The 144,179-nt window shown below is 41.1% G+C and overlaps 1 pseudogene; it reads left to right on the top strand.

Moving 5' to 3' along the window:
* The first annotated feature begins 9,272 nt into the window (after positions 1 to 9,272).
* Positions 9,273 to 104,292, top strand: LOC149184544 (pentatricopeptide repeat-containing protein CRR2, chloroplastic pseudogene; annotated as a pseudogene).
* Positions 104,293 to 144,179: the final 39,887 nt, after the last annotated feature.

The following is a 144,179-nucleotide window of genomic DNA, read 5'->3' on the forward strand; positions in this document are numbered from 1 at the left end:
ATGATGACCGAGCTAACAACCCAGCTAGGCTTACGGCATGATAGTTCGACTCCATACTATCCTCAGGCCAATGGCCAAGTTGAAGTTGTCAACAAGGTTCTGGTTACGATGCTTCAACGTACCATTGGCATGCATAAGTCTAACTAGCACTTGATGTTGTTCCCCACCTTGTGGGCCTACCGAACCTCTGTGAAGGATGCCACCGGTTTCACTCCATTTCAATTAGTTTACGGATTGGAGGCTACCCTTCCCATCGAGTGTGAGATCCCTTCGTTGAAGTTGGCCGTCGAATTACTTCCCAACACTACTCCGGTAGAAGAACGCCTTCTTTACCTAGAACGGCTGGACGAGACCCGTCGGCTAGCCTCTCTAGCTATCGAAGCATAGAAGAAGAGAGTGAAAACTCACTTCGATCATACTATCCATCCTCGTTCTTTTGTTGAGGGAGATTTAGTCCTACTATATGATCAAGCGAATGATAAGCTGGGGGCAGGCAAACTTGAGCCCATGTGGCTGGGGCCTTATATTGTAAAGAGAGTTTTGCAGAAAGGGGCCTACGAGCTAATTGACTACAAAGAGAATCCTCTCGATAAGCCCTGAAACGGGCTGTACTTGAAAAATTACTATGCATGAATTCCATGCACTTCGGTTTGTACATACGTGTGTTTTAGCAGGTGTGTTGTGTGTGTGTGTTTTCATGTTTTTGGCTTAGTGTGAAGGCGCGATTTCCGCTTATTGTGTCTTTTGCTTATTGTGCAGATGTCTGGTGCACCTTACGTTGGTTTCGCTGATGGTGCCTGCCGCATCACTCACAACTTGTCTTCTGCAGCGTGGGTGATCTACAATCCTCACAGTGAGTTGATAGATCTTCAAGGTGTGTGTTTAGGTTGTACCAAAAACAATGTCGCTGAATATAGCGTTGTGATTGAATTACTGGCCGAGGAAATTAATCTCGGTATTCGTACATTGGTTGTGAACCTGGACTCTCAACTTGTCATCCACCAGCTCAATGGGTGATATTCCGTCAGATACCAACGCATTTTAAGGTTGTATTTACGTGTTAAATTGCTAGAGAGGAATTTTGATTTCATTACATATCAACATATTCCACGAAGATTGAACATGTTAACTGATGCATTGGCTAATCATGTATTAGACAGACATTTGCGTAACATGTAATCAAAACATCATACAAGAAAGCATATAAAGCACAATAATAGACCATAGGAATATGGATATATATATATATATATATATATATATATATATATATATATATATATATATATAGATATATATATCGTGTGGCACACCGAGGCGCTCAAAAAATAAGTGTACATGTCTAAATAGAGTCTGCGTTCTATGTACATCTGAGACATATGTCTCTCAAAAATCACCGGTAGGAAATAAAAACTTAGGTGTCTACTGTGGTGGGTTGTGCTCCCTATAGTGCACAGTCGCTCGTGCCACCCGCCTCAACAGGCGGTGCATCCTGGGTTCCACTCCTACTGTGTGGATCTGGGATGCTCTGGGGACCTCCTCGATCCCCATGTAATTTGGAATCCCTGCTAGTAGGCCCTCAAGGTTCTGGATCACTGTCTCCATCGTGTCATCTTCTGGAGGAGCCATGGCTAGTGCTCCAACGCCCTGCGCGTCCCTCCTCGCCTCTAGAGCTAGTCCAAAGGGTCTCACTGGTCCTACATCTGCATACCATAGCGTTCGTCATTAGGACATGTACATGAAAAAATCAAAAACATCATAAAAATCAAAAATCAAAAATGTGATCAAGTGTCTTACTACCGTCATCCCACTGCTCTCCAGCAGGTAGCTGCATGTCAGGATCTCCACGAACATCCATGCCGGCATACGTCCAATCCTCCATGAAGATCGTTTGTCACTCTAGCCACTCTCAGAAAAATGTCCCCCACACCACTGGTCGTCCGCCACCTCCTCGTGGCATGACGTGAGCCCATCGCGTGGCCCTCGTCTCACGTGGCCTGGGTGCGTCCAAAGCCATGTCTTGCAACTGCAGTGCCAGCACCCGCTCCAGCATGAGCGGGGCTAAGGTCGATCCATAACCAAACTGTTTCGTCTCTCCTCGACGACAGTTGGTCAGTTACCTCTTCATGCTTGTCGTTACTACCTCTTCCCAGTTAAACATGGTGGGATTTAGACATTCGAGGGCCAATCGGAGATGGGTCTTCAAAGCCTCATGTTGGGCTTGGGAGCCCGCTGCCCGTGTCACCATGAAAAGCATAGCACGAAGGATTATGTCCTCCACTGTTGGGATTTCCACCTTCCCACTCCTTGACTTGTGTGCCTGTGGGCACACTTGAGCCATCAGCATATCTAAGGTATCACCCCCGGGTCGCTGCCCCTCCAGAATGGGCCTCTCACCTCGACGAGACAGCCTGGTCAAAAAATAGATGTCTGTAGAATCGAACTCGATATCTCGGCCTCAGATGAAAAATTTCCCATCTGTGGGATTCCAAGCCCTGATCAGTAGCTCCAACATGTCAGGTTGTGCCCGTAGGCGTGGAGTTAGGAAAAATTTAAGCAATCCACATCCCCGTAATGCGTTTCGGCACCCTGCATCGGCAAAAGCCTCTATATCATTGTTATCATGCGTGCATTCTTGCCAGACGAATTCCATTATGACCCTGCATGACGAAAAATTCCATTAGTGCCTTGTTTGCAAAGTTTTAAATGTGAATTTTATTAAAAAATTGTCACGTGGCATCATCGCGTCTATTTCTAAAACAGACGCGATGATAATGGGCACCAGTGTTATTTTTCCCAGGTCATCGCAGAATTACATCACTTTTCCGTGATGATTCGGGCGTGGTCTGTGTAAATTTTTATCGGTAATCGCGGACCCAATAGCTAAACCCGCGATGACCGAGAGCGGAACGTGAATTAAAAATCCACCCAAATTCACACATCCCACCGTCAAATGCAGGTAAAAAGACATTAAATCAAAGTGTAGGGAAACGTGTGTCTACCTGGAACTGGTTTCGAGATGAATGATGCACATACGGGGCCAAATTTCGCTCGCCAACCTCAATGCTCCAAGTTGCTCCATAGTGACTGAATGGTAACAATGGTAAAAAATTATGGTTTAACCTCCCTATTTATGGTAATTTTGTGAAATTAAATATTACATTTCATAAATTTGGGTTTTTCTCATGGGTTTTGCTATATGCATGGTCAAAATATGGTTTATACGCATCGTTCATATTATCTTGAACGGGTTTACGTGTGTAGTGTTCTTTGTGCAGGATCTCAGATAGTGGAATTACGACAGTTTTATATGCACTTGATCCTAAAAAGTCGTCTTTAAGCTCTTTTCCGACTTGAAACATGAAAAGATGGCTGATTTTCCCTCTTGACTCGTTAAAAGAAACGAGAGGTGGCGCCTTTAAGCTCTTTTTTCGACCGTTTAAACATAAAAAGATCGTCGGGTTTTTGTTGTTTCAGGCTCGTTATTGGTTACGAAACGACATGCTTCTAACCGCTTTTTTACTTTTTTGGGTTGAAGTTACTACTTACGAAAAGTACTCCTCGATCATAATGGTCGGGTGGTTCTTTTGAGTATTGTTTTATACTTTTTCGAGCTCGAGAGACACAACTCTACGAAAAAGGGACCCCCCTGGAGTTTTCTTTTCCGTGTCTTTTTCAAACTCTCTAAACATGAAAAAGACTCCGAGTTTCACCTATGTCGGACTCGTTAAACCCTGACAACATTGGACTCGTCACCATGACGAGACTCGAGCTTCTCCTTCCTAGGGCTCGTTAAACTATTACTAGGTTGGACTTGACGACATGTTTATCATTGATTGTCTATGGCAGCTAGTCACCCTTGAACATCGACACTTTTGCTTCTTGTCGGGTTGGGACATCTATGCATCGTCATTTGGCCTTCCACGGGTTTGGGTTATCATTCTAGCCTCATTTCATGTGATTCATGTCGTCTCCTTCGTGCCTCTGATCCATCGATGCCTGAATGCTGCCACACCCCCTTCCAGAGTCGTGTCGCCGATATGTTCAAGAGTATAATCCTTCTGCAGTTTACACCCTCGCCATCTACCACTTGTTCCTTATCTTGTGTCGTTGATGGGGGAAACATTATGGCCCTCTTGCGGCGGGCCGTCTCCTGTTGACTTCAGCTCATTATCCAGGAGATTGATCTAGAGATCCCCTTTGGTACCTTGGAGCTTGCATGCCTCAATGGCAAGTTCTTCGCACTTGACGGTCGACTTTCATCATTGGTCGTCGGTTGGGTGATTCCACAAGTGTTCGACTTCAGCTCCTTTTTCACACTTCGTGGATTGTGCTGCACAATACCTTGAGAGCCATTGGCATCATTGGTGGTTCTTCTCGCGCTTGTTAATGGTTTTCATCATTGACCGGTAATCAAGCGATTTTCTATCATGCTCGACTTCAACACATCTATTCACATGTTAGGATTTGTACTATGATCGGATGGGTTCAAGACCCTGAACTCAGATTACATGTGTTCGGGCTGCATGGATTGGTTTTATGATTATATGACTCATTGATGGATGGCTGCGACCATACCTTTATTATTATCATGGTCTCATTAGTTGGGTGGCTGCGTCCATACCACAGACCCATTTCATATGTCTTTTGGATGGCTATGCCCATCCCTAGACTACATGTAATTCATTATCAGAGATATCAATTGTACTTGCATGCAAGTTCTTCCATATGGTGTTCCAATTCATTCAGTTTCATAAAGCATTTCACCCCTCCCCCTCTCTCGGGCTTCATACTTTAGGGGGCATCTGTTACACAGTAATTTGTCACTGCCTTCATCCCAGTCTTCCTACTGTGTCATGAGTCCAAAATCATTCATGCTCATGCTCTCTGATGTTGCCAAATGACCCACTTTGCCAAAGTTTTGACATCATCATGTCTGTTGTCCAAATAAACGCGCTGATGAGTGCTCCAAAACAGTCCATACACATTGCCATCGCAGAAGTACACGTGATTCCCGCGATGGTCGATTTTCATATGACAGCGCAACTATTGCTTGTATTTTCCTGTGATGACATGACCTTCTCCGTTATGCAGTAGTGATGACAGCGCGACAGACCAGTTATGTACCTGCGATGATCCATTTTGGGCGAGTTTGTTCTAACAGTCGACCTTCCAGATGACTCCAGACTTGGTTGTTGGCCTTTTTTATGTTGCCCTCCCTTCTATGGCATGGCTGTTCTGTCATTTGTGCTACCTTCCTTGGATATAAGCTCATCTTCCGACCATTCATGGAGACTCCTTCTCCTATTTAAGCTTTCACCATTGCTATGAGCTGCTAGTTTTGGAATTCTTAGTCTTTGAAGTGTTGCTGACAGTATTGTGAGCTTGATAGATAGCTGGTGTGACAAGTGTGGGATTTTTTGAGAGCTTGAGGAAGGTTTTGAAGTGCTTTTATCTTATGTGAAGCTTGTGAGTGAGAGAGACTTGTATTGGGAGATCCATCTTCAAGGGTGAATGCCTGAGGAACATGATGGCTGGACCCTCTTGAGAAGGCTTGTGACGTCAAGATATGGGTTGTAAGCTTACTCTATTTTATATTTAATACAATCAATGTTGTTTTCCTATGTCTTGTATGCAATGTACTAGATAGCTCATGATTTCTTGATTTTACGGGTAAATAGTTCTTTGTTGTATCCGGTTATGTGCTTTGTTGTATTTCCTTGCTTTGTTTCAGGTTGATTACTCATTAGGAGAAATAAGCGGAAGCTGGAGCAGCGCAACAGAAATCCATCAACCACCGATTGAGGTAGACCTCCAACTCGAACTATTTAAGGAGAATTGTTGTTGATTCATCCTTGTTTTTTACTAGACCCACTCTAGGGCTAGAGGGGTTGCCTCTGTCCGCAGAGGGAACACTTTCCTGCTTCACATTGGTAAATCACTAGTTAGGTAGAAAATGAGATTGATCCAACTATTTAATCTGGATCAGTAGAATAAATAAGCGATAGGTTAGGTAGTTTTTCATTCTGTATAAAAGAAAATAAAGTGGGTTTTCTAGTCTAACTGCACCCTAGAGAAAAGAATAAAAAATTCTAGTTTAGTCATGGGTAGGTAGATTATATCATTTTTGCAAATATATGCATATGTAATTTTTATCCTAAGTTTTAAGGATATGGTGAAAAGGCCAAATATACACCAAAGGATAAAGTGCTCCTTTAAATGTTTCATATTCCTTTTATCCTAAGTCGGGAAGCAAAAGTTAAAAAGAACAAGCAGACAAAGCTTTTGTCGCTTATGGTTAAAGTGCATTTCACTTAGCAGCCTTAGGATTTGTTCCCACTCACAATCAACGCACCTCATCCGCCTTCATCCTGCCCTCTCCATCCTGCCTTTACTGCTGGGGGGGGGGGGGGGGGGGGGGGGTCTGAAAAGTTGTTTCTCCCGCTAGGCCCCATCCCCTATGTGTCACCCTCTTATGATTTTGCACCCCCTCACCAAAACCATAGACCACTCGCTACCTCCTCCGAAAACTGCTTTTCCCTCGCTTGCTCTACCGCGCCACACCAGGACTCCTCCACCAATCTCTGCCCGCCACATTGCATAACCATTGGCCTATTAAATGCTTTCCTGACCAAAATGACCATTCGACATAAATTTTTAATTTTCGGGTAACGTTTAGGCCTAGTGGTCCCGTGCCATTTTCAATGGAATGATTTGTTGTAGTGTTTAAAATATTATGAACCTGTCACGATCATTTCTTCTACTCAACCTATCGCTCTCATCCCTTTTCTTTCATGTTTTTTTGTTATTGACAGTTTTCCACAACAATTACTCTCATAGATTTTCCGCAACTAGATCATGACAGAAAATTGACAATCTTTCGTTTCCACCTGAAAGTTCATTATTCAATTGTGCTCGGTAAGCTCCTCTATAAATTCATCCTGTTCTCATATTTTTATAGTCATGCCTCCAAAGACTAAGACTCAAGATAAGCTTATTAATCCTTTGATTCCCCCTTCTGTGGATTTAGATCACATACCTTTAGCTGATAGGGATTACATGATCAACTAAGCCCAATGTGATTGTGATTTTATTGAGTTATATTGCTGGTTAGAAGATGAACACAATGGGAGTCTAACCTCCCCCATTATATTTTCCCCTTGACATTCCAAGCCCCAGAGTTTACCAAAAGATGTCAAGCATGCTATATCCCTACCCAAAGAGCTATTGTTGCCCCTACAGGTGACATTCTCTTCACAATTACTGCCTAATCCATTGACCAAATGATGTTGGCTCCCAATATGGAAAATACTGCTCCTTTCTCCTTAGAAGCCCTCCCCCAGCTTTACCAAAAGCTGGATTTTTCCACCACAGCCAGAATATTTGAGATTTTCTTGCCAGAGAATGCCCAATTTTCTAAAACAAATCCTCCATATCCTTCGTCCATCTTCCCTGATCAGGCCAAACAAATTATATATGTGATTTCCTATATTTTAGGTTATTTTCTGATCAATGGGTAGATGATCCCATTTTAGGATTCCTCTCCATATTTTCCACAGATAGTAAGCCTTCCAGTGTGTTCAATTTTAGTCAATTCTTGGCTGATAGTATTCATGAACAATTCATAAAGTTCCCTATAGAATAGGTGTTTAATTACACCTCCATTTTGATTTACATGTTACTGTACTATCAAGTGGACAAATTCAGTTTTGCATTGCAGAAGCTTGATGATGCAGGAAATCTCCATCCAGTCATCTTTTGGACCTAATTGGTCATGAGAGAACAATGAGAATTCAATTATAAGCATTTCATTGAAGATTTTTTTCATCCAGCCACGAAAATTTTGAACAGTACAGTACAAGCTAGGACCAGTGAGGAAATCAAGAGAATTTTGCACTTCATAGACCAGGCAAAGACTGGGGATTGGTATTTATACTAATATTATACATAAATTAGGGTGTATGGTTGTGAATTGGCACCCTACAAACTCCCCAAATACCTCCCAGTGAGGATTTTTTCCTTGGAGTATATTAGACATATGCTGAATTCAAATGACATCCACTTTGTAGTGGCCAAGAAGAAGTCACAATTCATAATAAAGACATAGGTGGGCCCATTTGTGTGCAACATAAGGACAATAGGTGAAGAAGCAGATATAATTCTCAAAGAAATGAAGTTCAGTTTGAACTTTACATGGTCTTATGACTCCTGTGGCATCATTTCAAAGCTCAGAGTAGAGAAAAAAATCACTCCTTACATTCATACTTCAAAGCCAAAAATAGAGCAGTATGCCAATCAGCTGGAGTGGATAGAAAATACCTTACAAGAAGCTAAAGAACAACTTGTTTCTACTTCTGGTTTGCAGACTCCCATTCCTCAAGAAAAATCAAGCAAAATATAGAGGTTGGAAGGATCATCATCAACACCTAGGAGTGAATCCAAAGAATTCAGGATCAGCTACAGGAAGAGAACAAAGTTAACTCCTAGAGTAGAATAGGAAAAAGAAACTGAAGAGCGAGCTACCATCATCATCACATATTCAACACTTGCAACTAGAAAATTCACAACATTTCCTACTGGACCTTCATCTTCACAAGGTCACAAGGAAACTGAGCTAGAATCACAAAATGTCCAAATAGAAAAAGAGAATACTTTGATAGGTACAGAGAGATTAAGCTCAGAAATAAGATTTTTAAAAATGGCACCTATAACCAATTCTAGAAGTAAACCTCCAGCTCATAGAGTAGGTTGCTGTTAGTCTTTGACACAGAGCATGGAAAAATGTAGATGGCCTTTCTTGAGGCCCAGATTCCACAGCCAAAATCAGCAGTAGACTACAAGAGAACTACTTTTGAATTCAACGCAAAGGAGATACATCCCATTGATCAAATGGAGATGCACAAGAAAACTGTTGAAATGATATCCTCCACCTTGACTAACACTGATATGTCATTATCTAAATTGCAGTTTTTTTTGCAAATTTCCAGTGACAGTTGAAGATGGAGAAAGTGTCCTCCTTAGCAAAGGATAACATGATTAGGTATTTGGAAGACTTGGTACTAAAAATAGGACATGATCCCAAATATGTTAATGTTGTTGAGGAGATTATTAAAAATAAGAACCTGGACATTGCAACCTTGAGAAAGCAGCTCAAGCTGCGAGCCATAGAGGATCCATTGACCAAGGACATTGAAGAAGGTGAAGCACATAAAGCAGACATGATGAAACTGATCATAGAACAAAATATACAGATTAGGTAGATGGAGGTAGAGATGGAGAAAATGATAAAGGAGAAAGAAGAGAGTCAGATGATGGCCATTGTCCCCTTGGATGCCATACCTATTTCTCAGCTTCCAACAACAGGGACAACTATTGCAGCCACTTCTTCCACTCATACTGTGAGTGTTGAAGAAGTACCAAAGACACTAGAGAACATGTCACTCTAGTCCAAAGAAATTGAGACTTTGCAGGGCCAACTCAAAGCTTTAGAAGTGCAAAAGGCCAAAGCTGAAGCTGATTGGATTACTGAAATGTAGAAATCCCAGAGACTGTTGGAGAAGCTATAGAAGGTAGAGAGAGATACTTCAATTGGTTAGGCCAAACCATTTGGATGAATATACTGGACTCTATGAATGAAATTTGGCCTTCTATTCAAATCATATTTGAGCAGAAAGAGCTGATAGAAAAGGCTACAAAAACTATTGCTCAGGGAAGAGAAAAGTTGGGAGAGATGCCCACAGAAGCATCTAACATAATCAAGTTCTTGAACTCAAAGTCCAAGTATGAGCTTGAAGAAGTAGGGATCAATGATAGAACTGCCACCATTTTGGAAGTCAAGGAAGTCTTAACAAAAGAGAAATCTCATAGATCAGTTGGAAGAAAGATGTGAAACCTTGGAGCTACAAGTAAATAGGTGTTATAGGACAAATTGACCTCCTAATCAAATCAGAAGTGAAAGATAATATGACTGAAGCAATGACCATAATTGCAGGCCCAGAATCCACAATAACGGTCTTTATACACTGACAACCTACTTTATAAAGCTTGTTACCAAGCATAAAGGAGCATTAGTCACCCTATTAAATCTTGTTGTTAGACCAAGGGGAGTGTTAGTGAACTTAAGTGATGTTCAGAAGGTCATGCCAACAAATCTGATCATAAATATCTAGATATTAAATCCCTAAATTTTTGCAAGAAAAGAAAGGAAACTCCAAAAATAAGATATTTGGAGAAATTTTATTCTGAGAATGAAGGCAAATGGAAAAAATATTGTAAATAGGGCAGGTTCATGGTTTTTGCCCTAATTAACTCTAGATGGAGCTTGGCAGTCCTAATTCGGTTGCTACATAAGCAATGGGAGGGCCATTGCAAAAGGTTCAGAGCATTTGGAAGGATAGCCCATAGAGCTACTGTGAACTGTCATATTATTGAATGAGCTAGCTAAAAGAAGGAGAGAGAGAGAGAGGAAGAAGGGGTAAGGAAGGCTGATACAACAGATTGTTGTAATCACTCTTCCATTCTGAATATAGAACTGTATTTTTGTTCCCTACTCCAAAGTGTTGGTGATATTGTGCATTTATTTGTTCATTCTAATGCTTGTTGAGTTGAGTAGTTAAATTATACATTTATACATGTTTGTTACGGATTCTTACATTAGTTTTTAGAAGCGTATGCTGTGATTGGTTTGCCTTGTCCTTTGTGCAGGAATTTCCTTGGAGTCGACTTAGAAGGAGTTCTTCTTGTTGCACGGAGATCCATAAGCGAATCTAGAAGGAACCAAAGGTGATCCTCTTTCCATACCCTATCAATTTATGTTTGATAGATGAACATGTGTGTAACTGGTATCTTTTGCAGATAATCTTACAGTCTATCGAAGGTCCCAGGAAGGCCTTTGAGGGTAGTTTTCATCCCATGCATTTTACCCCATAGCAGAATTGGCGACTCCGCTGGGGACTATACATCTAGTTCCCGGTTACCTGGACTCCTCCCATATCTTCTCTTTCTTCTATGAGCTTCCTGCTTCTTCAAATCCTTTTCTGATCCACCATCTATCTTGTTGGATCTTGTAAAGTTTCATTCTCCTCAGAAACTCATCCTAAAAGCCCTCTTTTTGATCTATTTTCCTCACTAACGTAGGTTGCTAGCCTACATAGAGCTTTATAAAGCTCTTTAACTGTTTTTAGGGAGCGTTAGTAGCCAAGCTAACTCTCTGTTTACAAAGAAACAAAGCGTTAGTCTCCCATTTCCATGTTTTTCAGAAGATTTTGTGGACCAAAAGGGGGGGGAACGTGTCTCAGGGGCTAAATTAATATCTCCAACATTATCATGTTAACAAATTTGGTGTCTTGAAAATTTATTTTTAAGAAAATGTTTTAGTTTTTCTCTCTTAGAAGAATTTTTTTTTTTGAAAGAAAAGCCGATAAATTGTATATCTCCTTCTGTTGAAATAGTTGTAGGCTGCTTCATTTTGGTTTTTAGTAGTTGTTAGGGAATATTGAGAAAAGAAACTTTTGGTTATGCAAGTGCTGAATGGCTTTAGATGCACTGACAAATCCATGAATATGTGAAATGATACATGTGTAGAATAAGACTTGTTTGCATAAGATTATTATTTTTTTTTTCAAAGCATTGTTCTGCATGGTTTATTGAGTCGAGAGTCTCACCATATTCATACGTCAACGCCCCTACTGAAGACAAATAATCAAGTACACTAAAATTTACATTAAAATCAATCAGTTACTCTTTTTTTAGCAAACCAACATTAGCTACATTAGGACCTTGGGATAAGCATGTGAGTGAGCTGCCCAAGGTTGAAAATCAAAACTAGTGTCGCTAACAAGTGAAAAATCCTTATGCACTCATATTACCAAGACCACTCCACTAACAACGGAGCAAAATACGAGACAACATCGGACTATAATTGAAGGTAGCCTGCCTTCTCTTACAACTCCTTTGGGCATTCTGTGTATTGGGGGTCCCTTCGGGGATTTCGGAATTGAGTCGGGGATGTTAGAGTCGGCCTTGAACCCTCCATCAGCGATCAAAACTCTTTGCATTTGCATAAGTAGGTGTCTCATCAGTGTCGATTTTTGCATCCCATTAGGCATGCCATAACCCTGATGCAGGGGCTGGTGTGTTTATACCCCTCTTGGCATTGCTGGATCAGGTCATTTCAGTCATTAAGCTCTTTCAAGCTTGTCTTGTCTTGTCTTGAGGTCAAATTCCTAGGTCTAGGGTTTTGGTCAAGTATGTCTACAAGGTCATGTTTCTAAAGGTCAATAAGTGTTCAGCAAGCCAGAGGGATGTTTGTAAAGATGTTTCTTCGAAGTTTTTTATCTTGTACAGTTAATTTTCACCTTGGATTTAAAAACTCTGTTTTTAAAGCCAAGGTCATTTTTCAAATTTTTGTAAAAAGTGATGAAATTTCAAAAGACTTCAGTGGACAGTATGCAACCCTGGTCCCCTTCCCAAGATCCCTCGGATGATCTCCCTGCAAAAAGAATCAATCCAAAGCACTAAATGAGTCAAATTTCAGGATAAAGGAAACCAAAAAGTCAGTTTTATAAAGTGTCAAAGAGAAACATTAGAAAGTGGGTTTGAGCATGAAATTTATTCAAATGAAACCTATAAAGACCCAATCTCCCTCCTTTTACTCTCATTGTGCATCCAAGACACTTGCAAGAGAGTTGGGCGAGTGATTGAGTGAAAGGAGTGAAAGTTGAGCGAATTCGGGCGATTGACAGGCGCGCGACGCATCAGGCCAGGCGCGCGACCCGTCAGAAGGGTTCCCGCAGTGTATTTTTATAACGGGCGCGACCCGTCAGGCCCGCGTGACCCGTTGGGTGAGGCGCGCGACCCGTCAGCGACCTCTCTTCCAAACCCTTTGTAAATTTGTTCAAGCACCCGCCAAATCATCAAATTGCTTGAGGTAGGTTCTCCAAACTTGGAAATGATTGCTAGTTATGTTTGAAGGTCATCATGATTGTGTTTTTAATGATCAAATTGTGCAAGAGAACGCTCCATATGGCTGTATGTAAATTTGTAAAAATTTGCTAGGGTTTGTTGTTGTTTCAATGGTTTTTTCCCTTGTAATCATTTTTCCTCATTCCCATTTCATTTTCCCTGTATGTCCATATAAATTTCCCTTTTAAATTTGTAAAGAAAATAAACCCTACCCCTTTTCCCTAAAAAATAAAAAATCAAGCCCTAAACCCTACCCCTCATAATACCCATGTAAACACATGAATTTGATGATGCATGTGCAGTGATGTTTGCAGTGTTTTTTCCCTAAAATCCTTGTTATATACATGTTTTCCCATTTTCCTTGTAAAAATTTCCCTCCCCTAACATTTCCCTCATGTTCCTTGTCCCCTTGAAACAGCATATAAATCAGCTTTTTACAGGCAGAAATAGTAGCACAGTTTTTCCACTTTGCTCCTTAAACAATGTCAGAAACCGAAACCTATGAGCAAAGTGATGACCAGTCATCGGCTTCAGAGGTTGAGGTACAGAGGAGGCCTCATAAGGGTGGTAAGGGTGGACATCATAAGCGAGAGGAGCCCACCTCTTTAACAGAATTACAGGTCTGTCCTATGGCAGTCACATGTTTCCAGTATATGTCTTGCTATGAGTTTTGTGAGAGGATCTCTCGGATTCAGCACCACAGAGAGTTGGCTCGCTTATTTGTTTTACACTTGCATGATGGACATGTCAACCTTGCAGGGGTGAACTTTACATTGACACCCGAGGTGATCTCACATGCCACAGGGATACCTAATGTTGGGGAGGTGTGGAATAAGCGCAAGGTGCTGGATAATGTTCACTTTGAGCCTTTTGTCCGGCCACCATTCATGAGACATTTGGCAGGTGTGTTTCCGTTCAGGTTTCTCAGGAGCGAGTATGCTCCCATGATGAGGCTCATCATGCACTATTTTACCTGTGAGGGCAGATTTTCACAGGTATATTCATACCATATTCGCCTCTTGATGCACTTCACCCGAGTGAGGATGATGAACATCCCTGTTTTCTTCTATCAGAACATTCAGAGGATGGTACCCATGTTGCAGAGGAAGAGCTCGGCACAGCAGTATAGGAGCCTGTACCATTATGGTTTGATTCAGCTTGTAGTATTGCATCAGTTGGCTCAGCAGGGCATCTCATGGGAGGAGTTCATCTCTCGTGAGTTTTTCACAGCACCACCCTCGCCACATCCTGAGGTTGTTCATGAGGAGGGAGGACCATCCCAGCAGCATGACATCCCTGTCACTAGACATGTCAGTTCCTCACCTCTGGTTACCTATCAGAAAGGCCCGAGGGCCTTATTTGCAACAGCTCGGCGAGTACTATCTCCACAACAGGTGGAAGGGGTCTCGCCTTCATCATCAGCTTAGCGAGTGTTATCTCCACATCAGGTGGAAACGGCCTCGCTCTCTTCAGCAGCACAGAGGGGCAAGCAGCCCAAGATTGATGAGGGGCCATCAGGAGTTCCAGATATCGAGCTTGTTGATCTTGAGGCCATTTCTCCGAGCCAAGAGGAAAAGGAGGTCATTCAGCACCTTAGATCTGAAAATGAGGTATTGCAAAAGAGACTAGAAGGTGCACAATGGACAATCTCATACCTGGAGTAGCGCAACAAACAGTTGGAGGATGAGAAAGCACTTGATGAGCTGTGGAGGATTCGTAGTGACCGAATCTTGAACCGAAGAAGACCCGGTGACCCATTACCCACTGACCGAGAGTCCATGCTCATCCAGGCAAATGCACACTTGGAGAGGCTGTTGGCTAAGGCCAACCAAGAAAATAAATTGCTGAGGAACATGAAAAACCATTACTGGGCAAGGATGCATGTGTGCAAGGCAAAGATGAAGATGTTTCAAAGGCGGTTGACCGAGGCACTAAAACGGAGAAAGAGGCCCAATCCCCTCCGTATCTTGGCTGAGGCTTCACTTAAGGATCAAGGAACTAAATAGCCTAGTCACAACACAAATCCCAAAAAATTTTGAGAATTTTGGGTGAATTTTGGCATTTTCAGGCAATTTGCAGGTTTTTCCCATTAACGGGTCTCACCCCCCGCGCGACCCTTCATCATGGCAACTCCTTTTGACCAAAACTTAGCATTTCCAGATTTTTCATGCAAAGTTACACATGCTCATGGATGGACTTGAGATTTGGTGAAGTTTTGGGCCTCCAGAAAGTTAAAAAACTAGCAAAAAATGACTTTCTGCCACTTTTTTGAATTGCAGAAAGAAGTCTTGGGAGATTTGATTTTTGATAGGGCAAATGAACTCTAAATTCAAAAATTACAGTTGGGTTGGAAAGTAGACTCACAGACCTTTCCAACAAGCCTACTTTTTCTCAATTTGGCCACCTGAAAGTGCCCCAAAGATGGCTCCAAAGGCGCGTGACCCGTCAGGCAGGGGTGCGCGACCCGTCAGGCAGATTTTTCCAAAAATGCGCTGTACAGCTCGGAAAAGCACAGTTTGACCCAATTTAACTTTTTGGGATGAATTGTGATCCTCTTTGATGTAATTATTGTAATTTTTAGACACTTTTACTCTTATGTAACATTTCTAGAAGATTCATTCATGAAAAGGGTAAATATTAAATGAATGAATTGGTTTCCTAGCTTATAGAGGGAAGTTGTTTTGACTGCCTAGTTTGTAGTGCTTAGTTTAGAAGTGGTTGAAACAGCTCCTAGGATAGTGAGCTCGACCCATGGAGGAAGGGAAAGAGGTTAGATCATCTATATTATGTACTTTCTTTCTCATTTTCATGGTTGGACTCTTGAGGGAGAAGCTATCATTGTATTATTCACCGTATCTCTGCAATTTTTGGCTAAGTAAGACCAGGGTTTTGCAGTCCTCTTTGGGATTCTTGTGGACTCATGTGTTGATGGTGTGTTTCTCAATGTACTTGTAATCTTGTTATGTGACTCATTTCCTTTCTTTTACTTCTGCACATTAAACAAATGAAGTGTTAAAGTAAGAATTCATGCTTGCCATGCTCTGCTTTTAAGTTTGTTTAATTTCAATGTTTTCTACTGTCTAAAGAGAATTCAAAGTTATTGTTTGCTCTCTTTAGCTCATAACCTTTCATTCCTGACCATCCACCTCAATCAAAGGCATCAACACTTTCTCCTACCTCACCCCAAGGAACCCCCTGCAGAAACTGTGTCCAATCCCCACACCCAAAATTGCCCTCTCCTCAATTTGCCACCAAAAACCCAAAAAACCCCAAATCAAACTCTTTGATCAGTTTACTAGCCTAATATCAGTGTTACCTTATTGGTCATCTCATATATTGAAGATTTTACGAGATAGACCGGAGAGACTAGCTACGAGGCTAAATGGTTTGATGTTGCCTTGAGGTTTACCTTTCTCAGCCTGAGGTGAAATTTCAAGAGCTAACATATTGGCGACCATACTGGGGAGAACATTCGACTTGTTGATTGTCTTGTCCCAGTACATGCAATCAAGGTGCAGATCTGATGCTGATGGTGGACAGCAGTCAGACACTTATGCAGGCTGAACCATTCACCTGGCAACTCCAATTCGATCCAGACATTCCAACGCTTGCTGATCCATTCATGCAATGGTAGAGTATGTGGCAAACCCTACCAGATACTGAACTTGATGAAGATGTTTTCAGTGCCTGGCTTCATTTGTTGAAATCTTCTAAGGTCTTCAAAACTAAATTGTGTGAGTTAATTGTTGAAAGAATCGAAAAGGAGATTCAAGAACTAGATGAGCAGATCCAGTCATATGATTTCCAAGACCCTAAAAAGTTCTTGGAAATCCTTCCTCCTTCGCAACAAGAAATAACATACTTTCCTATAGATGTATACATTAACAATGTGCAGCTGGAAATATGTGTTGCAGAGTTGGGGCAGCCAACAGAGTCCTGCTTCCGTGATCCTATTGCGGCATACATGGACACATTTTTCAGTTTGATTGATAGATCGGGTTGTCTTGTACGTGACCAGGCTCATTACGTGCATGAAGGGCTGCCAGCAATTACATCTGTGGCCTGGTGGAAGCATTCTCAAGCGGCATCATTCTCAGGTTTACTTGAATGGTTAATCTGGCATTTTAGTATTACCTGATCTATTGTTTGTACAGCAAAGTAGGGTAGCTTTGTAAATAAATAAGCAGCCATAAGGGCAGCATCTTGTTTTAGTTTGCTTGAAGATTGTTTTCAGTTTCAGTTTGAAAATTAAGTCAAGAGTTGTGTCGATGATGACTCCATTGCCCAATGTTAATAAAGCACTGGTTTGCTCTCCCACAGGTCTAAGGTTCTTGGTACCTCCAAGGAGCTACCATCCCCATTGGAGCCAATGTTAGAGTCGGTCTTGAGCCCTCCATCAGCGATCAAAACTCTTTGCATTTGCATAAGTAGGTGTCTCATCAGTGTCAATTTTTGCATCCCATTAGGCATGCCATAACCCTGATGGAGGAGTTGGTGTGTTTATACCCCTCTTGGCATTTCTGGATCAGGTCATTTCAGTCATTAAGCTCTTTCAAGCTTGTCTTGTCTTGTCTTGAGGTCAAATTCCTAGGTCTAGGGTTTTGGTCAAGTATGTCTACAAGGTCATGTTTCTAAAGGTCAATAAGTGTTCAGCAAGCCAAAGGGATGTTTGTAAAGATGTTTCTTCGAAGTTTTTTATCTTGTACAGTTAATTTTCACCTTGGATTTAAAAACTCTGTTTTTAAAGCCAAGGTCATTTTTCAAATTTTTGTAAAAAGTGATGAAATTTCAAAAGACTTCAGTGGACAGTATGCAACCCTGGTCCCCTTGCCAAGATCCCTCAGATGATCTCCCTGCAAAAAGAATCAAGCCAAAGCACTAAATGAGTCAAATTTCAGGATAAAGGAAACCAAAAAGTCAGTTTTATAAAGTGTCAAAGAGAAACATTAGAAAGTGGGTTTGAGCATGAAATTTATTCAAATGAAACCTATAAAGACCCAATCTCCCTCCTTTTACTCTCATTGTGCATCCAAGACACTTGCAAGAGAGTTGGGCGAGTGATTGAGTGAAAGGAGTGAAAGTTGAGCGAATTCGGGCGATTGACAGGCGCGCGACGCATCAGGCCAGGCGCGCGACCCGTCAGAGGCGCGCGACCCGTCAGAAGGGTTCCCGCAGTGTATTTTTATAACGGGCGTGACCCGTCAGGCCCGCGCAACCCGTTGGGTGAGGCGCGCGACCCGTCAGCGACCTCTCTTCCAAACCCTTTGTAAATTTGTTCAAGCACCCGCCAAATCATCAAATTGCTTGAGGTAGGTTCTCCAAACTTGGAAATGATTGCTAGTTATGTTTGAAGGTCATCATGATTGTGTTTTTAATGATCAAATTGTGCAAGAGAACGCTCCATATGGCTGTATGTAAATTTGTAAAAATTTTCTAGGGTTTGTTGCTGTTTCAATGGTTTTTTCCCTTGTAATCATTTTTCCTCATTCCCATTTCATTTTCCCTGTATGTCCATATAAATTTCCCTTTTAAATTTGTAAAGAAAATAAACCCTACCCCTTTTCCCTAAAAAATAAAAAATCAAGCCCTAAACCCTACCCCTCATAATACCCATGTAAACACATGAATTTGATGATGCATGTGCAGTGATGTTTGCAGTGTTTTTTCCCTAAAATCCCTGTTATATACATGTTTTCCCATTTTCCTTGTAAAAATGTCCCTCCCCTAACATTTCCCTCATGTTCCTTGTCCCCTTGAAACAGAATATAAATCAGCTTTTTACAGGCAGAAATAGTAGCACAGTTTGTCCACTTTGCTCCTTAAACAATGTCAGAAACCGAAACCTATGAGCAAAGTGATGACCAGTCATCAGCTTCAGAGATGGAGGTACAGAGGAGGCCTCATAAGGGTGGTAAGGGTGGACATCATAAGCGAGAGGAGCCCACCTCTTTAGCAGAATTACAGGCCTGTCCTATGGTAGTCACATGTTTCCAGTATATGTCTTGCTATAATTTTTGTGAGAGGATCTCTTGGATTCAGCACCATAGAGAGTTGGCTCGCTTATTTGTTTTACACTTGCATGATGGACATGTCAACCTTGCAGGTGTGAACTTTACATTTACACCCGAGGTGATCTCACATGCCATAGGGATACCTAATGTTGGGGAGGTGTGGAATAAGTGCAAGGTGCTGGATAATGTTCACTTTGAGCCTTTTGTCCGGCCACCATTCATGAGACATTTGGCAGGTGTGTTTCCATTCAGGTTTCTCAGGAGCGAGTATGCTCCCATGATGAGGCTCATCATGCACTATTTTACCTGTGAGGGCAGATTTTCACAGGTATATTCATACCATATTCGCCTCTTGATGCACTTCACCCGAGTGAGGATGATGAACATCCTTGTTTTCTTCTATCAGAACATTCAGAGGATGGTACCCATGTTGCAGAGGAAGAGCTCGGCACAGCAGTATAGGAGCCTGTACCATTATGGTTTGATTCAGCTTGTAGTATTGCATCAGTTGGCTCAGCAGGGCATCTCATGGGAGGAGTTAATCTCTCGTGAGTTTTTCACATCACCACCCTCGCCACATCCTGAGGTTGTTCATGAGGAGGGAGGACCATCCCAGCAGCATGACATCCCTGTCACTAGACATGTCAGCTCCTCACCTCTGGTTACCTATCAGAAAGGCCCGAGGGCCTTATTTGCAGCAGCTCGGTGAGTACTATCTCCACAACAGGTGGAAGGGGTCTCGCCTTCATCATCAGCTCAGTGAGTGTTATCTCCACATCAGGTGGAAAGGGCCTCACTCTCTTCAGCAGCACAGGCAGCACAGAGGGGCAAGCAGCCCAAGATTGATGAGGGGCCATCAGGAGTTCCAGATATCGAGCTTGTTGATCTTGAGGCCATTTCTCCGAGCCAAGAGGCAAAGGAGGTCATTCAGCACCTTAGAGTTGAAAATGAGGTATTGCAAAAGAGACTAGAAGGTGCACAATGGACAATCTCATACCTGGAGCAGCGCAACAAACAGTTGGAGGATGAGAAAGCACTTGATGAGCTGTGGAGGATTCGTAGTGACCGAATCTTGAACCGAAGAAGACCCGGTGACCCATTACCCACTGACCGAGAGTCCATGCTCATCCAGGTAAATGCACACTTGGAGAGGCTGTTGGCTAAGGCCAACCAAGAAAAGAAATTGCTGAGGAACATGAAAAGCCATTACTGGGCAAGGATGCATGTGTGCAAGGCAAAGATGAAGATGTTTCAAAGGCGGTTGACCGAGGCACTAAAACGGAGAAAGAGGCCCAATCCCCTCTGTATCTTGGTTGAGGATTCACTTAAGGATGAAGGCACTAAATAGCCTAGTCACAGCACAAATCCCAAAAAAATTTGAGAATTTTGGGTGAATTTTGGCATTTTCAGGCAATTTGCAGGTTTTTCCCATTAACGGGTCTCACCCCCCGCGCGACCCTTCACCATGGCAACTCCTTTTGACCAAAACTTAGCATTTCCAGATCTTTCATGCAAAGTTACACATGCTCATGGATGGACTTGAGATTTGGTGAAGTTTTGGGCCTCCAGAAAGTCAAAAAACTAGCTAAAAATGACTTTCTGCCACTTTTTTGAATTGCAGAAAGCAGTCTTGGGAGATTTGATTTGTGATAGAACAAATGAACTCCAAATTCAAATATTCCAATTGGGTTGGAAAGTAGACTCATAGACCTTTCCAACAAGCCTACGTTTGCTCAATTTGGCCACCTGAAAGTTCCCCAAAGATGGCTCCAAAGGCGCGTGACCCGTCAGGCAGGGGTGCACGACCCGTCAGGCAGATTTTTCCAAAAATGCGCTGTACAGCTCGGAAAAGCACAGTTTGACCCAGTTTGACTTTTTGGGATGAATTGTGATCCTCTTTGATGTAATTATTGTACTTTTTAGACACTTTTACTCTTATGTAACATTTCTAGAAGATTCATTCATGAAAAGGGTAAATATTAAATGAATGAATTGGTTTCCTAGCTTATAGAGGCAAGTTGTTTTGACTGCCTAGTTTGTAGTGCTTAGTTTAGAAGTGGTTGAAACAGCTCCTAGGATAGTGAGCTCGACCCATGGAGGGAGGGAAAGAGGTTAGATCATCTATATTATGTACTTTCTTGCTCATTTTCATGGTTGGACTCTTGAGGGAGAAGCTATCATTGTATTATTCACTGTATCTCTGCAATTTTTGGCTAAGGAAGACCAGGGTTTTGCAGTCCTATTTGGGATTCTTGTGGACTCATGTGTTGATGGTGTGTTTCTCAATGTACTTGTAAGCTTGTTATGTGACTCATTTCCTTTCTTTTACTTCTGCACATTAAACAAATGAAGTGTTAAAGTAAGAATTCATGCTTGCCATGCTCTGCTTTTAAGTTTGTTTAATTTCAATGTTTTCTACTGTCTAAAGAGAATTCAAAGTTATTGTTTGCTCTCTTTAGCTCATAACCTTTCATTCCTGACCATCCACCTCAATCAAAGGCATCAACACTGTCTCCTACCTCGCCCCAAGGAACCCCCTGCAGAAACTGTGTCCAATCCCCACACCCAAAATTGCCCTCTCCTCAATTTGCCACCAAAAACCCAAAAAACCCCAAATCAAACTCTTTGATTAGTTTACTAGCCTAATATCAGTGTTACCTTATTGGTCATCTCATCTATTGAAGATTTTACGAGATAGACCGGAGAGACTAGCTACGAGGCTAAATGGTTTGATGTTGCCTTGAGGTTTACCTTTCTCAGCCTGAGGTGAAATTTCAAGAGCTAACAGGGGACTCAGGTATCCTACCCACACTACGTGTTGTCTATGACTCTATACCCCCTGGTAATTTCTGTGATTTGAGGTATCTCTAGGGGCCAAAACTTCTAGGTACTTACCTAAGTGACTAGGACGGGCTGTCCTGGTACCTAAAATGGACGGATCTACTTTGTCTTCAGTTTTTGGGAGAGTGCTCGTCTTCACGAGAGTACTTGGCCCCTCAATCTGAGGTTTAGGCAAAGCTCAAAAGTAACCGTAACCGTACATTTTTCCATCCTTCTCTGTTATTCATTGAGAGACTAGGTTTCATCTCCAGTAATGGGTGCTTATCAAACGAGGTATTTTCCCTTTGTTTGTTGATTGACATATTTAGTGTATTTTTTCTTTTTATGTACCTGAGTGCTATTGTTTTTGAGACTTTAAAGAATATCACATTAAAATCTATTTGATAAAACTTAACAGTCATTGTGGCTACATCTGGCCCTCATCGTCAATCCAAACAATTGTTAGGACTTCCTCCACTCATTGTGGAGGATCCGTCGAGTTCCATTGACTCAGATTCCTCATCTTTGTGGAATCAGTCTCTTAAATCACACACGGGATCTATGTGGATGACCGACGATTCTAGTTTTCTGGAGGATTTCTTCATGGAAGGATTTCTTCCTCATTTTAACACGCCACTTATAGATCTGTCAGAACCTATCGTTACTCCTGCGGTACCTATACTTCCTTCTTCAGTAGGTGGAACTTTCCCATCTATCCAGTCGATGCCTCAAGGGTTGTGGAATTATAGAGACACTGTTGGTCCTCTACCACTTCCCCATTCGACGATCATTACAACACCAATAATGTGGAATCGCGCTATCCTGTTCATCCCAGGTACTAAAACTCACATAACACCCTCTATAAGTGGAACCCAACAGATGCCAGGTTCCACTCCTATGGTGCCACAAAACATACCTTTGACTAGTGCTCCATATAACACTAAATGCGGCACTATGGGCACGGTTCTAGTTTACCAACAACACGGTCGGCCACCAATGTACAATTCCAACCCCTAGATTCAAATATCTGGGGCAGTTCCCAATATGCACATGCTGGTGGGGAATGTCACAGTTCCCCCACCATTTTCAGGCATGCATGGACAGTCGTTGATTGACATGAGTGTTCCCTCTATCAACCAAAGCCATATGGTTAGTTCTGTGTCAGTTGGGAATCCACAAGGGATTCCCACCTAATCCATGGGGGCACCCTACTCACAAGCTCAGATGAGTCAAGGGGGCACCACTTATACTGGGGGAAACTTCATACCCCAGTGTCAAAATCCTCATCAACATTGTACCACAAAGCAATTGCTACACCACGTAGCCCATGTACACCATGGGGAACCAAACGATGGGAGGAGCACAGAGCTCCTCAGGTCATCCGTCATCACCATACTTTGAGTCAGTGGCACCCAACAATTTGCCTTTTTTGGAAACATTGGATATTCCCAACTTATACAAGTTGAAAAATGACCCCATCTACCACAACTTACAATGGCCACCGATCCCACATAAAATACCGACGGACATTCCTAAGTTCGACGGAAAACAAGGGGAGGATCCAGGCACTCATGTCACCACCTACCATCTCTAGTGTGTTTCTAACTCTATGGTGGATGACAGTGTCCAGTTACGTCTTTTTCCCCGCACCCTCATTGGCAATGTAGCAAAGTGGTATATTGAGTTACCACACATGTCAGTGAATCCTTTTGACGCTTTAGCGATGGAGTTCCTAAAGCAATTTCAGTTACCTATCCGTTATGAGATAGGGACAGAGCTCCTTACTTCATTTTGTCATGATACCGCCACCCACATCTCTGATCATATCCATGAATGGAGACATAGGTGGAGGTTAGTCAAAGCTCCCATCCCTGATTTTCTCTTAATAGACTGGTTCTGTAAGTTGTTACTCCCACAAATCGCTAGAGATGTCGCTCTAGGTGGTGCGGTCATAGAGGACCAATCCATATGTCGTGCCCAGAACTTAGATTTGATTTATTCATAGTCTAGCACTCTCTACGACATTATCCCCTATGCTCTTGGTAACCACAATCCTCCCACCACTCAGCACCCTAGAATGTACACCGATGGGATTGTTGGCACAACCTCCGGGGTCGCTGTAGTGGTTCCATTGCCAAGATGGTAGTGGATCCCTCTACCAAAGTGACTGCGCTTCCTACCACTGTGGTTAATTCTGTGTAGTCTACATAGAAATCCAGTAGTAAGAACAAGAAGAATAAGAACAAGACTGCTCCTTCTGAGGAGCAGTCATCTAAGCAACCCAACTTAAAATAGAAGGACGCTGCACCTACCGATGCAGAAAAGGATAAAGGCACCAATTATTTGTGCAAACTCTATCTTGAAGAACACATAACTTGGTGTTGTCCGTGTCTTCAAGAATGTACGGATTACCTTGCCAAGAAAGATTCTGGTAAGGCACTTGCTTTCCTTAGAAATCCTTTTCCCACTCAACAGCAGCAAAATCTCATTGCCAACCAACCGCAACCCATGTGAGGGGGCAGCGACGATTCACAACATCCTTTAGTTGGTGAAGGAAGTTCTACCGTTTACACATTTGAAACGGTAGAACTAGCCACAAGAGCCAAATCTTATGGTGCTCTTGTTGCTCCGGTAACAGAACCATCCATAGGTCAAAACCCATCGCTGCCCAACAATTTTCATATTGAAAGGTTGGTTGAGGACTTTGTAAATTGATCCCCCAAGGGGGAACTTCGATGCACAACGCACAACACATCTGCACGTGCCACCCAACACTACAACATCGTAGAGGATTTGGCGCAATTTCTGTCAGCTATGTTAGTGTTCTAAGTCTTACAAACATGCCTTAGCCAAAGGAAAGCTTTTCTTTCAGCTATTGGGGGTATTGATCCTACGGATTCCATACTTGCTATTTTCGACATGGACAAGTGTAAACCTCCCCTTTCCCACTAGCTTGCATTTCAGGTGCATATCACTTTGAAAGGTAAAGGTATACACCAAACTGTCATCGACAACGGTGCTTCAACCTATGTCATGTTGGCTTCATGTTGGCTTCATGTTGGCTTGCCCTGGGTTCCCCAACCCTCTCCCCACTGTTGAACTCCCTTAAATCTTTCGACGACGACACCTTTGTCACAAAAGGATACTTATCCAGTTTTCCCATCACTTTGGCTAGGAAAATAGTAACGGTGGATGTAGAAGTCATGGACAATAGACTCAACTATAATCTATTGCTAGGTCACAGTTGGACATATGCCATGATGGCCTTCGTATCCACTGTCTTTCATATCATCCTATTTCCATTGGATGGAAAGGTCATTACAGGGGATCAGTTGTCTTTCTGCACCCCTGATTATTCACCATTACCAAATGGCTCCGCACCCCTAGTAGGAGGTGTAACTGACAGTTTTGCCAGTATAGGTACCGGTTTGTTGAAGGCTTCCTCCCTGATGGGTTGTTTTCCTCTTCTATTATAGTAGGTTCCACAATCAGTCAACATTCTTTCATCAATTCCTCATGAACTGACCAATCCTTGGATCCTAACTACGCCTTCAGACCTTGACACATTCGGAGACCAGATGCCACTGTCACCAGCTGAATCGGCCTACCAAGGCATTCAATCAGCATCCACATCTCTAGTCATGTTGTCTATCACCGACAGTACCACCCCCTTTCCCATATTTTCTCCTTCTTTAGATCCATGCGATCAACTCCCATCAACGGACGAAGCCGTTTGAGAAATCATGAGTTTTGGAGAACAACATTGGGAGGATTGGCATATTTGGGGCCTGACATCTGACTCGGACATGATGCCTCTTCAAGTCCTATCCTCTGACACAAATGAAATCATTTCCCCACCCTATACATGCATTCAAACTCTTGGGTTGGATGAAAATATGGACGACACTTCCAGGTCATTGCCCATAGATATTTCAGTCACGACAAGCACCATGGAAGACACCCAGATGAGAGCAGATTGCAGTCCTGAGGAAATTACAAACTCCACTTGCCTACATGAGGAATTCCATGAAGAATTTGTTTAGTCTCATGAGGAAATGCCTGACTTTAATCTGTCATTTTTCGTGCATGAGATCCAACTTTACGATGAGGCAAAACGAAATGGGTGGCCAATTCCTTCCCTCAAAATAGTTGTTGAACCCATGCCTAGCCCCACTGCTGAAGAAGAATGCCTACAATACCTCAAATAGCTGGATAAAACCCATTGAGATGCTGATTTGGCACTCACAGCTCACGAGTGGGTAAAAACCCAATTTTCAAAAGAGGTTAGGTTTTGTTCTTTCCAAGAGGGCGATTTCGTATCGCTATATCATCCAAAAGATAATCTCTTGGAGGCATGCACGCTTCGACCCATTTGGCCAGGTCCCTATGTCATAACGAAAGTCCTCCCCTTGGGGGCATACAAATTATAGGACTGGGAAGGAATCCTGCTCAAGGAGCCCAAGAATGGTCTCTACCTAAAGAAGTATTATGCCTAGTATTGCACTAGGCATATACTGTGTAATTTTAGGCAATATAACACTATTAGGGATATTTTATTACTCTTTAAAAAAAATAAACATCCCTAAGTTTTCATTGTTAAGCTCATTAAAATGTATCTAACAATGGTAGATCACTTTTGGAGACATTTTATTGCTCTTTAAAAAATATAAACATCTCCGAGTTTTTGTAGTAGGGCTCATTAAACATCCATACCACAATCAGTAAAGCAATTTTAGGGATATTTTATCGCTCTTTAAACAATATAAACATCCCCGAGTTTTTCATCATTTGCAGTCGTTAAATATATGCAAATGATGCTCTAAGCCCCTCTTTTTTGATCTTGTTCGAGCTCATAAACTGAAAAAGACCAAGGGAACATCCTTTTTAGGCGCTTTTTTCTCGCTCTTTAAACTGAAAAAATCCCGAGCTGTGTCTTGCTGCTCTTTAAACATGCTAAAGATGACTTGATCATTCTTTCAGGTACTTTTTCTTGCTCGTTAAAAAATGAAAAAATCTGAGTTTCTATTACTGAGCTCATTAAAGTGTCACGACAAAACACGAGTTTAGTCTGTTGCCTCGTACTCGTAACAAAATGAGGTCGACATCTATTGGAAAAAGCTTTCTCTTTATCCGGGTTCAATAGATTAAAATATGGAAAAGTAACCGATCCGGGTGTACTATTAACCTTTTTTCGCCCCCGTTAACAACTATGACAAAGGGACCACCATGGAGTCTCTCTTTACGATCTTTTCAGACTCTCTAAATATGAAAAGACCGCTGAGTTTTCTAGTTTGGACTCTTTAAATACACATACAAGATATAGAGTCGTTCTTTTTATGATACTTTTCAGACTCTTAAAAGATGAAAAAATTGATGAGTTTGCTTGTCTGGACTCATTAAACTAATCATATAGAGCAAAGAGTCGTTCTTTTTGTGATCATTTTTAGACTCTTTAAACATGAAAAGATTGATGAGTTTACCCATCTGGACTTGTTAAAAAATTTGACGGGGAAAGTGGACAATACAATTGTATCATGTATTCGAAAGTGTGGTTTGGCAGCATTCATTCCCTTGAACATGGAACTCCCTCAGATAAACCTTCATTTTGATAGCCTCTCAGTATGAACCCTACCAACCTATGAGTTTTTAGCCTATATTCCCTGATGTAATTGCATCTCTGTATCTTAAACACTCTGTAGTGTTCATGAGTCTAGTGTTGTTTGGTTAAAACCGTTGTCATGCCTTCTATTGTTCAAGGGTTCCCATTTGTTTCCTTGATCAATCGATCCTACATATCCTTTCATCATGCCCTCCATTGTTTAGACCCAAAAGCTCAAAATATTCTTCAAAATACAAAATCATCTTTGTCCGGTTTCGTGTCAATTGATGTAGGACACGTCATTGCCTATATTTCGACAAGTTTCTTCCTATCGACTTCAACACTCTATCTAGGAAGATAACCCAGAAACACATTCAGTGCCTTGGTCACGGACCTTGTGAATCTTTGTTTCTTTGCATAGCTCCAACATCGTGTAGCTCCTGGGCATAATAGTTTATAGTCTTGCGCTTCCTTTCAACTGCGTAGAGTGCTAAGACTATACTTCCTTCAACTAGTAAGGTGGTCACACCACTCTTGTAAAGTTTCATCCTGTCATCCATCATGTTGCCTAGAAAATACCCAGCTTTTCTTGTTACGATCGGCATTGCACACTTTACCATATGCAACATGCTAACCTGGTCAATTCGCTTAGTAATGTGCGGTCCAAGCCAAGGCATCAGACTGATCAATTCGTGGCGATAGGTCTTAAACATGTCATCGTGATCATACGCATCCTGCCTTATTACCTTGGTCTTTTTTCCAAGAAAATCTTACCTTATCTCCTCCTCGAGCTTCTTTACTTCTGCATCCACTAGAGTGCTTTTCTTCCTTAATTGTACCCTTTCTTCTTCAAGTTCTTGGAGCCTAAAATTTCCCTATTGGACTTTTTCTCCCTATTGGATTTTTGCTTCCAAGGTTCTGCAAACCGTCGTATCTATCGGTGCTATCATGTGCGGTCTATGATCTCCAAGTATTATAGGGCTTATAATGGTTGCTTCATACTCCATCCTTGGTGAGGCCTGAACGGTCAGGTTCTTGCACGTGGTCCTACAAGCCCATACAACTGTTGGTACACACAGATCCCAATCAGTTTGCTTCACATTGTGGACCTTGTTCAGGGCTTCATGTATTTTGTTAAAAGCTTTTGCGTGGATATTCTTCTATGCACTTGGCCTTTCCATACTTCATGGTCCCAACTAGAGAGGTTGTTCGTGTCATTGCCTTACCTGCACCTACTTACTGATTGTGTCTCCTACTACAAGGACGGTGTGAATTCGTGATGGTTTCATATCATATGCATGTATCCGCCTGGATAGGTGGGTGCACGGGCTAGTTCACCCGACAATTTTATATGTTAATTGCATCGGAGGCTTCCCAAACTACATGTGCATCATCCTTCTACATTCCTGCCAGTCCTCAAAACTTCGTTGGTGTGTACCCCACCATCTCGTGGGCGTAGCTCGTAGTACCCATTTCAGAGCATCGAAATGCTGCTATTCTAGTACTTCTTTTTCAAATCTATTCAAGAAGTCATCCACCTTGCTCAACTCATCATACATAGGTAGATCTATTACCTCTATTGCTATGTAGTGCAATGATCTTATCATCATGTTACACTTGAGCATGGTTACCTCATGTAACTGGTTCTGCCATCGTTCTATCTCCTTGTCAGAATCTGATGTGCAGGAGCTTTCATGCTCCCAAGAGATTCAACCATATGCAGTTGGATTTACCCAATCTTTCTCCCACGCGGTTATCTTGTAGATGCAGTCCAGATCATTGTCAATTTCATAGTCGTGCACTAGCTTTGTGTAGAGTGATCCTTCTACAAGGTCTAAAGGTACCACTATGCAGAGTGAATTTTTCTCAAAGATCATCTTGCTCTTCTTTATATTTATTACTCCATTCATGTTAGTGGCCCAATCTATTCCCAATAGTGCAGGGTAGGGATTGTTGTCATCAACAATCTCTATCACTTTTAAATCTACTAGCATGCTTGCTCCTTCGATATCTACTGTGATTTCCTGAAATCTCCCCATATTTGGGATCTTTTTCTGGTTCGCCATCCATAGTTGGATAGGAGACCATTGCAGCGCAAGTCTTCCCATGCGCTCCCATGTCTACTTCAGGAGGGCGTTCCTGTCCGACCTAGGTCCAAAATCACTTGATCCATATCATATTCCCCGATTTGTGTAGTCAATCTCATCTCCTTTCCTGTTCACATCATGTGCTTCCCGAGATTCCGGACTAGGCGTGGTTCTCCTGGTGCAGTCATAGCGCATCTAGTTATGAGTTCTTGTAGCCCCTTTATAGCCTTATTGTCACGCAGCAACTTCATGCATGTCTCCAAGAACGTAATGAGCATCGATGGGTCCATTTCTGACTCCAATCTATCTTTAATTCCTGAAGTGGAGGCATCAATGAAGCTCCTCTTAGCTTCCATGAAGGTCTCCTTAGTGTGCTCCAAATCAAATTCTGGTTCCTTTGTTGGGGCCTTGCGAACCCAAGTACTTTCTTCAGGCTACTTGCCTTTGTCATCCCCTATCGTAATACCACTCCAGAGCATGATATTTAAATTAGGGTCTTCCTCGCGTGGCTCAAACTTCATCATTTGCAGGTTTTGAGTCGGGGGAGGTTGGAGTGCTCATTTATCACGCAACCTCGCTATCAGTGTTAGATAATCCTTTGTCTCATTACCAAACAACATACAATACAAGCATGATGGTCATGTTGGATTCATACAATCACGGGCATAATGTCCTAGCCCACTGCAATTGTAAGATATCAGCTGTTTGCGACCTCTTCCTAGTTCCATTCCACCCCATTCTGGTCCATGCCCATGAAATCTTGTGCGTGCCATTCCTGTGTTTTGATCGAGGGCCCATGTTTCAGCCTGAACTCTGTAGGTAGGAGTTCAATCCATCATCAGTTCATAACTTCTACAGGTGCGCTCATCATGTCCTACTGATCTATAGAAATTACAGAACAATTGTTGTGAATTTTGCGTATACTTTTGTAATAGATGGCAGTTATCTGAAGCATGCTTTCCTCCTATCTGAAAAATCGCCCACCATAACACAGGAACCACACTTGGTCCTACTTATGCCTTTGGTCTTAGTGGCATTAGCCCTCCTCCCATAATGTAATTCGTGAACACTAGGTAGTGGTCCTTGTCATGCCCCTGGCCCTTGCATTTTATGTACCATACCTCGTCGCGCACTTTTGGGCGAGTCGTCCTGTCTTGTTTCAAACTCTGCATCTCAAGGCATAAGTTTTTCTACTACGTGTGAATCCGCTGAACTCCCAGGTTAGGATCTTGTATTAGAGTCTCGTGCAATCTCATTGCAACCTCCAAAGCCTCAGCTTGAGTGGTTAGCCTTTGTTGCATCAACGCATTCTGTAGGTGCGGTGTTAACGATGCTATAAACCATTTGTGATGTTTCCCATCTGTTAATGTCATGTTTGCTTCATGAATTGTGCACTTCAGTCTTTGATCCAACTCCCACAGGGTTTCACCTGCTAGCATTGTGATATCCTTGAATCCAATGATCGATTGTGCCTCTAATTTTGTGGGCCTACTAAATTATTTGTTTAGGGCAGCTTGGATATCTGTTATCCCTGCATTCAGATTTTCATTGGAATGCTTAATGTACTAAGTTAGCATGCGATCCTGCAGAGCACTGACCAACATTGCCTTCTTTATATTGTCATCTGTGACACCCTGTGCTTCCCATACAGCTCTTATCATGAACCAAAACTAGTCTGGATCTTCATTCCCTACTCCCTTGAACACTGGCAGCTTTATCGCGGTGGTGGCAAAGGTGGTATGGGCGAAGTTGGGGGTGAAGATGGTGAAAATGGTGGTGGTGTGGGTGGGGGTGGTATGCGTGGAATTATTTGCCTTATCAGATTGATTGCACTTCTTGGCGAAACCTTTGCAAGCTCTTCTTCACCCCCTCGCAGAGGTGAAATCAAGGGGCTAGTTTGTAGTTTTGTGCTACCTTTGTTTCTATAGATTCTCCCACTCCGCATAGCCCCAAACATCTATTTCTTCGCATAACATGTTTGTCACACAGTAGCATTTTAATCCAAGTGTTCAAGGATTTAACGTACTTACCTCGCAGTCCCTTGAGGAAATGTCGTTCAGCCTCACTATAGCTAACTGAAGTGTCTACCATGAATTCGGTGATGAATCCTCTTATGATTCAATCGAGCCAGTGATCGACAGTGTGTGCAATCTTGTATTCCGATGCTTCCAGTCTTCGCACCACTTCTGGAGTCCACACAATAGGTTTTTCGAGTTTACACCTTCCTTGGCTATCTACTAGCTTCGCGATACACTCGTACAACTTAGTAGGGAAGGATATAAAGAAAACTTCATGGATCTTGGTATACAAGTATAAATCTAACCACTCTTCCTTTGACAATCACAGATTCCTGTTTTCTTGCACCATGAAATCGTGAATATTTATGTCCAACCACTCTTCAATTCCTTTCTTTGTTGGATTCTAGTGAATCAACATCAGAAATCTCTATGAAGATCCTTGTCCCCGCAACGTAACCATTTGTTGGCTTGTTGGGGCCTGACCCAGGTTCAGAGTTAATTAGCCAAACAAATCCCTGTACTACTGGCCCTTTTGGAAACATTCTGCGGGGCGCAGACTAAGGTCTCACCCAAATTAGTATGGGAGGGTGCTAGAACCAGGTTTCTACACCCTTGAGATGTCTAAGAGGTTTGACTAGTCCTTTGTTTGTTCCTAGACGCTGGTGGCTTCACGCATCTTTCGTTCCTTGTAGCCTAATACCTTGCCTTTTCATAGCCCTAACTAGGGGTTGTGCCATGCTTTGCGTTATTACCAAATATCTTGTTTATCTTCTAGTACTAATTAAGCACCTTTTCCTACTTAAATGTCTTAATTTATACTTAGCAATATAAAAAATTCATACAGATTTGCACAATAAATAAGCATTACATTTGCAAATTATATCCAATCATGCATTAAACCAAGAAAAGATACACAAAATTATAGAAAAACCTCTATTTATTGATTCTTCCAATGGTTACAGACTCGACCTGCCCTGTGCACTCAGCTGTAGGGGTTCGTGCACTCAGCTGTGGACTACTAGGCCTCTGCACACTCAGTTGTAGAGCCTCCTCCTACTCTACGACCCACAAACACACTTTACAATTCGACTCAATCACTTAGACTTCTCATGCTTCTATTCTCTTCTTTTTCTTCTCTTCTCTTTTACACTTAGAGCCTCGCTCTATTTATACAATCCCATGGTCCACGGACCATGGGTAGGTCTTATTCAGTCGACATTACATTACAAAAACTAGGGTGGACAACCTTGTGACTTTATTATACTTTCGCGCCCCGCACCCAAAATTCGCAGAGATTTTACAACAATATTTGGTCAAAACTTGGGCTTTAAGCCCCAAAACGTGCCTTGGGGGGATTCCATGCCCAACACTGCATGCATGAGTTTCCTTTATAGGTAAACACATGCAACTGATAGTATATTGTCCTTGACATTTAGCTCAACTGGGTACATGCATGAGTTTCTGATGAGGGAATCTTCAATTATCTGGAGTACACTGGTTGAGTGCATGGATGCATCAACTGAATGAAATCTCACAAAAAATAGTTCCTCAAACATTTTGGAAGTAATTTAATTAGACTTAACTCAGTAAACTGAACTAACTAATTACAACTCAAATATAACTCAATCTTATCTCCTTAATTAAGGGATAATCTCCTTAATTTAAGGGATAATTGTTGCATGACTGTAGAAAGACTTATAACTAGAATTTATCCAAATAATTAATCCATAATGAATTAATTAATTATTTCCAAGCAGCTGGTGAGACTAAATTCGATTTTAATTCACAATTTTAATTCAAGGACAAATTAAAATTGGAATTTCTAGATTCTATTTTTATTATTTCTTGTTGTTATTTTCAACACTCCCTCTCAAAAAGAAAGGAATTCAACTCGATCTCGATCATCAACCTTTGGAATGTTAAGTATGCAACACTTTTCTCTAGTGTTGTTGCTCCAGCAACTCTAGAAAAAAAGAAACATCCAACCTAAATCAGTATGATGCATCTGTCATCAAAGTCTCTAACTACTATTGCCTCTGACAACTGAAAACTTTGCGCTTCTGCTGACTCTACCTTTCTGCACTATTGTCAATCCTTCTCTGTGCTCTTCAGTAACTGACTACTCTAGCCTCTGTCACTTTGATCTTTGACTGCATCAATCCCACTAATTCCTCCCGCTACTATGTACTTTGGGCTCCTGTAGCAAGGTGCGATCCATGAGATAAAACCTCTTAATGGACCCTGCCCAATTTCAACCTTCATGGGACTATTGCTTCACATCGCCCCACCTCACACCTAGAGGTATGGTTGCATGTGATCCCTCTTGCCACTTCTCTAATTGTGCCTCCTCCACAATTGTCTGAGACTTCTTCAGGGACTGCATGTTGAGAGGTAATTTACTCTCCCTCTCAACCACCAAGTCTCTAACATTTTCCTTGCTCCTCAAGGCTTTGCATGCATCTTGAACCTCAAGGGCATACAGGTTCTTGACTCGTGAACCAATCTGTTTCACCTACCTTGTGGTGATGTGTCTAAGGAATGCCTTTCCTTTACTGAAGACAAGATCGTAGCCTTTGTCCTCCAACATCGCAACCGATACCAAGCTCTTCTTCAGTCCAGGCACATACTTCACATATGTCAAGGTGATAGGAGCTCCACACACACTCTAAAAAGCAACTGTGCCCACTCCTAAAACACTATACCTTTCATCTTCACCCATCTTGATGTGCATCTTCAGGTCTTTCTCTTCCAAGGTACTAAATAAAATTTTATCGTTGATCATGTGGAATGAGGCTCCACTATCAAGATACCAAACATAACCCATCATCGATGACACCATACATGCGATGAGAGTAAATTCCATTTCGAACTAAGAGGCTAATGCCTCACCTTTCGATCCTTTTGAGGATCCCTTCTTTGACTTCTTCGATGGGCAATTAGTCACATAATGTCCCATCTTGTGACAATTAAAGTATCTCACTTTAGACTAATCACCCTTCTTCCCTCCATGAGAAGAATTCAATTTGGAATGGGAATCCCTCCCCTTCCGTTTCCTTGCCTTACTCGCTAAGGCTATATTTTCTTCATCATCATCCCTAGATGAAGAACCATCTCAAGTTCTCCTCATGATCTCCTCTTGCATGAGATCCGACCACAGTCGTTCCAAATCCGGTAGTTTCTCCCTTCCATTCATAGAGTCTTGGTAGCTATTCTAGCTCTTTGGAATGCTAAGGAGAGTGAGTCTCAACATATCATCATCGGTAGTAGTTATTCCCACACTGCTAATATCATCTCTGTAGGTGGTGAGCTTGTTCATATATGTGGAAATAGTATCGTCGCTCTCCATCTCAATTCTTCGAAGTTTATCCTTGAATGCAAATTTCCTCTGATTGCTACTATTCTAGTAGAGTTCCTTCAATGTCTTCCACATTGAATATGGATTATCCTTCCCATGGAGACTCGAGACAATATGGTCTCAAACTCCCTCAAGGAAGATCTGTCTTGCCCTCGCCACACACTTCTTCCACTCAACCAACTCTTGTGCATTAGTTGAACCTGGCTTTGGGATTTCTTGATCAATGAAATCCTTCAAGCCATTGTCTTCTAATATAGCCTCCATGAAATATTTCCATGCTATGTAATTTGAGCTACCTTCCAAGGCATACTTGAGTCTCAAGTCATAGAATTCCATTGTCCAACCTTGAGTATGATAAGAATTCAATTTGCACATGCAACCCCAAACTTCAAACATCGAATTCTCTTCTCTGTACACTATTCATAGATCCGATAAAATTGGCTCTGATACCACGTATAAATTCTTCAAATTCTCTACAAATCTCGCTCTGAGACCATATAGAAAATCTGACTATAGATTAACCCAATAATGCAATATACCAAGGAAAAATACCATAACCTACTTCTACTATCAATTTGCGGAAGCTTCAATATTGAGCAAGATTGAACTGAACACATATAACCAGAAGAATAAGAATCAATGCACAATACACATGAAAATAATTTGGGGAAAGCCTCAGCTAAAAACCCCATTATATGTATTATCATACAAGGTGGAAATACATCATAATTATGCAAAACCTTAGCTCTCATAGCTAGCCAGCTCTCAGTACAATCCTCTTGGATGCTCACAAGAAATCAACGCTTCTCACAAGCCTTCCTCTCTGCCCTCCAGGCTCCTATTTCCTTGCGCAGTTCCTCTAGGATGATCTTCTTCACCTAGTGGAACACTTCTCTCACACACTACTCTAACACACTATCAAAACTGCACAATCCTCAAGGAACCTTGCCTTGACTACATGCATGAGTTTCCTTTATAGGTAAACACATGCAATTGATAGTACACTGTCCTTGACATTTAGCTCAACTGGTTCTTTCTCAGAATAGACATGCATGAGATTCTGATGAGGGAATCTTCAGTTATTTGGAGTACACTGGTTGAGTGCATGCATGCATCAACTAACTGATAACTCACAATTAGTTCCTCAAGCAATTTGGAACCAATTTAACGGGACTTAACTCAGTAAGCTGAGCTAACTAATTACAACTCAAATATAACTCAATCTTATCTCCTGAATTAAGGGATAATATCCTTAATTTAAGGGATAATTGTTGCATGATTGCAAAAAGACTTCTAACTTGAAATTCTCCAACTAATTAATCCATAATGAATTAATTAATTATTTCCAAGCAGCTGGTGAGACTAAATTCAATTTTAATTCACAAATTTAATTCAAGGACAAATTAAAATTGGAATTTTTGGATTCTATTTTTATCATTTCTTGTTGCTATTTTCAACATATAATGCCAAATTTATGGCCAAAAGAGGGATCCCGACTTATTGAGAGAAGAGGTTGTTCCTTCAGAGAAGTATGTTATCTATACCTTTGACATACTTGTTAAGGTTTTCCCCCTCGCCTTACTCTACTTGACTTAGCTGATAAGGGTTAAGCTAAAACAACCGACTATAGTAGGTGGTACTAGTTAGAGCACAAGTGTTGTGTTTTCACCAAGATTCACTTCGAACAGAATGTATTTTCCATTAGCGTATCATTGATTGAAGTCAACAAGTTTTGCATAAAGAGGGAGGATGACAAATAACCAAGTGTTTATAGTTGTATATGTCATCTTGTACTTTACCTTACTTGTCTTAAGAGTCACACATGGTTTCATGCGAAACTAGCCTATGGACGTAAACAAGGAAATAAAACAACAAAGCAAAGAGAAAAAGAAAAGAAGGTAACAAAAGCAAGCAAGAAAGCAAGAAAACATAAAAACAAACAAAGAAAACATGCATGCAAGAAAACCAGACAAAAGCAAACACTACTCCTAGCCCTAAGCTAATGGTGCATGGGTCTGCTTACGTGAATTGATATTTCCAATGCAGACACTAGTGCATTGGTTGACCCATATTGGTGAAGGCATGGTTCGTGAAAAGGGAATTCAAGCGAACTAGAAAACATGAAAGATATAGCATGAAGACCAACACAATCCAAGTTTAAACACATCCACAAAAAAGTAAATAGTGAAAGCAAAAAACAAGAATTTCGTGGACTTAACATGGTGTTGTGACACACTACGTGCAGATGACAAGCATGCACATTCTCTTGACTGTGATAGGCAAACAAACATGAGAAAGAGAGGCAAGTTACTCCTTGCAAAGTGTTCTTTTTGTCTATGATTCCTCCAATGCATGAGCGATGGGATCATGTGATTCAAGTGGAGGAAGCAAAAGTTGTGTATTGGGTTGGTCTTCAATGCATACATATGAGTGATGAGGAGCCTTGGGTAGTTTGGGTAGTTCAACAATTTCCTGATTGGAAGTAAAAGTAACCTCAGGATAGCAAGGGCCTAACATAACCATCAGCTCGGGGTGAAGTGCCTCGATAGCCTACAGGGTTTTGACTTCATCAACAGGATAGATCATCATAAACATGTTGTTATACAAGAAAATGACCTCCTCATAAGCTTAGAGGAGAAAGACATGATGACTGAAGGACTAGCCAAGTTCACTGGCCCAGTTGTCAAGCTAACATTGTCTAAACACTAGAAACCTGCTTTATAAAGCTTCCTAGCAACGCTAAGGGTGTGTTAGGGTAACTCTGTCTATTACCTTGGGAAGAGCATTAGTGAACCCTAATGAGTTTCTAGGGGTCAAGAGAATGAGTTGACTAAGAAATATCCCAAGATTCTCTCCTATGTCAACTCACAAAAGTAGGGAAACATCAGAACTCGACCTATTTAGGGGAATTACTAATTCCTAATGGAGTATGCAAACGGGAAAGAGCACAAAGGCATGGAAACATCACTTATTTTTCCTAATGGAACTCATGGACTTGGAAACCCTATCCTCACCTTGGCGATTGTGAAAGAGGTTAAACCGAGTCTCAGACTAAGGCATCAGAAGAGGTTAAGAAGGGAGAGAGAGAGAGAGGAGCTGGAGGGGTAAGGGAAGGCTGATACAACCGATGGTTGTAGTCACTCTTTCTACATCTATATAGAACTGCAATTGTGTTGTCCACTCCAAGATGTTGGTAGTATAACTTGTTTATATGTTTATGCAACATTTTTAGCATGAGTGGTTTAGATATATGCAACTAGATATCTTTATATGTTCAGGTATTGTTTATCAAGGTTTTATGTTGTGATATTACGCTTGTCTTTGCTATGTGCAAGTTTTGATCTAGAGCTGGCTCAGGGGTCTTCCGCCTAGCTACATTGCACTCTCCAGAAACACCACACTAAGACTTGAGGCAATAATTCCTTCTCTTTTTGATATTCATTTGTTAAGCATAGATATGCATGCATCTTTATGACAGTTACAGCTAATCTGACTGTCTGCCAAGGATCCTGGGAAGATCCTTGAGGGTTTCTACATCACCAAACACCCGTGCATTAATCCCTATAGCAGAATTGGCGACTTCAGTGGGGACTACACTTAGTTCCTAGTTTTCCCAGAAAGTTCCTAGTTCTCTTTCTTCTAGGCCTTCCTGTACTTCTTCATTCCCTTTCCGGCCACTCAAGACTATATAGCACCCTTCTCTCAGTGCTCAGCCCTAGACCTGATCACCACAACGTATTTTTTGAGCATTTTTCCTCACTAATGTTGTCTGCTAGTGTAAAAAGTGCTTTGTAAAGAACTTTGTGCTCACAAATATTGTGTTAGTGTTGAAACTAACTCTTTGTAGCCTCTAGCACAGAGTGTTATCTAGCCATTTCTTGATAAATAGATTTCTATGTGACCTCATGGGTTGGAAATCTGTTTGTAGACTGATTAGGGATTTTCAGTTGTGCTTGTTTGACTGATCTATGTCCTGAACATTTTTTTTTTAAGAAAATAGCTTTACTTCTTAAAGTTTTTGTTTTCATTAAAGAAAAACACAATTTTTTTTATTGTTTTCTACTTAGCTGGTTAGATCTGCATTATTTGGTTTCAAAAGTTGTTAGTGAGCATTGAAGTTCTGTCGGTTATGTTAGTGTTTTACTGAATAGGATGCATGGTATATATATTGATGTATGTGTTAACACCCAGGTTGTTCCCTGTGACTCCCAAGGGAATACGGCCGGGGTAACCACTAACCAATCTTTTAATCACTGTTTCTAGCCAAACAGAGATCAGAGAGGGCTCTCTCTTTATGATTTATATCTACAGTGATGGTGTTTTAGGCTAGGTATTGAATACAGGTTATGTTTGTGTTTCGGTTGATGTAATTCCCTTAGACTTTAGTGATGTAGTTTTCAGATATGTTGAATATCATTGGGCAATGGAGTCTGTGGCTTGGTGTGTTTGAAATTGTAAGATGAAGGATGGAACGTACAGGGCCTTTTGAGTGCTTCATTAAAACATATTTTTTGGGTAATGACAGGAGACAAGAGAAAACAGAGGTCACAGGGGCAATAGTTGAATCCCTGAAAATGACTGTTACAATAAAAATACAGTTTCGAATTGCAGCAACTAAGAATTACAATTCTTTCACTGTATATGAGGAAAACATATATAATAGCTCAGTTTGAGTCCAGGGTAAACATGGTTAAATCCTGATACTATCCTTTCACCTTGCTATCAAGTGTAAAACATTAGAACAACAAAGAGAACAAAAGACTCAAAACACATGACAAAGAGATTTGTGAATACTTATAGTTTTATGCAACACCCATGGAATCCTGTAACATGCATCCTTCACCACAAGACATCAAATACACCAAACTTCTGGAAGTTCCATTCCTCCTTTGTATTAATTCTCTGAAAATATTACAGCAGATGGAAGTTATCCAAGAGAAAATTCCAGCAACCCCTTCAGCATCTGTGAAGGGTGTATATATACTAGCGGTGGTCTGCAGAAATATCTGAGTTCTGCGTTATCTCAGTCTTTACATTCTCACCAACTCTTTAAGATATTATGTCAAAAATTTATTACACATTTAATGCACAGTACAGGCATTTTAATGCTCTGTCAGAAGATATTTAGCTTTATAAGAATAGCTAAGTCGGTCCGAATATTTGGAGTTAATGCATAGAAAACCCGACTGTAGGCTGGTACACTGTGTCTCGGACCTGTCAGCTGTGACTTTGACTGCTGCTGGTGGTGAGTGACTGGTCTGGCTGAGTTGGCTCAGCCTCTGCTTTTTCTGTAAATTTTAATTCCCAAAATTGCCACTGCGCGTGTCTGCTGAAGTGCTGGGAGATTTTGCAATCTCTGCTACTGCATGGGCATCAATTCTCTTGTTATAGTTGTCCAGGGTGAGCAGTCTTCCCACGCTGCTCAAAATGTTGGGGAGGCCTCTGTTCTGCAGTGTTACAAATTTCTCCAGGAATTTGTTAATTTCTGTCTGCATGTCCTGTGTTCTCCTCTCCAGGGTCCCAACCAAGTTTCTCAATGTAACAACTCTCTTGGCTATGGCAATTGTTTCTGTCCTGTTGTTGATTCCCATGGTAGCCAATTGAGTGGTGGTCTTGTAATTCAGGATATTGATCATCCTGGTAGCTGCTTCTGGCATGTGTCCAAGGCTTGCCCTGGCTCTCTGTATCTCCTTGTTTGCTTTGGTGATGAGCACCATTTGCTCATCCATAGTCTCAATATATTGCCACTGGTTGGCAATGGATCTTCCAATGTTGCTCCATAATACTGCTTTCATCTGAGCAGTTACCTTTTCCAATGCAAGCTCTTTTTCCAGCTCAGCAATCCTTCTCTTAAGGGTTTTCACCTCTCTCTCCTTGGCTGCCTCATTTTGTTTGCTTTTATCAAATTTCTCATTAACATTAGCCAAGTTCTGTTTGAGCCCATCCAGCTCTTTCATTTGAGCTTCCATAGCTCGGATCTCTGCTTGTAGCTTCTGCATGTCTAAGCTAGCAGCTTGCTCTGATGTTGTTGTGGGGGCTGTGGATGGTGCTGTAGCTCCTGTTTGCTGAGGAGGAGGAGTGATGATCGGAGGTGCTTCCTCAAGATTTATTATTAATGGAGGAGGCTGGGAGGATTGACCTTCCCCTTTCTGTTTCATGGCTTCTTGTAGTGCTGCCTTTGCAGCTTCAGTTTGTCCTAGCTGGTCTTGAGTCCTAACCAGCTCTTTGTATAAGGATACCAGCAGGTCTGTGGTATCTTTTTCTTGCCGTTGCTGGGCAACTTCATCTGTTTGTGGATGGATGGTGGCCGGGAGTTTGATTTTCTTTCTTAGGGCTGCCATGTCTGCATCCCTTATTTTCAGCAGTTCTTGGATGCCTTTGACATCCTTGGGATCATGTCCAATATCTATTATTACCTCCTCCAAGGATTTGATCCTGTTGTCCTTGGCCTGTGAGGATGCTCGTTCCAATTCTAGCTGGGATGATGTATTGTCTAGGCTGCTCTTTAACTTGTAATTTTCCAGTGTCTCATCTGCCAGGGAGGCATACACCATTTCACCCGTTTGTTTGTGTAACTCTATCTTATCCATGGGGTGAATGTCCTTAGCCAGAACTTCCATATTTGTTCTCAAATAGTCTGAGGTGGACTGAGGATGTAGAGTTATGGGCATGAAATGGCTCATTATCATTTTGCCCTCACTCACATCAAAAGCAGACATTAGTCTCTGCTGGTTGCTGGGAGCTAGTTTTAACAAGTGATCATAGAGTTGCACTTTTATGGGATCACTCCTTCTCTTGATTTCTATGAACTGCTGCTTTATACTTGAGTGCCCCTCTCTATGCTGGCCAGAAGAGCTGACCTCTCCTCCCATTGTCATATCTGGTCCTCTTTGAGATGAGCTGGCCGAGAGTTCTCCACTGGGTGGGCCCATGCCCATGGCCTGCCTTATTGCTATGTCCTCCTCCTGGGAGTCATTCAATCTTTGTCTCTTCTCTCCTCTGATAAAGGATGAAGTCTGGGGAGTCTCTCTCTCTCTCTTTCTGGTTAAGTCCTCCTTCTGAGGTGTTTGGAGGACTGAGCTGTCCACATTGATGTCTGTTCTTGGAGACAACTCTGTTTGGGGCTGCTGTTCTGTAGAACCGGGCAAATCTGTCTCTTTATCTTGCTGTAATGGCTGCTGCCCACTAGTTTGTGGTTTATCTTGTTGCTGCCCCAACTCCCGTTCTTCCATTTCTTCTTGCTGCTGTAGCAAGGTGTCAACCTGTTCTTCTGTTAATATAGGTGGTTGTTCCACCTGTTTGCCTTTGTCCTTGCTTGCTGCTTGGGTTGTCTGCTCGGCAGTTCGCTGTTGTGTTGCTGGTGTTGTGGTGGCTGCCCCAATTTGCCTCCTGTAGGAAATAGGCACCTGTCCACAAGTTTCCAAGTCAGCTTGTTTTTGGACATTTCTAGCCTCTTGCTCAAGTATTTCTTCATTAGTCATTTGCTCTACTAATGTGCCCTCTTCCCAATCTGGTGCATTTGCATATTTTTCAATTTCAGGTAATCTTGCATGAGCATAGTTGCCTAACTTATACCTGATCCTCCTGAGGGAAATAGAGTGGTTAGGGTCATATGGAATCCACTCAAAACTAGTTTTCAACTGGAGTCCTTCCAGGATCCTGTCTGCCTCTTTCCAGCCTTCCTCCTTCCTGTTGTATAAGAAGGGACCTAGCTGATTTCTCACTTTCAACTGTGATTTCTTGTTTCTACTCTGAAAGTGTAGGTAATCTGAGTTCCCAAATTGCCTGAAATATTCTAAGGCAAACAGTCTCATGGGAACGTACCTTGGCAGCCTAAATGGATTTAATTCACATCCATACACCCTAATGACTGTGTGATTCTGGTAGAAGTACCAGTTGCCGATGTTGTAAAGCTTGTTCAAATGAAGAATTCTCTTCATGTCATCGGTCAGTCTAGGAGGAGGGGCACCTTGCAGCACTGTTAGGGCTGGATGAACAAATAAATCAATAAACTCACAGTATGTATAAGGTGATACTGAGGTACAATGGAACACAGGGGTCCAAAAAACAACTGATCTTGGGGTTCCTTGGGCGTTGAGTGGCCTCAAAGGGACAGAGAAGGTAGCTGGCTGGTTGAACAAGAACAGATGGTATATGTAGGAGGTGTATCTGAACAGCCTCTCCCTCTTCAAGTTCATGAACTGGTCATGAATCTTCTCAGCTATATAAGTTGCATAATCATAGTGGATAGCTGGAGGCTTACCCGGGGCAAATATGGACAGCATGGCCAATATGCTGTCATCTACATCTTCCAGTCCTCTGAATCCCAGGACATATCCAATCAAGTCCACCATCATCCTGCCCAACTCATTCAGGTATTGGTACCCAATGGGAGGGGTTCTGACTGCTTCAGAGCTAGGTGTGACAAATAGCTGGTTAATCTTCACAATCTGGTCATTAGACAGGTTATTTCCTCTCTTTATCAAATCTTGCATGGAAAGAGGGGTCAATTTCTTGGCTGTATGGAAATGCAGCATCTGATTTATACTCTCTGGAGTGATCTGAAACAGGACTAGGCCTGTGGGGCTAATGACTGCCCTTCGGCTGGGGTCATAGCACTCTTGGCAACTGTAGATAAGCTCTGGCATGGGATTAACTTGGGGAAGGTTGTATATGGGCAAATTTGATTCCCAAATTCCCAGGATATCTGCTCCACTCATGTGCTGGGCTCTCAGTTCATTTAACATCTGGATATTATACTTAGTTCCCATAGGAAACCAGTCCAACATCTGGTAATCCATGTCTCCCAGGGGCTTCCATGCTAATTCTTGGTGGGGGGCATTGATAGGCTTAATATTGAGAGCAATGGGAGTCTCCATAGCTTGTGAAGGGATAAACTATTGCAATTTGACAAGTGAGTTGGCAAAGACAGACTGCAGATTGCCCTCTGTGGTAAAAACTTGATTTTCTGAACTGTCAGATGGGAATTTACCAGCTAGAAATTGAAATACTGCTGGTAATTGGTTACAGAGACTCTTTTGGGGCCCAATTTAGCTCCTGGTAGTAATTCAGAGGTATTCAGCGGGGCATTAGCCGAGAAAACGCAGGACGAGGGGTTTTCAGATGAATTGCAGTTTGTTACAACTCTGCAGGGAATTTTTGGACTTCACAGAGACAATGGTGGAGGTATAACCCGGTTCTAGCGGTGAAAAAGTCTGTTTTACGGTCCTATTATGCCTGTGAGCAGTTTAGAGCAGAATGCAGGTCGTATGGAGGGCAGGGCAGGGTAAATACCTGTAACTTGACGTGCAGAAGTCGTGATAAGGTGTACTGCAGTTGCTGGAGTGGTCGCCTTTGTTGAATTTACAGGTTGGCGGAAATCCGGGCAGAAACGGTTAAACAGAGAGTTCAGCAGACAAAACGATGAAATGGTGAAAAAACGCGTGAAATTTGGTTAATATGAGATTTTTACCCATTTGGCGCTTTTTTTACGATGACGTCAGCATGACGTCATTGGTGGGTCACGGTGATGTGACGTCAGCTGACGTCATCGGGGAGGACGTGGCGGAAGACGACAGGTCAACGGGGGTGAGGTGGCAGTCCAGTCAGCGGTGAGCTGGACGCGTGGTGGAGGCGGGTACGAGACGTGGCAGACAGGTCAACGGGGACGGGCGGAGGTGAAACCGTGACGGTCATGGTTAAGGCTCTAACCGTCACGGTTTCTCGGGGCGGTTAGAGTACGGCGCCCAGGGTGTCAGAGGGAGCTCCGAGATGGTCCATCGGGCGACGCGTGGCGGAGGAGTGACGAGGCGCAACGTCATGTTCTCGGGAGTTAACGTGCGGACGTGGATAGCGCTCCGATATTGTTGTGGGCCGTCGGATCTGGAAGGCTTGATCCGACGGCTGGCGGAGGTGTAAGGTGCACGGCGGATAGGGCGGCGGAAATATTAACTGTTTGTGGGTTTTTTGACATGGTTTTCAAATGTTTCAACTTCTGACCACCCGCGCTTGCATTTGGGAGCGTGCTGAAGGCGGAATTTTGCCTTTTATAAGGTTTGCGGAGGGTTTGTGGGCTAGAGGGGTTTAGAGAGGGGTTTTTACCCATGCAAAGGTATTTTTTGAGGGGAAATGATCTGCAGCAAAGGGAGAGTATCGGAGATAGGTTCACCATGGTGGCCAGATGCCACTATGATCCCTCTTTGCAGATTTCTCGGCTATTATGCCTAGGGGAGGGAATATATAACATTTAGGGCTTTATACACCTTAGTGTTATTACTATTAGGGCAAGGGGTAGAATAAGGGAGTTAAATAGTAGATTTAGGAGTTAGTAAAGTGAAGGAGGGGAATCTTTGAGAAAGGGGATGTTAATGATGGAGTAGAGGGGAAAAAGTGAAGTTAGTGATGCTCTCTGCTGTGAATCCATGAAATTCACCACCTTTTTTGCTGATATGTCCATTGCCTTGGCAAAATATCTTTGACAACTATGTAATGGTGAACCTGTCCTTTCTGCAACCACAACTGCCTACCCAACTATTTCACCTAACATTTTTTAGTTTCTTCTTGGAGGGGCACTTAGACTTGCAACCCTCAATTGCCCTTTCTTTTCTTTGGCTTTTTCATTTTTTACTCTATCTGCTTCTACCCTTATCTCTTCCAAGGTCCCAGATTAGGCTTTTGGGAACCTTTGTTTCTCTACCTGAACTACTTATCTGCCAAGATTAAGCTATTTGGACAGACTTCTTTCTCTATTCTATAACTCAAAATTGAAACATGGCATGATCCAGCTTGAACTGTTGAATCATCCACAAAATTTGTAATAAGGTCCTCAATATTTGAAGTATTTCATACACCTCTGATTTCCTGGAAATATGGGATCTTTGTAGTAACAAAGCAGAGCATATTTGGATTTTCAATAATCAATCATGAAATATGAAACCTATTACTATAGGTATCCAACAGTGGCTCCACATGGGGATGGTTTTTCTTTTGAAAGACCAAGAACAGCAGGTCAGATTGCCTTGTTGCTCGATTGTCCATCTTAATCTTTGAGCTCTGATACATGTAACCTGTCAAAATTGTGTGCTTTTTGATGGGGAACCTCTGGTTCTATGTGCCTATTGCTGCTAGGTGCAGCACTTGGAAAACCTCTTCTTACAAACTAAAAATAGAAAACATATATAGGCCTGAATATATACAATGAACCTTTGGATCCTTATCATAGTGGACCATCATAATAGTGCTTCAGCATCCTGCCATTGACAGGACCTTCATCCAGTTCAGTTACAGTCAAACTTTTAAGGAAATAAGTGTTATTACCTTGCACTGCTTGGACAGCAAATGGTCCTTTCCACAAAGAATCAAATTTCCCATGTTTCCCTTTCTCTTCTCTTCTTGCATCCCACTTTAGAACTTTGTCTCCCATATTGAAATCTTCTGCTTTGGTTCTTCTGTCAAAGGCCTTTTTAAGTTTTTCCTGTAGTATTTGCACTCTGCTGAAAACTTGTTCTCTGGTCTGCTGCAAACAGATTATCTGGTTGATCCTTCTTTGCATATCATTTGGCTCTGCTTGACTTTCTTGTAGAAGTTTCATAACTGGCACCCCTAGTGATGAGGGAAATCTGGCCTCTAATCCATAAACTAACTCATATGGGCTGGTCCCAATTGATCTTTTGGTGGTTAATCTGTCTGCCCATAAAGCATTTACTAGCTTCTTGTGCCAGTTCTTTTTGTTCTCTTCTAGCACTTTCTTTATGATGTTTATCAAACTTTTGTTTGATGATTCAGCAAGACCATTTCCCTGAGGATAGTAAGCTGTAGAATGGCCCAAAGTAATGTGAAATTTATGACAGAAATTTATCATTTTCTTGGATTTGAAGGCAGCAGCATTGTCTGTTATTATCTTTTCTGGGCAGCCAAATCTAGCCAGTATATTGTTTTCTAAAAATTGAATGATCACTGAGTCATTTGCTTGTCTGCATGGGGCAGCTTCAATCCACTTGGTGAAGTAGTCTGTTGCAGTCAAAATCCATCTGTGTTGTCCTGAAGATGAGGGATGAATCTCTCCAATGAAATCCAAGCCCCATTGTTGAAAAGGTCTTTCTGTTGAAATGGGCCTCAAAGGAAGTGGCAGCAACTGTCTTCTGCCTTCAAACAGCTGGCACTTGTGGCATGATGTTGTGAATTTCTTCACATCTGAGAACATGGTGGGCCAGTAATAACCGGCCCTTAATATTTTGTCCACAGTGGACTTCCAGTACAAATGTCCACCACAGTCTCCAGCATGGAATTCTTGCATAATTTTATCAGTTTCATTCTCAAGAAGACAGTGCAGCAAAATACCTTCATGGTTTTTCCAGAGTAGATTCTCATCTAACACACAAAATTTGGATGTTTTCATTTTTAGGAACCTAGACTTAGTTCTGGACAGTCCTGGGGGAGCACACAGGTTTTGTAACACATAACAGATATCAGAGTACCATGGAGATTGTTCAAAGGCTACATTGATCTTTGGAGTCGCCAGCTCTGTTTCACTGTCCAGTTGGTTGATATCTAAGGCTTGGAAATTTGATTCTGTCATTAACTTAGCCAAACCTTGCCCTTTTATCAACTTTGTAGGCTTTATTTCAATGTCAAATTCAAGTATGTTTGCAATCCATTTTCCTCTCCTTCCCTCTAAGTTTTCTTGTGTGAGAATGTCTTTGACAATAGGACTTGGTACATAAGCTACAACATGGGAGTAAAGGATATAAATCCTAAAGTCTTTGATGGCTTTGATCAAGGCATAGGCTTGTTTCTCCATTATTTGGTACTTTAGGGGGGCATCCCTAAGAGCTCTGCTGAAAAAAGCAATGGGCTTTTCATTCCCTTGGTCATCTTTCTGCAATAAAACAGCAGCAATAGTGTGTTGGGAGGCAAAGGAGAAAATGACGAAGTCTCTGTCAAACTGAGGGTTAGTTAACACTGGGGTTTGAGTCAAGGCCAATTTTATACTTTCAAAGGCTTGCTTTGCTTCCACAGTCCACTTGACCTTTGAGTCTTTCTTTAGCATATTGTTTAGTAGTCTGATCAATTCTGCTAAATTTGGGATAAACCTTCTCAAAAAGTTGATTTTTCCCAAGAATCCTTGAAGCTCTTTGACATTCCTTGGGTGAGGCATTTGTAGGATAGCTTGTATCCTATCTGGATCAATTCTTATGCCATCTTTCGAAATGATGTGTCCTAGAAGTTTCCCTTCTTCCAAACCAAATAAAGACTTCTTGGGGTTTAAGGAGATGCCATATTTTCTGCATGTTATGAAAATCTGTCTTAAATGTTTCAAATGTTCTTGGTCAGATTTTGAGAAGGGTGTGAGATCATCTAAGTAAATGACCAAGAAATCATGAATTTCTTTTGCAAAAGCAATGTCCATTGCTCTCTGAAATGTTGCCCCTGCATTTTTCAATCCAAAGGGCATTTTCACATACTTGAAAGTTCCCCATGGGGTAGTAAATGCAGTTTTGTCTTGATCATCAGGGTGCACTAAAATTTGATTGAAGCCTGAGAACCCGTCAAGCAGTGATATCCTTGAGGCTCCTACTACTCTTTGGAGGATGTGGTCCATTTTTGGTAAAGGGTAGTTATCTTTGAGTGAAACTTGATTCAGATTCCTTAAGTCTACACAAAGTCTGATCTCACCAGTTTTCTTTCTTGTAGGGACCAAATTTGAAATCCACTCAGAAAACCTGATTGGTGCTATGATCCCAGCTTTGAACATTTTTTGTAATTCCTTTTCAATGGAAGGAAGAAGCACAGGATTGATTCTTCTCAATTTTTGTTTGAATGGTTTTTGATTAGGCTTGAGGGGAATGGTGTGCTGTATAACAGAGGTATCATAAGACTTCAAGTCTTCATAACCCCAGGCAAAGACATCTTGGAATTCTTTAAAGAGATCAACATATTTGGGCTTTTGATCGGGGGGCAAAGAGGCGGACAGCTTGACTATCTTAGGCTTTTCCATAGTGCCAATATTACATTCTTCAACTCTTGCATCTAATGGCTGCATCTTTGGCTTCCTAGGGATGTCATTTGAGTCAAAAATATCCTCTAATGGGGTAAGGCCCACTGGGAGGAAGTTGTCTTTGAGTTGTATGATTTCAGTTTCAATGTTACTCATCTCTTCACAGTCCATTTGTTTAATTTGTTGAATGTTTTCATTGTTGAAAATGGTTGGGCTGAGCAGTTGTTTTGCTGTCCTAAGTGACATTGGGTGAGCAGATTGTTGAAACTGTAATTGTGATTGACTTGCTCCATCAACAATTTGAGATTGACTTGCTGTCTCAAGGTCAATATTTAATCCTGTAAACTCTTGTTGCAAAGTTAAAAAGTTGTTTATTTGCCTATCATTCTCAAATACTTGCCATTCTTTGACATTGTTTGGAATAGAAGGCCTATATTTGACTTCTGCTGTGAAACAATTGTTGGGTTGTAGTGGGAATTTGAAGGTGCTGGCAAATGTTGCCAAGCTGTGAGCATGGAGATTGTGGCCCCTTGGAATCTTTGTGAGAACAAACTCGGAGAAAGTTTCTAGTATTTCAATTACAGCAGACCTGTAGGACCTTAATCTTTTGTCATTGGTGACAAAATCCCCTTTTACTTGTTGAATTACTAGATCAGAGTCCCCCATGATTGAGAGGCTATGTGCTTGTAATGATTTTGCAATCTTGAGACCTAGTAGCAGAGCTTCATATTCTGCCATGTTGTTAGTGCATTTAAAGTTCAGTCTATATGCCCTGCCTTGTGCACAGGCTTTCTCTTTGTTATGTATCCATACTCCAGCTCCTGCCCCTAACTTGTTAACTGAGCCATCAAACTCTAGGACCCACAGACTATCTTGCTGGTCAGGGGATCTTAAATTCTTCTCATGGGATGGCCATGTGAGCATGAGTTGAGGTTTCTTTTCCCATTTGTCTCCTAGGATAATTTCATCATTTGTTTGACAATTTTTTACAACTGAAGGAGGGTGAATGGGTATTGTTGGGCTGATTAAATTTTGGCAGGTGCCACTTGTTTGATGGATGTTTTGTTCTTGTATGGGTGTTTCGGTCTTAATGTTATTGCTTAAGGAATTTGTGCTGTCATTGAAAAGGATGAAGGAGTCTATGTCCGAATGGACAGCATATATTGGAAAATTTTGAGGCTTTTCTTCACTGCTGACCATGTATTTCATGAGTGTTTCCCTATAAAGTCTCTTGGGTTGTCCAAAGACAGAGATGGTTGCATATGACATGTCTAATTGCAGGGAGCCTTGGAGCTTGGCTCCCCATGATCTTGATAAGAGCATTCCATATTTGGGTGGGATATCAGCAACAACAACATCCATTAAAATGGTTTTGTTGGGAAATTGAACCAGGGACACACATAAATCCTTAATCAGGCCCAAGCATTTTACTTGACTAGAATCAAAAGAAAACAGGTCTTTGTATGGTCTTGTTATATCCAAATTTAATCTTTCCATGACTGCTTTTGGCATGAGGTTGTGAGATGCACCTGAGTCAAACATTGCATTGTGCAGTATTTTATCATGAACGTGTAAGCTGACATAAAAAGGTAAAACCCCTGTGACTACTGTTTTTCCATCTACCTCTGGACCAAACAGTAATTCTGGAGTGTCATCTAGCACATTTACATCATCTTTGTTGTTGGTGAGCTGAAGGGATTTCTTGATCTGTTGCTTATATATGTCATGCTTGGCTAGCTCTAAAAGGGGAATTGCTATCTTTAACTTGCCAATCTCTGTTCCTAGGTCGAAGGGTTTATCCACCTGAATTTTAGGGTCACGGACAACAGTCCTTTCCTTGTTCAATGAATCTTCTTGTTGGATTTCATCTTGATTTTGGAACCTGCCCCCCATGCCCATGTCTTGAGGGGTGATGTTCGGATTTGGGTGAGAGGATGATGTTGCTGTGGGCTCTTGTGGTGTGGACAGAAATTCAGTGACCTCCTCAACCACTACTTCCTTTGCAGGCAAGTTTGTTTTGTCATTAGGTTCAGTGACTGAGGCTTCTTTAGATTGTTGTTTCTCCTTTACCTTTTCAGGCTGATTTGCATTTACAGTCCGACTTCTTAGTTTGTACTGCTTATGGACTTCATAGACAGCAGTATCATATCCTTGCTTAAAGTCAAAGGATTCTCCTGATTGTGTTTGGAATGTTTTGTTTTCCTCCTCATCATGGTCTTCTTGTGTTAGGAAAACATGGCTTTTACCATCCAGACCTATTAAATTGATCTCAGGATCTTCATTGAGCTGATTAGCCGAGGAAGTTTCTGCATAATTTTCTTGAAAAGGTGGTCTGATATCTTGGTCAGCACCTGTTTTTCCTATATTGGGGTTCTGTGTTCTCCTAAAATTTGGGTTTCTAGGAGTATTGTTTTGTGGTGCTTCCCATGATGACTTTCTTTCTACTGATTCCACTCTCTCACCTAGTCTTTTCATGCTGTTTAGTATTGCATCCAACTTCTGATCAAAGCCCGAGGGCTCTTCCTTGAAACCAACCTTCTTTTCCAGCTTTGCCCTGTTTCTTTTGGCAATTAGGTTGGCCTCTACAGTGACTGCAACTCTTTGGGCTTCTGCAAGGGTTGGAGGGTCTCTTTCTCTCAACTGATAGGCCATATCAGAGTCAAAACCATCAGGGAAGTTATAAAGGGCCAAATCAGGAGGGGGCCTTAAGTTCTGGGGAATAGCATTGTATATGTTGTTAAACCTAGCACAATATTCCAACACCGTTTCTTGGGGACCTCTTTTAATAGTGTTATATTCACCAAGTATATGGTGTGGATCTCTCTTTTTCTCCCATCTGTTGGTAAATTCCTGGTATAGAACTTCAGAGGTTGCAATGGAATTTGCATTCAAGGATCTAAACCAAGTTCTGACATCCCCAGTTAGGCTTTGGACAAAAATTCTCATTCTAACACTGTCATCATCTATTTCATAGGTCTCAAAGTGGTCTTGCATCTTTTTAGCATGCTGGATGGCTGTCAAAGGGCCATGGGAGTCAAAAAATGAGAGTCTAGTTTGGTAGTCTTGGGGTAGAGCCGGAGCATTGGCTGGAATCTGCAATGGTGCATATCTGTTAGCCATGTTTATAGGGTTAATAGGGTTGATAGGAACAAATGGGACAACTGGGATTACAGGTGTACTGGGGTTAATAGGATGGATAACAAGTGGAGAACTGGTTGAGTGAGTATGTGCAGATGGTGAAGATGGAAAGGTAGGACTTTGAGGGGTTGAAGATGAACTAGGGGAGTTGGGTGTGGAACGAAAAAGGACTTTGCAAGGAGTGGGAATGAGGATGGGTTGGTCTGACCTTATATCTGAATCAGCAGGTTTATCCTGCTTGTGCTGTTTCCTTATGTTCTTTGGGATGATATTTGGGTTATCAACAATGATGGGTTGATCAGGGTCAGGGTGTGCCCTAGTATGCCTTGGGTTTCTTTTAGGAGCCAGCTTCTAAGTGTTCTTTCAGAACTTTATACAGAAGTTTTGTATTTACAAGGGCAAAATAAGAACTCTGGAATGACTATATATGTTTCAAGGCTAGGATAAGTTTCCCTAGTTAGCTCTTCCCTAAGACTGCCCCTGTATTAGAGAAACAGTCCTAAGATGTCTTGGCTAGCTTCAGGCTTGATGAAAGCTTTGGAAGATAGATAGTGATTGAATAGTCTTATCCCCAGTGGAGTCGCCAATTATGTTAACACCCAGGTTGTTCCCTGTGACTCCCAAGGGAATACGGCCGGGGTAACCACTAACCAATCTTTTAATCACTGTTTCTAGCCAAACAGAGATCAGAGAGGGCTCTCTCTTTATGATTTATATCTACAGTGATGGTGTTTTAGGCTAGGTATTGAATACAGGTTATGTTTGTGTTTCGGTTGATGTAATTCCCTTAGACTTTAGTGATGTAGTTTTCAGATATGTTGAATATCATTGGGCAATGGAGTCTGTGGCTTGGTGTGTTTGAAATTGTAAGATGAAGGATGGAACGTACAGGGCCTTTTGAGTGCTTCATTAAAACATATTTTTTGGGTAATGACAGGAGACAAGAGAAAACAGAGGTCACAGGGGCAATAGTTGAATCCCTGAAAATGACTGTTACAATAAAAATACAGTTTCGAATTGCAGCAACTAAGAATTACAATTCTTTCACTGTATATGAGGAAAACATATATAATAGCTCAGTTTGAGTCCAGGGTAAACATGGTTAAATCCTGATACTATCCTTTCACCTTGCTATCAAGTGTAAAACATTAGAACAACAAAGAGAACAAAAGACTCAAAACACATGACAAAGAGATTTGTGAATACTTATAGTTTTATGCAACACCCATGGAATCCTGTAACATGCATCCTTCACCACAAGACATCAAATACACCAAACTTCTGGAAGTTCCATTCCTCCTTTGTATTAATTCTCTGAAAATATTACAGCAGATGGAAGTTATCCAAGAGAAAATTCCAGCAACCCCTTCAGCATCTGTGAAGGGTGTATATATACTAGCGGTGGTCTGCAGAAATATCTGAGTTCTGCGTTATCTCAGTCTTTACATTCTCACCAACTCTTTAAGATATTATGTCAAAAATTTATTACACATTTAATGCACAGTACAGGCATTTTAATGCTCTGTCAGAAGATATTTAGCTTTATAAGAATAGCTAAGTCGGTCCGAATATTTGGAGTTAATGCATAGAAAACCCGACTGTAGGCTGGTACACTGTGTCTCGGACCTGTCAGCTGTGACTTTGACTGCTGCTGGTGGTGAGTGACTGGTCTGGCTGAGTTGGCTCAGCCTCTGCTTTTTCTGTAAATTTTAATTCCCAAAATTGCCACTGCGCGTGTCTGCTGAAGTGCTGGGAGATTTTGCAATCTCTGCTACTGCATGGGCATCAATTCTCTTGTTATAGTTGTCCAGGGTGAGCAGTCTTCCCACGCTGCTCAAAATGTTGGGGAGGCCTCTGTTCTGCAGTGTTACAAATTTCTCCAGGAATTTGTTAATTTCTGTCTGCATGTCCTGTGTTCTCCTCTCCAGGGTCCCAACCAAGTTTCTCAATGTAACAACTCTCTTGGCTATGGCAATTGTTTCTGTCCTGTTGTTGATTCCCATGGTAGCCAATTGAGTGGTGGTCTTGTAATTCAGGATATTGATCATCCTGGTAGCTGCTTCTGGCATGTGTCCAAGGCTTGCCCTGGCTCTCTGTATCTCCTTGTTTGCTTTGGTGATGAGCACCATTTGCTCATCCATAGTCTCAATATATTGCCACTGGTTGGCAATGGATCTTCCAATGTTGCTCCATAATACTGCTTTCATCTGAGCAGTTACCTTTTCCAATGCAAGCTCTTTTTCCAGCTCAGCAATCCTTCTCTTAAGGGTTTTCACCTCTCTCTCCTTGGCTGCCTCATTTTGTTTGCTTTTATCAAATTTCTCATTAACATTAGCCAAGTTCTGTTTGAGCCCATCCAGCTCTTTCATTTGAGCTTCCATAGCTCGGATCTCTGCTTGTAGCTTCTGCATGTCTAAGCTAGCAGCTTGCTCTGATGTTGTTGTGGGGGCTGTGGATGGTGCTGTAGCTCCTGTTTGCTGAGGAGGAGGAGTGATGATCGGAGGTGCTTCCTCAAGATTTATTATTAATGGAGGAGGCTGGGAGGATTGACCTTCCCTTTCTGTTTCATGGCTTCTTGTAGTGCTGCCTTTGCAGCTTCAGTTTGTCCTAGCTGGTCTTGAGTCCTAACCAGCTCTTTGTATAAGGATACCAGCAGGTCTGTGGTATCTTTTTCTTGCCGTTGCTGGGCAACTTCATCTGTTTGTGGATGGATGGTGGCCGGGAGTTTGATTTTCTTTCTTAGGGCTGCCATGTCTGCATCCCTTATTTTCAGCAGTTCTTGGATGCCTTTGACATCCTTGGGATCATGTCCAATATCTATTATTACCTCCTCCAAGGATTTGATCCTGTTGTCCTTGGCCTGTGAGGATGCTCGTTCCAATTCTAGCTGGGATGATGTATTGTCTAGGCTGCTCTTTAACTTGTAATTTTCCAGTGTCTCATCTGCCAGGGAGGCATACACCATTTCACCCGTTTGTTTGTGTAACTCTATCTTATCCATGGGGTGAATGTCCTTAGCCAGAAATTCCATATTTGTTCTCAAATAGTCTGAGGTGGACTGAGGATGTAGAGTTATGGGCATGAAATGGCTCATTATCATTTTGCCCTCACTCACATCAAAAGCAGACATTAGTCTCTGCTGGTTGCTGGGAGCTAGTTTTAACAAGTGATCATAGAGTTGCACTTTTATGGGATCACTCCTTCTCTTGATTTCTATGAACTGCTGCTTTATACTTGAGTGCCCCTCTCTATGCTGGCCAGAAGAGCTGACCTCTCCTCCCATTGTCATATCTGGTCCTCTTTGAGATGAGCTGGCCGAGAGTTCTCCACTGGGTGGGCCCATGCCCATGGCCTGCCTTATTGCTATGTCCTCCTCCTGGGAGTCATTCAATCTTTGTCTCTTCTCTCCTCTGATAAAGGATGAAGTCTGGGGAGTCTCTCTCTCTCTCTTTCTGGTTAAGTCCTCCTTCTGAGGTGTTTGGAGGACTGAGCTGTCCACATTGATGTCTGTTCTTGGAGACAACTCTGTTTGGGGCTGCTGTTCTGTAGAACCGGGCAAATCTGTCTCTTTATCTTGCTGTAATGGCTGCTGCCCACTAGTTTGTGGTTTATCTTGTTGCTGCCCCAACTCCCGTTCTTCCATTTCTTCTTGCTGCTGTAGCAAGGTGTCAACCTGTTCTTCTGTTAATATAGGTGGTTGTTCCACCTGTTTGCCTTTGTCCTTGCTTGCTGCTTGGGTTGTCTGGTCGGCAGTTCGCTGTTGTGTTGCTGGTGTTGTGGTGGCTGCCCCAATTTGCCTCCTGTAGGAAATAGGCACCTGTCCACAAGTTTCCAAGTCAGCTTGTTTTTGGACATTTCTAGCCTCTTGCTCAAGTATTTCTTCATTAGTCATTTGCTCTACTAATGTGCCCTCTTCCCAATCTGGTGCATTTGCATATTTTTCAATTTCAGGTAATCTTGCATGAGCATAGTTGCCTAACTTATACCTGATCCTCCTGAGGGAAATAGAGTGGTTAGGGTCATATGGAATCCACTCAAAACTAGTTTTCAACTGGAGTCCTTCCAGGATCCTGTCTGCCTCTTTCCAGCCTTCCTCCTTCCTGTTGTATAAGAAGGGACCTAGCTGATTTCTCACTTTCAACTGTGATTTCTTGTTTCTACTCTGAAAGTGTAGGTAATCTGAGTTCCCAAATTGCCTGAAATATTCTAAGGCAAACAGTCTCATGGGAACGTACCTTGGCAGCCTAAATGGATTTAATTCACATCCATACACCCTAATGACTGTGTGATTCTGGTAGAAGTACCAGTTGCCGATGTTGTAAAGCTTGTTCAAATGAAGAATTCTCTTCATGTCATCGGTCAGTCTAGGAGGAGGGGCACCTTGCAGCACTGTTAGGGCTGGATGAACAAATAAATCAATAAACTCACAGTATGTATAAGGTGATACTGAGGTACAATGGAACACAGGGGTCCAAAAAACAACTGATCTTGGGGTTCCTTGGGCGTTGAGTGGCCTCAAAGGGACAGAGAAGGTAGCTGGCTGGTTGAACAAGAACAGATGGTATATGTAGGAGGTGTATCTGAACAGCCTCTCCCTCTTCAAGTTCATGAACTGGTCATGAATCTTCTCAGCTATATAAGTTGCATAATCATAGTGGATAGCTGGAGGCTTACCCGGGGCAAATATGGACAGCATGGCCAATATGCTGTCATCTACATCTTCCAGTCCTCTGAATCCCAGGACATATCCAATCAAGTCCACCATCATCCTGCCCAACTCATTCAGGTATTGGTACCCAATGGGAGGGGTTCTGACTGCTTCAGAGCTAGGTGTGACAAATAGCTGGTTAATCTTCACAATCTGGTCATTAGACAGGTTATTTCCTCTCTTTATCAAATCTTGCATGGAAAGAGGGGTCAATTTCTTGGCTGTATGGAAATGCAGCATCTGATTTATACTCTCTGGAGTGATCTGAAACAGGACTAGGCCTGTGGGGCTAATGACTGCCCTTCGGCTGGGGTCATAGCACTCTTGGCAACTGTAGATAAGCTCTGGCATGGGATTAACTTGGGGAAGGTTGTATATGGGCAAATTTGATTCCCAAATTCCCAGGATATCTGCTCCACTCATGTGCTGGGCTCTCAGTTCATTTAACATCTGGATATTATACTTAGTTCCCATAGGAAACCAGTCCAACATCTGGTAATCCATGTCTCCCAGGGGCTTCCATGCTAATTCTTGGTGGGGGGCATTGATAGGCTTAATATTGAGAGCAATGGGAGTCTCCATAGCTTGTGAAGGGATAAACTATTGCAATTTGACAAGTGAGTTGGCAAAGACAGACTGCAGATTGCCCTCTGTGGTAAAAACTTGATTTTCTGAACTGTCAGAGGGGAATTTACCAGCTAGAAATTGAAATACTGCTGGTAATTGGTTACAGAGACTCTTTTGGGGCCCAATTTAGCTCCTGGTAGTAATTCAGAGATATTCAGCGGGGCATTAGCCGAGAAAACGCAGGACAAGGGGTTTTCAGATGAATTGCAGTTTGTTACAACTCTGCAGGGAATTTTTGGACTTCACAGAGACAATGGTGGAGGTATAACCCGGTTCTAGCGGTGAAAAAGTCTGTTTTACGGTCCTATTATGCCTGTGAGCAGTTTAGAGCAGAATGCAGGTCGTATGGAGGGCAGGGCAGGGTAAATACCTGTAACTTGACGTGCAGAAGTCGTGATAAGGTGTACTGCAGTTGCTGGAGTGGTCGCCTTTGTTGAATTTACAGGTTGGCGGAAATCCGGGCAGAAACGGTTAAACAGAGAGTTCAGCAGACAAAACAATGAAATGGTGAAAAAACGCGTGAAATTTGGTTAATATGAGATTTTTACCCATTTGGCGCTTTTTTTACGATGACGTCAGCATGACGTCATTGGTGGGTCACGGTGATGTGACGTCAGCTGACGTCATCGGGGAGGACGTGGCGGAAGACGACAGGTCAACGGGGGTGAGGTGGCAGTCCAGTCAGCGGTGAGCTGGACGCGTGGTGGAGGCGGGTACGAGACGTGGCAGACAGGTCAACGGGGACGGGCGGAGGTGAAACCGTGACGGTCATGGTTAAAGCTCTAACCGTCACGGTTTCTCGGGGCGGTTAGAGTACGGCGCCCAGGGTGTCAGAGGGAGCTCCGAGATGGTCCATCGGGCGACGCGTGGCGGAGGAGTGACGAGGCGCAACGTCATGTTCTCGGGAGTTAACGTGCGGACGTGGATAGCGCTCCGATATTGTTGTGGGCCGTCGGATCTGGAAGGCTTGATCCGACGGCTGGCGGAGGTGTAAGGTGCACGGCGGATAGGGCGGCGGAAATATTAACTGTTTGTGGGTTTTTTGACATGGTTTTCAAATGTTTCAACTTCTGACCACCCGCGCTTGCATTTGGGAGCGTGCTGAAGGCGGAATTTTGCCTTTTATAAGGTTTGCGGAGGGTTTGTGGGCTAGAGGGGTTTAGAGAGGGGTTTTTACCCATGCAAAGGTATTTTTTGAGGGGAAATGATCTGCAGCAAAGGGAGAGTATCGGAGATAGGTTCACCATGGTGGCCAGATGCCACTATGATCCCTCTTTGCAGATTTCTCGGCTATTATGCCTAGGGGAGGGAATATATAACATTTAGGGCTTTATACACCTTAGTGTTATTACTATTAGGGCAAGGGGTAGAATAAGGGAGTTAAATAGTAGATTTAGGAGTTAGTAAAGTGAAGGAGGGGAATCTTTGAGAAAGGGGATGTTAATGATGGAGTAGAGGGGAAAAAGTGAAGTTAGTGATGCTCTCTGCTGTGAATCCATGAAATTCACCACCTTTTTTGCTGATATGTCCATTGCCTTGGCAAAATATCTTTGACAACTATGTAATGGTGAACCTGTCCTTTCTGCAACCACAACTGCCTACCCAACTATTTCACCTAACATTTTTTAGTTTCTTCTTGGAGGGGCACTTAGACTTGCAACCCTCAATTGCCCTTTCTTTTCTTTGGCTTTTTCATTTTTTACTCTATCTGCTTCTACCCTTATCTCTTCCAAGGTCCCAGATTAGGCTTTTGGGAACCTTTGTTTCTCTACCTGAACTACTTATCTGCCAAGATTAAGCTATTTGGACAGACTTCTTTCTCTATTCTATAACTCAAAATTGAAACATGGCATGATCCAGCTTGAACTGTTGAATCATCCACAAAATTTGTAATAAGGTCCTCAATATTTGAAGTATTTCATACACCTCTGATTTCCTGGAAATATGGGATCTTTGTAGTAACAAAGCAGAGCATATTTGGATTTTCAATAATCAATCATGAAATATGAAACCTATTACTATAGGTATCCAACAGTATGAATGACTCTCCCTTTGTAGAAACAACTTATTCATCGAAAGTGAAATTTTCCAAGCATTGTTTTTGCATGATTTGAGTCAGAGTCCCATATAACTTCATATGTCAACACCCCTACCAAAGACTCTAATGAAGTACATTTAAAATCTACCTTATAAAATCAATAAAAACTCTTTTTAGAGTAAACACACATTAGTTTAGGCTAGGATCTTGGGATAGGTAGTGTAAGTTAACTGCCCAAGATCATACACCAAAACTAGTTTCATTAAAGAGATAAATCCTTCTGCACTCATACTAGTTAGGACCACTCCAGTAAAAGCGGAGCTAAATACGAGACAACATCAAACTGTAAGTGAAGGTAGCCCACCTTTTCTTACATCTCCTTTGGGTATTTTGTGTATCAGGTGAGTCGGGGACTATCCTACACACACAACATATTATCTGTGACTATGTCCCCCCGATAGTGTCTATGATTTGAGGTATCCTTAGTGGCCATACTTTTAGGGACGAAAACAAGGTAACTAGGGCGGGCTGCCCTGGTACCTAACACATATGAACCTACTCCGTCTTCGATTTTTGGGAGATTGCTCATCTTCACAAGAGTACTTGGCCCCTTAATCTGAGGTTCAAACAAAGCTCAAGAGTAATCGTAACTGTACATTTGGCCAACTCTCTCTCTTATTCATTGTGATACTAGGTTTCATCTCCAGTGATCGGTGCTTATCAGACAGGGTCATTTCCCTCTACTTGTTGATTGATTTCCTTAGTATATTTTTTATTTTTTAAGTGTCAGATTGTTATCACCGAGACTTTAATAAATATCACCGTAAAATCTAGTGATAAAATTTATCGGTCACCGTGGCTACATCTGGATCTTATCGTCAATCTAGATGGTTGCTAGGTCTCCCCCCACTCATTGTGGAGGATCCACTGAGCCCCAATGTACTGGATTCCCCGTCTTCAGGAAATCAATCTCTGAGATCTAACACAGACTCAGTTTGGACATCCCACGTTTCAAGCTTACTGGAAGATTTCTTTATTGAAGGATTCCTTCCTCCATACAATCCTCCGATCACGAATCCGTTGGGACATCTCTTGATTCTCGTTGCATTTGTACCTCCTTTGTCTTCTGTTGGAACATTTCCACCCATCCCATCGATGACTAACGGGTCATGGGATTTTGTGGACACTTTTGGTCCACCACCACCTCCCAAGTCGACAGTCAATACCATATCTCTAATGGAAAACCCTTCTATCCCATATGTCCAAGGTTCAAACCCTATCGTGACACCCTCCACAAGTGGAACCCAGTACATTTTGGGTTCCACCCCTTTTGTGTCAGCCCTTGGACCTTCGACAAGTGCTATAAATAGCACTCCTTATAATGCTCAATATAACACAATTAGCACGGGTCCCCTCAACCACCCCTATGGTTGGAATCCATTGTTTAGTTCTAATCTCCAGGTTCAGATACCTGGGGGCACAGTTCCCAATATGCATATAACGATCGGGAACGTAACAGTTCCCCTTCATTTACAAGTCTGCAGGGTCAGTCATTGATTGACATGAACCCTCCTTATGTCATTCAAGGACCTATAGTTAGTTATGTGGTGAGTGGGAACCCTGAACAAGGTCCCAATCAATCCATATGGGCACCCTACTCACAACCGCAAATGAGTCAAGGGGGAACTCCTTATCCTGGGGGCACTTCCAAGCCCCAAACTAACAACCCCTATGGAAACCCACAGTACACGACTATACCCCAAGGCACTTACTATACCATGCAACCTGTGTATAATATTGGAAACAACACGATGGGAGGACCGCAAGGATCCTCAAGTCATATGTCATCGCCTTGGTCTGATTCAGGGGTATCAAACACCTTGCCTTTCTTGGCAACACTTGATATCCCTAACTTGTACAAACTCACAAATGACCCCATCTATCACAACTTACTTTGGCCGCCAATCGCGCATAAAATCCCGACAAACATCTCAAAGTTCAAAGAGAAACAAGGGGAGGATCTGGGTACACACATCACCACTTATCATTTATGGTGTGTTTCTAACTCAATGGTGGATGATAGTATTTGGCTATGGCTCTTTCCCCGCACCTTTACTGGAAATGTAGCCAAGTGTTACATCAAGTTACCACGCACATCAGTCAATACCTTTGGTGCTTTAGCGATGGAATTCCTAAAGCACTTCCAGCTACCCATCTGCTATGAAACTAGGATGGAACTCCTCAATTCATTACATCAAGACACCGCCACCCACATCTTTGATCATATACATGAATGGAGACGTAGGTGGAGGCTAGTCAAAGCTCCCTCCTAGACTATCTATTAGAGGATTGGTTCTGCAAGTCTCTACTCCCCCAAATCGCTAAAGATGTTGCCTTAGGTGGTGAGGTCATAGAAGACCAATCCATTCGTCTTTCCCACCACTTAGATTTGATATATTCATAATTTGAAACTTTATACGACATCATTCCCAATGCCCCTTGCAACTCCAATGCTCCCGCTACTCAACATCTCAGAGTGCACACCAATGGAATTATCAATGCTACCTCCTAGGCTATTGTAAAACAACTCAGTGGTCACATTGCCCAGTTTTCAGTTGACCCCTCTACCAAATCGACTACTCTTCTTACCACCGCGATAAACTCTGTATAGTATACACAAAAACCCAGTGGTAAGGACAAGAAGAATAAGAAAAATATCTCTCCTTCTGAAGAGCAGTCAACAAAGAAATACAACCCAAATCAGAAGGCAATTGCACCTTTTGATGATGGAAAGGACAAACCTGCATGGTTCCCTTGCAAAATCTGTGCAGAAGACAACATGACATATCGATGTTTGTGCCTTTAGAAATGCATGGATTTCATCGGTAAAAAGGACACCGGCAGGAGCCCTACAGTCCTAAATAATCCTTTCCCCACTCAATAGTAGCAACACCTTGTTGCAAACCAACCCTAACCCCCGCAAGGGGGAAACGACAGTTTGCATCATCCTTTAGCTGATGAAGGACCATCTACCGTTTACACCTTTGAAACGGTAGATCTACAAACTAGAGCCAAATCTTATGGAGCTCCAGTTGCTAATGTCGAGGAAGCCTCCTTGAGTCAAAACCCATTGCCACCTAACAATCTTCATATCGAAAGGCTGGTTGCTGATCTTGTGATTTTCCCCCCAAAAGGGGCACTTCGTTGCACAATGCATAATACATCTGCACGTCTTTCCTAGAACTACAATATTGTAGAAGATTTGGTGCAAGCATCATCAGCTATGTCAGCGCTTGAAGTATTACAAACCTATCCAACACAAAGGAAAGCTCTGCTTTCAGAAATTGGTGGTATCGACCCTCAGGATTCCATGCTTGCAATTTTCAACATGGACAAATGTAAACCTCCCCTGTCACACCAACTTGCATTTCAAGTGCAAATATTTTCGAAAGGGTGAGGAATACATAGAACTATCATTGACGAAGGTGCTTCAACCTGCATCATTCCAGCTTCATGTTGGCTCACTGTGGGTTCTCCAACCCTATCCCCATCGTCGAATTCCCTTACAGCTTTTGACGACCACACTTTGATCCCAAAAGGCTACCTAGCTAGCTACCCCATCACCTTGAATGGGAAAATGGTAATGGTGGACATCAAAGTCGTAGATAGAAAGCTCGACTATAATCTATTGTTGGGTTTCAGTTGGACGTACACCATGACTGCCATTATGTCTACTGTCTTTCACATCATCCTATTTCCATTAGATGCAAAGATATTCATAGTGGACAAGTTATCCTTTTGCACCCCTGATTATTCCCTGTTTCCCAGCAGCTTTGTTGATCTGGAATTAAACAGGAATGAAATAAAATACAGAGATAATCATAAATACATATATGCAGCGGAAATAATACTTCATTTCATTAATGGAAAATACTGAAATATGCTTACAACCAAAAATGGAAATAAACCAGCTAGGGCGATGGTAGCTTATCTCTGAGAAGAGATGTGTGGCTACATGCCTCTGAACTGTTCTGAACTGTGTTACAATGAGGCTCGAAGGCCTATTTATTATTGAGAAACAATGGAAAAACCTTCACATTCCAAAACCTAACCCTAGAAGATGAAACGCCAAATTGTGGGCCCCGTTTTGGGGTGAGTTGGATAGCCAACTTCCCGGGGTCGCGAATTGGTCATATTATCTCTGTTTGACGCGCATGATAGCCCGTTGGAAAGATCTCTCTGAGGAATACGACGAAAAAGATGATTTTTTGATAGGCAAATCGTTGGTGGTAGATTTCCTAAAGAACGTCGTTTAGGGCCTCAAAACAGCTCCGGAAGTTTAGGACCCGAAAAACTGCTAAAAATAGTAAACTGCACTATAATTAAGAAAACTGAAAAACTGAAAGAGACAGTTGTGGAGGTCCAAATGGGATAGGTGGGTGGCCACCGACATCCAACTAGATCATTCCTCCCCCCTTAGGAAGCAATGGTCCCCATTGCGTTGAGTTCCTCCTTGAGATGAGGAAGCTTCTGCTGAGCTGGGTCTCTAGTGAGTTGTTTTGTAATCTTTGATGTGTCCAGAAATGGTGGGAAGCATGGTCGGCGACGGTCCACATTGAACACTTGGTGCAAGCAAAGGAATGGAGGAATGATGTGCTTCAAAGCATTGTTTCCCATAGCCCTGTTACTGGTGTAAGGACCATGTCGAAGTGGTCTGAGTTTCTGATGGGTTTTGGTAAGGCGTTCTCTCTGCAGATGTAACCAAACTTTGTCGCCCACCTGAAACTTGTGTGGTACCCCTCTGGGTAAGGAGAAGTTGTTCTTGTGTTCTGTCATGACTGTATCCCTCTAAAGCTACTGTTGCGTGGAGGAACCCTTCGCAGGGGTCATGGATGTAGCAACAATCTTCCCCTTACTTTGGGAGTGAACCAGACAGAAAATAAATTTCCTAGTTTGTGAGATGAGCTTACTGCCTTTCTTAGTAGTGATCAAAGAGGTGGCGGTAGGTGGAGCTACCTTTGGTATCCTGTATAATGAATTATCCAAATAAATAATGACAGCGCGAGGCCTTGACTGATACACAACATGTCGCCTCCACAAGTATAGCTGGCCTAATAGTACATTGCAAACATCCAGAGGTGTAACATCACACAATACCTCGTCTGTGAAGGGCTTGATGCTGTAGGGAAGGCGTCACTGCTGGCAAAATTTGAGATCTCGTCCTTCAATGAAGCCACTCGATACTGTACGGCTGTGGGTGTGGTGTAGTCGGTAGGCCCAACCGCTTCACAACCTCTACTGAAATAAGGTTCTTTTGGCTGCCACTGTCGACAATGAATTGCAGTGGCGAACCCTTCACCCACATCTGTGAGTGGAAAAGACGCTCCCCCTCCTCTGGCTCTTCGGGATCATTCTTTTGGATCTTGGCAGTGGCAACAGTGGCACTGGGATCCGAATCAATGATTTGATTCCCTTTTCCATTCCCCTTGTCAAATTCTGGCTCAGGGTCGGAACATGCATCTGATTCGGAATCCTTCAACTCAGCCACCAGCGACTGCTTGGTCCGACACTCACTTGTGTTATGAGTGAGACTCTTGTGGAACTCACAGCACTTTCCTGTGTCCTTCTTCGGCTTCATGGTGGTGTTCTTTTCTTGCGGCTTCGAGGGGTTGTCTTGGGTCACCCTGCCTTGGCTTTGTCCTTTGGGCTTCAGATTTGTAGATCCAAAGTCTCGCTTCTTCTGTTTGAACTTTTGCTCGATTTTGACAGCGTATCGGTATGTTGTGCCGAGTGAGGAGATGTTCAAGAACTCCGTCTTTTCCTGGATGTATCTGTGTAGGCAGCCGCAGTATTTGAGTACTAGATGCAGCTCAGAATCTTTGATACTCAATTGTGTGCGAAGGGTATGAAAAATGTTTGTGAACTCCGGCACATCTTGGTCTCGTCCCTGCCGTAGCATGGTCCATTTGATGTATTTGTCCTCATAGCTTTTGACAGGGTAGTACTGCTCCTTGATGGCATCCCGGAAGTCATTCCAAGTGGGTGTGGCTGAAAATAGTGAGCCTGTACTTTCATCCCCTGCTCGCAGTAGGTTTCCCACCAGTCCTTGATGTGGGGGGGCGCTTTGAGAAGAGCAAAAACAATCTTTTCCCGACTTGAAAATTCATGAACAGAAAAATACCCATCTAGCAGATTTAACCATTTATCTATGACATCTGCGTTTATTTGACCCTCGAAGATGGGGATTTCAAAATTAACTTGTACCTTAAAGGGTGTGGAATTTCCAGAGTAGCTGTTGGAAGCCGATGCATCGCCTCTGGGTAGCCGCTGAAGGATCTGGGCAAAGCTGTCCATCATCGCGTTTTGTCGCTCGAGGGCTTCTTCGAGCAAGATTTTGATAGGATCTCCTTCCCCCTCATTTTTGTTCTCATCCGCCATGGGAGGTCGTCGAGATTTGCGAGGCTGGTATTGTAAAGGTTCGACCAGTTCAAGCCCTAACTCCTTATATCTCGACCTCGTTGGGGACATGCAAAGAAAAAAAACAGAGAAAAAGCAGACCGCTCTGATACCACTAATCCGAACTTAAACAGGAACGCAATAAAATACAGAGATAATCATAAAGATAGATATGCAGCGGAAATAATACTTCATTTCATTAATGGAAAATACTGAAATATGCTTACAACCAGAAATGGAAATAAACCAGCTAGGGCGATGGTAGCTTATCTCTGAGAAGAGATGTGTGGCTACATGCCTCTGAACTGTTCTGAACTATGTTACAATGAGGCTCAAAGGCCTATTTATTATTAAGAAACAATGGAAAACCCTTCACATTCCAAAACCTAACCCTAGAAGATGAAATGCCAAATTGTGGGCCCCGTTTTGGGGTGAGTTGGACAGCCAACTTCCCGAGGTCGCGAATTGGTCGTATTATCTCCGTTTGATGCGCATGATAGCCCGTTGGAAAGATCTCTCCTAGGACTACGACGAAAAAGATGATTTTTTTACAAACAAATCACTGGCGGTAGATTTCCAAAAAAACGTCATTTAGGGTCTCAAAACGGCTCCGGAAGTTTAGGACCTGAAAAACTGCTAAAAATAGTAAACTATGCTATAATTAAGGAAACTGAAAAACTGAAAGAGACAGTTGTGGGGGTCCAAATGGGATAGGTGGGTGGCCACCGACATCCACCTGGATCATTTGTACCCTTAGTGAGTGGTGTACCTACCTCTTATGTTAGTATCGGTACTAGTCTATTGAAGGGCTCTTCCCTGATGGGTTGTTTCCCTTGGCCCCCACTCATGGTTCCATAGACAATCTCTATGGTTTCATCCATTCCTCATGAACTAACCGATCCTTGGATCCTCCTGACCCCTTCAAACATTGACACTTATAGAGAACAAATTTCGATGTCACCAACTGAATTGTCCTACCAGGCCATTCAATCTGCATCTGAATCTTCGGTCACTTTGATCACGACCAACAGTACCACCTCCCCTCCCATAACAGCTCCTTTCGATCTCCTCAATCAAGTCATACCTTTGGACAAAGATATTAGAGAGATCATGTGTTTAGAAGAGTGACCTTGGGAGGACTCTCACCATCGTGTTTCGATATCTGATTCGGACATGATGCCTCTTCAAATCCTGTCATTTGACTCACCTAAAATCGTTTCCTCACCTTATACGACTATCCAAAATTTGGACTCGGAGGGAAACATGGACAATATTTCAAATACATTTCTCATTGATATTTCTGTCATGACAGGCATCGTAGAAAACATCCAGGTTGGAGCATATTGCACTCTTGAGGAAATTGCAAGCTTCACCTGCCGTTTTAAGGAATTTCGCGATGTATTCGCTTGGTCTTACGAGGAAATGCCTGACATAGATCCATCTATTTTTTAGCATGATATCAAGATATACGACAATGCTAAACCTGTCCACCAAAGGCTTCGACTAGTCCACCCCTGCAAAATGGCAGCCATCAAGACTAAGGTGGAAAAGTTGTTATGTGTTGGTTTTGTCTATCATGTTCCATTAATAGAATGGGTTTCCAATTTGGTTCCTATCGATAAGAAACAAGGAACCATCCGCATATGTGTCGATTATCAGGACTTGAACACTGCTTGTCTGAAGGATAATTATCGACACCATTCATCGATGACTGCGCCAGTTGTGACTCATTCATGGATGGTTTCTCAGGTTACAAACAGATTGTAATAAAACCAATAGACCAACACAAAATCACCTTCATTTGCCCATGGGGAATCTTTGCCTATCAAAAACTCCTATTCAATGTAAAGAATGTTGGAGCAACATTTCAAAGGGCCATGGACTACGCTTTTCATGATATCAAACAAATCTTTCAAGCTTACTTGGATGACCTTCCATCCCATTCCAAGAAGCAAGCACAACACCTAGATCATTTAAAAGCAATATTTCTTAGGTGTCGGTTCTATAACATATGTCTAAATCTGCATAAATGTGTTTTCTTTGTCGAGTCTGGACACTTACTTGGATTCATTGTCTCCAAGTATGGGATTAGGGTTAATCCTAATAATGTAAAGGCAATTACTCAATTGCCCAAACCACAATCCATTTTGTAGCTCCAACGTTTGCAGGGGAGAGCAAACTTCTTACGACAGTTCATCGTATATAATGTTGAGTTGACGAAAGGCTTTATGCGCCTACTTAAGAAGGGAGTGTCATACTTGTGGGATGATCAAGCTCAACGATCATTTGATGCCTTGAAAAAGGTGCTGATATCAGCCCCACTCCTTAGCGCTCCTAACTATGGGCACGACTTTCTTCTATACCTAGCAGTCTTGCCATCCTCTCTAGGAATGGTCTTGGTTCAAACTCACAATGACCTGAGTGAGCATGTGATATACTATCTATTGAAAGGCCTGGCAGGGCCCGAACTCTGATTCACATGTGGAAAAGTTGTCCTTGACAGTTGTCTTCATTGTCAACCGCTTCCGACATTACATACAGTTGCGATAGACTACTGTCACTGCCTTGGAGAATCCCATGAGACACATTTTGTCTCGTAAAGTCATTGAAGGGAAATATTCCAAATGGATAGTAATCCTCCAACAATTTGATTTGGTTTTCACTATTGCCAAGGCGAAAAATTCCTTAGTCTTCGCCGAACTTTTGTCATATCTTCCCATTGTTAATCCTAACAAGATAGCCCACAATCCTCTTCTAGATGAAGTTGTCTATCTTATTGACTCTGCTGACCCTTGGTATGGTGACATTCTTATCTACCTCCAAGCGCAACGTTTCCACCCTGAACTATCGTTAGGTGACTGTCATCGCATTCCCCACCAAGCATGACACTATTTAGTGCTTAATGATACTATATCACCATGGTGCTGATACAGTTCTTCGAAATTGCCTCACTCATGAGGAGGCAGAACATGTTTTAAATGACTTTCATGCTAGGGCATGTGGTCGTCATCTTTCTAGCATATCTACTGCTCATAAAATTTTGCACGCAGGCTACTACTAGCCAACCTTGTTCAAAGATTGTATCAAGTCTATCCGGTAGTAACACCCTTGTCAAGTGTTTATAAATAAAATGCATGCTTCTCTGACCCTACTGCACCCGGTTATCTCTGTCAGTCCCTTTTCTGAATGGGGGATAGACTTCGTAACTTGCAACCCCACTTCCTCTGTTGGACACCACTATATTATCGTAGTTGTGGACTATTTCACGAAATGGGCTGAAGCCCTTCCCACCTTCCGGGCCGATGGAGAAACCACGATGCTATTCCTATTTAATCAGGTCATATGTTGCTTCAGTTTGCCCCACACAATTGTTACAAACAATGTTTCTCAACTTTAGAATCACATGATGTCTGGCTTAACATCGTTGCTCGATTTTCACCAGGATCAATCATCCTCCAACTACCCCCAAGCTAATGGACAAGTAGAGGCCGTCAATGACATCTTAAAGACCTTGACCCACAGTTTAGTATGGAATCATAAAACCCATTGGAATCAAATGTTGTATCCTATGCTATGGGCATACCAAACTTCGGTAAAACTGCTACAGGCTTCACACCTTGTCAACTACCTTATGGCCTGGAAGCAGTTTTACCAATCAAGTGCCAGATTCCTTCCTTACAAATTGTCGTTGAACTCTTACCCAACACCACTACCGAAGAAGATCACCTGCTATACCTAAATCAACTAGATGAAACCCGTCAAGATGCTGAATTGGCACTCAAATCCCACAAGTGTTGAGTCAAAGTCCAGTACGACAAAAAGGTCAAGCCTTGTTCTTATCGAGAGGGAGATCTTGTTTTACTCTACGATAAAAAACATGACCTCTTGGGGGTAGGAACACTTCAACCCTTATGACTCGGTCCATATGTCGTCACAAAAGCCCTCTCAAAAGGGGCATATGAACTTTAGGACTTAGAAGGAGTTCCAATCGTTGAGCCCTAAAATGAGCTCTATCTGAAAAAGTATTATGCCTAGTACTGCACTAGGCATGTGCTTTGTAATTTTATGTATTTATAAGTTTTGCTTATTTTTGATGTGATTGGATTTTTTGGTATTTCTTGAAGTATTTGTCTCATATGTATTTCTCGTTATGAAGATGTCTTCATTACCCTTAGCATACGTAGGATATGAAAATGGTGTCAATCATCACACATGACACATTGCATCCACTGCTTGGGTCATTTACACACCTGAGTTGGAACTGTTTTGTTCCAGGGGAGTCTTTCTTGGTACTGCCACCAACAATATTGTTGAGTACATGTCCGTAATTTCACTTCTCATTGAAGCGTCATCAAGGGACATCTCCAATCTAGTGGTCAGATTGTTATGCAATTGACAAATCATTATCACGTTCGTAATCCAATCTTGTTACATCATTATTTAAGGGTCAACTCTTGGAACATCAATTTGAGGTTATCACATATGAACACATTCCTAGAGAATTTAATACAATTGTTGATTCATTGGCAAACTATGTGTTAGATTGGCATCTGTCTCATTCATTATAGATATATGTATGAAAGTAATATTTACACAGTTAAAAATTTACAAAAACACTTAAAAAACATTTACATCATAAAATACCAAAATATATGTATATATATAGATATATCTATATATATATATATATATATATATATAGATATAGATATATATATCGAATCTAGTCTTTTACATTAGAAAATTTCCCAAAACTTGGGTGTTTTAAGTACAAAATGGCTACTAAGCCTAGCTATAAACACCTACTAGCTATTCCATGCATCTTCTAATAAAGCCTACTACTCAAGAAAAGATAACACTGCTCTAGCTATCCTCAGAAGAGGAACTAGAAACTGTTCAAGCACACCAACTGTGTGTTGTTGCATATGAGCAGGGATCTCCCTCTTAGGAAGGGGGGCACACCCATTCTCAAGCCCTCTAGGTTCCTCAGAACCTCACAAAGACTCTCAACATCACCCCCACCTTTGGGTAGTTGGCCTTCTCGCCTCACTTGGTGAGGCTCACCTACAGGTCACACCGATGCCACATTTGTGTCAAGCAAAAAGCTTCATGTCAGTACTTGTTCACCCATAAAATCAACAAAAACATAACATAAACAATCAAAAGATTAAAAATACTTTAAGTACTCTCAAAATCCTTCTTACCTTGAGGCCCCCAATTTGTACTAGGCAACAAAATCAAGTCAGGGTTACCTGTGAAATCCATGCCCTCATAGACATTGTTAGCACTGCTACATGTTTGAGCATTTTTTAGGGTCAAGGATAGCTTGACCGTGGTGTTTTCTAAAAAGGAGGGGCTGGCAGCAGTTCATTCAATCTTTCCCCTTCCATTTGCTTTACCCTCATAGCTCCTGCCACCTTCATTTCCTCCTTCCCTTTCATTTTCCTTACTCTCCCTTAACCCCGTTGGTGCCATTTTTCTTCATTTTTCTCATAAATTCCGTTATAATTCTATTTCCCTTGGTCCCCGGGTTTCTTTTTTCTTATAACCTGTCATAAACCCTACTTAAGTACTTTTTCGGGTTGTCGGGCTTTCTTGTGATTAAAATTTATTGAACCTCGTTAACTCATTTAATTCCTATTTAAACCTGTGTTTTGTTTACCCCCGGGCGCAAAGTTAAACTTAAGCCTAAGAGAGATAACCCTGTGCATACAAAATTCTATAACCCTAAGCTTTAAAGGAGCCCGGACCCGCGGCTTTACATGTCACATCACCCGTCATATCAACCTAAGCGTATGTATTAACCCGTCAACCATCCGATTGCACTCCTCGTATGATCCAACGATGTTCGCAATCCCCGCTCCCATGAACCGCTCGTCCATTAGGCAACGAGGAAAGCGGTTTCCCCGCCATCACATCCGCCACGCGTCTTCATTCCATTGCATCACACTGCCTTGTACGTATACCACCTTTGCCCAAAGAGTGGTGCAAGGAAACCATTTACTGCCATCCAGTACAGTCCTCGCCCGCTAGCTTTCTCGTATCTTTGTCGTCCATCAACTATCGGATCAGCCCAACCATGATCCAATGGTCCACGTTCTTCTAATACATATGTCTCTTGATAGCCTCCATACGTTAATCTCTGCCGCTCGTTTGTTTAATCCAACGACTGCTATTGATCCCCATTGCGCTACATATCTTCCATCACCTCTCGCTATTAGATCTCGGTCGTCCGCTTGAGCCATCAAATGGCTAGCGTTCATCCTCGGCTCTTCGCCCATTTTTAATGTATTTTGTTGTGTTTATGGCCCATTTGTGCGTGAAGAAACAAGAGAGTATCCATTCTTCAATGCATGAATTCCTCAGCTACCGCAATTAAGTAACAACACGGTAAAGGACGAGAAAGTACCACCTTCAGCAGTTGAATTCATTCAACAATTATGGAAATTTATGCAGGAAACATTCCACCTGTTCAAGGAGTACAATAAAGTACCAAAGAAGGTAAAATTGGTTAATAAAAACAGTCAAAATGTATCAGAGGACCCATATCAAACTATAAATGTGGTTGGTGATCCATTAAGACACCTCCATGCATAGGCTAGCTGAGAAATTTTGTAAACAAATTATATATATACCCAGAAAAATGATGTAATTAGGTTGATGAGTGTTATTTTGTTGTAAGCTTCAACTTCTGGAGACTGTAACTACTGAGAGACCTGCAGCTTCTGGTCTTCATTTCCAACTAATACAAGCTTCTTTTGCTATCAATTGCTCATTTTTCACTTCTTCTATGTTCCAGGCTATGCCTATAATGCATTATTTCATGTGTTGTTAATGTTTAGTATTAGGGGGGCTATCATCCCACCTCTGTGTTAGGATTTAGCATGCATCATTGAAATTTTTTGCAGGTTTCTGTTGAGATTGCAACAAGATGATGGAGCTTAGTGAAAAGAGTTGCCTTCACTAAGTGGGCCCGCAGGCAAATTATGGTGCAAGTTCTATTTTTGGATCCCAGTAGGGATGATCACAACAGGAGTGACCACAACAGGGATGATCACAGTAGGAGTGACCACAGCAGGGATGATCGCAATAGGAGTGACCACAGCAGGAGTGATCAAAGTCTATTTTTAGATTGGCTGTCCAAAATAGAAAAGTAAAATATTATTGTCTCATAATAATATTTCGACTATAAACTTGATCTTATTCTCTTGGAGCACTTCAGTTTGAGCTACAGATGTGGTCCATGCAGCTGTCAGAAGGAAGTACACTTTTCTTATGAGTCAGTTGAGTTGTTGCATGCATGACTTCAGTTAGAACTCAATCCTTGAGTTTGGTGGAGTTGATTGTGGAGTTGATGGAGTTGTGTTCAGTTTGACTTGGTTAAACTAGTTGTAATTAGTCTAACTACAAATAGACTAATGATGAGTTGTTAAACTAATTATTAACTCATAATCCAACTATAGAATACATCAGTTAACTCAGTTGCATGTCAATGCATGTTCAGTTTAGCAGGGACAGGTTTTAGAGAATCAGATTGCTATCAGTTGTGACTATAGTTGTGCATCAGATCTTGCACAATTAAGGGATTGAGTATGTCAATGAGTTTTCTCATGTATTTGCCCAGTATTATAGCCTCTTCTCACGTCTTACATAGTGTTAGTGATTCTTTGGAGGTGAAATACGAGTTTGGTAAACCATTCTCATTCGTTCTTGAGCAGGTATTGCGCAGTGGAGGCAGGAAAGCAGTGGAATAGATTTGGAGATCAGATCTTAGCTGTATTGTGTGTAACAGGTGGAGTTGGTACTAGATTTCTTGTGATAAGCATTGTACTTTGTAATGTTACATGGTCTCAATCATTAATATACAGATAGTTGGGGTTTTTAGCGAGATGCTTTCCCCAGGTTACATACTGTGTTAATGTGTGAATGCTCTTGATGTTTTATTGTTATTGATGCTGCTATATTGATGATCAACGTAGAGGAGCTTATGTATTGTGTATGTATTCTGCAATAGTACATGATCAGGATAATCCCTGTTGAATATGTGTTAAATGATTCAAAATTTCTACATGGTATCGGAGTTATTGATCATCAGATCTACTATTCAGGAAGTGTTTACATTCTATTTCTTCAGGCAGAGTCTGTAATCGGGCCAAGTAGCCTCTGGATTCATCCTTCCTTTGGAAGGTGAGATATTCGGTGAATTCCCATACAGTCAATCTCTGTACGAGAAATATTGTGTTCTCATGAATCTTAGATCCGAGGCGGTTGAGTTTGAGCTGGTGGAAATCGAATTTGCAGCAGCGTTGTTGAAATGTCTTTCAACGGATTGCAAATGTTATTCCAAAGAAAGAGTGACATGGCGCTCAAAGATAAACTCAGAAACATCAAATGCGAGAAGGGTGATAGTATGCCCAAGTATCTCACGAAGTTCACTCAGTGTCGAGATGAGCTGGGAAGTGTGGGGGTTACTGTCGATGATGAGGACTTGGTGACCTTGGCTCTCCTTGGTCTTCCAAAGAGTTGGCATTCCTATCAAGACTCTGTCAATGGTCGGGAGAAATTGCCAGGATGGGAAATACTATGGTCAGATCTTGTGCAGGAGGAGATCAGGCGGAGTACCAGAGATGGATCTTCGTCAAAGGGGGCTGATGAAGAGAATTGTGCTTTGGCTACCAAAGCAAAGAAAGGGAAGAGAAAGAAAGCTTCTCAGTCTGGTGCAAAAGGCAAGAAGTAGGATATGTCCAAGGTGAAGTGTTTTCACTGTCACCAGCATGGACATTATGCCACTAATTGTCCGCAGAAGAAGAAGAACAAGCAGGTTGTTGGATCTTCAGCAGGAGAGGCTCTAGCCTCACAGTTTGAGCTTGATTTTTCATTGATCGCATGCTTGGTTTCAAGTGTGATGGGATCAGTGTGGTTCTTGGACAGTGGTGCATCTTTTCACATGACGGGAGATAGAGATTTGTTCTCTGATCTAGAGGACAAAGATCTTGGAGTGCACATCGAGATGGGTGATGATGGTAGATACAGCGCGACTGGTATCGATACCATTTCCTTTGAGAGGGAGTCTGGTAAACCCTTCGTATTGAAGGAAGTCATGAATGTTCCATGATTGAAGAATAATCTTATCTCGGTGGCGATGTTAGTAGACAAGGGGTATGATGTTGTTTTCAGCGAGGGAAAGGCTTTCCTGCGCAGCAAAGACAACTAGTGAGACCCGGAAGATAAGGGTTCGAGTGAGGAACCTTTATCAGTTACATGTAGATGAATGTGCAGCAATGGCAGGCAAGGCAGAAGGATTGGTGAGCCGGGATGATGGTGAGTTGTGGCACAGGAGATTGGGTCACCTTCACCATGGAGCCTTGAAGATACTGCAGCAGATCACTACAAGGCTTCCTAAAGGCACTCTTGCGCAGTCAGATCAATGCAAGGGGTGTACTTTGGGGAAGTTTGTGAAAGCCACCTTTCACGAGAAGGATAGTCGCGCCACGATGATCCTTGAGAGAATTCACATAGACGTGTGTGGACCTTTCTCAGTTGCTTCGACAGAAAAACACAGGTATTATGTGATTTTTGTTAATGATTTCTCTCGTAAGTGCTGGATCTTCTTCATGCAGAAGAAGAGCGAGACATATTCAAAGTTCTATGAATTCAAAGCACTGGTCGAGAAGGAGTCGGGGAAGAAGGTGAAGGCTCTTAGGAGCGATAATGGTGGTGAAATCATCTCGGACGAGTTCAAGGATTTCTGCAAGGCAGAAGGGATTCGTAGAGAGCTCATAGCTCCCCATAACCCACAGCAGAATGGGGTAGCTGAGCGGAAGAACATAACGATTGTGGGTGTTGCACGGGCAATGTTGCATGATCAGGGCCTACCCCTTCACTTGTGGGCGGAAGCATGCAATACAGCAGTTTATGTGCAGAACAGTTGTCCTCACAGGATACTTGGCATGAGTACACCCGAGGAGGCTTATTCTGGTAAGAAGCTTGATCTTTCTCATTTGAGGATTTTTGGTGCTAACGTTTACATGCATGTGACGAAGGATGCCAAGAAGAAGTTGGAGCCGACCACAGAGGTTGGGATATTTGTGGGGTACACTGATACGCCCCACAACTATCGTGTGTATTTGCTAGACAGTGGTAAAACTGTCGTGCGACGGGATATAAAATTTCAGGAGGAGAAAGCCATGAAGTGTTCGCTTGAGAGGGAGCTACACTTACATGCAGATGTGGAGCTATTAGTTCCTAAGGATGAGCTTCAGGACGTGGATCAGCCACAGGACGAGGTTCATGGAGTGGAAGAGACCACTCATGCAGCGCCAACCATCAGAGGGCGAAAGCGCTTGACAGAAGCTGAGCGACTGGCTCAAGATGCAGAGAAAGTTTTAGGACCACCTACAGCCCAACGCAGGCAGAGACAGTCACTTGATCGGTACACTGGATACATGGCTCTTATGAGCAAGTGTGTTGTGACTGAGCCATCCTCTTTCAAGGAAGCTGTGGAGGATCCCACATGGGTAGACGCCGTGGTGGAAGAGTATGATTCTATTGTTAGAAACAGTGCATGGGAGATTGTTCCTAGACCAGAAGGGAAATCAGTGGTGGGTTCGAGATGGATCTACAAAGTTAAGCAGGAAACTGACGGGAGTGTAGAGAAGTACAAGGTAAGATTTGTTGATCGAGGCTTTTCACAAATAGAGAGGATCGATTATGAGGAGACCTTTGCACCTGTTGCAAGGTATTCTTCCATACGGACGATTCTTACTATCACAGCGTAGATGGGATGGCACATTCATCAGATGGATGTGAAGACTGCATTCCTCAACGGAGTCATTGAGGAGGAGGTCTACATTGAGCAGCCCGAAGGCTTTGAGGTCTTCAGTAGCGAGTCGCATGTGTGCAGGCTCAAGAGAGTGTTGTATGGGTTGAAGCAAGCACCACGTGCTTGGTACACACGGATAGACAGCTATTTCACAGGACTTGGATTCTCCAAGAGCGAGGCAGATCCTAACCTATACCAGATTGTGGTGGAGGGTAAGTTGCTTATCATTGTACTGTATGTTGATGATTTGATTCTAATGGGTGATGATCTGTTGATACTGTCATGCAAGAAGGATCTTGCTACAGAATTTGAGATGAAGGACTTGGGCCTCCTTCACTATTTCCTAGGATTGGAAATATGGCAGCGCAGTGGTGGACTGTTTTTTTCTCAGGGAAAGTATGCTCGGGATATACTGGAGAAGTTCAACATGCATGGTTGCAAGCCTGTTGATACTCCTCTTCCTGTAGGTTGGAGGAAGGAGGATGCCACTTCGGGAGAAGAAGTGGATGCCACTATTTATCAATAGTTGGTGGGGTCGTTGATGTATTTGGTCAATACACGACCCGATATATGCAATACAGTTAACCAGCTTTCACAAGCTATGGTTAAACCTACCAAGCTCTTCTGGAAGGCGGGCAAGCATGTATTGCGTTATTTGAGAGGCACATCGGGATATGGTTTGTGGTACAGACAGGAGGATGCAGATTGGGTTGGGAGCTCAAGAGGCCGAGTATATGGCGGCAAGGACATCAGGTACCATCATATCAGAGATTGTGTGCAGCGGAGGATCATGTTTCTTTCATACATTCCAACGGAGGATTAGGATGCTGATATTCTAACGAAGGCTCTCACCAGGAGCAAATTCGAATACCACCAAGGCAGGATAGGGGTTGCTTATAATCCATATCTTGTCAAGTGTTGAGATTGCAACAAGATGATGGAGCTTAGTGAAAAGATTCGCCTTCACTAAGTGGGCCCGCAGGCAAATTATGGTGCAAGTTCTATTTTTGGATCCCAGCAGGGATGATCACAGCAGGAGTGACCACAGTAGGGATGATCACAGCAGGAGTGACCACAGCAGGGATGATCATAGCAAGAGTGACCACAGTAGGGATGATCACAGTAGGAGTGACCACAGCAGGAGTGATCACAGCAGGAGTGATCAAAGTCTATTTTTAGACTGGTTGTCCAAAATAGAAAAGTCAAATATTATTGTCTCATAATAATATTTCGACTATAAACTTGATCTTATTCTCTTGGAGCACTTCAGTTTGAGCTACAGATGTGGTCCATGCAGCTGTCAGAAGGAAGTACACTTTTCTTATGAGTCAGTTGAGTTTTTGCATGCATGACTTTAGTTAGAACTCAATTAGTTGGGTTTGGTGGAGTTGATTGTGGAGTTGATGGAGTTGTGTTCAGTTTGACTTGGTTAAACTAGTTGTAATTAGTCTAACTGCAAATAGACTAATGATGAGTTGTTAAACTAATTATTAACTCATAATGCAACTATAGAATACATCAGTTAACTCAGTTTCATGTCAATGCATGTTCAGTTCAGCAGGGACAGGTGTTAGAGAATCAGATTGCTATCAGTTGTGACTATAGTTGTGCATCAGATCTTGCACAATCAAGGGATTGAGTATGCCAATGAGTTTGCTCATGTATTTGCCCAGTATTAGAGCCTCTGATCACGTCTTACACAGTGTGAGTGATTCTTTGGAGGTTAAATACGAGTTTGGTAAACCATTCTCATTCATTCTTGAGCAGGTATTGAGCAGTGGAGGCAGGCAAGCAGTGGAATAGATTTGGAGATCAGATCTTAGTTGTATTGTGTGTAACAGGTGGAGCTGGTACTGGATTGCTTGTGATAAGCATTATACTTTGTAATGTTACATGGTCTTAATCATTAATATATAGATAGTTGGGGTTTTTAGCGAGATGCTTTCCTCGGGTTACATACTGTGTTAATGTGTGAATGCTCTTGATGTTTTATTGTTATTGATGCTGCTATATTGATGTTCACCACAATAGTACATGATCAGGATAATCTCTGTTGAATATGTGTTAAATTATTCAAAATTTCTACAGTTTTAATGCATAGAGAGCTGTCATCCTATCTGTGTATTAGAAAATAGATTTGCAGACCTTTTAAATGGTTGCAGCTGGCCATCACAGGGTCCTGTGCATCTGCTGGTGTGATCAGTCTTCTCCACTTTCACATTTTCCCTTAAGCTGAGAGTAATTGGTGGTTAAAAGCCTTGTAGCCTGGGGGTGTTCACCCATGTCTAGGGTCAATCATAGTAGAAGTGGTTGTCTGGCTTGAATATGCAGCATTTCTTTCATTCATCCACCTATTTTTCCAACATTTTGTTGAGTTTGTAATGTTCCTGAGCATCACTGATATACAACCTAGGTGAGTTTCTTCGGGTGATAACATTAATTGGTGCCTTTACCAGGGAGAGGTTAATCGAAGCTCAGCTTCCCTGGGAGAATGACACAGCTTCAAGCTTTGATGACAGACAAGGCTTGAACACAGTTTCTAGTTTTAATCATCTATCTGGTGACTCCATTGGAGGAACACCATCATTTGGCGACTCCACTTTGAAGTTCTGGCTCAGTTTATGAGACACACTCGAAGAAATCCTCAGAAATCTCCAGCTAAACCAGTGCCTAAACCTGAGAGGATTGCTAAATCGAAGAAAGCTTCACAGAAAGGGGCATTAGGATCAGGTAAGCCTAAGAAGTCTCATGCATCTCTGAAAGATAAATTGATTGCTGAAGATTTACAGTTTGAATATTTAGAAATCAGAACTGTTAATAAGGAAAAATATACAGAGATTAGTTGAGCCCCTTGTGCAGTTAGTTCCCCTTTGAATCTCAGTCCAAATAAAGCTTCCCATTTAGTCCAAAACATCCCTTTATCTCTACCATCCATCACATTACTCCCTGCCATTCAATCTGCTAGTATTCTTCCAAATATTCCGAACATGGCAGGACAGTAAGCACCTACGAGAATAGAAAGGATTGTAGCTGCCAGATATGGACAATTGGTGTTGCCTGTGCCTTAAATCCTATACCTTGGGAGAATATCAAAAATACATGCCTAAATTCATTGGAACAGAGGGAGTAACAGCAGAAGAACACCTAGAAGCTTTTTACAGTTATGCTGATAATTTAGACATAAGTGAAAATGATGTGTGGATGAGAGTTTTTGTCCAGAGCCTTGATGGAGAAGCTAGGAAGTGGTTTAGAGAGTTACCCCAGAGATCAATAATAGATATTGAAGCATTAGATGATGCATTTTTGAAGCAATGGGGAGACAAAAAGGACTTGTTGTATTACCACACAGAGTTTGGTAACCTGAAGAGGGAAAATGGTGAATAAATATCTTATTTTAATAAAAGATTCAATAGAATGTATAGTAAGATACCAGCAGAGGTAAAGCCTACTCCTACCTCTGTCAAACTCACTTATGCCAATGCTTTTGACTCTAGTTTCTACATGTTATTGAGAGAAAGGAGATGTGCTATGCTGGCAGACATGTAGGATGCAGCCCTAGAAGTAGAATCCATTATCATGGCTGCAGAGAAACTAAAAAATCAAGCTGACAGGAGAAGATAGAGAAATTAGGCTTCTACTTCTTCTGCATCATCTTCAGAGCCTAAATTAGACAAAATGACCAAGATGATAGAGTCATTGGCTGCTGAGTTGAAAGTGGAACAAAACTTAGGGAAAACAAGGCAACATAACACATTTGCTCCAAGAAATAAAAATCCATTCAGAAGAGCAAATGAGCAGTTGCAAATTATGCAGAGGGGTGAAGAAACGAAGGAAGATCAGAAGGTTAAATCTCCTTTCCAAAATGTAGTCATGGAGGAGGAACAATTTGAAGAAGATGAGGATGAGATTCACTGCATGGAAGATAAAGGTAGTGCTGCATTTTTGACATTGGCTGAGTATGAAGAATCATTACTGCAACAACAAAACAGTCAGGAGTGGGACAGAGGATCTGTTCTACAAACTGGAGAAAAGTAGCAGAGATATAACCTGAGGTCAAATGCAAAAATGTAAAAGAGAATCCTACCCAAGGAGCTGTTGTCCAAACAAAACCACAGAATAGTAGGCAAAGAAGACCAGCAACTAATCCAATCATCCTCAAAGCTCCAGTTCAAGAGGTAAAAATTTCTGATAAATAATCTTCTTCTTTTAGCTTTGAGTCAGAAGTTCAGAAATTGAAAATATAGGTGCCTCTGTTTGAGTTGGTTAAGAGTGAAGTATTTAGGAAGCCTATTCTTGAATCCCTTGAGCTAGAAACCAAACAAACCTCCACTAACTCTGTTAATTTGCAAGATGACAAGCCTGCCATTGTGCTCAGCCCCATGATTGAACCTGCTGATAATAATTCTCCATCTTTTTATGTTTCATTGACCATTCATGATAAAATCCTCCACAACTGCCTGCTAGACATAGGGGCCAACCACAATTTAATGCCTAAAGCTTTCATGGAGGAGTTGGGCTTTGATATCACCAGACCTTATCATGATTTATTTTCTTTTGATTCAAGGAAGGTGAAATGTCTTGGATTGATTAAAGATATGGCTATTACCTTAACTCAGCTGCCCATGAAGACTATGATGATGGATATTGTGGTAGCAGATGTCCCTCCTAAGTTTGGCATGCTGTTGTCCAGACGATGGATTAAGAGACTAGGTGGGACACTACAGAATGATTTATCTTATGCCACTGTCCCAGTGTTTGGAGGAGAAAGCAGGAGATTATACAGAGAAGCACAGTTGGCATATATCATCAGTGATGAGAAAAATCCTACAAATCATCCTATATATGCAGTGGACACTAATTTTGGAGCATGCATTCTCCAAATAGAAGAATCTCAAAAGGCTGAAATGCAGCTCAGGAAACAAACAGTTCAGGCCGAGAAAGAGCAAGGAAGTCAGATTTGAGAGATGTTCTTTGATGGAGCATGTTCCACGGAGACTGCAGGAGTAGGGGTGGTGCTTCTATCTCCATAGCAAGAAAGCATTCAGCTATCCTTTAAGTTGGTTTTTCAAGTGACAAACAATATAGCAGAATATGAAGCACTGCTATTGGGCCTTAATGTAGCAAAATACAGAGGAATCAAGAAGCTAAAGGTATTTGGAGATGCCGATTTAATTATACAGCAAGTAAATAAAACATTTCAGGAAAAGCACCCAAGGTTGAAGGCATACAGGGATGAGGTATGGAGAGTCAGAGATTCTTTTGATTTTTTCTATATTTCATACATTCCTAGAGCCCAAAATCAACTTGTTGATTCCCTTGTTGTCTCTGCTAGTCTTTTTATACCTCCTTTGCCTCATAGACTAGTCTATGAAGTTCAAGTGAAATACAGACCATCCTTGCCTGACAATGTCCACCATTGGAAGTTTTTGATGATGATGATGAGTTGAATAGATTCCTTCAAGTCATTGATGAGTTTTCTGAAATGCAAATTTACCAAGAAAATGATGCCTTGTTAGAAAATCCCCAATCCCAGCTTAGAAATAAAATTGGTAAAGACAACATTTTCCAGCTTCCTAGTAACCATATTCCTAAGGGCCTAATTCCTCTAGAAAGACTGTTTGACCAAAATGATGTGCCTTACAAGGCTGCACAAAAAGAAGACCAATCTGCAGTCTGTAAGCATGATATAGGAAGTCCAGGTCAGCCTAGGTATGTGAATTTATCCACTCATTTGGCTGCTGATCAAAGTGTTGAATACTGCAATTTAATGAGGCAATTTGCTGATGTGTTTGCCTGGGAGTATAGTGTTCTGAAAACATATGACAAGAATGTAATTCAGCATAAAATCTCTCTGGAGAAAGACACTGTTCCCTTCAAATAGAAGCTGAGACCAATAAACCCTATGCTTCTTCCATTGATTGAAAAAGAGATTAAAAAGTTGTTGGCTGCCAAGATCATAGTACCTCTCAGATATTCTAAATGGGTAGCCAATTTGGTGGTGGTGAGGAAGAAGAGTGGAGAAATTAGACTGTGTGTTGATTTCAAAAATCTAAACAAATGCTCCAAGAAATACAATTATCCTCTGCCGAAAATGGAGCATTTGCTGCAAAAGGTCTCAAGAGCTAAAGTGTGTTATTTTTGGATCGATTTTCAGGCTTTAATCATATTGTTGTGCACCCAGATGATCAAGAAAAGACTGCATTCACCACTCCTTGGGGCACTTTTATGTATGCCAAAATGCATTTTGGATTGATGAATGCTGGAGCCACCTTTTAGAGAGCTATGGATATAGAATTTGTGGGAGAGAAGGACAAATTTGTGCTTATCTACCTGGATGATATAACAGTTTACTCCAGCAGCCATCAAAATCATTTGCAGCATTTGAAAAAAGTGTTCTTGAAGTGAAGGAGGTTTGGAATATCAATCAATCCCAAAAAATCAAAATTTGCTTTAAATGAAGGCAAACTGTTAGGACATGTTGTGTCTACTGCAGGTGTTCAAATTGACCCAGAAAGAGTAAAAGCCATACAGACTTTGTCTGTCCCAATATCAAAGAAATATATTCAGTCTTTTTTGGGCAAAATTAATTTTGTCAGGAGGTTTATTCCGAATTTTGCAGAATTGGTTAAGCATGTGACCTCCATGTTAAAGAAAGGAGCAGAGGTAAGATGGACTGATACAACAAGGAAATCATTTGAGTCAATTAAGAAAGCTATTATGGAGGCTCCCACATTAATCAGTCCTGACTACAACAAGGAGTTCCATATATTTTCTTTTGCCTCTGAAGACACCATTGCAGTTGTTTTATTGCAGCAAGATGAAGAAGGTTCAGAACATCCAATAGCATTTTTCAGCAAGAATTTGAGGGATGCTGAACTGAGGTATGATATTATTGAAAAAAAGGCATATGCTCTTATTAAATCCTTAAAGGCTTTCAGAGTTTATATCTTGCATTCAAAAATAATTGCATATGTGCCCTCTGCTACAATAAAAGATGTCCTAACTCAACCTGGCGCTGATGGAAGAAGGGAAAAATGGATTCCAAAATTGATTGAATTCAATATAGAACTGAAGCCCACAAAACTGGTCAGAGGTCAGGGTCTTGCCAAATTATTAGCTGAAGAAAATTGCAGGTCTTTGGACATTGATTTCCTATATGCAAATGCAAAATATGGTCAGGCAAAAGAAGAGGAAATAGCTGAAACAATGAAAGAGCAGTCAGTGGCCGAGAATCTAGCTTCGTGTGATTGGTATTCTGCAATAATCAATTTCTTGTTGAAGCTAGAAATCCCTTCAAAACTTACACTAAGTCATGCCAGAACTTTAAAACTTAGAGCAGCAAAGTATTGTATCACTGAAAATCTTCTCTACTGGAGGGATCCAGCTAGAATGCTGTTAAGGTGTCTGGACAAAGAACAGTCAAAAGAAGTTATACAACAGTTTCATAGCAGCATGTGTGGAGGGCACCATTATTGGAAAACTACAACCCATAAGATTCTCAGAGCTGGGTACTATTGGCCCACTTTATTTTCTGATGTATTTGCTTTTGTTAAATCTTGTGACAGGTGCCAAATATTTGAAGGAAAACGACAGTTGAAATCGTTGCCCCTAAAACCAATTCAGGCAAAAGGACCTTTTCAGCAATGGGGTTTGGATTTCATTGGAGAAATCAATCCACATTCCAGTGGCCAACATAGGTGGATATTATTAGCCACTGATTATTTCACAAAGTGGATTGAAACAATACCTACAAGGAAGGTTGATCATAATGTGGTCATGAAGTTTTTAACAGAAAATATTTTCAGCAAATTTGGCTATCCACAGAAATTAGTCATAGATAATGTAGCAGCTTTCAGGGCAAAAGAACTGGTGGAAATGTGTGATTCAATGGGCATCAAATTGATTCATTCCACCTCATATTATCCTCAAGGAAATGTTCTGGCAGAATCCTCTAATAAAAGTCTAATTAGAATAATTAAAAAGCTGTTGGAGGACAATAAAAAGAATTGGGATTCAAAGCTCAAGTATGCATTGTGGGCTGACAGAGTGACCATCAAGAAATCCACAAGGAGTTCTCCATTCAATCTGGTATATGGCACTGAGGCTGTATTCCCAATACAGTTAACTCCCCCTGTGACAAAATTCCTTCAGGAAGAGAAAAATGAAGAAGAAGACATGGCTAAAAGAATCACTGATTTGATAGAGTTACATCATATTAGAGAACAACTGGTGGAAAAGGTTGCAGCACATTAGAAGAGGGACAAAAGCAAATAATTTTTAGGTTGGAGATGTGGTTCTGAAATGGGATGCACTAAAGAAAAAGAAAGGCAATCATGGAAAGTTTGATGCTTTCTGGACATGTCCTTTCATCATTTCACAGATTCAAGGGAACAACACCTTCATACTCAAAAGTATGGGAGGAGAACCAGTTTTTGATGGCCCAGTTAATGGGCGGTTTTTGAAAGTTTATGTTGTTTAAGGTCTTTCGCCTTAAAAAATTGTAAATATTCTATTTTTATCAATTTTGTGTAGGCAAAGTAGATTCCATGCCCCATGGAACACTAGGAATTTTGCTAATTGGTTTTCATCAAGAAGGCATTGGTCTGCAGGTTCTTGAGACCTCATAGGGAGGATCTCATCCCCAGAAGGAGCCAAATGTTATCACTGCTACATGTTTGAGCATTTTTTAGGGTCAAGGATAGCTTGGCCGTGATGTTTTCTAAAAAGGAGGGGTTGGCAACAGTTCATTCAATCTTTCCCCTTCCATTTGCTTTACCCTTGTAGCTCCCGCCACCTTCATTTCCTCCTTCCCTTTCATTTTCCCTACTCTCCCTTAACCCCGTTGGTGCCATTTTTCTTTATTTTTCTCATAAATTCCGTTATAATTCTATTTCCCTTGGTCTCGGGGCTTCTTTTTGCTTAGAACCTGTTATAAACCTTGCTTAAGTACTTTTTCAGGCTGTCGGGCTTTCTTATGATTAAAATTTATTGAACCCCGTTAACTCATTTAATTCCTGTCTAAACCTAGGTTTCGTTTACCCCGAGGCACAAAGTTAAACTTAAGCCTAAGAGAGATAACTCCACACATACAAAATTCTATAACCCTAAGCTTTAAAGGAGCCCGAGCCCGCAGCTTAACATGTCACATCACTCGTCATATCAACCTAAGTGTATGTATTAACCCGTCAACCATCCGATTTCACTCCCCATATGATCCAATGATGTTCGCAATCCCCGCTCCCATGAACCACTCATCCATTAGGCAGCGGGGAAAGCGGTTTCCCCGCCATCACATCCGCCATGCGTCTTCATTCCATTGCATCGCGCTGCCTTGTACATATACCACCTTTGCCCAAAGAGGAGTGCGGGGAAACCATTTATCGCCATCCAGTATGGTCCCCTCCCCCTAGCTTTCTCGTATCTCCGTTGTTCGTCAACCGTTGGATCGACCCAACCATGATCCAACGGTCCACTTTCTTCTCATACATATGTCTCTCGATAGCCTCCATACGTTAATCTTTGCCGCTCATTTGTTTAATCCAACGGCTGCTATTGATCTCCATTGCGCTGCATATCTTCCATCGCCTCCTGCTATTAGATCTCGGCCGTCCGTCTGAGCCATCCAATGGCCAGCATTCATCCTTGGCTCTTCGCCCATTCTTGATGTATTTTGCTGTGTTTATGGCCTGTTTGTGCGCGAAGAAACAAGAGAGGATCCGGTATTCAGTGCATGAATTTCTTAGCTACCACAGTTAAGTAACAGAACAGTAAAGGATGAGAAAGTACCACCTTCAGCAGTTGAATTCATTCAACAACTATGGACATTTATGCAGGAAACATTCCACCTGTTCAAGGAGTACAATAAAGTACCATAGAAGGTCAAATTGGTTAATTAAAACAGTCAGAATGTATCAGAGGACCCATATCAAACTATAAATGTGGTTGGTGATCCATTAAGACACCTCCACGCATAGGCTAGCTAAGAAATTTTGTAAACAAATTCTATATATACCCAGAAAAACGATGTAATTAGGTTGATGAGTGTTATTCTGTTGTAAGCTTCAACTTCTGGAGACTGTAACTACTGTGAGACCTGCAACTTCTGGTCTTCATTTCCAACTAATACAAGCTTCTTTTGTTGTCAATTGCTCATTTTCACTTCTTCTATGTTCCAGGTTGTGCCTGTAATGCATTATTTCATGTGTTGTTAATGTTTAGCATTAGGGGGGCTGTCATCCCACCTCTGTGTTAGGATTTAGCATGCATCATTGAAATTGTTTGTAGGTTTCTGTCCTTTTAATGCATAGAGAGCTATCATCATGTCTGTGTATTAGAAAATATATTTATAGACCTTTTAACTGGTTGCAGCTAGCCATCACAGGGTCCTATGCATCTGCTAGTGTGATTAGTCTTCTCCACTTTCACATTTTCCCTTAAGCTGTGAGTAATTGGTGGTTAAAAACCTTGTAGCTTGGGGGTGTTCACCCATGTCTGGGGTAAATCATAGTAGAAGTGGTTGTCTGGCTTGAATATGCAGCATTTCTTTCATTCATCCACCTATTTTTCCAACATTTTGTTGAGTTTGTAATGTTCCCAAGCATCACTGATATACAACCTAGGTGAGTTTCTTGGGGTGATAACAGGCATAGTCGTCAATCATCACAATCTGGCCACTGAGCTATTTGAAGAAATGTTCTTCGAAAAAATGTCGGATGTGTCCTTCTCCTATGTTAAGATCAAGTGATGCCCATCGCCTCTGTCTAGGCTCCCTCTGATCGAGGGATCTAAGCTCATCTGTGGGCACATAACTAGAACCCTCTCGAGTATGAAGGAGACAATGAGAGTGCCATACCCAAAATTATGTTGGGACTAGGTCTTACATACAGTCAACTCTACCTTCAACTGATCAAGCACTGCCTCGCACCATTTGAATATCTGCAGCTAGACACAGTCAACTGCAAGCAACAGTTGGACCCTTATCGCAACATGGGGACTTTTTGACCCCGCCAAGCGCACAATCATCCATAAAATGGCCCTCATAGATATGGATCTAATCCTCTCTATAGGGACTTTGTTGCTAACGAGTCTGCTCTCAGGGATATATTAAGCTCAAACAGCTCTAGGGTGGATCGGGGATCAGGCCTACCACCGGTCAGGTTTGCCCATGCTCCTCTACATGTCAAGAAATATATATCATCTCAGTCAATGGCCGACTCATGGTCCCCAATTCGAAACACATGTTTGTGTTCATCCCAGCGCTGAATAATCCAGCTCAAAAGGTCCTCCTAACCTTTCATCAAGTCCAACTGTGCATACTTCATCAACCCACAATGGCGCAATGCAAGTATGTAAGCTGGTTCATTTCGCAACAACAATTATTGTTGGTCATAGGCCCGTTCTCTCCATAGACTAGTCATAATGGCTCAAAACCAGCATAAATCAACCAAAAAATCGGTGCAAATGGGGAAAAAAAGCTCAACAAATCACTACCTAGGGTTTTGGGGTGTGTTGTCCTGCACTAATGCCCCTCCTAGTGATAAACAGGGAGGATTAATGCCCTCCCCCAGGTCATAAAGGGCTTTTAACGCTCCCTACAAGCCTAGAAGGGTGCGTTAGACATAATAAATGATCTAGGGCTCCCCATATCTCCAATAATCCACCCCAAAAGCAGCTAAGAAAGGTTGAATACTATAATATCAGGGTTTTTTCATCTACCTGGGACTGACGGCACGTCGAATGGTTTCCTAGATCTCCTGCAATAGTCCATGGAAAATCTCCTCCTCTTTAGCTCCAAAACACTCTCACAGCTCTCAAATGATGCAAATGGTGAAATTGGAGGCTCAAGAACTCCCTTATAGTCACTTTGGAGACACGACTTAGCTTAATTGAAGTCATTAAAGTAGAAGTAGTCCATTTACAATGATATTTATCATACGCCATGGCCCCAAATTGGCAGAAATTGCTCATGTTTTGATGAAAGAACTTTCAGGATGACTGACATAAATGACCATGTTCGATTCTAAATGAGCTCTTTCTTTTATGGGATGTTTTCTCGCTCTAAAACTGAAAAATCCCCAAGATTTTCATCGTCAGGCTCATTAAACACTTACGACGATGGTCTGAGCAACACTTTTTCTCTCTCTTTTTAGCTCACTAAACTGAAAAAGATTGACTGAGCATTCTTTTTTGGGACTTTTTTTCTTGCTCATAAAATTGAAAAAACCTCGAGTTCCTTCATCAGGCTCATTAAAAACTTATGAAGAAGCTTCGAGCATTCTTTTTAGGAACTTTTTTCACTCATTAAATCGAAAAAACCTTGATTTTTCGTCACCGGGCTCGTTAAAAACCTACGATGACGATATGAGCGCTTTCTTTTTTAGGACTATTTCTTGCTCTTAAATCGAAAAGTCCCTGAGTTTTTCCCTTCTTCGGCCTCGTTAAATCTATGAAGAAGCAATGAGCAATTATTTTACCTATTTTTCCTCGCCCACTAAACTGAAAAAGATACCTCGAGTTTTCTTCATTTAACTCATTAAAATTTGATGAAGGTCTATTGAGTTTGTCGTCACGTGACTCATTAAAATTTCACGATGAATATCGAGTTTACTCTGTCTCCTCGTACTCATAACAAAATGAGGCAAACATCTACTGAGTACAGGTTTCTCTTTATTCGGACTCAGTAGATTAACTTACGGAAAAGGAACCATTCTAGGTATATTATTAAACCTTTGTCGCACCCGGTTAACAACTATGACAAAGGGACCACCTTGGATTCATTCTTTACGATCTTTTCAGAATCAAAATATGAAAATACCACCGAGTTCTATCGTCTGGAATCATTAAATTACACAGATGAAGAATAGAGTCACTCTTTTTACGATCCTTTTCAGACTCTTAAAACATGAAAATATCGATGAGTGTGCCTGTATGGACTCATTAAACTAATTATATAGGGCATAGAGTCGCTCTTTTTACGATCCTTTTCAAACTCTTAAAACATGAAAATATCGATGAGTTTACCCGTCTAGACTCACTAAACTAATCAGACGAGGAAAGTGGACAATACAATTGGTTTGTGTTCCATATTGTGAAAAGAGTTTTTTGGCAATAGTCGCTCCCTTGAACATGGCACTCCCTCAAATAAACCTTCCTTGTGATGGCCTCTCAATATGAATCTTACCATCCTATGAGTTTAGACTATATACCCTGATGTTCTTGCTTCTTTGTATCCTAACACTCTTTGGTGTTCATGAGTTTAGTGTTGCATGGTTAAAATCATTGTCGTACCTTCTATTGTTCAAGGGAAAACCTTTATCTTCTATTTCCTCCATCAAACCATCAAGCATATCCTATCATCATGCCCTTTGTCTCTTTGACCCATTGCTCAAAAGATTCCTCAAAAAACAATCATTCTTGTCTTGTTTCATGTCGATTGATCTAGGACACCTTATTGCCTACCTTTCGACAAGTCTCTTCCTATCGACTTCAACACTCTATCTAGGAATAAGACCCATAAACACTTCAGTGCCTTGGTACTTACAGACATTAGTGGCAAGTCATCTTGTGTTTGGTTAGGAGTTTTCATTATTGGCTCTTGGTTAAATGATTATACGAGTGTTCAATGAAAAAAACATTATTCACAGTCGCTAGATTGTACTATGCATCTCGTAGACCATCACCATTATTGATGGCCATCCTCACATCTGTTAACGGTCTCCATTATTAACTGGTAAGCAGACGATTTTGTGCATGTTCGACATCAATGCTTATATTCACATGTATCGATCTATGTTGTTGTGGTGAAGTGGAAATCAAGACCTTGGGTACAGGCTTGCATCACTCAGCCTTGTTTCCTCTCCCAAGTTGCATTTATTGTTTTTTGAAAATAACTCATCAGAATGATCCTATTATGAAATAGGTTCGACATTGTGTTTATGGGGGGCCAGCGTTGTCATATCTCTTTATTGATAAAATCATTTTGACATAGCTACTGAGTGTGGGAATTCTTGACTCAGGACATGATTTTAGCTTTTTTTTTTATATATGTGTTATATCAGGTTTTCATACCGCTTGAAGCTCTGATCCTCTCTCTCTTTTTTCCAACGAAAAGGGCAGTTAAATATAAATTATTTCAGCCATCATCACAACCTCTCATCTCACACTTTAAGGGGCATCTGTTATATAGGAAAATGACCTCCTCATCAGCTCAGAGGAGAAAGACATGATGACTGAAGGACTAACCAAGTTCACAGGTCCAATTGTCAAGCTAACGCTATCTAAACACTAGTAACCTGCTTTATAAAGCTTCCTAGCAAGGCTAAGGGTGCATTAGTGCCTAGGGTAACTCTGGCTGTTACCTCAGGAAGAGCATTAGAGAACCCTAATGAGTTTTTATGGGTCAAGAGAATGAGTTGACTGAGAAATATCCCAAGATTCTCTCCTATGTCAGCCCACAAAAGCGGGGAAACATCAAAACTTGACCTGTTTGGGGGAATTACTAATTCCTAATGGAGTATGAAAACAAGAAAGAGCACAAAGGCATGGAAACATCACTTCTTTTACCTAATGGAACTCATGAAGGACTTGGAAACCCTATCCTCACATGCTATATATGCAAGGCTAGGCCATTGTGAAAGAGGAAGAACCATTTGAAAGGATTGCCTATTTGACAGTCGAGCAAAGTCTCAGACTAAGGCATCGAAGAGGTTAAGAAGGGAGAGAGAGAAAGGAGCTGGAGGGGTAAGGGAAGACTAATACAACCGATGGCTGTAATCACTCTTTCTACATCAATATAGAATTGCAATTGTGTTGTCCACTATTGGTAGTATAACTTGTTTATATGTTTATGCAACATTGTTAGCATGAGTGACTTAGATATATGCAACTAGATATATTTATATCTTCATGCATTTTTTATCAAGGTTTTATGCTATGATATTATGCTTGTCTTTGCTATGTGCAATTTTTGATCTAGAGTTGGCTCAGGGGTCTTCCGCCTAGTTACATTGCGCTCTCTAGCAACACCACACTAAGATTTGAGGTAATAATTCCTTCTCGCTTTGATATTCATTTGTTAAGCATAGATATGCATGCATCTTTGTGGCAACTGCAGCTAATCTGACTATCTACCAAGGATCCCAGGAGGATCCTTAGGGGTTTCTACATCACTAAACACCAGTGCATTAATCCCTATAGCACAAGTGGCTTTGAAACATCAACATCATTTAAATCTACATCGTGATCAAATACAGGAGTAAATAAATCACGACAACTACGATCAGAAAAATCAATGAGTTCATTGGCATCCTCATGATTTGATGAATCATACAGAGGGGTAGATGAGAAGCAAGAATGTTCACCTCTATGTTTTCAAGAAAAGTAGATGAAAAATCAAGTGGATTTTCAATGAAATATTTGTCCTTTTTGCTATCAAATGATGGTTGACATCGTGTGTGTTCTACAAATGATCGATACTAGATGCATCCATGGATGGATTTACATAAATAAAATCAGAGACATCAGAATCACCAAATATGTTAGGAAAAAGCGGAGGAGGCGCGAAAAGACAGAGGTCATCCTTCATCGTGGGTTCCTGCTCAAATTCCCAATCACAGTCATTGTAAATGACAGTGTAGGTTGGTTGTGCAACACCAATTCCATCGATAGCTTTATCCTCGTTCACAACAAGTGTAGAGTCTGGAACGAAAGAAAACAAGATAGTACAATTTGGAGGATCAGTAGAATGCAGAGACAGAGGTTGAGGTAAAAAGCGCATATGACAACCGTTGGGTTTCCCATCCAAATATGCATAGAAATTGAGAGTAGTAAGGGTGGGAGGATGTGACAATTGAATAGACTTGTGTGCATGCTCTCCCACATCACTCTACGGGGGTGGAGCTATTTGATGAGGGGAAGATGGACAATCACTTGGGACAATGACTGTGTCTGCTTGAGATTGGGCGACTCCATCACCAAAGTATGCTGAGAAGCGTCTAAGTTTTTTCTTCACTTTTGGACAGAGTGATTTGATACAGATATACTCATATTTGTCCATAAGATATTGGAATTTCATCTGAATTTCAGAGCTTGGAAAGAGAGAAGATGGAAGCACTCCCAAAATTCCATTAGAGATTCATGTGGGGCCTTCTATTGTTGTAAAATTTTCTTTTCAAGTGCTTTAGGATCAAAATGATGAAAAACAAATTCTATTAGATCACTGAACTTCTTGAATGAGTGCACACAATTAGGAGGTAGTGTGCAACACCATAGCAATGGGTATTCACGAAGTGTTTGTGTGAGAAGCATACAGATATCTACTTCATTAAAACCTTCCACATTCTCCATGAATGCATGGAATTCATCTAAGTGCTCCGGCCAGGCCACTTTTGCTTCACCATCATACACGATTTCTGACAAGTCATCAAAGAACTCCCTCTCGAATTCAAAGGGATGTTTGTTGGACAAAAATTGCAGAGGGTTAACTATAACAATATCCATGATAGATGTACGAAGATTCAAAATGGATTGAGATGACTCAGTTTGTCATCTAGACCTCCTTCTAGCATCAGAAATGTTGACGGTGTTTGAACCACCAACATGTTAGGGGATCTCCCCGGTAAGAAGTCCCAACTAGACCTCAGACCGTTTGGAGTAGGAGTCCCAACAGTGGGTAGTATGGTATCACCTTGACTGTGGTTGCACGCAGAGGTAAGTAAGATGTCCTTGTTGGAAGCAAGGGTGTGACCTTGTAGCAAGTCAAGGAAGGTGCATGAAAGGCTCTAACACACGGAAGGGGAGAAGAGTGTGCCCCTTAGAAGGATGTGATAACGCGCATATTGAAAGAACACACATGAGATGAAAGACATCATGAGATGGAAAGCGGGATAGCCGATGATCTAAAGTGATGAGTTATACCAAAAACATGCTTCGATAAGATTCATACAAACACATACGACATAGTTCATACATAGATGCGTAAATTACAACTACGTACATCATTAGAGTAACCAGGATAACCAAACTACAATAAAAATATATGCATGAAACATGCTGGCTCCATTATATTAAAAGAGTGAAAGATCTAATCATACATACAACCATGAAAGCCACTAGCCCCGATAACGGAACGTTACAGTCACTGTCGCCTGCTCCTCTAAAGAGATGTACTCACTCTGCACTCTAGAGAAGCCAAGGCTCGTTACAATACACTCCAAGCTTTCTCTAAGTTATACCTATCAGAAGATTAGATCCAAAAAGCCTCTACAATGAGTTATGAGGTTCTATATATAGCAAAGGGTGGGGTGACCCATGACCCTTGAGGATGTCGACGAGTTAGTATTCACATAGCTACGTAAGTCTTAGTGATGTCTTGCATGGCTTACTCAAGCCCATTTTTGTCTCACATGGGTACATGTGCAAATTGTATTGGAAACATGTTGTAAAGTGAAAGACCAAGTGTCAATAGTAGAATGTAAACAGTCATGTGTAAGTTGAAGAGTCGTGAGGGAAGTTGAAGAGTCACAAAGGGTCATGTGAAGCCTGTAAGCTGGTGACGAGTTGTGGGAGTTTCTCATAGTTTCGGATCTGACTCTGAATGTGTGCCTTCAACCCACTTCCTTTGGCTTCATCATATTTGGCAAGTACAACAGGGCTCCCTTAAACCTCATTGTCCATATCTGCATGTGATTGACAATAGTTTGTATGTTTGTCAAGATGCATGCTCTCTTAGCATAGCGTTGCTACCAAATATTAATATGGACAACTGACTTATGCACGATGACGAACTTGAAGTACAACTTCCTTGTGAATGTCTTGAGAGACAATACTTCATCAAGTATTGTTTTCCTTAACTCTGCTTTGACAGATGTTGTAGCTTTCTCTTCTCCCTGCTTGGCCACTTGCAACTCCTTAGCCATGCGCTTGTTCTCAGCTATTAAGAATATCACACTTGAGATGGTGGCTTCGACATATGCCTTTGTAGCATCAGGCAATGCAGCTGGATGTCCGCGCACATTGGACATGATCACTCGTTCTTGAAAATGCGTAGGAGATGCATGGACATCTAGAGTGGGCACTCTACTTGTCTGCACAACTTTGTGTTGTGACTCATCAAAGGATATGTTGTGCACATCTTCTTCTGGATTGTCCTCAAGGATTCCAGTGTCTCCTTGATCACTTGGGACTTGCTCTGTTCCCAGATATGGTGAATTCGGTGGAGTGACCTCTGGGACCTTGGGCATGAGATCTGTATCCTAATCCTTCTTTGGCTAAACCACATCCGTGTCCATCTGTTCCAACACTTGTTCAATCTCTTAATCAAAGTCTTGCTCTTGTGACTGTTCACCCTGTTTTCTATCTGCCAACTGTTATGATGAATTAATGACCTATATTGGCACAGTTTCATCAATGTGTGCACACTGTGCTTCCTGCTATTCCTATACCTGTTGCGCTTCCTTCTCCTTTTTGCGCAACTCTTGTTCTTCCCTTAGTTGTTGCTTCACCTCCTGCAACTTCTTCTCTGCCTCCTCCAACTTATGCATCTCCCTCTCTCTTTGCACAATCCTTATGTTGATTTGTCACTTCTTTGCCTCAATATCCAAAGATGCTCTTAACATAAGTGGACCTGCCTTGAACTTGCAGCTTTTCTCTACCTCTGTGTTGTCACTAACTTTCCTCTTGCCTTTGTCATGCGCAAGTTTGCTTCCCTCTGCTATTGCTGATGTTGCTGCTATTTGAGATGCTACTACCTTGTGCACTGCTAACCACTCTACAACTAGTCTGACTCGTTCATTGAGCCTTGAGGAGTTGTAGAAATATCTCCATGGGTCTTCCTTAGGCCAATGACACGCCTTGTGAATCCAAGGATGATACACTTCCGCACAGTGGTCCTCCACTAAGTGATGTGGGTCATATGGATTGAAACTTCTGGTGCCGAAGGTGGATCTCTTGAATTCCTCTGTCTCAGCCTTAGCATGCTTGAGATTCTAGATCTCATACAAGCTAATCTGCACAGGAAGAGCAGGGAAAGGTGCCTTCTCCTTTCTATGCAAACTTGCTGAAAACCCTGTCGAGATGTCGTATGCAACCTCTTACATGACCAACTTGTCCATGGAAAACTTTAGTAACACATGCAAAGCCTTCTCCGCGTTGTACATCTGGATGAAGGTGCCAAGGGATAATCAACCACACACTCATAACGTCACACTCAACAACAACATCATCAACTTCCATGGAAACATCACTACAACCATGACTCATACCATACAAATGAAACAAGCACATAGCCCAACAACATAAGAGACACACATGAAACTGAAATGAATGCATGACCAACACAAAACCCATCCAGTCTGAGGGGTGAACCATGCCTCTGATACCACTCTGTAACACCCTCCTCCCACATCTACCCAAGCAACCGACCAACTTGGGTAAACATGTGACAAGAAGTTACTATGATATGATTCGACCTCCTAAGTCACGTTAAGGAAGTGGAACCGATGGAAACACACCATACAGGACCCATAAGAACCATCTCAACATTTCTGGTATACATCCCCTCGGTGCCATTGAGATTTTAGACCACTTGACCCCCAAACGCTCCCATGCTATGGGCCTGACAACATCTAGGAGGCTCTGGACGCTCTCATGACAAGGCATGATAGTGTCAAGGGACTATTTTGCTCAGTGTTGTGCCAACGTCCCCAAGATTTGAGCCACTTTTTTAGGCCTAGAGCCCAGGTCACAACCCAGAATTGAATGACACCTTCAGAACATAAAGGTAACAATGAAACTATGATGCAAGTCCAAATACTTGAGCAAGCCCTTGACTGGACCCCTACTAGCCATGACAGGCATTTCATCAAACATATCACAAATATTTAATCTACAGGTGTAAATAATATATCTAAGCATAGGGGTATCGTACTTTGCTGAGAAGCATTGATGCCTCAACACATTAGTTTCAGTTTCATCCAGTAGGTCATAGATACATTGTTCATTCATTTACAAGTAAAAACATGATGAAAGCCATACATATCTACTATTGTAAAAAATATACATAACCAATATAATGCTCATAGAAATACAAGGAGGAATAACCTCTTATTGATGATGAAAAATCCAAACCCAAGATGGGATTACCACGTTCCACCCAACCATAGAATGGCTGATCCAAATCTCTCTTCAACCGTTCAACCCTGTGCCATATTCCAAGAATGAATGTGGGATCTCATAGAACACATCAATCCAAAACCATGTAGGGCTTCCAGAGACCAACCACCTTAATCCATCAAATAGAGATTCCACCTCATGGTTGGACATCACAAAACCATCATTAGATTGGTCTCTACCCAAGCCTTCCAAGGATCCAGAGTGTTTGTTCCAACCAAGGCCTCTAGGACTAGTAACTCAACAAACAACTATCATTGGGTTTCCAAAGAGTTTGTCCAACCGGGGTTTCCAGGACTAGTAACTCAACCCAACAAGGGCTTCTGGAGCATTTGTCCAACCAAGGGTTCTAGGACTAGTAACTCAACCTTGGTTATTATAGGGCTTCTAGAGCATTTGTCCAACAAGGGCTTCCAGGAACTCATAACTCAACCCAATCTAATGGAAACACGAGAACTAGCCGGAAAAACAAAGAATAAACCCACAACACCATGGCTATCTAGGAAATGGAAAGGATAGGAAAATCCACTATCAATCTAGGCAATCCTCCATGCCAATGACAAATGATTATGAATAAACCACATGCATATGCCATGCATACCAAAATTACTGAGGAAAACATTCATGCAACTCAATACATGCAAGACAAATCCGTTGTAGTTGCTGATCACATTGTCCTCTTATGCTTTCCTACTCTTCCTTTGCCTTCTTGCTGCAAAACTCCAAGTATGCCACACCCTCCAAGAGTGCTCCAAGAAAACTCTAAGTGTCCAAGAGTATGAGACAGAGAGCTCCAAAAATGAACTAACAAAAGTCTGTGAACTAATCCTTATAAGCCTTTTTATTAATGAGGCCTCTATTTTCTTCATTTTCCATTATTTTCATTCATTCTACTCCTCACATGCAACCTGTGACCTTTCACTTCCTTTTTCTCCTAATTTCCATTCTTCTCATAAATAAATGTGCCAAAAAATGCCATGTTGCCTTTCCAAAGCCTTAGCCATTGCCTTTGCCAATTTCCTTAGCCATATTAGCCGAAATGAACATCCACACTAGGATGTCTTGCCCAACATTCAACTTGGAATAAGTGTCCCATCAACCGTGGTTATTATTTTTCCTTTATTAACTTTTATTACATGGAATTTTCACCAGGGCTATTATAGGTGTCTATATAATGTTATAAAAAAGAAGACTCCCTATGAAATGTGGTATGGCCGCATTCCTTTAGTGAGGCATTTCAAGGTTTTTGGTTCCACCTGTTGTGCCTTAATACCCAAGGAAATGAGATTCCACTCTTGAAGGGGGGATCCCTATATTGGATCAATCTGTGGAATCTTCTTCTGAAGAAGTCTCTCCCCCACATGAAGCTCCAACCACTGATGATACTTTGAGTGATGTGATTGACAAAATTGGGAGACTAAACTTTGATTCAAACACAAATCAGTGAATTGAGTAGCCTGGGCCATCTCAGAAAGGTCCTCTAAAATGGCTAATAAAGACACTTGAAAGTTTTCATCTCGATGGGGTTCGAAAGACAGGAATAAGAAGCTAAACTAGACAGAATGGAGTTGATGTACACAATCCTGATTCACCAGTTGACATGGATGTTTCTTATGATTGTCAACTGAATTTGTCTACATATTTTGAACCAACTTCCTTCAAATAATTTGATTCTCATGGTGAATGGAAAGAAGTGATGCATAAATAATATGATGCTTTGATAAAGAATGACACCTACAAGCTGGTTAATCCTCCATTAGGAACCAAACCAATAGGCTACAAGTGGGTCTTCAAAAACAAGTATAAACCATATGGCTCACTTGAAAAGCACAAAGCCAGGATTGTGGCAAAAGGTTTTGCACAAAAGGAAGGGGTCGATTATGAGGAGACTTCCCCCCCCCCCCAATAACAAAATGGGCTACCATTCGGACACTCTTTGCCTTGGCAACTCAAAATGGTTGGAAAGTCCATCAAATAGATGTAAAAATTGCTTTCTTGAATGGAGATCTAAAAGAGAAAGTTTTTATGTCCCAACCAGAAGGATTTGTTGTGAAGGGCCAGGAACACAAAGTATCTAATCTTATAAAATCCTTGTATGGCCTCAAGCAAGCACTGTGAGCCTGGTACGAGAAATTGATTGAGCATCTTGTGAAACTCAATTTCAAACATTATGATCTTGATGATGCGACTTTGTTTGTCAATAAATTTGGCAAAACAGTTGTATATCTTGTGGTGTATGTAGATGATCTTTTGATGACAAGGAACAATGAGAACTACATTGCATCCATAAAGAAGGAACTAAGGAAAGGTTTTGAAATGACATATTTGGGCTATGTTCACTACTATCTTGGTGTTGAAGTAACCCAACATCCAAAGTTTACATTCCTCTTTCAGAAGAAGTACATTGGAGATTTGTTGAACATGTTTGGCATGGTTGAGTGCAATCCTCTGACTACTCCAATGGAACATAACTTAAAGCTCACACCCACTGAAGGAAAAGAATTTGAAGATGCAACAAAGTACAAACAACTCGTAGGAAGTCTCAACTACGTGACTACTACTAGACTGAACATCTTATTTGTTGTTGGAACCCTCTCCAGGTTTATGCAAAAGCCTTGTGAGGGTCATTGGTCTACTAGAAAAAGAGTTCTAAAGTACTTGAAGGGAACTCAAGTATACACAAGTGGGTGACTTCAGCTTGATTGAATACTTTGATTCAGATTTCGATGGAGATAAAGAAACTATGGCATCTACTTTAGGTTATGTTATGAGTCTTCGATCAAGAGCTGTATTCTCGAGGTCATGCAATCAGTCAGTTCCAATAGATTTCATAACTGATGCAGAATATGTTACAACAATTGAAGCAACAGAGAAAATTTTGTGGCTCAGGAAAATTATGGAAGATTTGCAAGAAAAACAAGTGCATTCAACTCCTCTTTTGATTGGTAACACTTCTACAATAAAGTTGGCCAAGAACCCAAAGTTCCATGATTGAATGAAGCACATCAATACAAAATACCATCTGAGTCAACATCATGTTGAGGCCAAAACAATCCACCTATGATATTGTTCCACAAATGACCAGATTGTAGACATCTTCACCAAAGCACTTAGAAGGGAAAAGTTTGAAAGATTCAGAATGATGCTTGGATTCACCAACATCCCTTCAGATTAAGGGGGGGGATTTGAACACCTAATCATTGGGATTAGGAATCCTATGTCAATATTGTAAATAACAAAATAAGAGAAGTTGGAAGACAAAGAGACATTGGGAGATGAAACCCAGTAGTCTCCAACTCCTTGTATATAGTCATATTTTATCTTAATGAAAAGTCAATAAGTTATTCATGGAGTTGCTCCTGGTCTGACAACTCTTCCCAAGCCCCATGTGTATTGTATCTCTATTTCTTCATCAGGACGATGAACTACCCCTCCTACACATGTGTCCCCTCTCTTAAATAATTTGTGGGATGCTAAGGAGCTAGAGGGTAAAATGAAGCTAAGGTACTATAAGGAGGTGATCAACCCACCCTTAATAACCAGAAGTATCTCTCTATGTTGACTAGCACTAAGAAGAAAAAGAAAATCGCTAGGATTAGAACTAACTCTCATGAGCTTCAGAGTGAGACTGGGCAGTGGTCTACTCCCTAGACTCCCTGGGACGATAGAATCTATTAGATTTGTGATACTAAGAAAGTGGAAGATGAAAATCACTTCCTTTTAGACTACCCGACGCTTACCCACATCCGCTATCAATTCCCTATCATCAGCCACACCTCCAATCTTCTTGACTTATTAAGCCAACCCAACTATAGCAATCTTGGAAGGCTTCTTTCCCTACTCCTTTGATCACATAAACAAGATTTTGAAGAATGACTATTAGACTCTCTTTTCTTAAGATCCGATAGACCACATTAATCTTAGTGAATGTTAATCATCATCATCATTAATAATATATTTTCAAAATAATTTTAATTTCTAATTAAACATATAAATATTAAAATTTCCATTTTCTATATCAAATTTCGAAGAAAAGAAAAACAACTATATGGATTATTAAAAATTTTCATTTACTACCAAATTACCTTATCTTCATTTTAATTTCATGAAATACTACAACAATCATAAATAAACCTCATCAAAACCCAATTATACAATTAATAATAATTATATACGAATTTCGCCTAATTCATTATTCCAAAATATTTTGGCGTTTCTGAAGCAACCCAAAACCTCACCCAAAACACCTAATTCATTATTCCGAAATATTTTGGCGTTTCTGAAGTAACCCAAAACCCAGAACAGCATCGGATCCATCAGAACCATATCTTTTTGTTTTGCTTGGTCATTGTAAACTTCGAATAAATTTTATCTAGCCTGCGATTGTTCCAATTACTCCGATTGAAAAGTGAAATAGGTCACATGAAATACAGTTACAGTTGTGACTGCCACGGAGTTCGACGATCTAGAAATTTCTAATCTCAAAATTTTACTCTGTTCGAATAGAATTGCTGGTGGAACAATCCAATCCAGAAACAGCGTGAAGGAAAATGAATGAAGCAAGCAGGAACGAGTGAAGGTGGTGGTAATGGTGGTGTCTGAACTATTTCCATTGTCAAGATGATATCAGCAAATCCATTAATATCAGTTAACACACTACCGCAATTCAAGCATCATGGAAGTTTGGTTTCACCAGAGGGGTTCCCCGCAAAATTTTTCAGGCCAAAAAAAATATTGAGGAAAGGGGCAGTTCGCTCAGTGTCAGTGATGCCACTAATATCTGAAACAACAACTCAAGGGTGGTTTTCTCCTCGCGGGCACAAACTCAAACTTCTCCAGATTCAGCTGAATTCATTTGTTTGTCATGGCCATGTCATTTGCAGAGGCAGGGAAGAGGTAGAGGCCGTAGAAAAGTCACGGGTGAAAGAGAAGGACAAGCACGAGGATGTGGATATATTGTTGTTGAATGAGCAGCAACAAAACAGCATTAGGGTTTATGGTGGGTTTCTCCAGATGTGCGTCAAAACTGATACTGTAACTGGTGGCAAGAGATTACATGCCCACATTATCAAAAGAGGTTTTGAGGCTGGAGAGCAGGAAGACATAATGTATGTGGAGCATAATCTGTTGACCATGTATGCAAAATTGAACTGCGTAGTGGATGCACGAAAAGTGTTTGACAGAATGCCTGCCCGAAACACAGTGTCTTGGACAGCAATGATTTCAGGATATGCCAAGTCTTCGGACCATGGTCATGGAGAGGAGGCACTGAAACTTTTTGTTGCAATGCGGCAGAGTGGTGTACAGCCCAATGAGTTTACCTTGACAAGCGTCCTGATTCCATGCATTCAGTTGGTGCATCTTCAACATGGAAAGCAGATCCATGGCCATATTATCAGAACTGGATTTGAATCACATATCCACATTAACAATGCACTTGCTAATATGTATGCGAAGTGCGGGGATATACAGGATTCACGCCGTGTGTTTGATAAAATGCCTAAACGTGACACTGTTTCATGGAATACTATGATAGCGGGGTATGCTCAACATGGGCTTGGCGAGGAGGCCCTTGAGATATTTACTGAAATGCATCGGGCAGGAATAAGACCAGAACAGTTTGCCTTCTCTAGTGTTGTTATGGCTACGGCTAGTCTATCATCGTCATCCCCGGTGGAACAAGGCAAACAAATCCATGGGTATATCGTCAAAACTGGATTTGAGTTGAATATGACAGTGAATAATGCCCTGGTTACTATGTATGCAAAATGTGGGAATATTGATTTTGCCGCCAGAGTGTTCAACAAAATGCCTCAACGAGATGTGGTATCGTGGACCGGTATGATTACAGGATGTTCACAAAATGGACAGGTTAATAGAGCCTTCCAACTGTTTCAAGAAATGCCAGAGCAACAGCGAAATTCAGTGTCATACAGTGCGATGATTGCAGGATTTTCCAAAAATGGGGAAGGTGATAAAGCTCTCCAATTATTTAGCCAAATGCAACCATGTGGCATACATCCAAACCATTTTACATTAGCCAGTATAATCAATGCTTGTGCCAACTTAACTGCCAAGCAAAATGGAAGACAGCTTCATGCTCACATTATCAAGACTGGATTTGAATCATACATTTGCATTGGAAGTGCACTTGTTGACATGTATGCCAAGTGTGGGATTATGGTAGACGCACACAAGGTTTTTGAAGGGATGCCCGAGCGAAACATAGTCTCATGGACTGGAATGATTACTGGGTATGCACAGAATGGGCAGGGAGAGGAGGCCCTCAACTTGTTTGGTGAAATGCGAAAGCAACAACTTCATGGAATTCGATTTGAAGCTGTGGACAACGAGTTCACTTTAGCCAGTGTCATTGGTGCCTGTGGCACACTAGGAGCCATGGAAGAGGGGAAGTCCCTCCATGCCAACATTATTAAATGTGGACTTGCTGCTTCTGTGGGTATTGGAAATGCCTTAATAACCATGTATGCCAAATGTGGGAGCATAGAGGACTCACTAAAAGTGTTTAATAAAATGCATGATCAAGATCGAGATGTTGTTTCATGGAATGCTATGATTGCAGGATTTTCCCAGCATGGACGTGGCAAGGAAGCCCTTCAACTATTTCAACAGATGCAGGAAGCAGGCACAAAGCCAAATGGTATCACCTTTATCGGTGTGCTCTCTGCTTGTAAGAGCATACGTTCGGTCGACGAAGGACGTAGTTACTTTAATTCCATGAGTAAAGACTATGGTATCACTCCAGGTATTGAGCACTGTGTGTGCATGATTGACATTCTTGGTTGTGTTGGATGCATGGATGAGGCAGAGGACTTTGTCAACCAAATGGCATCATATGAACTAGAAGATACTACTTTGGCTTGGAAAGCCTTACTTCGTGCTTCCAGAATTCATGGTAATGTTGATTTGGCAAAACGTGCTGCAGAAAGTATTCTTGCATCAGAACCACAGGGTGTTGCAACATTTACCCTTGTGGCAAACATCTATGCGTCATTTGGCTGGTGGGATGATGCAACAATAGTTAGAAGAATGATGAAAAACAGGGGTTTCAAAAAACTGCCAGCACGTAGCTGGATTTTTGAGGGGAAAAGACTGCATTCATTTGTTTCTAGAGATAGAACACACCCGCGAATAGAGGAGATCCATGCAAAGTTAGATGAATTGATTAGGCAGGCCAAGGCAGAAGGTTATAAACCTGATACAAGCTTTGTTTTGCATGATGTAGAGCCACATCATCAGGAGCACTTTGTCACATATCATTGTGAAAAGCTGGTTGTTGCTTTTGGGCTTCTTATCACACCACGAGGGACGCCTATCCGGATCATTAAAAGCATCTCTGTTTGTGGTGACTGCCACACCTTTACCAAGTTTGTCTCCAAGATTGTCGGGAAAGAAATCATTCTGAGAGATGGCAGCTGCTTCCATCATTTCAGGGCTGGTTATTGTTCATGTGGCGATTATTGGTGATATGTAATGGGGGAACAGTTGTCTAAGTCTTTTAGCCACCTTTCAAGATGAGCGCACTAGAGTAAGATGTGAAAGCTTGGAATGCTTTTCTAGGCTTTAACTACAGGGATCTAAAGAGATAAAAGAGATAAACATGTTGTAGAGATTCTTCATCGAGGACAAAATAATTGAGGACTGCATTTAAACTCACTATTAAAAGTAGGGATTTTATGACAATCCCTGTTTGTCAAATATAGATGGGAATACATATATGTGCTACAAATTTTATTTGTGGACGGGAAATGACATGGGCAATGGGCAAGGAGGTCCATGCCAGTTTACCTTTTTTTATCAAGAATTTCAAATCTCCATGATTTAGTGGAGGAGTGTTAACACATTTTTTAGTCATCATATACATGTATTTCTTTCCGTGAGAATATCTTTGTGCAAATATGAAAAATAGTGATCGAAATTCATGGCATATAGTGGGCCTAGCCAACCCACAAGATTAATGATGCACAGTTGCAATTTGTAATGGAAGAAAATAATTAGAAACCTATCATGTAGCTGAAAATCGGCAGCAAAGATTGATGAAAATCAGCTATAAAATGGCTGTGACAATGCAAATGGCATCCTTTTCCTTCTGAAACAAGAGTGGAGAAGTGGGCAAGTAGAGATCGTGGCAAGAAACAAGAAGGGAGTTCCTTAATGGTGGTCCCCTCAACCAGAGATGTAAATTTTTTCTTTCTGCAATAAGAGTTCCAATTCTTGCATTGCATTTTAGTTTTATGTTTTTGAGGCTTTTCACCCTCTCGTCAACTAATTAAGCCAAATTTATATAAGCCCAAAGGATTATATTTCCAACTTCCCATTAATCTAAAGGGGTGTATATGAGTCCTGTTACACACCAAAAGGGGTGACCCCATAGGAGAATTTTTTTTAGATATCTCTTTAGCTAACAGCTAGCAACCCGCGTCGATTTCACTGATGTATTGTGCCATTTGATCTCCACTCCTTGAACCAGTCATATGTTCCCTCACCCATCTATCAAGGGCATATGTTTGAAGGTGGACAATCCAATCCTAAAGGTATGTTTTTCATTGTACAATCGGGTGCTTATGCTCATTTGTCCTTGGGCATATTGGGCATGGATTATTGCGTGACTTGAAAGGAGGAAGGGTTTTGACTGTGGTTTTGTTCTCTCACCTTAAATGGGGGTTAATTCTCAATCCTAGTCCTGTGGGATCTCTCCTATTGGGCTATGGATTCAGGAAGGGCACTACCTGGGAAACCCTGGTTTTGGTAGCACAGTCATGTTTTCCTATTTCACATTTTCACTTCCTTCTGCACATTACAAGCCCTATTTCATCATCTTTCCTCGTTGGGTCCACATGTTTGGGTCAGGCCTAGAACTATTATGCCATAGGTTGATGCAACTAAAAGAATATTAAAAGCATATCATGGCTACAAACAAGAAACAAAAGAAAAGAATATCATAAAATGCAAAAGATGGTCGGGACATTTAATATAGCATGTGGGCAAAAGCCAAACATGAATTTTACCCCTTCATCAAGGCCATCACCTTCGTTCTTAGGGCCCTTGCGTGCCCCACACATCATTAAGGAGCCTTTGCATGTCCCAACCCCTAGTAGGCGATGAACTACCCCACTTGAAAGGGGTAATAGTTGTTGCATATCTCTCACAACATGTTCTTATTTCCTAGAGCCTTGAGCAATAATACAAAGAAAAATCATAAAAGGGAAAAAGACAAATAATGAATGGTGGAAAAACTAAGCGTGGGGTAACTCATGTATCCACGATTGCTCTGTCCTACATCTCTCATCATTACCATCTTCAAACCCATGGAATTTGACTTTGAGACTTTTGTGTCCAGGTATGGTCCTTTCAAGATTGTTGAGAAGATTGGAAATAATGCATTTCGATTAGATTTACCTCCTTACATGCGTATTTACTCAGTTGTAAATGTAGAAAATCTGAAGTTGTATGAACCTTCAATGATCATGGATCCCGAGGAAGATACACAGATTCCGACTATTGATGATTTGGCACCTGAGTATATGAATGAGTTGCAGGAAGATACCATCTTGGACAAGAAGATTCGATCTTCAAGGCGTGGAGATGTTGAATATCTTCGAGTGGGACTCAAGGGCATGAATCTGAGTAAGGCAAGGTGGATGGAGATCGGAAGAGTGAGGGAACTGTACCCTCACCTGATATCTACTTAAATCAAACTTTTGTGGTCCAAAAGCTTTCAAGTGGAGAGGATTGATCCAGGAGGATCTTGTTAGTCCAGTGTATCCAGAGAGTTCAGGTCATCTTCAGCTTCTTCAGCATCGCCAGTGTTCTTCAGTTCTTCAGGGTGTTGGTTGCTTCTTCATGGTGGATATGGCCCAGGTTGTCATCATGGTGTTTGATGATTAAATGTCATATTGTGACAAAGATGTTTGTAATGGGTTTTCTCTATGGTGGAACTAAACCTAAGCTAGGTGGCAAGATCTTTTGTAATGGCCCTAAGCCTAAGTCTAAGTCCTAACCTAAGACCTAGCACTAGAGCTAAATTCTTAAGGCACAAACAAAACCATGGTGTAAAACATATGTTATAAACTTATGCACAAAAACCATTGTAAAAACTCGTTCAGACTTATGTTGAATCATATGTTATAAACTATGTGTAATACCACACAGTTAACTGCGCTATCAGAAGACTGCAGCGGAACCGTCGACAATGTGAATGGTTGGCATGCAGTTTGGAAGTCGCGCAGTCTTGAAGCCGACCGCTGGAAGACCGCGACTGTCGGGTGTAAAGCTGTCACATGGATAGGTGGCCGTCATCACGCTGGAACCGTGGAACTGACCGCCTAGTTGGCAACCAGCTGTTAGACCGCAGTCACATATCCGCAGTTAAACCTCTCTGCGCCATTAGCTGACCGTCGGGGGTCAATGCTATAACCTATGGTGTATTTTTGGGTTTTGTTATGCTATTTCCACTATTTTTAATTGAACCACCATGTAACCCTATCCTAAGGTGTCATTATGTGACAAGACCAAGGCTAATAAACATTAAATACATTCAACCACTTACCATGTTTGGCCCAAGAGGCTCGACTTGAACCTAGCCTGCACACTATAAATTCAGTCCATTGCTCATGAAGGGGATATTAGAGGTTTTTGAAGACTTGTACTTAGGTTTTGAGAGAGAGAGAGAGAGAGGCAGTTTTGTTTTCAGTGTATCTTGGCCGTCCAAAGGCGGAATTTGGAACCAAGACAGGCGTTGGAAAGCTAGGAGAGAGAGATTTCTATTGACAGAGACCAAAAGTGCCTGTGTGCACATTCAATATGGTGTTTTTGCTGTGTAAAATACCTCTTTCAATCAATCCTAATAAAGCGGACACCCATCTTGAAAGTGGACCCGGAGACGTAGTCCATCAAGGACGAACTTCGTAATCAATGTTTGTTGTCTTCTATCTCTGTTTTTGCTGCAAATTCATGCTTAATTATGTTTCTTAAGTTCTTGATTAAGTCTTAAATCAATCGCTTTCCTTTGGTTTTCCACATTCAACACTTAAGGTAAATGATCAATTCACTGTTGACAATTAATCCATTCTACTTCAGTTTTAGTTTATGATTGATTTTAGATCACATAATTTGGTATTAGAGTAGGTTGTGTTTTGTAGAATTTTCGCCAGTGAATGTTAACCAGGTCTAACTTGCGACGTGGAGAAGGAGCACTTGAGGAGTTTGATCCAGAGATTAGAAAGCGAAAAGTTGCTCATAAATCGACCATAACAGGATCTAATGCAGGTGAAACTCCTGAAGAGAAAATGAGCGAGGAACAATTTCAGAAAGTGTTTTTGAGCATGCAACAGATGTTGGGAGAACTCTACGAAGATAAGAAGGTGAGAGATGCAACTTCTTCTTCAAAGACATCGAAGAAGGACAAGGGAAAAGGCAAGGCTGATAAACCTCCTTCTCTTCCATCATTTCCATCATCACCATCTTCTTCTTCTTCTTCTTCTTCTTCCAGTTCAGATTTTGAAACAGAAAAGAAACCTAAGAAATCATCTCTTTTGAAACTTGATGTAAAATTTGAGCTACCTATTTATGGTGGCGAAATGAATCCTAAAAAGTTAGATAACCGGATTAAGTAGTTAGAAGTGTATAGTCGTATTCAGAACATTTATGATGAAAAGACAAAAATTCATTTAGCTACACTTAGAATGGGGGGAACAACTTTAATCCAGTGGGAAAGTAAAACTCAAGTAGATGTAAAGCGGAAAGGTAAAGTTATCTCTTCATGATCTAAGTTTTTAAAAGCCCTTAGAAAACAATTCTATCCTTTGGGATACATGAAACAAGCTGTTATTGATTGGAAACATTTGAGGCAAGGTAAGGGGCAGAATGTTCAGGAGTTTACTCAGGAGCTCAGGAAGAAAGATTTGGCACTTGGTATTCCATTGGATACACGTGAAACTTTATTAAAGTAAATTGGCGGTTTACATTCATATTTACAACATACATTATTGATGTTTAATCCTGATGAATTTGATGAAGTGTGTGTTCAAGCCATACATATTGAATCAGGTGGCAAACCGCTCAAGTTTTCATGGAAACCATCCAGACAATTGGAAATCAAAGATTCCAAAGACAACAAGAGGAAGAGCAATTTGAAGGGAAAGAGATCAGCGACAGCTCAGAAGGAAAGTGAAAGACCTACTTGTACTCATTGCCAAAGGATTAGACATGATGAATCCAAATGTTGGAAACTTCACCCAGAACTCAGACCAAAGAAGTTATAGAAGAAGAAAGGTGAAAATAAGGCTAATGTAGCAATCCAACAAGATTTGGGTTCCGACTCAGGTGATGAAGGTAAAATAACCGCAATGGTTTTGATGGGTAAAACTTCTAGTACTGGTTCAAGTTCTAGTACTTCTGCACCTTCTTCAAACATAAATCATCTGAATGAGGATAAAAGGGTTGAATTATTTCATATAAGGATAACTTCTAAGCACAAGAAAATAGATACATTATTTGACAGTGGATCATAGGAAAATTTAATATCTGAATATTTAGTCAAGAAATTGGGTTTGGAGACATGGAATCATCCAAAACCATACCCACTAGGTTGGCTAAATAAAGAGACTCAGATTAATGTCACAAAGTAGTGTCGGTTAAAATTTGCCATAACAACTAATTACATTGATGAAGTGGATTTAGATGTGATTCCAACAGACATATGTGGAGTAGTGTTAGGAAGTCCTTATCTCTATGATCGTGATGCAGTGTTTCATAGGAAAGAGCATAAATATCACCTTAAGAAAGATGGGATTGAATATATTGTTAGGGCACATAAACTCAAATCACACTTGGATTTAGTTCGTTAATCAAATGAAGCGATTAATAAGTTCAAGTAAGAAATATGTACTCATGATTATAAAAGAACAACATAAGAATTAGTTGTAAAGAACAACATACGGACCGACAAGATGCTTTTTTAGGTTGTGAGTCTCAGTTTAAAGATAGTTTGGTTAAAGTGGTATAATCTTTTCCAAGTCTATTTAAAGAACCAAAACATCTTCCTCCTAAGCGAGAAATACAACATGAGATACAATTGATGTCTGATGCCCCTCTTCCTAATATTGGATGATCTGATAATCACCCGATGAGTGACCTCAGTTAAAAATTTATTAAATGAAGGTATTACAGACTCATATGTTGGTGTGTGTGTCTGTGTTATTTAAGCAACAGATCGATCAAATTGCAAATACACAGACACTTGAAATGGAAAACAACAGAGAAACATAGTAAGCAAATACAAGAACACAAGAATTTAATAAGGAGTTCACCCTATCCTCGAGGGCTACATCTCCAGTCTAGCTTTTAGTGGTGGCCTTCTTTTATTGTGTCTTGAAGCAGAGAATTACAATGAAGGAGCTCAACATGAGTCTCCTGAAACAGATTGGCTTGGCAGGGTGGTTCTTGGATTCCCCAAGCCACTGGAGTACACAAACTCTTTTCCTTGCCAGCTCTTTGACCTCTCTGGTCTAACAGATCCTCTCAGGGATGGCTTGAATCTCTCAAGCTCTCTGGTGCTCGACGCTGCCCTTGGTCAGCTCGGCCCTCTGCCTTCTTTCTGCTTTTTGCTTCACTAGTTCTTCTCTTTTCTGGTTTCTGTCTTCCTCTCTGGGTGTGTGTTTTCTATTCTCTGTTTATGGCTTTAAATCATTCGAGCTCATGGCAGTTCATTTCCTCTTCCGCCTTCGTCGATTTGCCTGCTTGCAGCTACGCTTGGAGTTCCCTGTTCTCGGCGTCATCATCAGACTCACAGGGATGGCCATTTGTCCTCCTGCGAACTGCACCAGCTTGCCTCGTCGGTTCGTTTCTTCAATTACGTTATGGAATGAGTCATTTTCCACTGTGGTGGTCAATTCGGACTTCAAATTCTTCTAAATCGTGGCTTATTCCCTCGTCAATTCCGTCTTCTCCATCGGGCGCGATCTCAACCGTTAGATCTGGAGCCCCCAGATCCGATGCCATTCACTCGTCCCGCATGGTTGACTAGCTCGATTGTTAGCGCCCGATGAGCGGCGGTTTTCTCTCTCCTACGCTTGCCATGCGTCAGGCACTGAGTGGAATTGCTCATTTTCCTTCAAAACTGCTTACCACCCATGGACGCCCCTGATCAATGCCACCGGTTTTGGAGCGGAACCCGTCGTTAGCTCTTAGCTTTATATCCCACAGTTTTCCTAGCTCTCATGCAACCGAGCACTTGAGGCTTCTCGAAAATTGCGTCTGTTTCCTGATCCGAGTCTACTAGGGGCTAATTTTGCCTCCCGCATAGTCTCCATGGGCCTCAGTCAGCGCACTTTGATCGAGGTCCTCGTCGTTCCACACTGGCTACCATTGCCACTAGTTTAGAGGGGTTCTTGATCACTGTTTTAAATTCTTTGAAGTTTGCCCCGACCTGGTACAACCATGGTTCTGTTAATCTTTCTTTATGGATCCAATTAGGATCATGACCTTCCCACTAAAAAGCTTTTGGACCACCAAAAGTTGGTTTTCTTTCAAGCATCGACTAAGTGAGGGTAATGCTGTCTCACTTTCCCAATCTCAATCCATTTTGCACTGCTCGACTTCGAACCTTTGAGTCCAATCCAGAGGTACTCAACATCTCCTCTATGCGTCGTCCTCACCTTCCTATCCAAGACTGTGTCTTCCTGCAATTCCTTAAGATATTCAGGTAGCAGGTCATCAATAAAAGGCAATTGACTTTAATCTTCAAGATCCTCAATCATTGAAGGTTCAAACAATCTCAAGCAATCTGCATTTATGACTGAGTAGATGTGCATGTAAGCTAGTAAATCAAGGCGAAAAGAATTTTCACCAATCTTCTCAAGCATCCTAAAAGGTCCATACCTGATAAGCTTTAACTTTTTACCTTCACCTTGCATCCTGTCCTTGTTGATATACAGCTAGACCTGGTCTCCAACTCGAAAACTATGCTCCATCTGATGCTTGTCATGCCTTGCCTTGTATTTGGCTTGGCTCTTTTCCAGCTGTTCCTATGCGGCCTGGTGGATCTCCTGGATCTGTTCAATGAACCTAGTTGCCTTGTCCACATCACTGTGTCCATCAACCGTTGTATCTTTACCAAAGACAGAATCCAAAGGAGACCTTGGTATGAAACCAAAACAGGGTTCAAAAGGAGATCTCTATGTAGAAAAGTGTTTTGCTCTGTTGTAAGCATGCTGCACATAACACAAATGTTCATCCCAAAGCTTAGGATGTTTGCTGCAATATCATCTGAGTAACTGGATCACTGTCCTGTTAACTACTTCTGTGTGGCCATCAGTTTGTGGATGAAAAGTTGTGCTTTTATTCAGTTGGGTGTCCATCAGCTCCCACAGACTTCACCAAAAATTCCCCACAAATCGGGTGTCTCGATCAGATACAATAGAAGTGGGTAATCCAAAATGAACCCATACATGTTCAAAGAATAGTTTTGCAGTTTGTTTAGCTGTAATCTGTCTATTACAAGGTATCAAAATACACATTTTGCTAAGCCTATCCACAACCACATACAAATAATCATGACCTTTTCTAGACTTAGGCAGTCCTCCAACAAAATCCATGGAAATACTTTTCCAAGGGTGAGAAGGAATTGGTAAAGGAGTGTACAAGCCTAGTTTTCTATTTCTGGGCTTACTTTTAGCACACATAGTACACCCTATTACATATCTAGAAACTGTCTCATTCATTTTTAGCCAATAGCAAAATTTTTGTGGCTGTGAAATTGTTTTACTTACCCCAAAGTGACCTGATATCAGAGAACTGTGTGTTTCTCTAATTATATTTACTTTCTCTATTTGTGGAATGCAGAGTTTCCCACAATGATATAAGAGTCGATCTTTCACATGATAATCCAATTCTTCTACTCTCTTGCCTCAAATCAAGGTTGCATATACATCTTTAAAATCTATATCTTGAGCATATTGTTCAATGTAGCTTTCATGTAGTACAAAATTATGTTTAAGTATAGTAGATGCATTTATAATGGTTCTAGATAACATGTCTGCAACTTTGTTATGTATGCCCTTTTTATATCTGATGACTAAATGAAACTATTGTAGAAAACCCATCCATCTGTAGTGTCTTGATTGCTGCAACTTAGTTTGGGAGTGTAGATATTGAAGTGGTTGATGATCAGTATGTATTACTGTCTCTTTTCCCATTAAGTAATGTTTCCACTTTTTCACACTCTGAACTAAGGCATACAATTCTTTATCATATTTAGGATAGTTAACTACTACATTGTTAAAAGTCTGAGAATGATAACATATGGGTTTACCATGCTGTATCAACACTGCTCCCATGGCATAGTCACTGGCATCTGTTTGGATCTGAAATGGTCTTTATAGATCAGACAGTGCTAATACAGGGTTGTACTAATCTTTTCTTTCAAGGTGTCAAAGGCTTTCTGATGTTTGCCTCCTCACTGAAACACCTTGTTCAATCCTGTCAAAGCATGTAAGGGAGCTGCAATTAGGAAAATTTAGAAATGAACTTCCTCCAATATTGTGCTGCTCCTAAGAAGCTTCTCACTTCTGTAGAAGACTTGGGTTTAGGCCAATTTACAATGACTGCCACTTTAGAGGGCTCTATTTTCAATTCACCACCCCCTACTATATGACCCAAATAATTTAAAGATATTTTGCCAAATTCAAATTTTGAGAGTTTAACATAAAGTTTTTCTCTTTTCAAAACATTTAATGTGTACTTAACATGCTTTAAGTGTTCTTCTCACGTTTTACTAAAAATCAGAGTGTCATCCAGATACACAATAACGAAATCATCAAGAAAAGGCCTGAGTACATCATTCATTAATCTCATGAAAGTAGCAGGGGCATTGGTCAAGACAAAAGGCATAACCAGCCACTCATACAATCCCTACTTGGTTTTGAAAGCAGTCTTCCATGCATCTTACTCTGCAACTCTAACCTGATGGTATACACTGTGCAAATCCAGCTTGGTGAAATAGAAAACTTCCTTTAATTGATCTAAAAGATCATCTATGCGAGGAAGGGGATAATGATTTTTGATTGTTATCTTATTTAGTGCTCGATAGTCAATGCACATTCTCCACGAACCATCTTTATTTCTCACCAAAACAATTGGTGACCCACATGGTGATGTGCTAGGCCTGATGAACCCCCTTCTCGAGCAATTCCTGCACCTGCTTCTTGATTTCAACATTCTCTAAAGCAGACAATCTGTACATTCCAATGTTAGGCAATGGAACATCTTGCTGCAAAATAATATCATGTACTATTTTCTTTTTGGGTGGCAAACCTTTAGGTTTCTGAAATAGAACATCATACTTTGAAACAATTGTTTCTATATCAACTTGCTGCTTAGCATTACAGCCTTTAAATACATTGGTTTTATCAGGTTTCTTTTCCTTTACAACCATTGGTAAGAATTTTTTGCATGAATTTATCATTTTTTTCATCTGCCCAGAATTTTATGAGAGTATAATTATTCTTGAGCTTGTGAGCTCTTATAAAGTATTCGATTCCATATTTAACAAGTAGATATTTGTTCTCAGCTCTATAGAAAATGGTTTTTCTATCATACAAGTAAGGACTTCCTAAAACAATTCCACATATATCCAAAAGGAATTATGTCTAACTCAACCTCATCTACAAATGCTGACCCAAAAGAAAACTTGAGTTTGCACTGTCTAGTCACTTGTAGTTGTGCTTTATCATTCAACCATCATAATGGGTATGGTTTCTTGTGAGGTGTGGTTGTTAATCCCAATTTCTTTACAATTTCTTTAGAAATCAAATTTACTTGTGAGCCACTATCAAACAAAGTATCAATCTTTTGATGTTTGGAAATAACTTGAATATGGAAATGATCATGTCTTTTTCTCTCATGTTCTTCATCAATAATAGCTTGAGTAGAATTACTAGTAGCTGCTTTATAATTCTTACCTTTTATACCTGTGGCTACAATGATTGTTTCATCTCCTGAGTCTAACCCTAAGTCTTTCTGAATAGCTGCAACAATCTTCTCCTTCTTGCCCTCGGACTTCTTAGGTCTCAGCTCTAGATGCAGAATCCAACAGTGCTCATCATCATGCCCCTCCTTTTTTGAGTACATGAAGCTTTGTTTTTCTGTGCAGTGTTAGCCTTCCTTGCTTTTTACTTCTGCTTTCTTTTCTCCTTGCTCTTGCTTGCAGTGGGTTGGGATGGTCCCCCAACTTCTGGATTTCCATTCTTTCCTCTAGCTTTTAGATGAGTAGCTTGTACATATACCTCATCTATACTAGTGGGATTAAACATGAGGATGGTATGCCTCATGTAGCTGTGTAGACCACCAATGTACTTCAAAAGAGTCTCTGGTGAGTCTAATGAGATCCCTAGAATCAATGCTCTCTTTCTAAATTCTTGAGTGTACCCTTGCACACTTTGCCCTTTCAACTACCGAGGAGTTTTCCAACTCATTATGGCTTGTTGCATGTAGGCCAATGGATAAAATTTCTTCTTGATGGCAGAAACAAAGTCACTCCAGACACAGATAGTCTTACCATGTCTTTTCATGTCAGCTTGGGTTCTGCCTTCCCACCAAACCAAGGCAGTGCCTCCTAGGTGTAGGCTTTCCAGTTGAATTTTTCTCTTGTCCGAGTCGATGTTTTGAACTTTGCAATACACATCACTTTGTCAAATCCAATTGTCTAATTTTTCAGCATTTAGCTCTCCATCATATATAGGTAAGTCAAATTTAACATTTAGCTTGATCAAAGATGCTTTCTTATTATGCACAGGGCTATTAGGAGGTGTGAGAAAGCTTTCATCTTTCCATTTTCCTTTTGAGTGCTCATGGGAATGAGACTCATCATTTTCTTTATTTTGTTTAGAACCCAATGAATCTTCATCCTTATGCTTTCTAAAGTCCCTATACATTTCTTCTACCATAGACTTTATATCTAGGAAACTCTCTATGAATTGAGGGTCTGACCCCATAGAACCTTCCTCTGACATTGTCTTTCGAGGATAGACTCTTCCGATTTCAGGATTAGTTTCAACCAACTCTCCTTTTCCTAATTTGAGCTTTGATCTAGTGAGCATTCAATAGCTAAACCAACACAAGCTTGTATAACCTTACAGCCTAGAGCTCTGATACCACTTGATCGGATAATCACTTGATGAGTGACCTCAGTTAAAGATTTATTAAATGAAGGTATTATAGACTCATATGTTGGTTAGTGTGTCTGTGTTATTTAAGCAACGGATCAATTAGATTGCAAATACACAAACACTTGAAATGGAAAACCGAAGAGAAACATAGTAAGCAAATACAAGAACACAAGAATTTAATAAGGAGTTCACCGTATCGTCCAGGGCTACATCTCCGGTCCAGCTTTCATTGGTGGCCTTCTTTTATTGTGTCTCGAAGTAGAGAATTACAATGTAGGAGCTCAACATGAGTCTCCTGAAACAGATTGGTGAGCAGGGTGGTTCTTGGATTCCCCAAGCCACTGGAGTACACAGACTCTTTTCCTTGCTAGCTCTTTGACTTCTTTGGTCTGACAGATCCTTTCAAGGATGGATTGAATCTCTCAAGCTCTCTGGTGCTCGACGCTACCCTTGGTTAGCTCGACCCTTTGCCTTCTTTCTTCTTTTTGCTTCACTGGTTATTCTCTTTTTTGGTTTCTGTCTTCCTCTCTTGGTGTGTGTTTTCTATTCTCTGTTTATGGCTTTAAATCATTCGAGCTCATGGCGGTTCGTTTCCTCTTCCACCTTTGTCGATTTGCCTACTTGAAATTGCATTTGGAGTTCCTTGTTCTTGGCGCCATCATCAAACTCACAGGGATGACCATTTGTCCTCTTGCGAACTGCACCAACTTGCCTCGTCGGTTCATTTCTTCAGTTACGTTATGGAATGAGTCATTTGCCACGGTGGCAGTTAATTTGGACTTCAAATTCTTCTAAATCGTGGCTTATTCCCTCGTCAATTTTGTCTTATCCATTGGGTGTGATCTCAGATGTTAGATATGGAGCCCCCAGATCCGACGCCATTCGCTTGTCCCGCGCGGTTGACTAGCTCAACCATTAGCGTGCGATGAGTGGCGATTTCCTCTCTCCTCCGCTTGCCATGCGTCAGGCGCTGAGTAGAATCACTCCTTTTCCTTCAAAACTGCTTACCGCCCATGGACGCCCCTGATCAATACCACCATTTTTGGAGCGGGTCCCTTCATTAGCTATTAGCGTTTTATCCCATGGTTTTCCCGGCTCTCATGCAATCGAGCGCTCGTGGCTTAATCGCGCATCAAAAATTGCCTCTATTTCCCGATCTGGGTCTCCCAAGGGCTAATTTTTCCTCCCGCGCAGTCTCCATGGGCCTCGATCAGTGCGCTTTGACTGAAGTCCTCGTTGTTCCACGTTGGTTGCTATTGCCACTAGTTTAAAGGGGTTCTTGATCACTGTTGTAAATCTTTTGAAGTCTGTCCTGACCTGGTACAACCATGGCTCTGTTAATCTTTCTTTATGGATCCAATTTGGATCATTGGAATATATCGCATGTCAGTTATAGAGAATGAAGAAATAAAGAAACAACTCCAGGAATTGATTGAAAAAGGTTTTATTCAACCAAGTTCATCTCCATGTGGTTCACCTATAATTTTGGTTCCTAAAAAAGACGGGACATGGAGAATGTGTGTCGAATTTAGATCCTTAAACAAAATCACAATAAAAAATAGGTATCCTCTTCCCATGATAGATGATTTACTTGATCAACCGAAAAATGACGTTTATTTCACTAAGTTAGATTTAAGAAGTGGGTATCATCAAATTCACATAGCAGAAAATGACATTTGGAAAACTGCATTCAAAACTAGGCAGAGACTATTTGAATGGTTAGTAATTCCTTTTGGTTTGTGTAATGCTCCAACAACTTTCATGTGGGTTATGAATGATGTATTCCGCCCATACATTGATAAATTTGTCATAATCTACTTAGATGATATTCTGATTTTTAGTTCAAGTATGGAAGAGCATGTTAGGCATGTTAAGCAGGTGTTTGAAGTGTTGCACAGGGAAAAATTGTACCTTAAACTTTCCAAATGTGAGTTTGGGAAAACTTCACTGAATTATCTTGGTTACATAGTTGGAGGTGGAAGTTTGAAAATAGATCCAGCTAAAATCGATGTGATTGTTAAGTGGCCAAGACCACAGAATGTGACTGAAGTTAGAAGTTTCATAGGTGCAATTCAGTATTGGAGGAAATTTATTGCTCAATTTTCTTTGATTGCATCACTATTACATGCTTTAACAGGTTCTAAAGTTCCCTTTTAGTGGGGAGGAAAACAACAAAAATATTTTGATACACTTAAGTAGAAAATTGTGACAACACCAATCTTAGGTTTACCAGATCTTCAACAACCATTCGAAATTGAAACATATGCTAGTGGTTATGTAATGGGTGCAGTCTTACTTAAAAAAGGGAAACCAATTTGTTTTCATTTTGAAACTTTTTCTAAGGCAGTAATGGATTATCTGACATATGATAAATAACTGTTTGCTCTAGTTGAAAGTGTTAAGAAATGGAAACATTATTTAATGGGTAAGGAAACAGTGATTCACACAGATCATCAGCCGCTTCAGTACCTTCAATCTCAAACTAAGTTGCAACAATCTCATCATTATAGATGGATGGGATTTCTTCAGCGATTTTACTTAGTAATTAAGTACAAAAAAGGTGTCACAAACAAAGTAGCTGATATGTTGTCTAGACCATCTTTGAATGTTTCAGTAGTGCTGCAGAATAGTTCTTTAAAACATGAAAGTTATATAGAACAATATAGTACAGATGCTGATTTCAAAGATATTTATGAATCACCAACTCATGATGCTCAGGTGGAAGAAGTCATTTATCATATTCATGACAGCTTGTTATATCATATGGGTAAGTTGTGCCTACACATACAGAAAGAGCGCATGTCATTCAGGAAGCACATTCTTCTCGCATTTCAGGACATTTTGGAGTAAGCAAACAATGGCACAAACTCAAAGGTATTGTTACTGGCCTCGCATGTATGAAACAATTGTTAATTGCATTAAAGGATGTGTGATGTGTTTGACCAGAAAGCCAAACAGTTGAAAGATCGGTTTGTACATGCCACTTCCAGTTCCTTTGCGACCATGGGACAAAATTTCCATGGATTTTGTTGGAGAACTTCCTATGTCCAGGAGAGGGCATGATTACATGTATGTTTTGGTTGACAGATTCAGCAAGATGTGCATTCTTGTTCTGTGCAAAAAACAAGTTACTGCTGAATAGACTGCAAATATGTTCTTCGAATAGGTATGGGTTCATTTTGGGTTACCTACTTCCTTTATTTTTGATTGAGACACTCATTTTGTAGGAGATTTTTTGTCCACATTGTGGGGACTCATGGACACAAAGCTGAAGAAGAGCACAACTTTCCATCCACAGACTTATGGACAGACAGAAGTGGTGAACAGGGAAGTCATACATATTCTTCGAGGTTACTGCAGTAAACATCCTAAGTTGTGGGATGAATCTTTACCTTATGTGTAGCATGCTTACAATCAAGCCTTACATTCTTCGACTAATCAATTTCCATTTGAAACATGTTTTGGGTATCTACCAAAGTCACCGATGGATTTCATGTTCGGTGAGGAGGATAAAGTGGGTGAACATGATGATGCAAACAAAGCAGTTAAGTTCATTCAACAGATACATGAATCAGTGCAAGATCAGTTAGAGAAGAGTTAGGCCAAGTACAAAATGCGACATGACAAGCATCGAGTCGATAATCATTTTTAGGTTGGCGATCAGGTATGGTTGTATATTAGTAAAGACAGGTTGAAAGGAGAAGGTAAGAAACTGAAACCCATCAGGTATGGTCCTTTCAAGATTGTTGAGAAGATTGGAAATAATGCATTTCGATTAGATTTACCTCCTTACATGTGTTTTTAATTAGTTGTAAATGTAGAAAATCTGAAGTTGTATGAACCTCTGATGATCATGGATCTCGAGGAAGATACACAGATTTTGATTGTTCATGATTTGGCACTTGAGTATATGAATGAGTTGCAAGAAGATACCATCTTGGACAGGAAGATTCGATCTTCAAGTTGTGGAGATGTTGAATATCTTCGAGTGGGACTCAAGGGCATGAATCTGAGTAAGGGAAGGTGGATGGAGATCGAAAGAGTGAGGGAACTATACCCTCACCTGATATCTGCTTAAATCAAACTTTTGTGGTGTTAAAGCTTTAAAGTGGAGATGATTGATCCAGGAGGATCTTCTTAGTCCAGTGTATTAAGAGAGTTCAGGTCATCTTCAGCTTCTTCAGCATCGCCAGTGTTCTTCAGTTATTTAGGGTGTTACTTCTTCATGGTGGATATGGCCCAGGTTGTCATCATGGTGTTTGATGATTAAATGTCATATTGTGACAAAGATGTTTGTAGTGTGTTTTCTCTATGGTGGAACTAAACCTAAGCTAGGTGGCAAGATCTTTTGTAATGGACCTAAGCCTAAGTATAAGTCCTAACCTAAGACCTATCACTAAAGATAAAGTCCTAAGGTGCAAACAAAACCATGGTGTAAAACATATGTTATAAACTTATGCACGAAAACCATTGTAAAAATCCTTTCGGACTTATGTTAAATCATATGTTATAAACTGTGTAATACCACAAAGTTAACCGCGTTATTAAAAGACCGCAATGGAACCATCAACAATGTGAATAGTCGGCACACAGTTTGGAAGCTGCACAGTCTTGAAGTCGACCGCTAGAAGACAACGACTGTCGGGTGTAAAGCTGTCACATGGACAGTTGGCCACCAGAGAGCTGGAACCGTCGGAACTGACCACCTAGGTGGTAGCCAACAGTTAGACTATAGTCACATATCCGTAGTTAAACCTCTCTGTGCCGTTAGTTGACTGTCGGGGGTCAATGCTATAACCTATGGTGTATTTTTGGCTTTTGTTATGTTGTTTGTGCTATTTTTAATTGAACCACCATGTAACCCTATCATAAGGTGTCACTATGTGACAAGACCGAGGCTAATAAACATTAAATACATTCAACCACTTCCAATATTTGGCCCAAGAGTTTCAACCTAAACCTGGCCTACACATTATAAATTCAATCCGTTGCTCATGAAGGGGATATTAGAGGTTTTCAAAGACTTGTCCTTAGATTTTGAGAGAGAGAGGCAATTTTGTTTTCAGTGTATCTTGGTCATCCAAAGGCGGAATTGGGAACCGAGATAGGCATTGGAAAGCTAGGAGAGAGTGCTTTCTATTGATAGAGACCAAAAGTGCCTGTGTGCACGTTCAGTATGGTGTTTTTCTGTGTAAAATAACTCTTTCGATCAATCCTAATAAAGTGGATGCCCATCTTGAAAGCGGACCTAGAGACGTAGTCCATCAGGGACGAACTCCGTAATCAATGTTTGTTGTCTTCTATCTTTGGTTTTTTTGCAAATTCATGCTTAGTTGTGTTTCTTAGGTCCTTGATTAAGTCTTAAGTCAACTGATTTCCTTCAGTCTTCCACATTCATCACTTAAGGTAAACAATCAATTCACTATTCGCAATTAATCCATTCTACTTTAGTTTTAGTTTATGATCGATTTCAGATCAGTGGGTGATGAAATGCCCCACCTGAAGGGGGTAATAGTTGTTGCATATCTCTCACAACATGCTCTTATTTCCTAGAGCCTTGAGCAATAATACAAAGGAAAAGACAAATAATGAATGGTGGAAAAACTAAGCGTGGGGTAACTCATGTATCCACGATTGCTTCATCCTACATTATACAACCAAATATGTGGACATCCCTCATCATTACCATGTTTGAACCGATGGAATTTGATTTTGAGACCCTTGTGTCCAAATCTATTTCATCATTTGTAATATCCCCAATTTCTTAAGTGACAAAAGGGGCATCACAATTTTTGGAACAATTTTAGCTTAGGCATTGAATTTTGGTGACTAATTTAGGAGAAGGCAAAAAATAAAAATTTTGGTGGGTTGTGGGACCACCGACATTTGACCATATGCACCCCTTGGAGGAAGCAAAAATTTGTGGAGAGAAGAAAGAGAGGGAAAATTGAACTACGTGGAGAAAGGGGCACACAAGGAGGGAAAAGGGAGGCAACAAGCTTAAATAGGAGGTGAAGGCTATTGTTTAGGGTTTAAGTCAATTTCACAGATGAAGTTAACTATTTGCTTGAGCTGCTCAACAATGACAACACGATGCTACATAGAACAAGGAGATTTTCGGGTGGAGATCTCAGCTCTTTCTTCTGTGGACCTTGAGTGATACCCTAGGAGAGATTTTAGGCATTTTATGACCCTTTTTGGCGCAGGAACAAGGGGACTACATCCAATTCTGCGTGTGGCCAAGACACTGGGAAGAATTCACACCAATTGTGGGAGGAAGTTCTAGAGTGAGATAAATTCTAGGAATTTTGGGGCTGATTTGGAGTGGCATATTTTGGAGATTTTGGGTGGTTTGTATCCTGGGAAGTGAGGAAGCATTTTAGGTCAAGCATTTGTCCTCCTAGGTCTCTGCAGGAATTTTCTGGCCATTTATACACCGGGCTAAGGTACAAGGGAAATTGGGGGTGTAAGGGTTGAAGCTTCAAGGAGAAATTGGAGGAGAATTTTGGCTATAATTTCAGTGGAGTTTCTGGGAGATTAGAGTACCCAACAACTCGTTTTAGTAGTGCGTGTGGCCAAGGAGATTGGGAAACTCACACTTTTTTGTGGGTTTCTGGGTGGTGCACTTGGAAGCCAATTACTTTATGGGTTTGGTGGAGTTGAATGAGAAAGAGCACCAACAATCATTTCATCTTTTTCTGAGCACTTCCAAGGCTGGTACAACCATTTTCGTTCTGCAACAATGCCTATAATTCTAAAGGCAGCACAAGGATTTTGGGTTGAGTCATTGTAGATTGTGGGAAACTCATTGTTACCTGGGTTTGTCATTGTTTGCTATAGTAAGCCCAGGTGAACTTGTTCCACTCATAGTGTACTCAATTTCTCTTAGATAATAAAATGAAGCAGTTTCTAGCTTATTTTCCTTGTGTAAAATTATAATTTGTGGGTGTATGAAAATTTAATTTGTTGTTCATAGTTCATGTATCTGTTTACACTTAATATTTCCATTTAAGAATATTACAATGGTATCAAAGCATGTTCTTGGCTAGTGTGGGAAGATAAAAGTAGGTAATGCCATCCAAGTACCAAGGAGTCATTTTTGAGATGGTCGAGGCAAGGGAAGAGGTAGAGGTCGTGGAAAAGGAGGGAAAGACCCATTTTCAAATACTAAGTTGGATAATTCTAGAGAGCACATGGAGAACCAAGAGGGTCTCAAACAACCTAGACAAGGGGGTGAAAATTAGGTTTTGGAGGAATTGCTAAGGCAAAACAAACAAATGTTGAGGTAGGGCCAACTCATGATGGATATGATGCAACAAGTGATGTGCTTGCATGTGAAGAACAAATAAGAGCTAGAACATCAAGGTGATGGGGGTTCCAGAGTAGGGGGAGGAAGCCACACACATGAGCCTACATTCCAACAACCTCACACCCCTCTGTGTGGCCAAGTATGTTGTCCCACGATGCCCCATTTCATGGATAAGCCAAAGTGAGAGAGAGAGACATACCCGGTTGCATATTTGGTGAACTCAGTTGCATCAGGTATTGATGAGTGTGAGGGATAGAATGAAGGATCTAGAGGGTATTGTCCTTTGGGGAGTACATCCGACTCAAATAAAGGTGTAGGACTGGGGCTATATTTTATCATAGAGGAGTGCAGTCGAGTCAGGAGGTCCAAAAGGCAGCCGAGAAGGTCATGCTTCCCAACTTTGATGGGGCATCCAAGAGTTCAACCAGGGCATGGGTTCATAAGTTAGACACTTACCTCCACCTGAACCCCATGCGTGAGACATATGCCATCCATTTTGCTACATTTCACTTGGAGGGGGTTGCACATGAGTAGTGGTACCATGGCTTGATCACGCTAGGACACATTCATATCACTCTGTACATAGAGTTTACTAGACGAATGATTAAGATATTTGATAGGAAGGACCCCAAGTTTCATTTCAGGAAGTTGGAACACCTAAGATAGATGGGCAATGCAGATGCCTACATATCAGATTTCAAACGCTGGCAGTGATGCTATTGGATATCTCTGAGGCATGATTGATTATGTTGTTCATAGAGGGGTTGTCTGATCCCTTGCATGGATGGGTGAGGGCCTACAAGACCACAACACTGATGGACGCTATCTCCAGGACCTAAGACATGATTGATGCAGTGCCCAAGACCAGGGCCCTTATACCCACCAGACCCTTGGCTCCTCAGGGGAGCAAAGATACCTGTCAACTTCAGAGAGAGGTTAGGCATAGTTAGTTGGATGATGAGACTAGGAGGGACCTCCGGAGAAGGAAGTTATGTTTCACGTGCCAGGAGCCTTGGGCACCAGGGCATAAGTTCACCAAGGGTAACGCCCATTACATCAAGGTGTACTTAGATTGTGAGCTAGAGAATGAGGTTGAGCAAGAGATAGACTAGCGAGATGGGGGACCACAGTTTGTGGGGGGAGGACCACCACCACCACCACCTCAGGGAGGAGGCCCATTTGTCCCCTTTGGGGGCATTCTTGCTTCACTTCAGGGAGTTACACTACGGATAAGGGGTACAATGTATAGGAAACATGTGTAGGTATTGGTGGATAGTGGGGCTATCCACAACTTTATTGATGCCCAAATGGTGGAGTGAAGATGCATACATACAAAGACATTTGACGGGTTTTAGTGTTGGTACCAGGAGATTTTTACTATACAATGTATGAGATATGTTCCCAATATGACTCTCATTGTGGGGAACTATTATGTGACCGATCATTTCTTTATGGTTGATTTTTTAGACACCAATGTGGTGATGGGTGTCTAGTGGTTGTATTAATTGGGGTGGGTCACTACAGACTGGGGGAAACTAGAGATGGAATTTATGGGCCCATATGGGAAGTTAGTAGTGATGAGGGGTATGCACTCCTACCCACCATAGACGATATTCGCCCATGGAATGTTGGAAGATCTATGACGTAGGGATATAGAGTGGGCAATGGAGCTCAGGATTTCAGAGATAGGGACTCATGCCCGACTAGTCGATCTAGACATCCTTGTGCTGTTGGAGAGACATCAAGCAGTTTTTAGGGATATCCCTCCAAGCAGGCCACTAGATCAGGGGTTCGAGCACACCATTGAGCTGGAGGAGGGCATATATGTGACTATCACCATCCCATTTTGGCACCCCAAGGCCTACAAGGACGAGATTGAGAGGGCCATCCAGGATCTATTAGCATTGGGACATATTTGGCCTAGTAATAGCCCTTTTGCTTCATTAGTGGTGCTGGTGAAGAAAAAGGATGGGACCCTTTTGTTCGCATTATGATGCATGCGCTGTATTTGATGGCAACCCACTTGTAGCAGAACAACTCACTTGTATATGGTAACTAGATGAATCTACAGGAGAGATATTAGATGTGACAGAATGCATGAAAATTGTGTTTACAAATGTGACAAAATATAGGGTAGTTCAAAAGAATCATTTCAAAAGTAAGATGGCAAATCACAGTGTAACATGTATATTAAGAGGTAACAGGGCATTGGTCCAGAAGAACAAGAAGATGGAACTAAGGTCTATTGATCAGAATAAAGAATTTGAAAGAAAAGGATGGTGTAAAGTAGTTTAAGATGTATACGCAGGTCCACTTAGTCAAAACAATGTATAAATGCGGGTTCACAGAACAAAAAGAGCGTATATGTATGCACGCACTTTCACAAGTGGAAAAGCGCGTATAGGTTGGAAAATCAAAGAATTTCAAGAGTAGAGAATACCAGGGGTCAATACCATAGTATTAGCCCACAATATTGATAAGAGTAATGCCTATTTGATCTCGTCCAAGAATACCATAGATCCTAAGTGTGATTTTGGTCCAAGGTATTGGTCCGAGGTTTTTGGTCCGAGGTATTGGTCCGAGGTTTTAGTCCAAGGTTTTTGGTCTGAGGTATTGGTCCGAGGTATTGACAAAGGATCTAAGTATATAAGGAGGAGAAGATCAAAGGGCTAAGGGCACAAGTAATGAATATCTTATGAAGTGTTATATCAAAAGCAAATATGCATGTTATGTGTTTCTGATGCTTTGCTTGATCTAGACTAAGTATGCACCTGAGTGTTTGATGATGGATGAGATCTAATGATGGATCAATATCACAATGACTTATCATTATGTGATCTGACAATGGATAGGCTAGATTTGATTGCTAACACACGTTTTATCCTTTATATGTGATGATCTGGGTATGACTGAAGTCGGGAATTGTAGCGAAGTTATAAGTAAGTATTTGCAGATCTATATGCTAGTTCACTTTGGTGAAGTTTCATATACACACTGGTTCAACTCTTCCAAGTAGCGTATGCAAAATAAAATCTTGATGTTCAGTATCAGTGTTGCTATTTTACTGTTGTTTGTCAATGATGTTTTCTTAGATTTGGAAGTAGAACTGAATGTATAAGGAAATTGAGTCTGATTAATTGATTGATTGAGAAAAAAGGGTGATCCTTGTTGCTATCTGTTTATAAGTTTGTAATATGATATTAGATCTTCAGAATGTCACTGATTGGTATAGTTTGTGGTTTAGAGGTTTTATAATTCAGTATCGTTAGAAGTATATGTAGGTTGGGCTAAAGGAAGTAGTGTATACATGCAAGTTGGCTTCATTGAAGGAGCGTATACATTCTGACACATGAATTTTGAGGTTATAGTTGGTTCTGTAGTTGATGTAGTGTTCTGGGTTCAGATTTGTGTATTGGTTACATTGATTTGTTTGTTCCAGTTGATTGGTTGAATTTGATTAAGTTTGAATGAATGGTTGATTCAGTTGTGTCAGTAGTTTAGTGATTGTTTGATTCAGTTGTTCAGTGATTGTTTTATGTCATAGGTTTCAGTGATTGATTGATTCAGTTATGGATGATTCAAAGATTGATGATTGGGTTTCAATTAAATCAGAGATTTATGAATGAGTTTTAGTAATTATTTGATGCAGATGTATTTGATGGATGTATTGTAGTGGTGATTGAATTTGAGCTTCAATGTTACTAATGGGTCTAGTGTGAAAATTTGATGAAACGTGGCCTACATATAGCGTTGTTATGTACCAGGACTATCCAGTTTGAAAATTCATGAAACGTGGTACTTGGAGGATGCTGTGGGTTGAAACCTTTAAAGAGGAAGTCGAAGCTCCCTTCCAGTAGAAGCTGGAAAATGAGTGAAGGTTGGAGCCTTCTGTAGGTCGGCGCATACATACCAGTAAATGGATCGGCTAGTACAAGAGCTAGGGGGTTGTAGCTCCCTTCCAGTAGAAGTTGGAGAACAAGAGAAGGTTGTAGCCTTCTGCAGGTGGGTGCCTATGTACTGGTATGAGTCTACACCAGTAAAAAATTGTAAACAGGTTTTTCTTATATTAAAAGAAGACAGAGACAATAGTAGTAGGTGGTTTTTTCCCCGCATTGGGTTTCCACTTTAAATCTTGGTGTTCATGGGGGTTGCTTATGTGTGATGGTTTATTTTGTTATTACCGCACATGGTTACTATTTATATGGTTAATAAAGTACTGATGCACTAATGAAAGATTAACATATGATGAATTAACTGAATCACAAGTTCACTAGATATATAATGGTTGCCTGAAAGATAGTTGTGTGTACATGCGAGTTACCTTCATTGAAGTAGCGTATATAAATTTGAGTATGAAAAGAAAAAGTTATTGGTTTGATAAATACTGATTCTCCCCCCCTAGTATTCTTTCCAACAATTGGTATCAAAGAAGGTTCTTTTGCAGAAGCTTGATCGCTTGAAGGAGATCTATAGTAACAATGGGAAAGAAGCTAAAGAAGAAAGAACCTCAAAAGAAGAAGACATCTCAATTAAACTGTGACAGTGGGAGAGACGATTGGCCTTTATGTGGAAGCAACTCTTTAGATTCAAAATCACCTCAGAATGAAGATGAACAAGCAAAAGAACTATCATGTACAAATTTTTTGTCCTCTGGTGATACATTTCACTATTCATTTGAAGATAATGAAAGTGACAACGAAACAATTGAATTTTCTCTTATGGGTGAAAGAGAAATAAATCAAATAGAGGCAGAATTTAAAAAGCTCACAGACACAATTAGAGATCAAAAATATCTAATTGATAAAAGGGAATGTGCCTACAAAGAAGAAGTTACCAGGTTAAAAGTCGAGTTGGAGGAAGGAAACAAAATAAAGAAGTAGCACAAAGAAAATGAAGATCAAAGTCAAAGGTTGCAGGATGAAGTGACATCATTAAGAAATTGTTAAGTTATGGTATGTTCTATGCTTATAACAGTTTACTTATTTTTCTTATTATATTCCACCAATTAGCAATCACATGTACATAAAGTAAAGTGCAGATAGAACATTAAACGATCGAAAGAAAACAAGCCAAGACAAGAGACACAAGATGTGGCGGCTAGCCAGGGACAAACCCCACAATGTGTGGGGAAACCCTTTGATCAAATCTTCTTTTATCTTCAATAATTCAGCAGAGAGAAATAGTACAATAAATCTGATTCATATAAGCAGTAGCAAACCCTAGATCAGTAGCATCAGCATTAGTGGCTTCATTATCAAACTAGGGCAGACCATATCTCACAAACCGACAGTCGGATTGACTTCATTCCACCACCAAAAGTTTCGGCTTCCAGAGGAGGTTCAGATGAACCTACAACACAATTAAGATGAGGATATCTTCTAGGCCACACAAGTCAATCTTTACTTCTGTAGTTGCAACTTCAGTTTCAGCAGTTTCCGGATTCAAACTAGGGCAGTCGATATCTTGCAAACCGTTCGTCGGATTGACTTCATTCCACCACCAAAAGTTGCGGCTTTCAAAGGAGGTTCAGATGAATCTACAGCGTAGTTCCAAACAGGAGATCTTCTAGGCCACGCAAGTCAATCTTTACTTCTGCAGTTGCAGCTTCAAATTCAACAGCTTCTGGCTTCACATGTGTGAGAGAGAGAGACCCATTTCAGTGCAGTAGAGAAGAGACTCATATCTGCGCAGTAGAGAGAGAGAGAGATGTGATGAGATGAGTGAGTCCAAATGAGGAAAAGTCCTCTTATATTTATACACAACGTTGGTGGGTGAATAGATGCGACTGTTGGGCTTCTGAGCCTACATGAGTTGTAGGTTGGCTTGATAATAATTCCATAATCAAAATAAATTCATATCTCCATGAATACTTATCGAAATTGGATGATCTTTATATCAATCCTACACCTCTCGATGAGAGGAATATAATAAAAATATTATTAGCCATGAATAAGATGACCCACATGAATTTTTTCCCTGGTTGCAAATTTTAACACTCCCTCTCAACCATGGAGAACTTCATCTGCAATCTGTCTATTGGTCGTTACTATTCATCCATCAAATGCACTGCCTTGTACAACCTGACCCTTGCCCTGCTCTGCTCTATTTTGCCTGATCTTCTTTGTCTTGTTCTGCTCTGCACTGATCTGTACTGTTTTGTTCTGTTCTTCTCTGCTCTTGCATTGTTCTGTTCTACTCTGCTTTTGTCCGAATTATGAAGAAGAAGAAATGATCGAGGATGTATCATACTGACTCAAAGTCAGTCTCAGAGTATGTACCACTACTCCCAGACCAGTCTCAACCAACCCAAAGTCAGCGTCATAGTGAGTACAACTCCAATGGTCCCAAACCAATATCATCCTCCACTGACTCAAAGTCAGTCTCAGAGTATGTACCACTGATCCCAGACCAGTCTCAACCGACCCGAAGTCAGCATCATAGTATGGTACAACTCCTACCACTAGTCCCATACCAGTATCATTGATCCTAGATCAATGGAGGTCATCCTAGCGTAGGGAGTATGGTAGTTACAACGATGCGTCCATCGGTACTACTATGGTCCCTAACTTCATTTCCCTGCTCATTGATCAGATGAGAGGTACTTCCCATGAGTCCTAGACTGCATGGGTAGGATGCCTCGACAGGAGAACTAATCAATCCTGTCCTGACAGGAGAACACATCAATCCTACTACAATTTCCATGGAGAACACATCAATCCAGGCCTCACAGGAGAACACATCAATCCTGCTACAATTGCCATGGAGAACACATCAATCTAGGCTGCCATGGAGAACACATCAATCCAGGCCTCACAGGAGAACTAATCATCCTGCTACGCAGGAGAGCAAATCATCCTGTTCCACAAGAGAGCGAATCATCTTGTCCCACAAGAGAGCGAATCATCTTGTTCCAGTGTGCACCACTAGGAGAGGGTGAGTCACCCTGTGGTCTTATGTTGCTCCAATAGGAACCGCAAGCCCTCAGAGCTCCCAGAGCTCAATGTATGCAACATGCAGGACCCTTGTACAAGGGTTTCTTGCCGACTCCAAGTTGTTTGGGAAAATCACAGATTAGATCTTTCCTCGGGGCTTTGACAAGGTGTATCAACCTGTACATCATCTTAATATGATGGAGCTTCCTTGCTCACCGACTTACCATATCCCAGATGATGTCTATCTGTTGGTGCAATTTATGAATACGGGATTCCTCAATAATCGAATCCCACCTCTGGTTGTTACAGAGAATCACAGTGGTATCCAATGTAAATCCAAACAGCTCACTAAAGAGCTTTCGCAACCAGACTGCCTCACATGAGGTTATGCTAGCAACAATATATCCTGCATCGGCAGTGCTCAAAGCCACCGACTTCTTCTTCCTGCTCATCCAGGATATCGAAGCAGATCCCAAGGTGAAACAGTACCCGGAAGTGCTCTTACGGTCCACCACACTACCTGCCCAATCAACATCAGTATATCCAAGTAGTCTCACATCTCCGGCAGTGTATCTTAATCCATGAGAGATTGTGTCCTGAAGACATCTCAGAAGATTCCTGGCATCAATCCAGTGAGGCTCAACCAAATATGAGCTCACGATGCTAACTGCAAAACATATGTTCGGACGGAGGTTCACCAAGAACATCAATGCGAATGAGTTTTTGAAACTCAAAGGCATTTCCCAAGTCTGGTCCGACATCACTACCATATAACTTCTAAAAGTTAAGATCCTCGAGGTAGTCACAGGCTTGCAGTTCATCATACCAAATCTTTCCAATATCTTTACCACATATTTTCCTTGAGATAGGAAAATTTCCCTTGGCTTCTGCCATACTTCAAGCCCTTGGTCCTTCATTTCAAATTCAGAAGCCATCTCCCTCTTACATTTGTGAATGAGGGGGTTTGCACCTGTTAGAAAGAGGTCATCCACGTACAACACCGATATGAGAGGCTTTTCATCTTCAACCTTAAAGTAAAGGTTAGGATCAACTTCACTCCTAGTGAATCCCAACTTCATCAAGTAGCTATCGATCCTCTCATACCATGCTCGGGGTGCTTGCTTCAGCCCATAGAGAGCCTTCTTCAACCTACATACATGAGTTTTTCAATCATAAATCTCAAATCCTTCAGGTTGCTCCACATAGACCTTTTCTTTGATAGAACCATGTAAGAACGCAATCTTGACATCCATCTGACGTAGGTTCCATCCTTGTGAAGCCACAAGGGCTATGATCAAGTGGATGGTTGTATATCTGGCAACAGGTGCAAATATCATAGTCTATACGTCCCTTCTGGGATAAACCACGAGCAACAAAATGAACATTATACTTTTTCATACTTCCATTTGCTGTATGCTTTATCTTGTAAATCCATTTTGAAGTAACAATTGTCTTGTCCAGGGTTTGGGAACTACTTCCCAGACATCATTCTCCATAATAGACCCATATTCTATGGTCATAGCATCCTTCCATAGTTAATGCTTGATGACATCTGAAGGTTCATTTTGTATGATCGTGCTCATGATGGTCAGGTATCCCTGATACCTGTTAAGTTTCTTAGTTTGATGGAAGGTTCCTCAGGGTGCAGCATGTCCTTCAGCATCATCAAGTATCCCCCTAAGCCATGAAGGCCTCTTCCTAGAAGAGGAAGGCTCATGTGGATGAGGATCAATCGGATCCATGGGTTCTTCTACATCAAGCATTGATTCATCATCCTTTTCTTTCAGTTCCCTAGTGTCGGCTTCTTGAGAGCTACTCAAAGTCAGCAGATTGTCCACCTTGCTGAGGGCCATATCTTTGTCAAAGGTGACATCATGACTAATCACGACTTCCCTTTGACCGATGGTGAACATTTATTCAGGAGTTTAGGAACCCAATGTTTGATGAGGGCATCGATCTTGTACATATACAACGTTGATTATAGTTTCATCCCATAGAAACTTCGGAAGTCTTTGATCATGTAGCATGGCCCGGAAAGCTTCCATCATCGTGTGATTCTTCCTTCTCACCACACCATTCTGCTCAGGAGTATGTGGTGTAGTAGTCTCCCTCTTAATGCCAACCTCAGGTATGCCCGAGTGAACCAATTGTAATATATTGGAGGTCTTGCTTTGGCTTGAGGGGAATGGTCCCCTTTTGAGCTTTCCTTCGGCACATCCTGGATATACACCTTCTTTCTCTACTCAGAATTCGGGCATCCTTGTCACCATCTATCTTACATCGGGTAGAGCTTTGTAATGAAGGTGGGAAAACCTCCAATGCCAAAGTTCAGACTAAATAGTTGTGTCACAAGACATGACACCTAGCAGACTTCCATCGACCTGACATAATGAATCAACACTAAACCCAAGAGTAAAGGCATCTTTAACATTATTTTTCCATATACATACCTTGCCATCGCTGAAGGTTACCTTGTAGCCTTTGCCTTCCATTGCCGAGATGGACACTAGGTTCTTTTTGAGGTCAGGTGCATTTAATACATCTTGGAATTTCTAGCCTTCTTGAATGCTTGTCCTCTTCCTTGATTCCCAACTCTCCTCTTACCTTTGCTGTTGAATTTGTCATTCCTTTGATTGCCATCAGAGGGATTTCGAGTTGCACCACTGCATACTGTACCATGCTTCTCTAATCATTATTATCATAATGCTGCCCATGACCATGATTTTATCCATCATAATGCTGCTCAAACTAGTGTGCATCATCATCATGCTATCCTATATGTCCATGATCTCATGTTTCCCTTTATGTCCATGATCTCATTCATCATGATGCTCATGATCTCATACATAGTGACTTGCTTTATTGCAAATGTAACATCGTCATTTTCTTCTAGCCTTAGGTCCAGCCTTTCCTTTTGATTTAGTCCCGGAAGTATTTCTTTTCTTTGCATGAGAAGAAAAGGCAACAGGAGGACCTTTAGGCATGGGCATTTCTTGCAGTTCTTCCCTTGTTTCTTCTTGAATGCATCTAGCCATTAATTCCTCGAAACTAGGAATTACATTATAGTTCAAAAGAGTAGTCCTGAACACATACCATTCAGATGGCAATCCTCCAAGAGTTGTGAGTGCCATTTCTCTGTCAGTAATAGTTTCCCCAATAGATAGGAGATCGTTCTTGATCTCGGTGATTCTTAAGAAGTATGCTTGCATACTTTCATCTTTACCCTTCTTGATTTCCCTCAGCTTATTTCTAAGAAACAAAACTTGATTTGCATCATTAACTTTAAATAAACTCACCAGTCTATCTTAGATTTCCTTGGAGGTGTCCAGTTTAGAGATGTAGGCCACCAAGTGCTTGTCAATAGAGTCCCGTATGATCTTCTATTGTTTTGACTTCTCCATTTTTTCATTTGTTCGAGGCAGAAGCGGATGCATTTGATGGAGGCTCAACAATATTGCCTCTCACATGATCCAACACTCCTTGATTCTCAAGGGTTATATCGATAGACATCTTCCATCCGTGATAGTCAGCTTTCTCATGGAGCTTGTCTTTAGCAGGAAAGAGTGTTGAGGACCCCATAGTTCTTTTATGATAGCCTTGCCAATTTCTCTTCGATGATTGCTCTTGCTCTTGCTCGGGCTTTGTCTTCACCTCAGCTCTGATACCATGTTAAGTTATGGTATGTTCTATGCTTATAACAGTTTACTTCTTTTTCTTATTGTATTCCACCGATTAGCAATCACATGTACATAAAGTAAAGTGTAGATAGAACATTAAACGATCGACAGAAAACAAGCCAAGACAAGAGACACAAGATGTGGTGGCTAGCCAGGGACAAACCCCACAATGTGTGGGGAAACCCTTTGATCAAATCTTTTTTTATCTTCAATAATTTAGCAGAGAGAAATAGTACAATAAATATGATTCATATCAGCAGTAGCAAACCCTAGATCAGTAGCATCAGCATTAGCGGCTTCATTATCAAACTAGGGCAGACCATATCTCACAAACCGACAGTCGGATTGACTTCATTCCACCACCAAAAGTTTTGGCTTGTAGAGGAGGTTCAGATGAACCTACAACGCAGTTTAGATGAGGAGATCTTCTAGGCCACGCAAGTCAATATTTACTTCTGCAGTTGCAGCTTCAGTTTCAGCAGTTTCCGGCTTTAAACTAGGGCAGTCGATATCTTGCAAACCGTTCGTCGGATTGACTTCATTCCACCACCAAAAGTTGCGGATTTCAAAGGAGGTTTAGATGAACCTATAGCATAGTTCCAAAGAGGAGATATTCTAGGCCACGCAAGTCAATATTTACTTCTGCAGTTGCAGCTTCAAATTCAACAACTTCCAGCTTCACATGTGTGAGAGAGAGAGACCCATTTCAGCGCAGTAGAGAAGAGACTCATATCTGCGCAGTAGAGAGAGAGAGATGTGATGAGATGAGTGAGTCCAAATGAGGAAAAGTCCTCTTATATTTATACACAACGTTGGTGGGTGAATAGATGCGACTGTTGGGCTTCTGAGCCTACATGAGTTGTAGGTCGGCTTGATAATAATTCCGTAATCAAAATAAATTCATATCTCCATGAATACTTATCGGAATTGGATGATCTTTATATCAATCCTACACCTCTCGACGAGAGGAATCTAATAAAAATATTATTAGCCATGAATAAGATGACCCACATGAAGTTTTTCCCTGGTTTCCAATTTTAACAGAAATGAAGTGAATGAAAAGGACACAACAACCAAGGAACTTATAGAAAGAACCGGCAACTGTGAAGGTCTTGAAGCTATGGTCGTTTCTCTAAAAGAAGATCTAAAAAATTCAAATAAGCAGAATGAAGAACTACTCCAAGCATTTGAAAAACAAGAAAATGAAGTTATCAAATTAAGGCAACAAGTGGAAGAAGGAAGAAAAGCTGAAGAAATCATGAAGAAGAAGTATCTTGAAAAGGAAGAACAATATTAGGTTGAGGTAAATATCCTAAAAGGTAAATTAGAAGAAAAGGATAAAATTTTATGATTTCATGATAGTACTAAGATTTTGGATGATATTCTTAGTAGTCAAATGTCTCCTGCCATCAAATCTAGTCTTGGTTTTCATGAAACTGTTAAAGTTGAATCTAGCTCTCGAACTGAAGCAAGGAAATCTAGTGAAAAATCTGAAATGATCAACAAGGAGATAAGAGGTCTGTTAGCTCTGCTGTGCAACGCTGATATTCTAAGATTAGAAAGGATCATGGCCTGTTTGTTATGTCCAAAGAAAGGGTTTCACATTGGTCACTCTTCTCTTCTTTCATTCTACCCCGCTTACTCTCCTCCATCTTCGTTTCCCTATTTGCCTCCTAAACTCGACAAATAACCCCCTTCGACTTTATCCCCGAGCACAAAACCCCAAACATACCACAAAACCTTACCATATGTCTTAGCACGTTCATAACTTGTCATGCCGCATTCTCACTGTTGATCATGCCTGCTGATCCAATGGCTCTCGTCGCACCCGATAAAGGCGACTTGCTCTACCACTCCCCACCATAACATCATCTCCACCAAGATCTGATGGTCTTCACTCTCATCACACCGGTAATTAGATCGAGTGTTGGCGCATTATGAGAGCAGTTTTTCTCTCTCATCTGCTGCTACGTGTTGATTGTTGAATGGAATCGCTCGGCCCCGGGTTTTTACCACTTTATGCCCGAAAGCGGTGTGATAAAAACCATTATCGCCCAACCAATCTGCCCCCACCCATTAAACTTCTGTGCAGCTCCATAGCCCGATGACCGTCTGATCTGTCCGCAGAACATCCAACGGTCCTAACACAACCCGCTCCCACCTCGGCTGATAGCCTCCACCGAGCCATCTCCGCTGTCCATTTTCCTGATCTGATGGTTATTCTTATCACTCACCCAAATCATCCACCTACCCATGGATTCCACGTCCTCTGACCATTCTATTGCCCGAAGAAGGAGATGACCAGCTCCGCCATCATCAATCGCAATCAGACCCCCAACCACCATATTTGAAAGAATGCATGGCCAAGGGAGAAAAGGACATAGCACGACGCTGTAACTTAATTTATCAGTCATGGACTCCACCGATACGAGCACTCCAACCGCCTAAAAGGGAAACATAACACTTGAACAGATTAAGTTCACCCACTGAAGCAAGAAAACACATTCAGAGACTCCATCAAGCAGTTAAATGCAATTGGTCGTCAATTATGACCCTTCCATACCTAAACGACTAAGTGCCATAGTATTGTAAACTTATAAATACCCAGAAGAAAGATATAATCCAGGTTTGCACTTGATGTAAGGTTCAACTTCTGGAGACTGTAGACATTTTGTCACTTGTAGAGTCTCATCTTCATTTTCAGCTAATACAAGCTTCTTTTGCTGTTAACTGTTGACTGTCCATTTTCTTCTTATTCTAAGCTTGTGCCTGATATGTTGTATTCTTAAGCTCTTGGTATTTAGCACTAGATAACTATCATCTTATCGCTGTGTTAAAGTATTGATTGCATCACTGAATAGGTTGCTCAAGTTTCTTTCTATCTAATGCAGGAGAGCTGTCATCCTGTTTTTGCATTAATAGATTAGATTTACAGGTTTCTTTACTAGTTGCAGCTGGCCATCACATGGTCTTATGCATCTACCGGTGTGGTTAGTATTCCCCATATTCACCTTATATCTAAATTGTGAGCATTGGTGGTCTAAAGCCTTGTAGTCTGAGGGTGTTCATGCATGTCTAAAGTGAAATAGAGTGAAAGTGGTTATATGGCTTGAACCAAACCATCATTCCTTCCATTAAACCTGCAACAATAGTTGAATTTATATGTTACCAGGCATCTCTAAGCTACAACCTAGGAGAGTTTCTTGGAATCCTAACAAAGTCAACCCCATCAACAACCACTAGTAGAAAATGGTGAAATTAGTGATTAAGTGACTCAAAAAGTTAGTCACTGCAACTTTTCCAAGTGAAATACTACCAAAAAATAGCAATATTAAGAGACCCAACTAAAAACGACTAACATAAATGACTAATTTAGTCCTAAGTTAAAATATACGACTAGCTAATAAGTAATACTACTAAAAATGACTAACGTGAATGACTAATTTAGTCTAGGAACAAAAATATGACTACCTAACAAGAACTACAATAATATGAATTAGTCGCTTATGTTAGTCATGTTAATTGTGTCACTTCAACAATATAGACTTACAAGTGATAGGGGATTCAAAGGTTGTTATTGGTTGGATGAAAGTTTATACTTCCTTATACACTTCTTTATTGGATCAAAGGATGATTAGAATTATATAGCTTATTAGAATCTTTACGGTTATATCATTTGATCACATTCTTAGGAAATTAAATTCAAAGGTTGACAAATATTTATCAAAAATGGTAGTGGGCCAACACCTCCTTTTGCAACACGACATGACCACCTATATATGTTGCAACAAGCTTGCCAAATTATTTAGTGGGTTGCACATCTATTTCATATTTCTTCTTCGTCTTGCAAAGTGGTAGTGCCAAGGAGAGGGTATGAAATTTGATCAAGGGATGTTCACTTAGTACCACTACCTGCAAGTTTCCTTCTTGCAGCTTGTCACATGTCTTAAGTTTGCTTCACAACTTCTCATGGTGCTTAAATTACTTGTCTAAACCTCTAATTGAGACTACAACCATCCAACATCTCTAACTATTCAAACTCTTCAACCCTTGTTAGAGTCTTCTTAGACGTGCACTCATGCCTGAAGCAAAACATAACACTAGCATCTTGAATGTGCATGCTCATTCCTTCTTTTAATGCCTCATTGAAGCCACATTATCACACTGCTTAAAATGAAATGTTCACATCTTAAGGAAAAGCATCTACTTTGCTTATAACAACCTAAACTATGCGAGTGACTAGGAGATAACTCCATTTTCATAGGATGAAAACATAGGGTCTTACAACCCCATTCGCTCAAAAATTTGAATATATTTAACCTAAAGTAGGATATGTATCCTACTCCTTCCAAATTTGACATATGAATTTTAAGAAACTAACACTTGTTTTTAACTATCAAATCCATTTACTATATACTCTATTTTAGTTTCACCCACCTAATATGCAAGAACACCTAAATGTTTTCAATACAACCAAATTAAAAGCACTTGTTTCCTTCCAACATCTCACATTTTGCCTCCATAAACTTTAATAGCAAAATCATTACATAAAAACGTAACCTTAAAGTTAGATTATTATTATTTTTATTATTATAATAAATACCACCTAATATCACAACCTAAAAACATGTAAAAGCCTATTAGTTTCTCAAATACAACTAAAATCAGATATAAGTGTAAATAAAATATTATATCTATTTTTTTCCTAAAAACATGTAAAAGCCTATTAATTTCTCAAATACAACTAAAATAAAATGTAATGAAAATAAAATATTGTATCTATTTTTTTCACATCATAAAATTTTAACACTTTTTAAAAATTTAAGCTTTAGTTTGGCTTTACAATACCCCTCCCAACAACAAACTTTTCATACCGCGGGGAAAAAGACATTTGATAGAGTTCTGAATTATGAGCAGACCAAATATCTAATGCCACAATCGAATCTTTACTCCATTGATGGCGCCAAGGTTGTAGAAATTTCACCTGTAGAACAAACCGATATATGCAATGTCCTAAAGCATAATATTTGTTCTACTTCTACAAAACATTAAGCAGAAGCATAATCGAATTCATGAGCAACATCAAGTAGAAACATGCACAATTGATCAAGAGAAATAATCACACATAACACAAGATATATCCAGGGGAAAGCACCAGCATAAAACCCTAACCATTTATTATCAATCAAGTGTAGATCCTCAACAACATACAAAAAAATTTAGCTCAATAGCTATCTTGCTCTCTCTGTAATCAGAAGATCCTGATGATCTTCAATCAGAAGATGAAAATCATGGACTACCTAGGCCTCATTATATAGGTTATAAGTTGGCCTGATCATACCTACTGTCACCTCAGGTCCAACTACGTAGCCATAGAAGAAATAGATGCCTTTCTTATGATAGGAATACTTACTAGAAATATCCTAGCATCTGATAGTACAATGTCCCTCATCTGACCTCAACTGGGTCTCTAACAGAACTGACATGCAACAGTTATCCGTGAGTGAATCCTTAGTTATCTAAAATAATAGTTGTCACATGCATGCAAGCATTAACAAACTATATTTTATTAATGTAACAACTTTTTAAATTAATCTAACTGGACTTGACTAAGTAAAACTAAGTCAACTGATCCTTTCATTATAGAACTAAACCTTATCTCCTTTAATCAAGGGATAAATTCCTAAATCAAAGGAGAAAATAATTGCATGATCTCACAAAGACTTCAAGTTTAATTTTCCATAATTAATTAACTCATGGAGATTCATTAATTAATATTTAAATTGCTGTTAAGACCAAAATTAATTTTACTTCCTATAGATAGACTAGGGACTGCTATAAATAGGAAGGGACCCAAAAATGCTATTTTTATAACTTTTTATTTTTAGCAGTTTCATCTCTCACCCAATGTGGCCAATGACCTCACTAGCCAAACTACTATTTTTAGACATGCTATTTTTAGCAGGTTTATTTTTAGCACATTCTAAATTTAACATTTCTTTTTGCACATTTTTCAACACTCCCTCTCAACAAGAAAGGCTTTCTCTCAAACCCGATCCTTTAACTCTGGAATGTTCTGCATGCAACACATCTACCCTGTCCACTTGCTCCAACAACACTTGGAACAAAAATACTCCCAAATGACCACTCTGTTGGGCTAGGAACATACCCTGATGCTAAAGCTCTACCTACTGCTGACAAGTGCTCCCTCTCTAACATCTGCGCTACTGCAACATCTCCATGCATCTCACACCATTACACACCTCTCTGTGCCACCTAACACTATGCAAAACACTTATGCGTCTCGCATTGCTACAACCTGCTAGCTATGCATTGTACTAGGATTCCCTGCATTATCGCTCTCTCTGCCGCTATATCTGCATCTGTCTCTACCTAATCAGTCAGTTCCTGCTACTCCACATCGGGGCTCCTATAGCAAGGTCTCATCCAAGAGGTTGGGTACCTCAACGATCCTACCCCTCCTCCTTGGGATGATCACTCTATATCGCCCCACCTCCTACCTAGAGGTATGGCTACATGTAATCCCTCAGCCCACCTGGTTCGAAGTTTCCCCCTACTGGAGGTCTCTGCTTGAGTATATGTCTCTACTTGATCTCCACTCAGCTTCCTCTGTTGTGGCTGCTCCACAACCTCCTGAAGTTGCTGCACCAATCGTGGCTCCTCCACAATCGTCTGAGACTTCTTCTGGCTCTGCATGTTGAGAGGTAATATACCCTCCCTCTCAACCACCAAGTCTCCATTAGTTGCCTTGTTTCTCAAGGCTTTGCATGCATCTTGAACCTCAAGAGCATACAGGTTCTTGACCAGTGAACCAATATACTTCACTTGTCTAGTGATGATGTGTCTAAGGAAAACCTTTCCCTTACTGAAGACTACATCATAGCCTCTGTCTTCCAGCATCACGATCGACACCAAGTTTCTCTCCTGGTACATACTTGACATCGGTCAAGGTAAGGCGAGCTCCATGCTCCCTTTGAAAAATAACCGTGCCTACACTTGAGACACTATACTTCTCATCATTACCCATCGCTATGAGTATTTGGATATCTTTCTCCTCCAAAGTACTGAACAAACTCTTGTCATTGGTCATGTGGAAAGAAGCTCCACTGTTAAGAAACCAACCACTTCCCACCATGGATGAAAACATGCATGCAAAGAGTGTGAAATCCAACTCAAACTATGAAGCAAGTGCCTCACCTTCAGATACTTCCCCCGATCCCTTCTTGGATTTCCTCCATGGACAATTTGTAGAATAATGGCCCACCTCATGACAACGAAAGCATCACACTTTCGATTTTTCAACCTTCTTCCCATCATTGGAAGAACTGGGTTCAGAAAGAGAAACCTTCTCCTGCCCCTTCTTTGCCTTACTCGCTATGGCACAGTTCTCCTCATCCTCCAAGGATGAAGAACTATCTTTGGTGCTCCGTTTGATCTCCTCCTGCATCAAATCTGACCATAGGAATTCCAAATTTGGTAGTTTCTCCCTTCCATTCACCGAGTCCTGGTAGCTATGCTAGATCCTAGGAAGGCCAAGGAGTGCTAGACTCACCATATCCTCATCTGATGTCACGACCCCTACACTTGCAAGCTCATCCCTGCATGTGATGAGCTTGGTCAGATACATAGAGATTGTCTCATCCCTTTCACACTTGATCTTTTGAAGTTTGTCCTTCAGTGCCAGCTTCCTCTGATCACTGCTATTCTGATATAAATCTTTCAATGTTTTCCACATTGCATGCAGAGTCTCCTTCCCATGGAGGCTCGAGACAATGTGATCTATCACTCCCTCCAAGAGAATTCTCCTAGCTCTAGCCACACACTTCCTCCATTCCACCTGCTCAGTCTTGTCAATAGGCTTAGGAATTTCTTGATCAATGAAATCCTTAAGGCCATTATCTTCCAAAACTGCCTCCATGTGATCCTTCCAAGCTATCTAGTTTGAGCTACCATCAAGGGCATATTCAAGCCTCAAACCATAGAATGCCATCGATGAAGTAGATGTGATAAGAACTTGAGATCTATATCTCGAATAATAAACTTTGAATTTCTCCTACTAGTATGCTGTTCTTGCCTGATCACCTGTGTTTTGATACCATGTAGAAATTTCACCTGTAGAACAAACCAATATATGCAATGTCCTAAAGCATAATACTTGTTCTACTTCTACAAAACATTAAGCGGAAGCATAATCAAATTCATGAGCAACATCAAGTAGAAACATGCATAACTGATCAAGAGAAATAATCACACATAACACAAAATATATCTAGGGGAAAGCACCAACATAAAACCCCAACCATGTATTATCAATCAAGTGTAGATCCTCAACAACATACAAAAAGAATCAGCTCAATAGCTACCCTGCTCTCTCTATAATCAGAAGATCCTTATGATCTTCAATCAGAAGATGAAAATCATGGACTACCTAGGCCTCATTATATAGGTTGTAAGTTGGCCTGATCATACCTGCTGTCACCTCAGGTCCAACTACACAGTTATAGAAGAAATAGATGCCTTTCTTATGATAGGAATACTTACTAGAAATATCCTAGCATCTGATAGTACAATGTCCCTCATCTGATCTCAACTGGGTCTCTGATAGAACTGACATGTAATAGTTATCCATGAGTGAATCCTCAGTTATCTAAAATAATAGTTGTCACATGCATGCAAGCATTAACGAACTATATTTTATTAATTTAACAACTTGTTAAATTAATCTAACTGGACTTGACTAAGTAAAACTAAGTCAACTGATCCTCTGATAATAGAACTGAGCCTTATCTCCTTTAATCAAGGGATAAATTCCTAAATCAAGGGAGAAAATAATTGCATGATCTCACAAAGACTTCAAGTTTATTTTTCCATAATTAATTAACTCATGGAGATTAATTAATTAATATTTTAAACTGCTGTTAGACCAAAATTAATTTTACTTCCTATAGATAGACTAGGGATTGCTATAAATAGGAGGGGACCCAGAAATGCTATTTTTAGAACTTTCTATTTTGAGCTGCTTCACCTCTCACCCAATGTGGCCAATGACCTCACTAGCCAAACTGCTATTTTTAGACAGGCTATTTTTAGCAGTTCTATTTTTAGCACATTCTAAATTTAACATTTCTTATTGCACATTTTTCAACAAAGGTATCTTTCACTTTTAAATTCCATGCAATTCTAACCCACATTTAGTCTTCCACATATACAGGGGTACAGACACCTCAACGCTCTGGTTCAAAATCCATTGGTTTGTTTGCAGCCAAGCTTTTATGTTTAGGATTTAATCTCTATGCTACAGTGTGTTGCTATTTGCAGGGATCACATTGGAATTTGTTGAGTATGAGAGGACATTTATCATATTAAAGGAGCAAGAGAAAATGTTTAAGGAACACCTGTTAAGGTTCATAGCTTTATGAATTTTAGTTGTTGCAGGTTCAAAATCATGGAGGCATAAATTCTCATTGTCGTTGGATCTATATTTTCAAAGCAGATACCTTACTTTGGATATATTCAAAACCTTGTGAGTCCATTCCCAAATTTTATTTCATCTTTAAAAGCATGAGACTACCATTCTGGTACAAATGGGTTTGATTTATACTGTAAAAACTATCCCGTTCTCACTTCCAGACATGAAGCCGCAGATAAATAGCAGAGATCACTTTTGTACATTCCATTTGGAGCCCAATCTGACACTCCAAACTATTTTTCTATGGAAACCAAATCCCAAAAACTAAAATTTCCATCACATTGTGATCCATATGGGTTGAGGCCTCCTCTCTCCGATAAAATCCTCAAGCTTGCTGAATCCATTGCCAATCTCTTCCCAGTAGAGTGAAAGTAGATCGGCCCCTGCCTGAGGGATAAGTTGAGGGCGCCTTGCATTGAGATGAAAGTAGATCAACCCCTGCCTGAGGGATAAGTTGAGGGCACCTTGCATTGAGATGTTGTCAGTTGAGGTTTCCGCAATGATCCCTCGGTGAGTCCAGCCTTTGGTGTAGCGAAATCCAAGGAAACACATGTGAGGATTGCCCTTTTGGTTGGGCTTCATTCCTCTTCATTCTGAAGGGCCTTCATGCCATTCCCAATCTTTCCAAATATGACATGGAAGATTTTATATCGATGGTAAGTGCATGCTGATTATATTTAAACAATCTTATTCAACATTTACCATTGCATGATGCCCATTTTTGGTTACTTGAATATAAATCCCTTCTTGATTTCAAGTCTAAGAGGTATCTATTAATGG

Source organism: Pinus tabuliformis, chromosome 3_2, assembly GCF_031772625.1.
Source record: "Pinus tabuliformis cultivar Carrire ecotype Pingquan chromosome 3_2, CPIR1, whole genome shotgun sequence".
Taxonomy (NCBI): domain Eukaryota; kingdom Viridiplantae; phylum Streptophyta; class Pinopsida; order Pinales; family Pinaceae; genus Pinus; species Pinus tabuliformis.